The sequence below is a fragment of the Phacochoerus africanus genome, chromosome 1 (genome assembly GCF_016906955.1).
Source record: "Phacochoerus africanus isolate WHEZ1 chromosome 1, ROS_Pafr_v1, whole genome shotgun sequence".
Classification (NCBI taxonomy): domain Eukaryota; kingdom Metazoa; phylum Chordata; class Mammalia; order Artiodactyla; family Suidae; genus Phacochoerus; species Phacochoerus africanus.
The window spans coordinates 103,996,208-104,130,792 of NC_062544.1; the positions used below are offsets into that span (position 1 = coordinate 103,996,208).

At 41.8% G+C, this 134,585-nt stretch overlaps 1 protein-coding gene across 1 annotated transcript; it reads right to left on the reverse strand.

Annotated features, from left to right (window-relative positions):
- Positions 1-8,945: 8,945 nt before the first annotated feature.
- On the reverse strand, positions 8,946-75,448 carry SCN11A (sodium voltage-gated channel alpha subunit 11). The gene is made up of 26 exons (XM_047754353.1): positions 75,182-75,448; positions 72,744-72,862; positions 71,354-71,455; positions 69,185-69,313; positions 67,772-67,875; positions 65,310-65,477; positions 64,232-64,295; positions 61,263-61,404; positions 60,470-60,667; positions 59,416-59,589; positions 55,763-55,892; positions 54,498-54,736; positions 51,821-51,997; positions 48,914-49,282; positions 46,621-47,052; positions 43,459-43,572; positions 42,620-42,737; positions 38,596-38,750; positions 36,435-36,608; positions 34,084-34,185; positions 33,087-33,356; positions 31,780-31,833; positions 28,782-28,923; positions 26,487-26,587; positions 12,775-13,045; positions 8,946-9,976 (listed from the first exon to the last, which is right to left on the reverse strand). The coding sequence occupies exons 1-26, from the start codon at positions 75,446-75,448 to the stop codon at positions 8,946-8,948; spliced, it is 5,346 nt and encodes a 1,781-aa protein (XP_047610309.1).
- Between the last annotated feature and the right edge of the window lie 59,137 nt (positions 75,449-134,585).

A 134,585-nucleotide genomic window follows, 5' to 3' on the forward strand; every position in this document is an offset into this window, starting at 1 on the left:
GCAGTGAGTGCACCACAGAGTCAGTGCTGCTGGCTTTCAGCAGGAGAAAAAGGAGGAACCTACCTAACCAATCTTTTTGCCTCAAGCACTTTGTTATCAAAAAGAATCCATGAAGATTGATGTTTCGGACTAAATAAAGCTGTGCTCCCACTCCAATTGAGCTTATAATGGAGTCTAATTTTATAAAGAAGCCAATTAATGGCTTTGTAAATATAAAAGAAAGGATCCCTGCTTTTTTTCTTGACCAAAAAAGGCCCCAGAAGTTAGTCCTGTAAAAATGTCAAATCTTGCTTTAAAGAATGGCAAGACTTCTCCAGGGAGAAAACAGGAAATGACTCACAGAGGGCGCCCCAAGGCCGCTCAGCTGTACAAAGGGGCCCCCTGTGCAGTAATGCGAGGCTGCTGGAGGACTGCTGGAGGAAAGTGCCCCGCCCACGGGGGCAGGCTGTCTTCTCTAGGCTGAGGCTCTCTGAGGGGCCCGGGGTGCTGGCGTGATGGCTGGAAGAGACCAAACATCACAGTGAGGCTGAGAGCCTGACACAGCCAGGATTTGGTGCCTGGAGGAAAACTCATGTAGAAATAATGCTAAAGTAACCACACAAAACTATCAGTGCAGGAACTCATACCTGTACTGGACTCTATCTGGCTCTCACTTTTATCCCATTTGATAAGCAAGTGGACACCAGGAAAAGGACTTCTTGGTTTCTTGTGGACTAACTCAGACCTGAGTCTTCTATTCTGTCATCTATCTCCCTATCTGCCTCCCTTTCTTTCACTTCCTTCCTCCCTCTTCCCCACCTTCCCCTGCTTCTATTCCCTTTTTGATCCATAGGCTTGCCCTGCCCAGTCATGGCCTGCACAGGAAGACCAGGCATATTCATTCTTTCTCTCCCTGGGGCCTGCTTGAGTCACTTAGCCCATGCCCAGCTGTGGCACATCTGGGGCCATCTGATGAAAGGTCAGGAGTGACAGGTGGAGTTGGATGTCATACAGAAAAGGTGGCCAGGGCACTGTAACCTAAAGGGCACTTGGCAAAATCCTTTACATGTCAATTTTAGTGTGTTCACCCTCTAAACCAATGGAAACCCATGCAGAATTTCTCCTTTTCCAACATATCAGGGTTTTTTTGGCACTTCTGCCTCTGACCATTCCCCTACAGGCCTCCAATCTTGACGTGACCCCATTCTTGCTCTGCTCACCCAGAGATGAGGGGCTGGAAGGTGAACAAGTTGAGCACATGCATCAGAGTATCCAAGGCACCACTTCCTTCTTGTTAATGTCAAGATTTAGGCCCATAGAGGGTATGGGCCTTGTTCAAGGTCACACAGCAAGTTGGTGGCAAAGCAGAGCTCAGGCCCCCACTGCACTGTGAGCAAGGGCAGGAAGGTTTTTCTCAGCATCCTGCAGAGGGATTGGGAAAGCAGCTGTAGGCCCCAGTGGCTCTGAGAAAAGGCTGCTGTGGGGCTCAGCAGAGCATTCTTAAGTGTAATTGACTTTTAGGCATTAAACTTTTACCAGAATGAGCTCACAAGGTCTATAGGGAGAAAGAAAGTGCCTGGCATTTCCTGCCTCTTGGGGCAGTGTCTGGGGTGCAGAGAACCCATCTCCAGGCTGTAGGATAGAGATCTCCCCTGGGAGGGAGAAGCAGGGTGAGGCCCCAGGAGAGCCTGCAGGCCAGCTGGTTCTCACTATTCTCCCAGGCGGTGGAGGGACAAGGACTAAGATGACCCACTCGGTAGCCCTCAAGCAGTCATGCCTGAGAAATGAGTGACTACTGCGGGGATGGGGGAAAGGGACAGAGGACTCAGACCCTGCTCTTGGGGAGCAACCCCCACCTCTTGACCATGTTAACTCATTTTTTGTACCTAAACTTGTCCTACCACCAGTCATGGACCTGGTTTAAATCACTACCAATCTCTGGGCAGCAGTTTCCTTATCAATATAATGAAGAGCTGAACAAGATGATGTCTTGAAATGTTTTGAGCTTTGTCTTTCCCTAATGAGGGAGTTATTCCAATTCTTATCCCAAGGCTTCTTTTCAAATATTGAGGCAGCCATTCCTTACCCCCAGGCAGGGTATCACCTTTGATATGTCTCCCCAGGTGAGTGGGTGGGTGTCAAAGCTTAGCAGCAATCCCTAGAATAACAGCAGCCTCTTGCTTCAGACTTTAGTGCTAAAATAAGAGATCCGGAGGCTAACTGAGACTTCCATTTAGATTTAAAAAACTCAAGGGCTTTTTTAAAAATAGGCTTATTGAAGCATAATTGACATACCATGAACTGCACATATTTGAATAGTACAATTTGATAGTTTTTGACACAAGTTATTCACTTGTAAAACTATCATCATGAACAAGATAGTAAACAAACCCATCATCCCCCAAAGTTTCTTCATGCCCCTTTATCCTCCCTTTTACCAACCCTTCCCCCATCCCCAGGTTACCACTGATTTACTTTCTGTCACTATAATTCAGCTTACATTTTCTTCTTTCAAAAGGAAAAGGTAACCTACAGAATGAGAGAAAATATTTGCAAACCATTTATCAGATAAGATGCTAATATCCAAAAGAGATAATGAACTCATACAACTCAATAGCAAAAATACCAAACAACACAATTTAAAAGTGGACAAAGGAACTGAGTAGACCTTTTTCCAAAGAAGACAATACATATGGCCAACAGATACATGAAAAGGTGCTCAACATCACTAATCATCTGGAAAATGCAAATCAAAACCACAATGAGATATCAACTTATATCTATTAGAACGACTATTATAAAAAAGACAAGGCAAAACAAGTGTTGGTTGGGGGTATGGGGCAAAGGGAACCTTGTACACTGTTGGTAGGAATGTAAACTAGTACAGCTAATATGGAAAATTATATGGATATTTCTCAAAAAATTAAAAATAGACAACTACGTGATCCAGTAAACCCTCTACTGAATATATATCCAGAGGAAATAAAATCACAATCTCAAAGAGATATCTGCACTCCAGTATTCAGTGCAGCATTATTCATAATAGCCAAAGCACAGAAATAACCCAAATGTCCATATATGGATGGATAAAGAAAAATGGCAGGTATGTATGTACAATGGAATATCATTTAGCCATGAAAAAGAAGGAAATCCTGCCATGTGCAATAACATGAATGAACTTGAAGGACATTATGCTAAATGAAATAAGACAGATACAGAAAGACAAGTACTGCATGATCTCATTTATATGAGGAATCTTAAAAAAGTCAAACCATAGAACCAGAAGGTAGACCAGTAGTTACCAGGAGCTGGGGGTTGGGGCTGGGGTGGGAAAATTAAGGAGGTATTATTCAAAGGGTATAAACTTTCAGTTACAAGTTCTGGGGAGTCTAACATACAGTATAGTGACTTTAGTTAATAATACTATATGCTAGAAATACACTGAAAGAGTACATCATAAGGTTTCTCACCACACTGAAAGAAAAAAAAAAGGGTGATAATGTGAAGCGATCGACGTGTGAATTAACTTGACTGTGTGAATCATTTCCCAATGTATACATATGTCAAACCACCATGTTGTACATCTTAAATACATACAATCTTCGTTTGTCAATTACATCTCAATAAAGCTGTAAAGAAAGAATATGATCCGTCATTGTGATTTGGCTCCAAAAGTGAATTTAAAATATAGAATGAGCTTAGTGTATGGGAAGGAGTTAAGGGGACTGAGGAGTTAAGCTGCAGAGGCATGGAAGACACAATTTTTTTTTTAATTTTTATTTTTATTTATTTATTTATTTTTCTGCTTTTTAGGGCCACACCCATAGCATATGGAGGTTCCCAGGCTAGGGGTTGAATTGGAGCTGTAGTTACTGGCCTATGCCACAGCCACAGCAACGCAGGATCCAAGCCATGTCTGTGGCCTACACCACAGCTCACAGCAACGCTGGATCCTTCACCCACTGAGCAAGGCCAGGGATAGAACCTGAGGCCTCATGGATGCTAGCCAGATTCGTTAACCACTGAGCCACAAAGGAACTCCCACAATGTTTTTCGTTAGACTGTATGCTTGTTCAAGGTGGCTTGGGTTTGGGGATTGATGGAGATTAATAAAAACAAAATCAACATCTCCACAATACCTTTCGGTACCGCCACTCTCTGACTTGCACACTTGAAGTTGACATGAATAGAAGTGTATTGTACAGAAGAAGGGGACCATACCCCCTGCCCCCTGGGTACCAGGTGCTAGAAGAGATAGATTAACCAGAGTTTGCTTGGAGAAGGAGGGAGAAAATGATAGAAGGATGGAAACTACATTAAAATAGCAGAAAAACAGAGTACATCAATAGGACTGAGGATGTTAGATTTGGAGAGGGAGCACAGCATCTCCTATGCAAAGGAGGTTTCCACAATGTAAGAACTTTGAAGACATGTGTTGTTCTCCAGTAGAGAAGAAATGGATGGTAAAAGATTTGCTGACACAACCAGGAAAACTCTATACCCTCTCTTCTACTTCAACCACATCATCTTTTGCTGATGTCGTGGTGTAGTGGTAATAGCTTGAGCTCTGCAGCCAGACTGCTGAAGTTTGAATACTATCAGGGCCACTTCTTGGTTATGCGGCCTGAGCAAGCCTTTTATTTCCTCTACATGCCTCAGTTTTCTCAGAATAATGAAGATTAAAAATAGTTCATCTCTAATAGAGCTGCTGTGAAGATTAACCAAGGTAATACTGGGAAAGCGGCTACTGAGTCCAGAATAAATGCTCAATAAATGTTAGCACTTGTTTTCTCACTGCCTCTTTGATTACTCCTGGGCAGTGAGGGACAGGATTGCCCACTGAATGACCCTGGAGGTTCTGCCTGGGTTGCCAGGCAACAACCATCTGGGACTAGCGGCTCCCTCTCCTTGAGCAGGAGGAGCTGTGCAGGATTTCAGCTTCCCCGAGGGCACTGGGTGCTTGTAGCTGACATTCCAAGACAGCTCCGCAGAACATTTGGCTCTTGAGTCTGGATTATTTATAAGGCAGGCTCTCATATTTGCTCTATGAAAGAGCAGGGAACCCTATTGCACTGTGCCCTGGCTTCTGGCATGCTTCTTGGTGGAAAGGATGAAAAGGTGGGACCAAGGTATCTCATCTTGTTGGCTGTGACTTCCTCACAAAGTCTGCTTTGTGCCCATACTGCATGTCATGGTGTTACCTTCACCTACCTTTCCAGACCCTTCCCTGAACTGTCTCACTCCTCACCTTTATTCTCTGAAAGCATGGCTCCCAGGGCGAGTCCTCTGCCTCCTTCTAAATCTAGGTATGCTCACTCCTCAATGATTTCATCTGCTCCTGGAGTTTTAAATGTCACCCTTGTGTTGAGAACTCTTGTTCAGGCCACGTCCTCAAATTCCATGCCTGGCTGAACATTGTCACTTGGATCTGGTATCATAAACCTTTGAAATGTTCAAAACTGAAAATTGGTTTTTATATTTTCTTCTTCCTTCTTGTAAACAAACAAAAATAAATGAAAAAAAAGCCATCTTGTCACGCCTAGGCTCACGAATTTGATGACTTGTGCTGTTACCCTGGTCTCAAATCCCAAGGTTCTCCCAGACACTTGCCCCATGGCCAGGCATTTGGCACAAGCATCCTAGTCACACTGCATTGTCCCCTGCCTCTGTCCTCACTCAGTGCCTCTTTCACACCAGGATCACTATTCCAGACACTTTCTCCTCCATTCCACCTGAATACTCTGTCCAGATTAATTTTTCTCCCCAGCTCAAACACAAGCAATGCCTCTTATTACCTAAATATGTTAGAACTCTGCACTCTGGCATTCGAGGCTCTCGTGAAACAGTCCCTTTCTAGATTCAGGTGCTGTTACTCCACTATCTACACTCTGGAGTCAAGTCAATTGGGGAGCTCGTGCTCCCTTCCACTTTCTACACTCCTTACATTCCATGGTGCTGTCTATACTGCCTCCTCCCTTTCAAACACGCTGCTCAACAACTTCTACCTGTCACAATCCTACACATGACCCAGCTCATCTCAGATGACTCCCCTCTCTTGTGAAGCCTTCCTGTGAGCCTATCTCCACTCTCACTTTGAAAGCAAAGCTGCATCCTGGTTCAGGCGCTTGGTACTTTTCATTGTATTATCATCACCTGAACACTTGTCTAGTTCTCCTCCCAATTAGCATATATGCTCTTGAGGCGAAGAGCTATTTGGTTAGAAGCAGTTTGCTGAAGGTGCTATAACATTGGCCCATAGGACTTGCCTGTTGATTGAACTGAGAAGGGGATGATTAGCCCCAAGAAAAGAAGTTTGAGAAGACAGGGAACTGGCTTCATGTGCCTATAGGGTTGTCTGCTGGGGAAATTCAGCATGGCCCCAGGAGGACGTAGCTTAGACCAACATCTTTGACTCTTAGGGGACCCTGGGTTCTTGCACAGTTCTTGCATACTCTGGGGAGTATGAAATTTCTAGCACCCATCCAGGGTAATTCATCACTTCCTGCCTTGGCTCTCTTCTCCCCCCTTAGCTCTCTAGCTCTGAGCACCAGGCTCATACAGATAGATGCTGTGCTGCTTTCATAAAAAGAACACGTTGGGCATTTGCTGCCACCTAGCGAATGAAGCATGGCTTAGCCTCTTGCAAAAGCCAGAGGGATCTCATGCTTTCTCCAGGAGCTGGTTCTAGGAATCTAGCACTGGTGAAATGGGACCTTGTTGGGGTGGTTATGTACACACAACAAGGGCCAAAGCAACCGCACAGAACAGATTTTAATCAAACTTTTAATTTTTTAAAATGGTCTCATCTGTGGCATGTTGAAGTTCTTAGGCCAGGGACTGAATCTGAGCCAATGCTAGATGCTTTAACCCACTGCACTGGGCCCAGGATTGAACCCAAACCCCAGAAGCAACCCAAGCCACTGCAGTTGGATTCTTAACCCACTGTGCCACAGTGGGAACTCCCTCAGGCCCATTAACGGTATGTAACCTGGAATGGGCAAGACCATATCCTTTCAGAACCTCCCTTACTGCCAGCCAGAAAGTATCCCCATTTGAAGCATGGCCAGTCTTCTTTTCCAGAAAAGTTGGTAGGGATATGAACCCAAAGTTCATAATTGGAGGCATCTTTTAGGGAAGCTGTGGGTAATCCCCAATGCCTCAAGCAAAACTGGCAGTGGCTTTAGAACTGGCGATCTCCACAAGGCTCTTGCAGCCCCGCATGAGCGGTCTCAAAAGCACCCTGGTTCTGGGAACACCCACTCCCCCACCCCAGCATGGCCCAGAGTCTACCTGGAGAGTGAGTGCAAATCACCAGGGTACTATGAGGCACAGATGAGATTATGCAAATGCTTAGCCAGTGCCCAATGTCCAGCAAATGCTAAGTAAAAATTAGATATTGATAATGATTAGATAATGATATTACTACTTTTTGCCAATGCTCCAGAGCACAAGGCTGCCTACAAAACTCACGAAATTCAGGCCTTGGACACAAATACACTGGGTCATAGTTAGATCTTGTATGCATTGAAAAAAACCACCCTCTCCGTACACCACAGCATCCAGCACTGGCCTTACCTCCACTGGACAGTGAGGGGCAGGTCAGAGGCTCAGACCTCAGACTCCAGGCAGCTGACAGACACATTAGCTCCTCCAGCCTGTCTGAGATACAAGATTCCAGGGCTATTTCTGCAGGGTTTTCCTCCAAACCTAGATTATCACACTGTAGTTCTTTGCCCCCAGTCCAGCTAATGTCTTGTTTAGCTTCTGGGCATCTCCAGTTTTTATGGAGGTCCTGGACTACTCCTGGGGCCAGGTCCTCCTGATAGAGCTGGGTTGTTCTCTGGGCTGCACTGCATGCAGTCTTTCAGCCAGAACTGAATGCAGGGCTCATCAATGGCTGAGGTCACTGGCTAAGCAGTATGTCATATGGCTCCCCCTGCCCTGGGGTTCAGGTGTTGCTAAGGAGGTGCTCTCTCCATCCAAGGTGCCCAGTGCAGATATTTCAACCAGAGGCAAGTGAAACTGTTTTACTGGTTCCAGCCAGTGGCGTGCTGACCCGGCTTGGGCCAGCTCATGAAAACTGATTGTGGATGTCTCTTCCCAACTCTACATTCAGAAATATCATGTTGATAGCTTAGAATGGGTCGTGATGGCAGTATTCACGACAGAAATCAGTAAACACTACAAATCATGGCTTTTTTTCCTGATGAGCAATTGTTATACACTTATCAGCACATCACTGGCTCTCACCTTTAATTCCAAGCACATTTAAACCACTACTCACACAACCACCAGACAAGAGGATTTTTAGTGTACTATCTGAATGAAATGCAAACTGAAAGTCTCATTTATTTTTTTCCCAAATATACATAACAGAGATTTCAGCTGGTGAAATATAGGGTGGTAATTGACAAGTCATGGTCATGCTTTTAGGTTTGAAATAAACCCCAAATAGTTGATGTTGGCAAAAAAAAAAAAAAATCTGCAGTAAGCTATTTATTGACAGGTTTGGAATTTTCATTTAGCATGCAAAAGAGTTATATATGACAAGCCACATACTTTTACTTGGGAAAACATCAAACAAAGGTATTAGATACTGTACTTAAGAGCATGTAGGGAAACACAGTTTAAAACTTTTTTTGGCTTCTCGTTCTTTTCTTTTGACATAATTTGAACTGTCCTTCAATCCCCACATTAGTGTGTCCTCTATACCCCTTTCTAATGCCTTTTTCCATATTAAAACAGTACCAGTGGTTATAGTCAGGCAGCCTTGTCTTAAATCTCTATTAAGAACCATTTGAAGTAAATTCTGAAACATCATTTCTTTTAGCCAGAAAAAAAAAAAAAATGGGATAGCTAGTTCAGTGAGTCCACTGCTTGTTCACAGACTGAGTTGTGGACCTCTTGGAGTTCAGAGGCTGGAGGCAAGGCTCTGGGGCTGTGAGGTAGGGGTGGAGGTGAGGGGCTCAGTCATAGTGGACTTTGCCCTCGGCCATCCCAGAGTTGGACAAGTCCCCATTGCAGAGTGTCTGGAGGGGAGAATGAGGTCTGTCTTCCAAGGTACACTTGGTCATCTTTGTCATGTATTTTCGAAAGGCCTTTTGAATAACAGCAGCACATCTTTCCTCTTCCTTCCTCTTGGTAGTGGTGACTATGGGTTCATATAACTTCTTGAAAGGGTTGGCTTCCATGAACTTCTCCTCCATCATTGCTTTTATGCTATCAAGGCCACTGGACTCACCAAGCACCCTAGTGGTGAAAGCAAAGAGAATATCCAAGCAATGGAGGCGGTCACCACTCACCATGGGCAAGTCCATAACTAAAAATTGGTATTTATTTGGCTTTGCCACACGCAGAGGCTCAGGAAGGGCATCAGCAAAGTCAGAAAGGGCAGAATATTTGATAAACTGTGTTGCTTCTGGGTCAAACTTTTCCCAGACTTCATAGAACATTTCAAAGTCATCTTCACCCAAAGGGTCCTCACTTTCTTCAGTGGCTGTATTGAAGTTTTCTAAAATCACAGCAATATACATGTTGACCACAATAAGAAAGGAGATGATGATATAACTAACAAAGTAGGTTGTGGCTATGGCAGAGAGGTGACAGTTCTCTGACGTGCGGTTACAGGAGTCTTTTGATTGCAACATGGGGTTGAGGAGGGCATCCCAGCCTGCTGATGTGGTTATCTGGAAGAGACACAGCATGCTGCCTACAAAAGTCTCAAAGTTGAAAATGTCATCAATTCCAGACTCTTGCTTCACTTTGCAAAAAGAGTTCATACCAAAAATGGCATAAATAAACATAATTAGAAAGAGTAGAAGGCCAATGTTGAATAGAGAGGGAAGGGACATCATCAGAGCAAAAAGGAGAGTTCTGATTCCTCGCGCTGCCCGAACAAGCCTCAGGATTCGGCCAATCCGAGCCAAGCGGACAACTCTAAAGAGTGTTGGTGGGAAAGGAATGTGCTCCTGGTCTTCCAAGACAGAAACCATTGTACCTTAAAAGAATGAGAAGGGAAAATCAATTTCTAACAGGCCAACTGATTTCAGACTCAGCCTATCTCTCCTGTCTTGGAATCTGCATAGGACCAACATTTTATCATTACTTTTTTTTTTTTTGTCTTTTTGCCTTTTCTAGGGCTGCTCACGCAGCATATGGAGGTTCCCAGGCTAGGGGTCTAATCAGAGCTGTAGCCACCGGCCTTTGCCAGAGCCACAGCAACATGGGATCTGAGCCGCATCTGCAACCTACACCACAGCTCACGGCAACGCCAGATCCTTAACCCACTGAGCAAGGCCAGGGATCGAAGCCGCAACCTCATGGTTTCTAGTCAGATTCGTTAACCACTGAGCCACAAGAGGACTCCTTTTATCACTTTTTAATTTATGTATAAAATTAAGAATTTTTTATCCACATCAGATAAAATATATATCTGTGCCTTAAGTTGGAAAATAATTTCCAAAGGTCATACAGTTTCAGATGGGGCTTTAGATGGGATAGTACATCTAAATATTGGAGAACACTCCCCACAAGAAAAAGAAACAAAATGCAGTTTATGAAAGGCTCTTCTGGGCTGTTTGGTTAGTTACCTTATGCAACTGTATGTTATCTATGTTGGGCATTTAAGTCTCTTGTGGGATGACAAATGTAATAGTTTTCCATATTTACTGTGTATACAGAATGGAAAACAGATAAACTACAGATGGAGCCATTTAGATTAGAATACAAGGAGAAATTTCTTCTTCTGAAGGTTGGCTAGAGCCGAGCTGTGAGTGGAAATTGTACAACCCCTGGCCCCAAAGTTTCCTAAACAAACAGGTTATAATTATAGAGAAATTTTAACATAGCCTGCCACAGGTGAGGATAGGCCTAGAGAAAGAGGGTGCTGTTGGCATGTTCACCTTTGGGCTAAAGCTACCACAAACCTCTCATATTTGTCAACATGCTGGCAGTCAAAACCATCTGCCATCACCTAATGACTAAAGAAAACTAGTTGATGATATACCTTATTGATTACCCAATTGTTCCAAGGAAATTTAATTCTTATGAAACTGGGCAGCCAACTCTGGTGTCTTTTCTCTCAGCTCAATTCTTCCGCATACCATGTCATTTGAGGTTCAATTAATTTCTCTTTTTCTGACTCTTTAAGGTGGTAGATCTTAACACCTCAACTGGATTGTAAACCCTTGGAGAGAGGTCACTTTGACTCATACTCATTTTATATTTCTCTAAAAGCTTGGGAGAAAGCATGAGAAAATGTAGAGGCTAAGTGTTGAGTGACAGACCAACTGGAAAAGCAAAGAAAATGCTGCCCACATTGGTGAGTAGGAATTGGCTCAATGTATGGATTTTCTCATCCCTTGGGACAAAATGCTATACAGTGCCATGCAGTGTAGCTGCAATTGTTTAGCAGTTGTTCAAAGGAGAGAAGTCAGGTGATTTCCATGAACTCTACAATGCCTGGCACTGCTTGGAAGGAGTTCAATGAATAATGGAATGAATGAGCTAGTCTCTGCATATTGGAGGAAGAGCTCTTTATGTTCTCAGGGGCCTTTCCAGATTCATCCTATCATCGCTTTCTTCCTTTTTTTTTTTTTCCTCTTTAGGGCTGCACCTGTAGCATATGATATGGAAGTTCCCAGGCTAGGGGTCTAATCGGAGCTACAGCTGCCGGCCTATGCCACAGCCAACGTAACGACAGATCTGAGCCACGTCTGCAAACTATACCACAGTTCACAGCAATGCAGGATCCTTTAACCCACTGAGCAGGTCCAGGGATTGAACCCGTTTCGTCAGGGATACTAGTCGGGTTCATTACCTCTGAGCTGCAACGGGAACTCCACATCCTTTCTGAAATAGCATAAGAGCTTCCACTTGTGAAATCAGTTTTCACTGTCTTCATTGCTTTTTGAACTATGAGAAGAGTCCCTGGGCAGTTTTACACAATTATAAAAAGTCAAATTATTGGTTTAGGTAAAAGCAGATTTCAAAAGCCCAGAGCAAAATCTTATAGTTTAGCCATGAAGAATTTGAGTTCCAAGATGATGTATGTATGTGTGTTTTATAAAAAGGTATATGGCAATAACCCCCCTTTTTTCCTGACTTTTCTTCCACAGACCTTCCTTATAATTCTTGCCTGTGGTTAAGAAAAACATACTGATTATAGAGTGAGGCTGGTTGGTTAATGGGATCCAAGCAGTTGACACAAATGCAGTTCATACTGTAGTTTAAGTTTACACACAGAATAGTGATAAAGCACTACCTGTCCTCTTTAGACGCTCTTGGAAGCTTCATCTAGGTTGGGCCATGGAGGCCTTGTATAAGGAGGAAGTAAGGGAAGGCCCTGCAATGTCACAGGGGCACAATAATTGTGACCTGATATCCACATGGATTTTGAATTAGGGAAAAATATGGAAACCACATGCCAAATCATTAAAAACAAGAAATGCTCATGAGGGTCTATAACTACATAAGAAAGGTAGAACTTTGACTCAATTCTCTGGAGAAAGAAGATACTCCAACAAAAATTTTTAAGTCATCTTAATTTTGTCTATCCCCACTGACAAATGATATGCATAATTATTTAATTCTATTTAAATGTGCAGACAGTCAAGGGAATGGAAATAATTCTGTATCACCTAGCAACTTCACAGAAGAGAATGCATTAGTTCATCTATTTTTTCAGGAATCATATTTCTGCTTTGTGGATACTTTGGACATACTTGCAAATGATAAGATATACAAGTTCACTCTGGCTCTCAGATTAAAGCCCCTCTGGCTGCCCATTTTACTTACTAACAATAGAAAGGATCACGATCACACAATCAAATAAATTCCAGCCATTGGTGAAGTAGTACTGCCTCAAAGCAAAGATCTTGATGAGACATTCAATTGTAAAGATGACCACAAAGGCCAGGTTGAGACGTTCAAGGATGAGTTTCATGCTGTCAGACTGGTCGTGTGATTCAGCCATCATGCTAACCATGTTGAGGAAAATAAGGATGATGATGATGATGTCAAAGACCTGGTGTGTGACTAGGTCAAACACAAGACCCTGGCATTTGTTCTGAGGGGAAAAAAGAAATCATAGATCATTTTAAGTTATAGGAATGAAATCACATACATTGAAAGGCACATATAACAGGATTTGTCCTCTCTAGCAATTAAAGCAGTTTCTTGGAAAATACACAGATCCTTTTTAAAGGGCAAGAAATTTTACTATATTTTTCCTTTAATTTCATTAAGTTTAATTAGATAGCTGGTTTCAAGCTGTAGGCGTATGCCTTTAATTCCATTTTGAAACAAAAAATATAAACTAAAAAAATTTTAGTAACAACATGAATTTGATGTGGTAGATAATGTTTTCCTGAAATAAAATAGCTCATGTTGGATTTAATAATAAAAAATGAACTTCAGTCTCTATATTTTATCTGCTTCTGTATTCACTTCAATATTAATACAGAAAAATACTTGCTCACATAATTATGTTGCACCAAACAGAATTAACATCTTCAAGGCTCCATCTGTCAGTTGAGAATAATCAGACCTTATACTTAACCAAAACTCTGTATTCAAACAATTCTTAAATGCCAATTTTCTAATTCTTATTCACTTGAAAATAAGGATAGTAAAATGGGATTCTGATCCAATGATTACCAAAAATGGAAACAGAAAAACTAATTATTTCACAGTATTATTGCTGATGAACCTGCATATTGGTTTGTACATGGATGGCCTGCTCCAAAGTAAGGATGTACAGATAGCTCTGGTACAGGTTCTAACTCAAGTCTGCACACCTAACCTACCACTTACAGTGAAGTGACTCAAGCATTCCACTATTTTCTTTAATCTAACTTCTATAACTTCTAACACTACTTTGTTCTTCACTTGGGTGGAAAATGGTTCTTAAACACAAACTCAGATACTGATACTGTATGGCATTCTTGGCTATATGTTGGTTGTTTTACATTACATGTATATGTTAGATTATTTTATATGAATATACAATCTAATCAAAGTATATATATAGTATGCTACTTAGAAAAATCATAGACCCCTAAGAATTCATCCTTATAACCCCAGGCATCTGTTAAAGTAATCCAGGCAAAAGATGATGTTGGTTTGTGGTGCTTAACAGTGAAGAAAGACTTGAGCATTTAGATTTAAGAACTAATATGGAAGTAGAAGCAGGAGTCAGAGAGTGTTTGAAAGGAGTAGATTATGGGAAAGTTAAGGCTGAGGCTATAATTTCTGGTTGGTGGAGCATTCAAACAACCAGAGAAGAGATGATGAGGAGTTTGGAGGGAGATGATGGATGTGTCCTGAGCATGTGGAGTTTGAGGTGCTAGTGGGGAATCCAAGGAACATGAACAGGTAAAAGTACAGGTCTGGAGCTCAGGCAGAGAGCTGGAATGCAAATGCGGAGTTCAAGAGCATTATTACTGATATGAACTAAAACCATGAGAATGAATGATATCACTCAGGGAGAGCAAGGGCAATGAGAAGGAGGGTCAGATCAATAGTGGAAGGATACTATATTTAAACTGGTATCTTTCAAATTTGCTCCAGGAGCACTAAAGCTTTTACCAAGGAGTCTGGAGAAGAAACCTGAAAGTCAGATGCATTCCTATGTGAGAATGTATATGTAAAGTCAAAAAGGACCTGGAGAAAAGATATTTTTAAGGGTGCTCTCCAGGAAGCAGAATGAGAGCTCAGAATAAATGTGAGGAATTGTAAGCTTTGGCCTTACAGCTCAACTCTAATATTTAGATAAGCGGAAGAGAGTAAGAGTATAAGTTACCTGAAGGAGTAGATGATCAAAAACCACTCTATGTCATTTTAGGATGTACAGTGACTCCTATACCTTAGGATGATTTTTAAACCCAGTAATGAGGCTACCTTGTGAAGATGCTTCAGGGAGGGAGTTCCCATCATGGTGCAGCGGAAACAAATCTGACTAGGAAACATGAGGTTGCAGGTTCAATCCCAGGCCTCCCTCAGTGGGTTAAGGATCCAGCGTTGCTGTGGCTGTGGTGTAGGCCGGCAGCTGTAGCTCTGATTCGACCCCTAGCCTGGGAACCTCCATATGCCACAGGTGTGGCCCCAAAAGGACAAAAGACAAAAAAAAAAAAGAAAAGAAAAGAAATAATTCCAGATCTCTTGCTCTACTGCTGGAAAAAATATCTATCACTACTCAGGTTAAAACAGCTGTATTTTCCCTTCTATATAACTGCTATTCCCTAAAAGGCTGTATTTTTCCCTCTATACAGTTGCTTTTCCTCTGTTTCAAAGATCAAAAGATAATATGCAGATTTTAGAGATTAAAAAAAATCTGTAGGGAGGTAAAGTGTGAGTTAAGGGATAATAACTAACTTGAAATCTTAGCTCAAAACTCAGGGACATCTGGGGATATGATTTGGGATTTATCTAATACAACAATCCTCTCTGGAATATAGAGGTTAAAATAAATGTTTAACATTAACTGGTAAGTTATACTTGGTTGTCAGAATCACTCATTGTAAAGCCGTGATTGGTGAGCTACACAGGAAGGGCTGTGGGGTGGCACCTACTCCCTGATGAGCCTTCAACAAACAAGCTATAAAAGATAGTTAAAGAATGGAGGTGGTAAATTCCCTGTGGTAAAGCAGTCCATGCCCACTTCAAGCTTATCTCTTGCATCCTAGCATGTCCAATGCAGCAGAGAGGCCAAGAAGATGCATCTATGTCACTGCAACTTCTGTTTGGCTATGTGCTGCACTGCTCACTTCATGAAATGAAAACTGGTAAATATGTGGGAATATATTGTATCTCATGAGTCTTTTAGTTAATTCAAAATCTGGGACCAACTGGTACCAAGTCAGTGATTGCAGAGTATGCACATATAAATAAAAATTCTCTTTGTCTTTTTTGTTGGCTGAAGTTAAAATAAGAACTTCAAAGTGAAATTAGTACTGGAAAGTGAGATTGGTACTTAAAAGCTAGATTTGACTTAGGTAAACTGAAGCTCCCCATACTGTTGTCAGATAAAAACTCCTCAAATATAGTTTTATCATTAACCCTTTGCTAAAAATTCTTCATTGTATAAATTCTAAATGCATGGCCCTGACATTTGCAGACATTTTTAGTGCAACACAAATGTTTAATCCTACTGAAATGGACTTTGTATGTGCCCTAAAACGTATTCCTCTATTCAACGATTACTGAGGACACCCTTTATACCAGGCTCTATTTTGATTGGCGGAAATTAAACATACCTTTGATAACTTGGGGTCCCACATTTGAATGAAAATCTCTAAACCCTCTACATGTGTCAGACAGCAAGGCCCTCTTCCATGCTGCTTTCCCAGACTTTTCAGCCTTACTGCCTTGAAAGCCTCCAAACTCACTTGTCAGAGTTATCAACTGTGCCTATTACATTACTTTACAATCTAATGTTCTCAAATTCCAGCTCTTCAATCAGACTGTAAGCACAGAGCTGCTCTGTCAGTGCCTTGTAAGGCAGGATTCATAGAGAGCTGGACTTCAGTAAACTATGGCCCATAGGCCAAATCAGGCCCATCATCTACTTTAGTATAACCTGTGAGTTCAAATGGGTTTTACTCAGAATGAGTTTCATGGGAAAAAGTCAAAAAAATAAAATTTTGTCATATGAAAATTTATATGAAATTCAAATTTTAGTGATTATAAATCAAGTTATATTGGAACACAGCCAAGCACATTTGTTCTACATCAAGAATGGTTGCTTTTCGCTACAACATGAAAGTGGAATTGCAACAGAGACCACATGGCCTGCAACGCCTAAAATATTTACTGTCTGACCTTTTACAGGAAGAGTTTGTCTGCTCTTGATATAGAAAGTTTATCATAAGTTCTTGCCAAGTGGAAGTGAGTGTGGATGACCTCAACTTCATACCAAAAAAAGTTGGTAAAAGATATCATAAATGCATTTGAAATTGGCCAAAGTTAAATTAAAAGAAACAGCTAAATTCAAATCATTGCAATGAATATATACTAAACTCCTATTGTGTGCTCACTAAAAAGCAAAATAAAGTTATTGCCTAGGCTCTTACTATATAATTGGAATGTCTAAATTTCCTAAGGACTTCAGCCATACACCATTGTACCTGGGTTCTTATTGAGTTCTTAGATAAAGTCTATAAATTTAAAATTTAAAGGAGAATAGCACTGCAGCTATCTGAGTTCCTCACAACCACTTAACAAATCTATGTATTTAGAATCAACTGACAAAGAATGAAATAGGGAAGGGGATTAAGATGGTGGAATAGAAGGACTGGAGCTCAACTTCTCTCCTAAAAACAACAAAATTTACAACCAAATGCTGAGCAATCTTCAACCAAATGACCAGAAACTTTCAAAAAGATATCCTACCCTAGAAAACAAAGAGGAGGCCACATCAAGAGGTAGAAGGGGTGATTATACCATATAAGCAACCCCATACCTCCCGGGTGGGAAGCTCCACAGACTGGAAACTAACTGGTTCACAGAGACTCACCTAAAGGAGTGAGAGTTCTGAGCCCAACATCAAACTCCCATGTGTGGGGATCTGGCACTGGGAGAAAGAGCCCCTGAAGCATCTGGCATTGAAGGCCAGTGGGGCTTGTGCGCAGGAGCTCCATGGGACTGGGGGAAATGGAGACCCCTTCTTAAAAGGCACACACAGGATTTCACATGCACTGGGTCTCACAGCAAAGCAAAGTCTCCATAGGAATCTGGGTCAAACCTGACTGCAGTTCTTGGAGGACCTCCTGGGAAAACAGGGGTGAATGTGGCTTGTGGAGGAAGGACATTGGAAGCAAAGCTCTTGGGAATATTCAGCAGCATGCCTTTCTCTGGAGGTGGCCTTTTTGGGAAAAATCTGTCCCCACCCATCAGCACTGAGAAGCCCCAGGGCAAACAACAATCCAGATGGGATCACAGCCCAGTCCATCAGTAAACAGGCTGCCTAAAGACCCCCCAGGCACACAGCCACCTCTAATCTCACTCAGAAACAAAGACTGACCCACCAGAGGGATGGGAATCAGCTCCACCTACCAGTGGGCAGGCATCAGTCCCTCCCATCAGGAAGACTAGCAAGCCCCTGTTCCAACCTCAGCCACATGGGGGGCAGACACCAGAAGTAAGAGAGGCTGAAACTCTATTATCTGTAAAAAGGTCACCACACCAAAAACCTATGAAAATGAAAAGACAGAGAACTATAACTCAGATGAGGGAGAAAGAAAAAAAAAGAAACAGAAAAACATCTAAGTGATGAGGAAATTCTCAACCTCCAGGAAAAAGACTTTAGACTGTTGATGCTGAAGATGATGCAAGACATTGGAAATAAACTGGAGGCAAAGATGGATAATTTACAGGAAACACTGAGCAAAGACATACAAGATATCAAACTTAAACAAGAAGAGATGCAAAATACAATAATGGAAATAAAAAATTAGAAGCAGCCAACAGCTGAATATAGGAGGCAAAGAACGAATAAGTGAGGTGGAGGACAGATTAGCGGAATTTACAAATGCAGAACAGAAAAGAGAAAAAAGATTGAAAACAAATGAAGAGTCTCAGAGAACTCTGGGACAATGTTAAATGCACCAACATCCATATTATTGGGGTGCCAGAAGGAGAAGAGAGAGAGAAGGGGACCGAAAAAATATTCCAAGAGATAATAGCCAAAAACTTCCCTAACATGGGGAAGGAATCACTCACTCAAATCCAGGAAGCACAACGAGTACCATATAAAATAAACCCAAGGAGGAGCACCCTGAGACTCATATTAATCAAACTGACCAAAATTAAAGACAAAGAGAAAATCTTGAAAGCAGCTAGGGAAAAGAAACAAATATCATACAAGGGAACCCTGATAAGGTTATCAGCAGATTTTTCAGCAGAAACTCTGCAGGCCAGAAGGGAGTGGCATGATATACTTAACATGATGAAAGGAAAAAAACCTCCAACCAAGATCACTTTACCCAGCAAGGCTCTCATTCAGATTTGAAGGAGAAATCAAAAGCATCACAGATAAGCAAAAGCTAAGAGAATTCAGGAACACTAAACCAGCTTTACAACAAATACTAAAGGAACTTCTCTAGGCAGAAAAGAAAAGGCCACAACCAGAAACAAAAATACCACAAATGACAAGGCTCACCAGTAAAGGTATATATATATACCTGTTATATATATATATAACAGGTATATATATATATATATAACAACATGCTACTATATATATATATATATATATATATATATATAACAACATGCTACTATATATATATATATATATATATAACAACATGCTACTATATATATATATAGTAAAGATACGAAATCATCCATGCACAATTATGCCACCAAAATCAGAAATCATGAGAAGAGGAGGGTACCAATGCAGGTACCACTGGAGATGCACTTGCAGTTAAGAGAACAACAACTTAAAGCAATCTTGTGTGTGTGTGTGTATATATACTCTTATATCAAAACTACAGAATAACTGCAAACCAAAAATCTACAATTGATACACAAACATATAAGGAAAATCAACTCAAACACAACACTGAAGGTAGTCATCAAACCACAAGAGGAGAGAACAAGAGAAGAAAGGAAGAAAAAATAGCAACAAAAACAAATCCAAAGCAATTAATAAAATGGCAATAAGAATATACATATCAATAATTACCTTAAATGTTAATGGAATAAAAACCCCAACCAAAAGACATAGACTGGCTGAATGGATACAAAAACAAGACCCATATATATGCTGTCTTCAAGAGACCCACTTCACTTCTAGGGACACATACAAATTGAAAGTGAGATGATGGAAGAAAATATTTCATGCAAACGGGGATCAAAAGAAAGCTGGGGTAGCAATACTCATAACAGACAAAATACACTTTAAAATGAAGAATATTTTAAGGGACAAAGAAGGTCATTACATAATGATCAAAGGATCAATCCAAGAAGAAGATATAACAATTTTAAATATCTACGCACCCAACATAGGTTCACCACAATATATAAAGCAACTGCAAACAACCTTAAAAGGAAAAATCGACAATAACACAATCATAGTGGGGGACTTTAACACCCCACTTACAGCAATGGACAGATCAACCAGACAGAAAATCAATAAGGAAACCCAGGCCCTGAATGATGCATTAAACCAGATGGACTTAATAGATATTTTTAGGACATTCCATCTGAAAGCAACAGAATACACTCTCTTCTCAAGTGCACATGGAACATTCTCTATGATTGATCACATCCTGGGCTACAAATAAAGCCTCGGTAACTTTAAGAAAATTGAAATCATATCAAGCATCTTTTCCAACCACAATGCTATATATGGCTGGAAAAAACAACACCAAAAAAAACCTGCAAAAAACCAGAAACTCTTGGAGACTAAACACCATGCTACTAAACAACCAATGGATCACTGAAGAAATCAAAGAGGAAATTAAAAAATACCTAGAAGCAAATGACAACAAAGATGTGACACTCCAAAACCTATGGGATGTAGCAAAAGCCATTCTAAGAGGAAAGTTTATAGCAATACAAGCCCACCTCAGGACACAAGAAAACCTCAAATAAACAAACCAACTTTACATCTAAAGCAGCTAGAGAGATAACAGACAAGACCTAAAGTTAGTAGAAGGAAAGAAATCATAAAGATCAGAGCAGAAATCGATGAAATAGAAATGAAGAAAACCATAGAAAGGGTCAATGAAACGAAAAGCTGGTTCTTTGAAAAGATCAACAAAATTGATAAACCCTTAGCCAGACTTATCAAGCAAAAAAGAGGACTCAAATCAATAAAATTAGAAATGAAAAAGAAGTAACAATGGTCATCACAGAAATACAAAGGATCATAAAAGACTACAATATGCAACTATATGCCAATAAAACAGAAAACCCAGAAGAAATGGACAAATTCTTAGAAAGGTATAATCTTCCAGGACTAAACCAAGATGGAATAGAAAAGATGAATGGACCAATCACAAGAACTGAAATTGAAACTGTGATTTTAAAACTTCCAACAAGCAAAAGTTCAGGACCAGACGGCTTCACAGGCGAATTTTATCAAACATTTAGAGAAGAGCTAACACCTCTCCTTCTGAAACTATCTCAAAAAACTGCAGAGGAAGGGATATTCCCAAACTCCTTCTATGAGGCTACCATCACCCTAATACCAAAACCAGACAAAGATACCACAAAAAAAAGAAAACTACAGGCCTATTTCACTGATGGATATAGTTGCAAAAATCCTCAACAAAATACGAGCAAACCACATTCAACAATACATTAAAAGGATTGTACATCATGATCAAGTGGGATTTATCCCAGGAATGCAAGCATTCTTCAATATCTGCAAATCAATCGGTGTGATACACCACATTAACAAACTGAAGAATACAAACCATATGATCCTCTCAATAGACACAGAAAATGCTTTTGACAAAATCCAACACCCACTTCTGATAAAAACCCTTCAGAAAGTGGGCATAGAGGGAACCTACCTCAACATAATAAAGGCCATATATGACAAACCCGCAGCAAACATGCTCAGTGGTGAAAAGCTGAAAGAATTCCTGCTGAGATCAGGAACAAGACAAGGATGTCTGCTCTTGCCACTACTCTTCAACATAGTTTTGGAAGTCCTAGCCACAGCCATCGGAGAAGTAAAAGAAATAAAAGGAATCCAAATGGGAAAGGAAGAAGTAAAACTATCACTATTTGCAGATGACATGATACTATACCTAGAGAATCCTAAAGACTCTACCAGAAAACTGTTAGAGCTCATCCACGAATTTGGCAAAGTCACAGGATACAAAATTAATACATGGAAATTGATGGCATTTCTATATACTTACAATGAAAGATCAGAAAGAGAAATTAGGGAAGCAATCCCATTTACCATCGCATCCAAAAGAATAAAATACCCAGGACTAAACCTACCTAAAGACAAAAGAGCTGTACTCTGAAAACTAGAAGACAGTGATGAAGGAAATCAAAGATGACACAAATAGATGGAAAGACATATCATGCTCTTGGATTTGAAGAGTCAATATTATCAAAACAACTATACTACCAAGGCAATCTACAGATTCAGTGCAATCCCTATCAAATTACCAAGGACCTTTTTCACAGAACTCAAACAAAATATTTTAAAGTTTGTTTGGCAGGCTGTAACAGACCAACTGAACAAACTGATCACTAGAAATGAAACTGAAGATGTCATAAAAACACTCCCTACAAATAAAAGTCCAGGACCAGATGGCTTCACAGGTGAATTATATCAAACATATAAAGAGGAATTGGTGCCCACCCTCCTTAAACTCTTTCAAAAGGTTGAAGAAGAAGGAATACTCCCAAAGACATTCTATGATGACACCATCACCCTCATTCCAAAACCAGACAGAGATACCACCAAAAAAGAAAACTATCGCCCAATATCACTGATGAATATAGATGCAAAAATTCTCAACAAAATCTTAGCCAACCAAATCCAACAACATATCAAAAAAATTATACACCATGACCAGGCAGGGTTCATCCCAGGTTCACAAGGATGGTTCAACATATGCAAATCAATCAGCATCATACACCACATTAACAAAAGAAAAGTCAAAAATCATGTGATCATCTCAATAGACGCAGAAAAAGCATTTGACAAAGTCCAACATCCATTCATGACCAAGACCCTCGCCAAAGTGGGTATAGAGGGAACATTCCTGAATATAATCAAAGCCATTTATGATAAACCCACGGCAAATATAATACTCAGTGGGGAAAAACTGAAAGCCTTCTCACTCAAATCTGGAGCAAGACAGGGATGCCCACTCTCACCACTGCTCTTCAACATAGTTGTGGAAGTCCTAGCCACAGCAATTAGACAAACCAAAGAAATAAAAGGCATCCATATAGGAAGAGAAGAGATCAAACTGTCACTGTATGCAGATGACATGATACTATACATAGAAAACCCTAAGGACTCAACCCCAAAACTACTTGAACTGATTAATAAATTTAGTAAAGTAGCAGGATATAAGATGAACATTCAGAAGTCAGTTGCATTTCTGTATACCAGCAATGAAATATTAGAAAAGGAATACAAAAATACGATACCTTTTAAAATTGCACCTCACAAAATCAAATACCTCGGAATACACCTGACCAAAGAGGTAAAGGACCTATATGCCGAGAACTATAAAACTTTAATCAAAGAAATCAAAGAAGATGTAAAGAAATGGAAAGATATTCCATGTTCCTGGATTGGGAAAATCAATATTGTAAAAATGGCCATACTACCCAAAGCAATCTACAGATTCAGTGCAATCCCTATCAAATTACCCATGACATTTTTCACAGAACTAGAACAAACAATCCAAACATTTATACGAACAACAAAAGACCCAGAATCGCCAAAGCAATCCTGAGAAACAAAAACCAAGCAGGAGGCATAACTCTCCCAGACTTCAAGAAATACTACAAAGCCACAGTCATCAAAACAGTGTGGTACTGGGATCAAAACAGACAGACAGACCAATGGAACAGAACAGAGAACCTGGAAATAAACCCTGACACCTATGGTCAATTAATCTTTGACAAGGGAGGCAAGAACATCAAATGGGAAAAACAAAGTCTATTCAGCAAGCATTGCTGGGAAACCTGGACAGCTGCATGCAAAGCAATGAAACTAGAACACACCCTCACACCATGCACACAAATAAACTCAAAATGGCTGAAAGACTTAAATATACGACAGTACACCATCAAACTCCTAGAAGAAAACATAGGCAAAACACTCTCTGACATCAACATCATGAATATTTTCTCAGGTCAGTCTCCCAAAGCAATAGAAATTAGAGCAAAAATAAACCCATGGGACCTCATCAAACTGAAAAGCTCCTGCACAGCAAAGGAAACCAAAAAGAAAACAAAAAGACAACTTACAGAATGGGAGAAAATAGTTTCAAATGATGCAACCGACAAGGGCTTAATCTCTAGAATATATAAACAACTTATACAACCCAACAGCAAAAAAACCAATCAATCAATGGAAAAATGGGCAAAAGACCTGAATAGACATTTCTCCAAAGAAGATATACAGATGGCCAGCAAACACATGAAAAAATGCTCAACATCGCTGATTATAAGAGAAATGCAAATCAGAACTACCATGAGATACCACCTCACACCAGTCAGAATGGCCATCATTAATAAATCCACAAATAACAACAAATGCTGGAGGGGCTGTGGAGAAAAGGGAACCCTCCCGCACTATTGGTGGGAATGTCAACTGGTACAGCCACTATGGAGAACAGTTTGGAGATACCTTAGAAATCTATACATAGAACTTCCATATGATCCCGCAATCCCACTCTTGGGCATATATCCGGACAAAACTCTACTTAAAAGAGACACGTGCACCCGCATGTTCATTGCAGCACTATTCACAATAGCCAAGACATGGAAACAACCCAAATGTCCATCGACAGATGATTGGATTCGGAAGAGGTGGTATATATACACAATGGAATACTACTCAGCCATAAAAAAGAATGACATAATGCCATTTGCAGCAACATGGATGGAACTAGAGAATCTCATCCTGAGTGAAATGAGCCAGAAAGACAAAGACAAATACCATATGATATCACTTATAACTGGAATCTAATATCCAGCACAAATGAACATCTCCTCAGAAAAGAAAATCATGGACTTGGAGAAAAGACTTGTGGCTGCCTGAAGGGAGGGGGAGGGAGTGGGAGGGATCGGGAGCTTGGGCTTATCAGACACAACTTAGAATAGATTTACAAGGAGACCCTGCTGAGTAGCATTGAGAACTTTGTCTAGATACTCATGTTGCAACAGAACAAAGGGTAGGGAAAAAAATGTAATTGTAATGTATACATGTAAGGATAACTTGATCCCCTTGCTGTACAGTGGGAAAATAAATATATATATATATATATAATAAAAATAAATAAATAAAGTTTGTTTGGAAGCACAAAAGACCCAGAATAGCCAAAGACATCCTGAAAAAGAAAAATGGAGCTAGATGAATCAGGCTCCTGGACTTCAGACTATACTAACAGAGCAACAGTCATCAAAACCATATGGTACTCACACAAGACAGAAATATAGATCAGTGGAACAGGATAGAAAGCCCAGAATTAAACCCACGCACCTACAGTCAACTAATCTATGACAAAGGAGGCAAGAATATACAATGGAGAAAAGACAGCCCCTTCAATAAGTGGTGCTGGGAAAACTAGACAGCCACATATAAAAGAATGACATTAGAACACTTCCTAATACCATACACAAAAATAAACTCAAAATGGATTAAAGACCTAGATATAAGACCAGATACTATAAACTCTTAGAGGAAAACACAGGCCAAACACTCTTCGACATGAATGACAGCAACATCCTCTCAGATCTACCCCTTAGAGTAATGACAGTAAAAAAAATAAATAAACAAATGGGACTTAATTAAACTTAAAAGTTTTTGCACAGCAAAGGAAACCCTAATCAAAACTAAAAGACAACCCACTGAATGGGAGAAAAATCTTTGCAAATAAATTGACTCAAAAGGGATTAATCTCCAAAATTTATAAACACCTCCTATAGCTCAGTACCAAAAAAACCAAAAAACCCCATCAAAAAACGGGCAGAAGATCTAAACAGACAGTTCTCCAAAGAAGACATGCAGATGGCTAAAAAAACACATGAAAAGATGTTCAACATCACTCATTATTAGAGAAATGCAAATCCAAACCACTATGAGGTACCACCTTACACAGGCCAGAATGGCCATCACCAAAAAGTCTACAAACAATAAGTGCTGGAGAGGGTGTGGAGAAAAAGGAACCCTATTACACTGTTGGTGGGATTGTAAATTGGTTAGCCACTGTGGAAAACAGTTTGGAAATTCCCCAGAAAACTAAAAATAGAACTACCATTTGATCCAGCAATCCCAATCCTGGGCATCTATACAGAGAAAACCATCACTCAAAAAGACACATGTATTCCAATGTTCATTGCAGCACTAACTGCAATAGCTAAGACATGGAACCAACCTAAATGTCCATCGACAGAGGGGTAGATCAAGAGATGTGGTACACATACACAATGGAGTATTACTCAGCCATTAAAAGGAACGAAATACCGGCATTTTTAGCAACATGGATAGACCTAGAAATTATCATGCTAAGTGAAGTCAGTCAGACAATGAGACACCAACATCAAATGCATTCACTGACATGTGGAATCTGAAAAAAGGACAGAATGTATTTCTTTGCAGAACAGATACTGACTCACAGACTTTGAAAAACTTATGGTTTCCAAAGGAGACAGTTCAGGGAGTGGGGAGATGCACTGGGGTTGTGGGATGGAAATCTTATAAAACTGGATTGTGATGATCATTGTACAACTATAAATGTAATAAATTCATTGAGTAATAAAAAAAAATAGAATCAACTGAGTGCTCTCACCAGAGGCCTTGGAATGGGCCTTTGAGGTTTTTTGGATCCTAATTTTTTCATTGCATTATAGTATTTCTTCTGTTCTTCTGTCATAAAGATATCTTGGCCACCTAAGTATATGGAGATGACAGCTAATTAACAGATTTTTGGAAAAAAGTTCTGAATTTTCAGAAGTGGTTTTAAAGTCATATTACATTTCTAATATAACTTTTCAATATATAACTTTTCAAATTTCGACAATTCCTAAAATTCCAATGGGAAGCAGAACGAGACTCTAGGGGATGGCTAAAGGAAATAGGGTTTAAATTAAGGAATAAGGGAGAAATGTTACTTTTATCAGTTACATTTCACTTTTTATAATATGAACAAAGATTACAAATTCTTTGCAAACATCCACAGAATCTTTTTTTTTTTCTTTTTCAGGCCATACCTGTGGCATATGGAAGTTCCTGGGCTAGGGGTCTAATCGGAGCTGGGCTGCTGGCCTACACCACAGCCACAGCAACACCAGATCTGAGCTGCATCCATGACCTACACCACAGCTTGCAGCAATGCCAGATCCTTAACTCACTGAGCAAGGCCATGGATTGAACCTGAATCCTCACAGACACTATGTCGAGTTCCAAACCCACTGAGCCGCAACAGGAACACCATCTACAGAATTTTTACCAAAATGATATATTTCAAGTTGTAAATCAAAACACAATGCGACAAAAACAGAAATTAGTAACATAAATTTAAACAAAAAAATCCTACAAAGTGGCAATTAAAATTCTCCTAAATATGTGAATGTATATATCACTACCGATAAAATTGTGTAAAATCTGTCTGGAGCCATTCTCAGATTAAAAAAAAATGAGAGAGATTTAAATGTTTTCACTCCTGAGGAAGAAAGAGTAGAAAATTGAACTAGGATTTTCATTTGTGAATTGCGGAGGGGAAGGTAAAACATCTAAAAATGCTGGATAAAATAGAACAGAATTCCTTTAAAATATATAGCTGAACTCACACAAAAATAAGGAAAACTCTCCATTGACTGAAAATTAAGAGATCAAAAAGAGTAATAAATTAGTACTTAAGCCATGGTTGGCCTAAGAACATTTGCTAATCTATGTTAAAACTAGAATCTTGGGATTTAATAATCATAAGAGGGTCATGAGGAAAAGGCAGTGGTATTAGGCCAAGGATCCTGCCGGAATCAGACTCCCCAAGTACTGCCATTAAAGGGTGATGAAGAAAACCAAACCTGACTGTTGGCAATGAACACAACCAGGACACTGCCTCAGTCTATACTCTGGGTTAAAACCCAGTCTTCCCTGACAATTTGTGAATTCAAACCTGCCTTGATGAAGGTATTCTTAAGTCAATAAATGTTATGCTGGGTGATGGATATTTTCGGTTTACTTTACTATACTCTTGCACATGTTTGAAATTTTCTGTAATAAAAAGTAAAACAAAACAGAACAAAAATACTACGGACTAATCAAAACAGTGATTTCAAATGTAAGCTTAATTCTAAAATCATAAAGCCTGACATTCAAATTGCAGGTATTGATTGCAATCAACCTGTATATTATAGAGGTGACTCTAGTAGCATGTGCCTGAGTAACAGAGCAATATAGTCACCTAGAACCATGAACAACTCTCCAGTAGACACTAAGAAAGCTCAGGACTATCAAGGTACATTTGGATGGATTAAAAGGGCTCAAAAGAAAAAATAAAAAAGAGCTACAAAACAATTAGGAAAACCAAAGATGAATATTTAGTTACCTGATTTTTAGGACTGAGAAATGCCTTCAGTATATAATTGTAAGAAAAGGCACAAAAATCATGAGAGAGTATCCTACCACCTACTCAGCCCAGGAAAAGATGACACTTCAAAATCTGAAGTTAGGTTTCTACTCAGTGCATATCACTTTTGCAATACCATAAAGTTGGAAAATCATCAATGGAACCATCCTAAGTCGGGGATTTTCTACACTCCCTTTGTCCTGGATAACAATGTACACTTGAATGGTTACTAAAATATGACCATAGTTGTCTTGGTAGTTGTTTTTCTATTGGGTTCAATATCTTTTTTGTATATCGTTTGGAGTGAAGAGTAAAAACAATGATTTAGTAAAACCCAGCTGTTTTCAGTCCCTTTTCAGCTTCATCTTCAAGAATCTTCTCCAGGAGCCTCCCTCTGTGTTCTCATGCAGATGATAAAGGTTGCTTTGCGCAACAATCTAGAGCAGATTTATGCTCCATTCCAGCTCTTTGCAGAAGAGAGGTGAAAATACCAAATCAGGACAGCCCTCATACTTATCTTTTTCTGCTGTTGGTTGAAGTTGTCAATTATAACACCAATAAAGAGATTCAGAGTGAAGAAAGAGCCAAAGATGATAAACACTACGAAGTAAAGGTATACGTATGGGTTCTCCTCAAACCGTGGCTGTCTGCCTTCCTGTTAGGGATTTTTTAAAATGAGAGAAGAAAACAATTATTGGAGAAAAATATAAGCCATCTTAAATGCCTGGTCCAGAAGACCCAAGTGCTTCTCAGCCTCAGCATTAACCTCTCAGCCCTCCAGTCAGCCATGGCCCTGAAGGGAGCCCCTCGCCCCTTTTTCAGTTTCCCCCACTGCTTGAGTGGTACCATGCAGCAGGAAGGAGGTGTGTGTGTACAGGATTAGACTTTCTTCTAAGCAATGGAAAATTGCTGAAGGTTTGTGAGAGAGGGGAATGGCATGGTCACATGTGTCCTTTGAAAAGGTCTCTAAGATGTCCATATGGACACATAATTGGAAGAAACCAGACTGGAGATGGCATATCACCTCAGGCAGAGTGACTACCAACCCTTGTTGAATGGCTACATCCTTCATATAGAGCCCACTACTATATTTAGTTTGTGCTTGTGTCCTGTCACTCTTAAATTCCTAGTACCTGGATAGCTTGAGACATGTAGATTCTTGTATGAGTGAATGAATGAATAAATAATCAAGCTCCAGAATGGACACAAATGGATTACAACCAAGCTTCCCTCACTCAAGGCAAAACCAAAAGCATCTGAGATCCCTTTTGTCCAAGTTCTTCACAGTGTCATTGGTGTTATCCTCCTTGAGGAGAGGTGGTGGGAGCATTTCTCTCTTTTTTTCCTGATCACAATCAAAGACAGAGATGTGTTGATAGCTCTGTCATCTGTTGAATATACTTGTATTTGTTATTCAACATGCACCATTATAGACTAGTGTAATGGAAGTAATTATCTGAAACAATTATTTTTCTCTTTGCCTTGAAGAATATTTGACCTTAGTCCCAGATGGCTTGAGGCATCTACCTGTTTGAATTAAGAGTAGGCATTACTATAGAAACAATGGAATGGAAAGAAAGGATTAATACTCAGCATCTGACATTTAAAATAAGATTATGCAGTAGGCTAATAATCTTGCAAAGGGAGGTTTAGATAGAAAGAGGAATAAACACAAGCTCACCTCACTTGTACCAGGGAATTATCAGAAAGGTAAACAGAGACAGGGAACATCAGAACTGTAAGATTTGTATCGTGATTTTTCCCACTTTGGGTTTGGAGATGGGGCTTGGGTCCCAGTAAATTGAGGGCAACATGGAGGACAAAGAATGTATGTTCTGGTTCAACTTCAGCATTTTTCTAAAATAAAACCATCGGAGTTCCCGTAGTGGCGCAGTGGTTAATGAATCCGACTAGGAACCATGAGGTTGCGGGTTCCATCCCTGCCCTTGCTCAGTGGGTTAAGGATCCGGCGTTGCCGTGAGCTGTGGTGTAGGTTGCAGACGCGGCTCGGATCCCGCGTTGCTGTGGCTCTGGCGTAGGCCGGTGGCTACAGCTCCGATTGGACCCCTAGCCTGGGAACCTCCATATGCCGCGGGAGCGGCCCAAGAAATAGCAACAACAACAACAACAACAATAACAACAACAACAAAAGACAAAAAAATAAATAAATAAAATAAAATAAAATAAAATAAAACCATTGCTGGGAAGGCCTGGGATATACCGGGCAGGCAGGATGACTTAAGAGGCTGGAATAGCATAACTGGGCAGAAGGAGGTCTCTTGAAGCTTCTTCAGTTCTCATATAGCTTGGACATGGAGTTGATAGCCATGGGCCTGCCATGGTGGAATTCAGAGCAAGGGATGAGAATGGGACTGCTAGGCTGGGGGACCATGTGAAGGATATGCCAGAGAGTCAGTGTTTGATGCCAGGAGGAGTTGAAGGAGGAACAAAGCCCATGGTTTCATAAGTTGCAGCTTCAATATTTCAGACCAGCAGGATGCTCTGTGACTACACAGACAAGGGTCATCATACTAGCAGAAACCAGTTAGAATATTCCAGGACCAGCATCAGGACAGGAGCACCTCCACCCACATACCATTCACTCAGGGAACATATATAAGACACATACTTCTTCTATCATACAGAAGATTTCCTGCCCATCCCCACTGCCACCTAGAGGCAGATGGATGAGACAAAAAAAAAGAACATTAATATTTTAAAATATTTCCTTTGTTATATATTGCCTCTAGTACTGTTATAACACGACTTATACCACTTCTACTGCTACTACCAGTTCATATGTAATGAACACCTACTATGTGCCAGGCATCAACTCTGCATATTCTCAAACAACGGCGCACACATGTGTGATGATAGGAAAAATAAACAATGCTAATTCCATTCTTGATTCAATCACTTGCTCAAGCTATGACTTTGGACAACACTCTTCCTTTCTATTCCCCAATTTTTCCAGCTAGGAAATAGAAATGGACTAGACTGCTAACTTTGGGAGTCCATGATCACTTTTATTTAACTACAACCTAATAGTTCACAATTACTAGAAACCTCCTTAGTCTCTGGGAAGCCTAGAGCCATGGAAGGGTCTTTCTTGCTCAGGTCTAGACCAAAATTAAGGTTCTCCAACAGTCAAGAGCAAGTAACCTTTGAAATTTGGCTTCTGCCTGTCCACCGATTTGAAGAAAGGACAAGAAAGGACAAAAAGTCATCTTGGTGATTCTGTTGCTTCTGGCTCCACTTCCTACATGAGTAGTTTCTCCTTGGTCACTATGGAGAAAGAGGATTTGACTTTGGGGCATGCCAGGATGTAACAGCACAAGAGGATGACTAAGAACTTTTTTTATTCCTGTTTCATAGTATTTGTCCTAATGGAAACAAGGCAAAGAACCCTGGCCCCTGGAATCATGATGCAGGAAGTTTTGGATTGCTCATGTAGTCATGATATTGCTGATTTGATCCTAGCACTATAGAACACAGTACAACACAAGCTCACCTCTCTGGAATCAACAGCTGCATACATAATATCCATCCATCCCTTAAATGTTGCCTGCAACAAAGACAGAGAAAGATGAAAACAGTTATAGACTTGCAATCAATAGATAAGTGCAATGCAAAAGCCACCAAGCCCAGTGGACAGATATATCTAAGATTATGTCCTACCCTTCCAGGAAAAAAGGTCCACATAAAAGAAGAGCAGAAGGAAACTCAAGAATGTCTTCGATATTTTTTTCTTTTTTCGTTTTTCCTTTTCTTTAAGGGTCTCACCGTGGCATATGGAAGTTCCCGGGGTATGGATTGAATAGAAGTTGTAGCTGCAGGCCTACCTACACCACAGACACATTGGAACTGAGCTGCATTTGTGACCTACACCACAGCTTGCAGCAATTCTGGATCCTTAACCCACTGAGTGAAGCTAGGGATTGAATCTGCGTCCACAGGGATACTATGTAGGGTTCTTTTCTTTTGCTTTTTAGGGCCACACCAATGGCATATGGAAGTTCCCAGGCTGGGGATCCAATTGGAACTGTAGCTGCCAGTCTGCACCACAGCCACAACAACATGGGCTGCATCCTCATGGATACTAGTTGGGTTCATTACCACTGAGCCACGACGGGAACTGTTCTTAACCTGCTGAGCCACAATGGGAACTCTTTCATTTTCATAAGATAAAAAGCTTAAAAGAGAAATTTCTGTCTTAAAAATTTCTAGAAGGAGTTCCTTGGTGGTCTAGTGGTTAGGATTAGGCACTTTCACCACTGCAGCCCAGGTTCAATTACTGGCCTAGGAACTGAGATTCCCACATCAAGCTGCTACATGTTGTGGCCAAAAAACAAAACAAAACAAAACAAAATAAAATAAAATAAATTGCAAATGCTAGAGAAGCTATGAATCAACTGTTACAAAGAGCCTGATTAAGGTTCTTTCCACATCTGTTTGCACTGTCTGTCCAAGACCTTGCAACAACAGTTTGACCTAGGATTGAGGTTACCAATGGTATGATTTAGCATTTGAGGCTCCAGGTTTCTCTGGCTGGAGCTTGGAGAGCAAGGCACCATACAGGACAGGGTGAAATATCCAGAACTTTGCGGGGCATTGCTTTGAGGTTTAAGGCTCAGTAGACAATAAAGTTGGAGATGCTCACTGGGAAACAATTCCAGAAGGCATTAGCTCCCATATGAGAAATTAGGATTTGATTCTGTTATCTCAATAGAGTCACTGTATTTTTATTAGCTGATAAATGATTTGTGATTCTTTTAAGGTTTCTTTTCACAGAATGAAAAACAAACAGAAAGCACTTACCACTTGCAGCAGTGCGAGGTAAGCCATTCCCACATTGTCAAAATTGACACTCTGTGGCATCCAGGAGAGATTTTCACTTTCACATTGATTCCGGTTTGTGACAAGGCTATCATTTATAACTGAGTTTTCATCTGTTACATTAACGCATCTTCCAAATTTTCCAGAAAAAAAATGTACTCCCAGGATACAAAATATGAGCCAGAAAATGAGGCAGACAAGCAAAACATTCAGAATGGCAGGTATGGCACCTATGAGAGCATAAACTACCACCTTAAGGAAACAAAACAGAAGAAAAGCATTAACAGCCATATGAGACTCACCAAGCTTGATCTTCCCAGGATTGGTCTGATGTGCCAGGGGTGGATTTCTTGGAGCTCCATCTTTACATTCCAACACTAACTCCCCATCCCATGGCAAGCCCTGCTCTCAGCTCCATACATCATGGGTCGTTTCTGTTGACACTGAGGATTACTTGAGAAGTGACCTCTGATGATGGTGTTAAGACTTATGGGACAGGAGTTCCCATTGTGGCTTAGTGATTAACAAACATGACTAGTATCCATGAAAACACGGGTTCAATCCCTGGCCTCATTCAGTGGGTTAAGGATCTGGCGTTGCCGTGAGCTGTGGTGTAGGTCTCAGACGCGGCTCAGATCCCATGTTGCTGTGGCTCTGGTGTAGGCCAGTGGCTACAGCTCCAACTGGACCCCTAGCCTGGGAACCTCCACATGCCGCAGGTATGCCCCCCCCCCCAAAAAAAAGACTTATTGGACATCTGCCCTAGGACTGAAGGGAAGCCAGAGCTTGTTTTGGCTGTCACAGGAGAGCTTTTATCTTAGACTTTTCTCCATCTCCGAAATTCTAAACAGCTAGCTGGCTGGGAAAGAGTCCAGGAAAAAATGTGGCAATCTAAGGGAAGCCTGGCCCAAGAATAGCAGTTGGCCTCTCCACCTTTCCCTGCTAGCTGACTTTCCTCCCATCCACCTGAAGCATGTACCTTCATTCCTTCAAACTGGGATAGTGCTCGCAGGGGCCTCAGTGCTCGCAGAGTCCGGAAGGACTTCAAGCCCTTTACGTCAATGAGACTGGTCACAGAGACCTGGTGGGAAAAGAAGCCACAGGTAGTGCACCTAACCTGGTGCCTAGAGGAGCCAGGGGCGGAGGGGGTAGGTTGAGAGGCAAATGCATTGTGCCCATAGTGAATTATCCAGACATAGAAATCAGCCAGACTCTGCTGGAAGGTAGGGAGAGCAGGTGAGAGGCTATTTCTCTCTTTGTCTGGCCAAGCTACAGCCCACAAAGGTGACAACAGTGCATTTACATGCTTCTTCACAAGGGGACAGGACTGAGGACTGGAAAACTCTGTAAAAAAAAAAAAAAAAAAGACTATTTTAAAACTCAACAAATATGCTGAGCTTAAACTGAAGAACCACTATTTGCAGATCTTCAGCCATTCTTATTGATTATGTGGAGACTTCAGAGGCTCAACTTAGAAGGGGAATGGCTCAGCAGGATAGGAAGTGAATTACTGATACTCCCAAAGTTCACTATTATCTAAAAACAACCTCCACTAATCCTGCCAATCTCACTGTGGTATTAAAATATTTGCAGATGGAGAGAAATTAAGTGAGTGATTGTGATAGAATAACCAGATTTTAAAATTTGAAATCAACTTTTAAAAATCACCATCAGGAGTTCCTGTCATGGCACAGCGGAAACAAATCTGAATAGGAACCATGAAGTTGGAGGTTCGATCCCTGGCCTCACTCAGAGGGTTAAGGAACTGGCATTGCCGTGAGCTGTGGTATAGGTCGCAGACACAGCTTGGATCCTATATTGCTGTGGCTGTGGCACAGTCCGGCAGCTGTAGCTCCAATTCAACCCCTGGCCTGGGAACCTCCATACCCTGTGGAGGCAGCCCTAAAAAGAGCAAAAAGAAAGAAAGAAAAAGAAAAAAAATCACCATCAATTCAAAATGTGTATATTTATAATGGTTTTTTTTTTTCAAATAGGCTTTTTTTTTTGTTGTTCTTTTGTTTGTGATGGCATTGCCTGTTGGGAGGGTTATTTAAACAGCTTTCCCACAAATATTCCTACATTGTTCCACTCTCATGTTTATCCATATGAAAACTGATGTCAAAACCTCACACGCTTTACTTGAGGTTAAGCAGAAAGAGAGCAACAAGGGAGCTTTAAAATCAGTCTCCCAGTTGAGGCCAGTAAACCACAGGTTCTAGATCAGAGATACCAATTATCTGTGCACTGTCTTATATATTCTTCATTATAATCTAACTGGGTACACAGTAATTAGCACTCTGCAAACTGACACAGAGATCCACATGATGATCATGGGGATGCTTGTGCTGGAGCTCTAATGGCTTTATAAAATGCCTGGACAACATGGCCTATTTGGGCCCATCAACAATGCTGTGGCTCTCCAGTGTGGTGTGCTGACCACATGGCTTACACTATACATTTGACATATCTAGTTCCTTAAACAGCAAGAACAAAGTTTAATTAGGTCATGGTAGAAAGAATATGGATATTAAAATCAAGGGCTCTGGAGGGAGGCTACTAGGTTTGAGGCTCTCATTCACCACTTCTAGCTTGGCGACCTCAAACATGTTTCTTAACCTCTCTATGACTTAGTTTACTCCTACGTGTATAGGAAGAATCATACCACATACCAAATGGAAAGGCTGTGATAACTAAAATGAGGCACATGGCAGAGTATCTGGTACAGAGAAAGCAGCTGAAATATGTGACTTACTATTACTACTATTTATTGGCTTTAGCATCACATAGACCAAGGTGTGATTTCCAATTTCACCAGAAACAAGTTGCTAACTCTCTGAGCTTCAGGAGAGCTTGTCTGTAACATGGTAGGTGATATATAGATCTGCTCCACTTGGAACACTGTTGTGCAGATTAAGTGAAAAAATTTTGTGAAAAATCTTCTTTGTTGCCTGACAATCAAGATGGAAACCAGCCTAACATGCTGGCTGATGACCTGCTTTGAGAAGTCTTGAAAAGAAATGAAATGGTGGAAGAAGAAGGAAAAGTGGAGAATACACGAAGTTATTCTAAGAATACATCAGACATAAACAGTGCTTATGGAGAGAAGTGGATGAGAGCCATCGTGGAAAGGGTTGGGGTGGTGAGTGTATGAAATGCAGTGTATGAGGAATGGGACACTGGAAAGGCTTAACTGCTGATGGATAACTATGAAGAAAAATGTTTTGGAGGGGCACTCATATGAGACATATAGGAAAAGCAGTGCCCATGTGACCCCCTCCCCAACTCCACCCACCCCCCTGCCGGTATGGGACACAGAGATGGTAAACTTACAATCACAATGACAAAATCGAGCCAGCACCAGGCGCTGGTGAAATACTTCTGAAATCCAAAGGCCACCCATTTCAGACCCATCTCCAAGACAAAAATGTATGTGAATATATGGTCAGTACAATTAAGTAATGTTTGGATTTGGGGTTGTTTCTCAAGGTGAATATCTTCAAATACCTGAAATGATAAAGCACAGCCATTAGGCCAGGTTGAACTTTTGCTGACTTTACTTTTTATTTTTCTTCCTTATTTTAATAAAGTAGTATCTCTCTTGGTGACAGGGTTTTGCTTAAAAAGGATTAAGGCTGAACTTTTCTAATGGAAATAATTTCTTAAGTAAAAACGCTAGAGGGAAAATCCTATTTCTAGAATTCTGTTGCTGCTATGTTCCCCAGGCTCTCATCAATGGCCCCTGGAATATATTTAAAAAAAAAACCAACAAAACAACTTTGTAATGGATCACCACACCATTTCCTGGTCTTCCTAATCCTTTCATCTCTGCTTTTTGGGGGGCCACATCTGTGGCATGTGGAAATTCTCAGGCCAGGGATTGAACCCTTGCCACAGTAGTGACCCAAACCACCGCAGTGACAATGCTAGATGCTAATCTGCTGCACCACAAGGGAATGCATCAACTCTGCATTTTTAACAAGATGCCAGGTGATATGAGGCTGCTGGTCCACACACCACACATGGTAGCAAGGGACTAGAAGTTTCTTGTCTCCATTTCTCTACAAATATATATGGTGAAATAGGGCCTGGGTGCCTGTACAGGAACCCTCTGCATTGTGTGTTCAGTTTCACTCTGCTCAACCTATGCCTGCCTCATCTGAAGGCAGATGAAGTTAGAAGGACTGTGTGCCCTCTGCTACTTCTCTGATTTTAAGTTTTCTCATACAGTGCCATAGGGCATGCATCTGTGACCCGGTGACAACACTACTGCTTTCCCACTGACTAGCACAGGGTGTGGTAGACAATAATTACCATTTGTGGAATAAATGCAAGAACCTTATCACTTGGAAGTGTAGACAGCTAGTGAAATGTAATCACCAGAAGATTACAGAGAACCCCAGACTGAGGGTGAGTGATAAGAATTAATTAAGGGAGTTCTTTGGGATGATTTAAGAGAAATTTGATTTTTGTTTCATGAATAATTTATATCCAGCAAGTAAATAAGTAGGGATGTCTTTGATCACAGGCTCTGGTAAGCCCCAACGTGTGCTTATCTCCTTTCACTGACAGATTACACAGGTGCAAAGCACTAACCAGGAAGGCAGGGGTGCAGGAGCATACATTTCCTTGTCCCTGCTACAAACTTATTGTGAAATGTTCTGTGACTCTAAATCAATAAGGGGGAACTCAGCACTCCATTTACTTGACATGCAAAATATTAAGATAATTTAGTTTTATACTGTAGTCATTTTAAGAAGGCACACAAGACATAACAGCAAAGAGACAGAGAGAAAAACAAGTAGGTGATAAGAGAGAAAATAGCGTTGCTGAACCTGGGATGTGTATGCAGAGGGGGAAAGAAGGCCCAAATGGTGAGGAGAGAGCAGAAAAGAGTTTACTACTATATGGCTAAGGAGGTTGATGAACTCAGTTATTTTCAAATGTCACTCGAAATCACACCACACTTTGATTTGGAATGATCTGTCATATACATAAAATGGTATCTCTTTGCTCTCGTCTCAAGGGATCATGAGTGGTGAAAGATACCAAGGCAATTTATGTCCTAACCTGGTCCCTATAGCCTTCTCCTCCTAATGTGTTACCTTTTAGAAAGCAGCACTATGGTCTTCAGGAAAAGAGAGAGTAGGAGCATTGCTGTCTAGAGAAGGAAACATGCAGGATAAGTGAAAATGTCTAGTAATCCTCCAGGAATGATGGACAGATATGGAGTCAAGGGCCAGACTCCAAGAACTAATTTAAAGTGCCAATTTGGGTGATGCTTCTCACAATAAAGTATCTTCGGCTTGGGAATTTCCCAGCTCTAGCATTTCTCCAGAATTTGTTGTGCAAAATCCTGTCCCCTAAGGGGATCCACCAGCCTGGATCCCGCTTCTGCCTGACATTTCCACATTCACAGTAGAAGGGCCAAGGCGGAATGAAGCCCCCCACCTGCCTTGATCCCCAATGTCCCCACAAAACTATGATAATTTACCAGTGCCCCACTGCTCAGCAGAATCACAAAGATAATAAAGCTCTCAAACCAGCTGTGATTCACTATTTGGTAGCAGGTTTTCCGCAGTTTCCACCAAATGATCCAGGGGGACTTTCTCTTGTCCAAAGCACAACATGGAAAGCAGCAACCCAGCCCTGCAAGGAACAGAGCAGCACCATCATTAGTGTTTGTAGTAAATGTGCATTAATAGCCCAACTCTTCACCCTTCCTGGTACTAAGCATGTGACTTTGCAAACACTACAACTAAAGAGGTGGAGCCTTTCTCCAACCCCTTGAACCTGGGCTCAGCCAGGTGACAAAAATTGGCCAATAGAGCAGAATAGGAGTCATAATATGCCAGTTCTGACTCAATGAGAACTTCAATAAAGATACTGAAACTATAGAAAATATTAAAAAAAGAACTAATCAGAACCAAAAAATGTAACTGAAATGAAAAATGCTCTGGAGGGAATTGACTACAGATCAGAAGATCCAGAAGAATGAATCAGTGATTTGGAAGACAGGTAGTCTGAAAATCACCCAATGAGAACAAGAGAAAGAAGAAAGAATCTTTTCAAATGTGGAGCGTTTAAGGGACCCATAAGATAACATAAAGCTTATTAATATTTGTACTACAGAAGACTCAGGAGGAGAAAAGAGACAAAAAAGTTATCTGAAGAACTAATGGCTATAAACTTCCCTAATCCCAGGAAGGAAACAGATATCCAAGTCCAAAGACTGGGAGCACAGATTCCCACACAAGATGAACCCAAAAGAAATCCACACCAAACACATAATGAAAAATGTCAAAAACTAAAGATAAGGAATCTTAAAAGCAAGAGAAAAACAACTGGTTTTACACGAGAACCTCCATAAGACTATCAGGTGATTTTTCAGAAGAAACTTTACAAAGCAAAGGGACTGTCACAATAGATTCAAATTTTTTTTTGTCTTTTTTGTTGTTGTTGTTGCTATTTCTTGGACCGCTCCCTCGGCATATGGAGGTTCCCAGGCTAGGGGTCGAATCGGAGCTGTAGCCACCGGCCTACGCCAGAGCCACAGCAACGCGGGATCCGAGCCGCGTCTGCAACCTACACCACAGCTCACGGCAACGCCGGATCGTTAACCCACTGAGCAAGGGCAGGGACCGAACCCGCAACCTCATGGTTCCTAGTCGGATTCGTTAACCACTGCGCCACGACGGGAACTCCAGATTCAAATTTTTGACATTTTACTTATAATGTGTCTTGGTGTGGATTGTATTATTACTGTATTATTCAGTTCTTTCCTATGTCTTCTAAACCTCCTTTAAAATTCAATGCATTTTATTACATAATACTCTTATAACCAGCATCACAACCTAATTTTAGAGCATTTCCATCCCAAACCTCCAGCCCATCCCTCCCCACCCCAAACCTGTCTCTTTGGTAACTATAAGTTTTTCAAAGTCTGTCTGTTTTACTTTCTGTTCTGCAAATAGGTCCATTGTATCCTATTTTTAGATTCCACATATAAGTGATAACATATGATGTTTGTGTCTCACTGTCTAACTTCAATAAACATGATTTCTAGGTCCATCCATGTTGCTGCAGATGCTATTATGTCATTTCTTTGTATGGCTGAGTAATATTCCATTGCGTATATGTACCACATCTTCTTTACCTACTTCTTTGTCAATGAACATTTAGGTTGCTTCCACATCTTGGCTATTGTACATAGTGCTGCAGTGAATATTGGAGTACATGTATCATTTCAAGTTATGATTTTCTTCAGATAGATGCTCAGGAGTGGGATTGCTAGATCATATGGTAATTCTATTTTTATTTTTTTTAGGAATATCCATACTGTTTTCTATAGTGGTTGCACCAATTTATATTCCCACCAACAGTGTAATAGGGTTCCCTTTCCTCCACACCCTCTCCAGCATTTATTGTTTGTAGACTTTTTGATGATGGCCATTCTGGCTGGTGTAAGGTGATACCTCATAGTAGTTTTGATTGCATTTCTCTAATAATTAGTGAGGTTGAACAGCTTTCCATGTGTTTTTTGGCTATCTATATGGCTTCTACAGTGAATTGTCTGTTTAGATATTCTGCCCATTTTTTGATGGGGTTGTTTGTTCATTTTTTAAATCTTTTGTGTGTGTGTGTGTGTGTGTCTTTTGTCTCTTTAGGGCTGCACCCATGCACCCACGGCATATGGAGGTTCCTAGGCTAGGGGTTAAAGCAGAGCTAGAGCTGCCCTATGCCACAGCCACAGCAATGCTGGATCCGAGCTGAGTCTGTGACCTAAACCACAGCTCACGGCAACCCTTAATCCACTGAGCAAGACCAGGGATCAAATCTCCATCCTCATGGATATTAGTCGGGTTTGTTAACCACTAAGCCACAACAGGAACTCAATTTTTTAAGTCTTTATTGAAGTTCTTACTGGAATGAAGTTCTCCATTTTCCTCCTTTGTTCAGTTAGAATGCTCATGATCATCTCTTTGAACTCTTTATCAGGTAAATTACTTACCTCTGTTTCTTTAGGGTTTTGCTGGGGTTTTATTTTGTTCTTTCATTTGGAATATATTCCTATATTTCCTCATTTTGTTTGAACTTCAGTTTTTGTTTCTATGAATGAGGTGAAACAGCTACCTATTCTAGTCTTGAAAGAGTGGACTTGTATGAGAATGTTTGCCCTGTAGATGGCTTGTGCCTGGCAGCTCTAGCAGGACAAGTGGAGCTACCCGGGAACAATCCCTGGGGAGCACTGTACCCAAGCCCACCTAAGCAGGGCAGCTGGAGTTAGAGGGGGCTTGGGCTAGAGTCATTCCTGGCAGAGGACTGTGCCTGAGGTCACCTTGAGGGGCAGTTGGGGCTGGAACAGACCTAGGCCTGGGGCAGTCCCTTGGGTAGCTAGAGCTGAAGTTAGCAAAGGCCAGGGGTGGTTGTGCAGGGACTCAAACAAAAGTGCTTGTTGTTGCCTCTGATCCCACAGAGGGCTCTGGCCCCCTGCTCATTTAGCAGAAGTTCTAGGGTGAGTACATGGATTTCCTTCCCGTACAGTCTAGGTGTCCTTTATTTTCTTTTAGTTTTTTTGGCTGTACCTGTGGCATGCAGAAGTTCAGGACCAGGGATCAAACACATGTCAAAGCAGTGACCCAAGTCATAGGAGTGACAATGCCAGATCCTTAACCAACTGAGCCACCAGGGAACTCCAAGGTGCCCTTTAAATTGATATTTTTTCACTGCGTCCCAAAGTGGGCAAGTCTATGCTTAGGCCTCCTCAGCAAAATCTCTTCCTAATGCAGGTCACTATGTTGGGGGTTGTATTCCCATGAATACCATGTCACCATCTTTGCTACCTGTTTCTTTGTGGTCCTTCTATGTGCAGTAGCTACTTAATCAGTGCCTTAGGTCTTTTTCAGGAGGAAATTCCTTATATGTAGGGGTTGACTGTTGGTAGAAGTGAGCTCATGGTTTTCCTTCACCACCATCCTGGACCCTTTCTCCCAGAGAAAAATCTTGAGATATGAGTTGAAGGCCTGGCAGGAACTCCAATCAACCTTAGACTTAGGGCCAAATTCTTTTGGTGTATGACCTGAAGAACATCCTGACAATTGATACACTGGGGAAAAGTAGCAGAAATACTGGTCCAGTGGACTTTCTAAGAAAGTTTTCTAGTGTTTCTACCCCAGGTGTTGGGCTATGTAATTTGAGCCCATCTAAATAAAAATTTCCTGAAATCCTTTTTTCTTTTTGGTCACACCTGCATCATGCCAAAGTTCTCAGGCCAGGGACTGAATCTGAGCCACAGAAGTGATAATGCTGAATCCTTACTGCTGACCACCAAGGAATTCCTCCTGAAATTCTTTTGCCTGGACCCGATAATGGTGCCAAGAGCCAGGGACGACCTCTCTTCACTTTTTGTCTCCATTAGCAGTAAAAAGCAGTCATCTACCAAAATCATAGAGCTTCAAAGAATAATAGAATCCCATCCAATTACCCCATGGACAGAATGTAGGAATACTGCCACTTACCTCTGGGCAAACACCTTTCTGGTTCCTTTTTGGGAACCATTTCAGGTATGCGCCTGAAGGGGTCCTGTGGATCAATGGTGCTACATTCTGAGAGCACACTGGTAGCAGCATCAGACTTCTGCATACCAAAACAAAGGAAAGGGGGAATCATTTATCAACAGCCTCTCTCACCACAACAATACCTAATACCTCATTTTATGACTTTTTAGGCATGGAACTAGCTAGGCAAAGGGTTTCTAGAAAGTATCTCTCTTGCTGGGTCTTTCCTAAATGCTCTAACCAGCCCTGACTTCAGAAGAGAACTTTCTAACTGCTCTCCCTTGGCTGATGAAAGGCAAGGCACATGAAGACACAGTACCTCAGCCTTCTCCTCCCACCAAATCTTAACTCTGAACTGCTGCTTAGTCCTAAATACGATGTTAGGTGATGAAGGGGAGGTCACTTTACTAAGAATGAAATTGTCAGCTACCTCAACTCACAGAATAATAGGTCTAGGCCAGTGGTTCTCATTGATTTTACCCTCCAGGAGACATTTCAGCAATGTAAAGACATTTTTTTTTTTTTTTTTTACAATGGGAAGATGCTATGGGCATCTACTGGGTAGAGGCCAGGGTGCTGCTAAACATCCTACAATACACAGAACAATCTACCACAATAAAGAATTATCCTGTCCCAAATGTCTTAGTGGAGAGGTTGAAAAACCTTGGCCTAGACTTTTGCTTAAGATCTAATTCTGGAAGTTTGCTCTGCATTACTCTCAATATTTTTCCAAAGTGGTTATCTCGGAGAAGGTGTACGGATGAGCCCTATTATTTCTGGGAACACCCTGGGAAAATTACCTTTCGGGAATTCTGTATTGACAGATAAGGAACATCTTCAGAGAATATGTCAATTTCCACACTTTGAACTCCTGGACTGTTGGACTCCTTGTTCTTGTGATGAAGTTCACAGGCCTGACACAGAGAAATCTAGAATAGAATTAATATTCCTCCTGGACATCTCATTTGAGATGAAACAAGTTTGACTTCTATCTGGTTTTATGTTTGTCATGAAAATTGTGATGATATTAATCTTTTTATTTTTACTTTTTTTTTTCATTTTCATCTACTCTCATGGCATATGGAGGTACACAGGTCAGGGATCAAATCCAAGCCAGAGCTGCAAACTATGCCACAGGTATAGCAACGCCAGATCCTTAATCAACTGTACCAGGCTGGGGATAGAACCCACACCACCATGGAGACAAGCCAGATCATTAACCTACTGTCCCACAGTGGGAATTCCTCTTTTTACTTTTTAAAACTGCTCCTGGAAATTCAACATAAAATACTTTTGGGAAAACTACTATAGGAAACAGGTAATGCAACTTACTCATAAGTAATATAGTGAAAACAGTATGGTTAGGGTAAAAAAAATTACCAAATAATTAAAAGGTGAAACGTACTGTATCCTTTCCATTCAAAGGCTAAATAATAAATTACTTAATAAATGGTACTTGGCATAATTATTTATCCTTGAGAAAATATGACAATGCCAGAAAGTAGCAAAAAATCAAAATTCATAATCATTTGACATTCTGATATAAAAGTCAATGAATAAAAATGTTAGAAGAATAATTTGGAAACTAATTTTTTATTCTTTTGGGTACAGAGGATTAGCATAGCAAAATAGGTAACTGAAAGGCATAAAGAAAATATGAAAATATACCACGACCTAAAAATAAAAAATAAATTTTGTCTGATGACCTACAGCTAAATCCAAGAAGGATATGGGATAATACACTTTAAGTGAAAGTTTCCTCCTAAAATCTATATGAGGATTCCTGTGAATCTAACACTGTAAGATCATGATTTTTCTTCCTTCCTTCCTTTTTTGGTTTTCTTAGGGCCATACCCATGGCATATGGAAGTTCCCAGAGGAAGGGCTGAATCAGAGCTATAGCCACCGGCCTACGCTATAGTCATAGCAACACCAGATCTAAGCCGCATCTGTGACCTATACCACAGCTCACAGCAATGCCGGATCCTTAACCCACTGAGCAAGGTCAGGGATCGAACCCGCATCCTCATGGATACTAGTGGGGTTTGTTACCACTGAACCACAACAGAACTCTAAAGGTCATGATTTAAGAATACTTCTCCCCTTTGAACACATATACACAATAAACAGGTACACATTATCTATGGACCAGACACAGAAGAAAAATAAATATTAATATCAATTGAAAGCATGTAGCAGGTAATGGTGAATAAAAGTGCCCTATGTGATGATGAAGGAAACCACAATCATGTCCAAAAGCTTGAAACTCTGAGCTGGGTTGAAGTTTTTGCACTTAAGAGAAAAAGTCAAAAGGAGTTGTGGCCAGTGCTTGGAGTTACAATCACATAAAGCTGCTAACTTAGGGAGGCAGGAGGAAGTATAGCCTCAGAAATAAGACCTGGGCAAAGGGAGCCATAGGATCTCTAATATGCCTAGTATCACTGTTATATACGAATCCCAAGTTGAAATAAGACTCAGTTCTGAAATGGATCCCCAGAAAGGTCTATTAAAGATACCACAGAACTTAGCAAGGAGAGTGACAGATCCTCCCATGAAGGTGAGCTTTCAAATTAACACTCCAAAGTGTATGATGAGACAAACATAAAACCAGTAGCCCTAAGAAATTAACCACAGGGACATGAATTTACTCAAGAAAAAATGAAATTAGTGTAATACTCCAAAAATATCATTAAAATTAATAAGTTTAAATTTAATTTAAAAATGATATATGGAGTTTTGCCTCTTAGATGGTAGAGTAAGGAGCTCTGTGGAATGCTCCACAGAAAAATCAGCAGAAGTGGTGGGAAATATTTGTAAGAAAATCATTTAAAATTTCTGGAGACTGTCCTAAGGACATACAGCAAATGAAGAAATATTTATTTTTTAAAATCTACATAATTTAGTAATAACAACAGCAGTCTATGGCATTGAGCTGTGACCTGCTCCCTCCCTTTCTACTCCACAGCTCAGTTTGATGGAAGTCCTACTCTAGGCAGATATGACCAGGAAGACAAGGCTTCCTCTATTTAGCTCCTAAACAAAGGAGGTCACCAACTGTTCTCATCTCCTCCAACTGTGAGCTGAAAAGGCTAAATTTCTAGTGAATGTGACCAACAGGTTGTGCCTCCTTTTTCAATTCAGCTTCTACCCATAGGACAGAAACTCTATTCCAGGTTCAAAAGCTTGAGAATACTGGGGCCCTGATCACCCTTACTCCAGCTAGTTTGCAGGCAGAGGTTCCTTGCAGGAAGAGGGAGGCTGAGAAATGAGCTCTGAGCACCTAAAGTTGTAACTAAGAGGTCCTTCCCAGGTGGTAGGCAATTTATAAGAAATAAGATCTCTTTTTCTGCTATCCATTTCATCTTCCACACTCCCTTTCTCACCTTTCAGCCAATTCAAACTCTATGCTTCTTTTAGGGCTCAACCAAAGGCACTCTATTCTCCTGTTGCCCCAGCCCACTATGATCTTACTTCCCTCTGAACTCCTCTGACACCCCCATCTGTGCCACAGGAGCAGGACCAGGATTAGAATGAGCCCTGGGGAGTTCCCATCGTGGCTCAGTGGTTAACGAATCTGACTAGGAACCATGAGGTTGTGGGTTCGATCCCTGGCCTTGCTCCGTGGGTTAAGGATCTGGCGTTGCCGTAAGCTGTGGTGTAGGTCGCAGAGGCGGCTCAGATCCCATGTTGCTGTGGCTCTGGCATAGGCTGGCAGCTACAGCTCCAATTAGACTCCTAGCCTGGGAACCTCCATATGCTTCAGGAGCGGCCCTAGAAAAGCCAAAAAGACAAAAAAGACAAAAAGAAAAAAGAAAAGAAAAAGAAAGAGCCCTGGGATGTGCAGCCACCACTTTTTATACACTTACCACCTCTGCAGAGTGCTCAGAACAGAGCAGGCAACCAATGCCCCATGGCAACTCTGGCTTTATACAACCTCTAAGTCTATGTGTGAACCTTCATACCTGTTGTCCAGCCTCAGGCTGTATGACAGGATGTGCCATATGTTCGCAAAGGGATTCAACATCATCTTCTTCCTCTGCAAGTGGGGCCAACCAAGTCCAATCATTCCCAACACTTGAGGTCCTTGGTGCAGAACTCAGTACACAAAACTCCTCCCAAGTTTCTGGGCCCTTTTTCATTTTTGTGACTAGAGGAATGACATCTTTGCCCTCTGTAGCAGGGCGTTCCGTCATCTCTTTTTGCTTTGGCAAATGTTGCTTCTTGCGCCACTTGCGCCAAAAATGCTCAAGAGTATATAAGACAAAACAAAAAGCCCGGCGGAACCGATCCAGGGCTAAATGGACTTTGGTTTTCCTGCCCTCTCCTTCCAACTGTCCATCTCTCTCCTCATTGCTGAAGGAATTGAGCAGCAAGGCAATGAAGAGGTTGAGTACCTGGGAAAAGGTGAAGGGAGGGGGGGATACAAGGAGAAGGAAAAATTTAGCAAAGGAAAGAAAACAGGAGGTTTCCACAACTTTTTCCCAAGACTCAAACAAAGTCAAATGAGAGCTCTATGTCCTTCTGCCTTCCAAGAAGGTTCATCTATAAAATATATAAAAGGTAAGAATATTGGGAAAGTAATAGAGACATCAAGATATGACCAAAGAAAAACTGAAGTTAACGTGTATAAACAGCCACTCTGTCTGTGTACAAGCAGCAGTATACTGCAGACCCTCACCACGGTAAGGTCAAATGGTATAACCATGTGGAAAAATCAAAAGCAGGTATTCCTTGGGGATCAGCCAGAACCATGAGGTTGGACTTTTGCTGGAAGTGCCCACAGGGATATGGGTCTGATGTCCAAGGCTACTGTGACACGAGGTCCTCTACTCTTTGCACAATTTGAGAGATGGTGTATGCGTGCAGGTTTTTTACCTCTTTGGTTTGTGGTGCTTGCCAGCTCAAAAATACACAGCTTTCTGGGAGAAGTGCCTTGTGGGTGCACATGGGTCTTGTCATTCTTCCTCAGCTTCCCTATGAGAATTCCCAAGTCTGAATCTCTGGTCAAGCCCTCCTCAGCTGGCTAAGTCTTCTTTGCCTCTTAAGTTCCCTTCTCAAGTACTGTGTCTTCCACAAAGCCTTTCTTAGTGCTCCCCTCCAACTCCCTTGGGTGACAGCCTGCTCTTCTGATCTTTTTTGTTGTTGGTTGTTGTTGTTGTTGTTGTTGTTATTGTTGCTATTTCTTGGGCCGCTCCCGCGGCATATGGAGGTTCCCAGGCTAGGGGTTGAATCAGAGCTGTAGCCACCAGCCTACGCCAGAGCCACAGCAATGCGGGATCCGAGCCGCGTCTGCAACCTACACCACAGCTCACGGCAACGCCGGATCGTTAACCCACTGAGCAAGGGCAGGGACCGAACCCACAACCTCATGGTTCCTAGTCGGATTCGTTAACCACTGCGCCACGACGGGAACTCCCTCTTCTGATCTTTTGTATCTGTTATTGTCTATCACACACATATTAGGTATTTAAGATAGTTAATTATATTTGTGTGTGGATCATTAATTATATTTGCACAATAGTCTCAGCTTGATTCTGAAGATCTTGTGCTCAGGTATCTTTGTCTTTCTCCTGTCACTACACACCCTCAGTGGTGTACACCTAATTAGCCTCTATAAATAACCATATTTCTAGCTGCAAGTAACAGACTCAGCATAGCTTACACAATAAGGAAATGTAACATGACAAGATGTTTGAAACTAAACAGGGGACCAACTGTATTCTGACAAGAGATTTGTCCACCTTCTATTTTCCTCAGCACTGATTTCATCTTAGTTGGTTCTCATGGTTGCATAGTGTTTGCAGTTCTACCAACAGTCACAGTAATAAAGGGATCAGACGAGGTAAAAGGACAATTTCCTTCTCATCCCTCCTTCACCCTCCTCTCCGCTCCCCTCCTCCTCCTCCTTCTTTCGAAAAACAAGAAACCCTCCTTAGTGGACATATCTTTATACTCACTGACCAAATTAAGTCAAAAGCCCCTACCTCAGTTAATCAGTGGTGATTTGAATAATCACCTGGAGTAGAACAGATATTGGGGTATCTTTACAAGCACTATGGGACAAGGCTTTGTTTCATGCCTATCATATTTTCCAAAAACCAAATGCAAATGCAGACGTTTTAATATGATGGAATATTATATTTATAATACTATATTTAGAATAACAATTTTCACTAGCAAAGTGTTGAAAAAGAAGCAAATGCATTTGTTTAGTCCGTGTATTTAAAACAACAACAACAAAACTAAGACACTCACCACAAGTTTTCCTATCACCATGATCGATAGAAATACAATAATGCACAGTGGTTGGTTAGCTTCTTGCATACATTCCCACATATTTTCTATCCATTCCCCACACAGGATGCGGAACACCACCAGAAAGGAGTGGTAGAAATCCTCCATGTGCCAGCGTCGTAAACAGGAGTTTGCACAATCTCGGGATTTTGAATTAGTCCTTGTGGAATTGAACCTAGAGCCAAAAAGCTGCATGCCAACTACTGAGAAAATAAAGACCACAATGGCCAGGACCACAGTCAGGTTTCCAAGGGCTCCAACAGAATGACCGATTATCTTAATCAGTGTGTTTAAAGTTGGCCAGGATTTGGCTAACTTGAAAACCCTCAGCTGTAAAAAGACAAGAAACAAAAATGAAAGAAAAACCAGTTAAGAACACATTCCATATATTCAGCTGCAATGCCAATAATATGTTCCCAAACCACAGTATTTAATAACTTCCAAAAATCTTTTCAAAGCCAAATTCATCCTAAACATAGTCACCAACTCCATGTCTCAATCTAATATTCATCTTTATTTACTTTTTATTTTTTAAATGGAAAATTTTGTTCTAACTTTTTAACAATAAAGACTTTAGAAGTTTGCTTCTTGGCTCAGCAATTAACAAATCCAACTAGTATGCATGTGGATGCAAGATCGATCCCTGGCCTCACTCAGTGGGTTAAGGATCCAGCGCTTCCATGAGCTGTGATGTAAGTCAAAGACGGATCTCAGATCCCATGTTGCTGTGGCTGTGGTGTAGGCCACCAGCTATAGCTCCAATTTGACCCTTAGCCTGGGAACTTCCATATGCTGCACTTGCAGCCCTAAAAAAAAATTTTTTTAATTTAAAAAAGACTTTGGGATCATGAATGTAGAATTGAGTATACATGTTTTTATTAAATAAAATGAATATTCTGGAACCCTGTATAATATACCAAGGGTCAAAAACCATGGCCCCATGGCTATATCCATCTCACTGCCTGCTTTTACATGGCCTGAGAAGTAAGAATGTTTTTTACATTTTTAAATGGTTGGAGACAATTTTTTAAAATATTTCATTACACGTGAAAGTTGTATGAAGTTCAAATTTCCATGTCCATGAAGTTTTATTGGAATACAGCCATGCCCATGGGTTCTCTTATGTCTACATCTACTCTTGTGCTACAATGGCAAAGCTGAATGATTTTGACAGAGACCATATGACTGCTAAGGCTGAAAATATTTCCATATTTACCATTTGACCTTTTACAGACAGTTTGCTAACTCTTGTGTTATATAATTGAGGTCACAAGTTTAAATCTAAACTTTATAACCACGATAGGAGTAAGGTCATTTTGTACCTAGGAAAGAAAAGGCAATCAGCTACTCAAGACAGGCTCTCTTTTTCCAAAGAGAAATTTTCTCCATGGAAACTTAATAAACCTTATAGGATACAATGATCTGAGGAAAAAAAGTAACAACCAGTTTCATAGATTATTTCATATATATATTTGTCTCTTTAGGGCAGCACCCACGGCATATGGAGGTTCCCAGGCTAGGGGTCAATTCAGAGCTATGATTGTAGGCTTAAGTAACAGCCACAGCAATGCCAGATCCAAGCCATGTCTGCAGTCTACACCACAGCTCATGGCAACGCTGGATCCTTAACCCGCTGAGCAAGGCCAGAGATCAAACCCGTGTCCTCATGGATAATAGTCGGGTTCGTTAACCACTGAGCCATGACAGGAACTCTGATTATTTCTTATATTAATTTTCAATGTAAACTGATGGTTTCACTCCAAAGTACAATCTTGTTAAGTGGCAACCTTTTGAGGGGGCAGGGAAATATTGCAGGTCAGTAAGACTTCTATCACAAGAGAAGGACCACTGCTGTCTACTTAGAGGGGAGCTAGGGGCATCCAAGGGAGAAGCTGTGGTTCTGTTCTCATACACAGACAATGCCACAGAGTACCTTGCCTCAGAGCATGGCTGTAATAAGCCTCAACAATAGTAAAGCAAATGTAATTTTGCTCACCCGAGTACCAATTTTAGGGAGACACCTAATAATACCTGACTTAAAGCAGTATGATTTTCTAACAGAGGCCAAGTACAAAATGTATGCTGAGATAACTGAATCAGATGTCTTCTTCTACAGGCTTAGAAATTCCTGTCTATGCCAAAAAAAAAAGTAAATCTTTGAAAGGGAACAAGAAGTCACCTTTTGTGGTTTCCCTATTGCTTTCCCAGAAGTGATTTCTCTGTAGCTTTCTATCCATAATTCCTGTGGGGTCTCTCATACTCTACTTTGCCTGGTGGTCATTTCTGGACCTGTTTTGTATCTTCCCTAGACCGCAAACTCCTTGAAGGCACTGTTTTCCTCATCTTTAAGCCTTCACTCACGTCTTCACATATCAGGTACTTGGCAAAAGTGGTCAGGATACCTCCAATGGCCCGTGGATGGAGAGCAAAGACTACACACCAGGAATGTGGCACTGACAGCAGTGAGGATGGGCAGCACCCATCCCCCTCCTGGGTTCTATAGTCTACACCTCCTTGGTGACCCCAGATCTGAGGGTTCCTAGCTCAGAGCTCTGTGGGGAAGAGATCATTGAAGGGCCATACACAAAGCAAGGAGCAGGGTCCTGACACCAGAAGACACAATTTTGTATCTGCTTTCCTGAAGGGTAATCTTGCAGTAGAGGATGGAGGGGAGTAGGGATTCAACTGAGGTGAGACCCCTGGGACTCTCGAGGATATTAAAGACCCGAGTGGAAGGAGGAGTGCAGTTTTGGTTCTCAGATTAAGATAAGATGGTAAAGTTTAAGCCTAACTAGCCACTAAACTCACTCAAGACTCTTCAATCCTGGCAATTTAATTATTCAATAAAATAAGAAATAAGTGCCTTACCACTCTTAAGGAACGAAATAATTTCCAAGATTTTTTTTCTGTGTTTAACATCACATCTGCAAAACTCAGAAGAGCAACAATGCTGTCAAAAATGTTCCAGCCTCGGCGAAAGTAGTGGTAGGGATCCAGCGCAATGATTTTTAGGCACATTTCAGCCATGAAAATGCCAGCAAAAACCTACAGTGAGACAAAGAAAAATGAGAAAAGGAAGCTACCTCTTCTTGCAAATATACCTTTAATAATGGTCCAAGGGAATAACAGAGGTTACAAAGGAATAAAATATATTCTCACACTTGATATTATATACCCTGCAATCCATGAAAAAGCAATGTTTACCACTGTAGCATGAACCTTATTCTACCTTTGCCCCCTCTCTCCACCCCCTTCCATGATGTCCATTCCAGTGTCACCAAGCTAACAGACATCAAGATGGAGAATAAATATTATTTTCCATTTTGTTGAAAATAAAGTAAAATCGGCTTCTTGGCAGAGCAATACGAAGTGTCAAGCAATTCCTCCTCTGGATTCTCTTTAAGATACTAAAAACTACAAAATGGGGGAAGTACACAAGAGCTCTGAAGACTAAAGATAAATACTGTTCATAAACCAGAATCTAGGAGTTTACCTAACCACTCAATCTCAACACCTTGATAAGAAAAAAAAAAAAAAAATTTAAGGGCCCAGAGCAGAGAACTGAAAAACGTTACCAGGGATAGAAAAATGTCTTTGAGCAACCGAATATATAGGATAAACCCTAGGTTGGTTATGGTTGAAAGGAAAATTTGTGAGTCAGAATATAATCCTAAACACTCAGTGTAGGGTGTATCATTCCAGAACAAGCTATCAAAGAATTAAAAGGAAAGGCAGGAATTTAAAAAGCACTGAAAACTTTGTCTTTTCCATGGGATAAATAATTTTTTGTCTTTGTCTTTAACAATTAGATAAATATAGGCTTAAGTTATCCAGTAACTCCATCCACTAGGAGGTGATGAAAGATGATCCACTGACTCTGTTAAGATAGGGACTGTGACCATAAGGGTACAGCATTCTGCTTCCAATTGAAATAACACCATCAGGCCATTCTGGGTTACCTCATCAGGAAAGAGCTGAACACAATGGCATGGAGCCCAGAACACACCTGCCTGTTAGAAGATATTGTGTGTGTTAGGTTTATCATACAAAATGGAATCTAACGCAACCTATGCACACCCAAAGGATACTTCTTCCCAAAGGCAATATGGGGAAAGGAACCTAAATGCAGACTGTCTGTAAGGAGACCCAGGCTGGTGTTGTACTGCAGACTAACTGTATCCCTACTCCTGGGAAGGATTTGGAACCAAAGGTGACAGACACCTGGCTACAGTTCTACACTAACCGAAACTTGATGCATAGAAGCAGCTCTATGGACCAGCTCCTGATTCAATAGGTACTATGGCTCCTTGTCAATGTAAAAAATTAATTAAAAAGCACATACATACATACATACTGCCCGTAAATACTCTGCAATGCTAACAATGATCATCTTTGCCAGTAAGACCATAGGAAATGTTTCTTCTTTGTAGTTCCCTTACTTGTATTTTTCCTTATTTTTAAAATTAAAAAAAAATGCTTTTTAAATTAGAAAAATAAAACTTTAAGAAGAAAGGGCTAGACATTCTGGAAAGATTTTTTGCTAATTAACTCACCGGCAAATTAGAGTAGAACATTCACTGGGTAATTACCTATTATTTCTGATATTTTGGAGAAGATCAAAATTTTCTGCTGGAACTATGAATTAAAGTGAACAGTTCTGGAGTTCCTGTCGTGGCGCAGTGGTTAATGAATCTGACTAGGAACCATGGGGTTGCGAGTTCGATCCCTGCCCTTGCTCAGTGGGTGTTGCCCTGAGCTGCGGTGTAGGTCGCAGATGTGGCTCGGATCCCGAGTTGCTGTGGCTCTGGTGTAGGCTGGCGGCTGCAGCTCCGATTGGACCCCTGGCCTGGGAACCTCCATATGCCGCAGGAGCGGCCCAAGAAATAGTAAAAAGACAAAAAAATAAATAAATAAATAAAAAATAAATAAAGTGAACAGTTCTTGAAAAGTCTGCTGCCCTATCTTAGTTTTCCCAATTTAACTGAGACTAGATCCATCCAATGAGAAACACACTGAAGCAGGCTCAATTCTGGAACCCTACACCCACCCAACCCTGCAAGCCTTGTACACTACCTCCTAGGAAAGTAAACCTCCTGCAACTTCCAGGCTCTGACTCATCTTTTTAGGGAAAATTAACCTAGTAATGGAAGTCACATTATTTCATGACAAATGATGTCATCAATATCACTGGGGACCACAGTAGTCATTACCATGGATCTCTGAATATGGTTAATATTTTCCTGACTATATGAAATAGTTGCCTTTTAAGATATCTACTTGCTTCTGTCTTACCACTGAATGACTCTTTAGTCATCCATTAGATGACTAAAGAAACACCTTAACATACTAGAGGGTGAACACAGGCTCATGGAAAATTACTGAACTAGGTAAAAATAAAATCCTGATAGTCATCTTTTCCTTTTATTCCACCTAAGGGTACCAAAGACCTATGTTAAGTTAGGCCACTCACAAAATGTTTAGAATTTAAAGCAGTTACAATCCAAAGTTTGAAATATGTTTTATATTTTAAAAAGCCTAGCGTTACCAAATTCCCTGTGCACAACATAGTCTCAAAACTCGTGTCCATTTGGTAATGCTCCATGGCCAAGAAGATAGTGTTGATTATGATGCAGATGGTGATGGCCAGCTCAGTAAAGGGGTCGGTCATCACGAGTCTCAGCGCCTTCTTAATGCACAGCCACTGGGGGTTACAGTCCCACACCAGGTATTTGGATGCCAGGTTTTCCCCACATGGGAGGCAGGGTTCCTGTGATTTTTCTTGTTCTGAAGAAGGAGAATGAAAGAGCACTTGAGGAGTTAGCTCTGAACCAGTCTGCTCTTTGCCTGAGTGCATTCCTTCCTCTTCTCTAGCATCAACTATGTTACAACATGATCAGTGGAGAAGGGCAATGACACATAGCTTAGAAAGGTTTCCCACACACAACTCTCACATGGCATAGTCAAGTACAGCATGTCTGTATACTTATACTGAGCATCCAGGAGCTGGGCTGCACTGTAAGAGATACAGTTGGGGAAGTCGGCACTGACCGGCTGTGAACCCATGAGAGAGACAGGCACAACCCCAAGTTACATTCACTCAAGGCGGACCACAGTGAGGGGTATACCACAGCACAGGAAGGGCTTCCCTAGGGCTCAAGGGAAGGGTAGATATTCAGGCAGTGGCATCTATAAGCAATGAAACAAAAGGCACTCTATCAGCTAGTTGAGTCCAAGCTAGAAAGCAGCTGCAGCTCTGATTTCTACACAATTTCAGGGACTCATGAGGTGAGGAAACAGGCTTAAAAGTGCTAAGAACCCATCATTAAACCCATCTTGCTGGGACTTGAGTCCTGCCCTTGAACATCAACTTCTTAGCTGGGTCACTGTTACCTGTTAATCAGGTCCATCAGATGGTTCCAGCAGTCTACAAAGGTCTTCTCCTGTCCAACACCAGATTCTCACTTTAACTTCAATGACAACTATCACCTCCTGGAAACTTTTATGTCTTCTCTTCTTTAGCTGACTATCATTGCCACTGAGATTTCCTGTGACTGTCTAGCCTGAGTGGGAAGTCCTGTTGGTGCTCTTGGTCCCACCACTACCCAAGTGGCAGTTCAGGGTGGGCCCACAGGGAAGGCTCACTTCTTGCAAGTCATTTTGCTCACATGCTCCAAAAAAGCATGGGGAGTCACTCTGCAGGAAGTAGAGTGGGCTACAGGGGGATTCTGGGGGGCGGAGAGAGGAGAAGGGAAAGACATCATTGCAGTTAGGCTCCCCCTTGGAGAATGAGTTCTGGGAGGCAGCACTTACCATGCATGGTAATGGTGAGGATGCTGACAGCACTCAGCGCTCTCTGCCTTTGTAAGGGGTCACCATGCTCATCACTGTAGTCCACTGACAGATTCTGGGAGAGTCGTTTGGTTTGCTCTAGGAGGTGTGGCTGTAAGAGAAGGAATGGTGGAGAGACTTCCCATTGTGGTGCAGTGGAAATGAATCCAACCAGTATCCATAAGGATGTGGGTTCGATCCCTGGCCTTGCTCAGTGGGTTAAGGATCTGGCATTGCTGTGAGCTGTGGTGTAAGTTGTGGACACAGCTCGGATCTGGCATTGCTGTGGCTGTAGTGTAGGCCAGCAGCTGCAGCTCTAATTCAACCCCTAGCCTGGGAATTTCCTTATGCCAAAGGTGCAGCCCTAAAAAGTTAAAAAAAAAAAAAAAAGACATAGAGGGAAAGAAAAGGCATGGTGGACCTTCTCAGGGAAGGGCAACCTCTCCTCTAAACCTGACAAATTACTTTGTTTATTTTTTTTGATTTTATTTACTTTTTTTGGCTGTACCCACAGCATGTGGAAATGCTGGGCCAGGGATCGAATCCATGCCACAGCAACGACTACTCAGGATCCTTAACATGCTGCACCACAAGAGAACTCCCAATGAACTACTTTGTTTCAGTGCCACATGTAGCAAAGATGCTTGACTGACTTCAACTTCACAGCTGCCAAAGGTTCAGTTTTATTAATTCACATTTAATAAGTAAGAGAAATATGATTTGAACATTCATATTTCTTATGTATGCACGTTTCTTGAGTCATACCTAAAGAAATATTTCCTTCTCTGAGTTTTATTCATTGTCAACAAAGGGCAAAAAATAATTTACAAAAACTAATGAGGAGTTCCTGTCGTGGCTCAGTGGTTAACGAATCCGACTAGGAACCACGAAGTTGCAGTTCGATCCCCGGCCTCACTCAGTGGGTTAAGAATCTGGCATTGCCGTGAGCTGTGTTGTAGGTCACAGATGCGGCTCGGATCCTGCGTTGCTGTGGCTCTGGCATAGGCTGGTGGCTACAGCTCTGATTAGACCCCCAGCCTGGGAACCTCTATATGCCACGGGTGCCGCCCTGGAAAAGACAAAAAGACAAATAATAATAATAATAATAATAGTAATAATGGGCAATGGTTCCCATATGAAAGCAATAAAAAGTATAATTTAGAAACAATGTTTATAAGGGATGGAAATGGGGGGAAAATTTACAAAGGTGGACTGGGGCCAGATAGTGAAGTGCCTTGAATGGCTGCCTAAATAGACTTTGAATCAGTCAGTATCTAAAAAAAACAGTCAAAATAAATATCACAAAACGCATATACTACACTTCAAGCACTCTCTCAGGCTGTGTCCAAAAGCATATTGATTCTCACCTTACCTACAATTCTAAAGACTCCAGAGATTAAAAGACATAAACCTTCAGCTTTCCAGAAAATTCGGGCATTGTAACCAACCACAGCCTCAGAGGGAACTATACCTTTGTGAAAAGCTATTCTAAATGTAGCCTATAGTCTTTCTATAGCCATTTCCTGTTCTAGTTAAAGGGAAAAGACACCTTATATCAGGTGTCTGGGTCTTTGTCTATCGTTTTGTGAAATAAAGAAAAACTTGCAAAATATTTAAAAAATATATACTGTCTCTTCAATATGCTGTGGTCTGACAGCAAAGAAGCCTCTAAGCCATGAGATCTTTCCCTATCACTTGGTCAGAGCTGCTCACAGCAGTGGATGAGGTCTGTCCATCTACTTCTAGAGAGCCCCCTACCAACTCCCTTTCCCCACCCACCCTCTGCCTGCTTTATCTCCTTCCCATCTTAGGAAAGAGGCTCTGCCATTATTCCCTGGCCTGTATCAGCAACATTTTCCTCTCTTCTGACTCCTCTCTCCACAATTAAAACATGTTCAAACACCCTTCCACTTTAATGATAAGAATACACTTTTTTTCTATTGCACATCCTCTCATAGCTTCTTTTTTGCATCCTCCACTATCTACCCAATATCCTGGCTTGAATGCCCCACTGGCATCTCAAAATTGGCACATGAAAAGCTGAACTTGCCATCTTCCCCACCCCAGAACATGTTCTTTTTCCCATCTCAGTAAATTACTTATCAACAAGTCAGATACCCAAGCCATAAACGGACACCATCTCCTCCCTCTACGTCTAGTCAACTGTCAAATCTTTAATTCTGTAATCTATTACTGTCTTAATCTTCATTGCCCTAACCACAGTTTAAGCCAGTGTCACCTTTTACTTGGATCACTGCAATGACTTTTTTGCTTTTTAAGGCCACACTTGCGGCATATGGAAGTTCCCTGGCTAGAGGTTGAATTGGAGCAACAGCTGCTGGCCTATACCACAGCCACAGCCAGGCTGGATCCAAGCTATGTCTTTGACCTACACCACAGCTCACGGCAATGCCAGATCCTTAACCCACTGAGTGAGGCCAGGGATGGAACCCACATCTTCATGTATACCACTGAGCCATGATGGTATCTCCTACAATGACTTCTTAATTGGTTGCCTGCAGTCTCAACTTCCTAAATCTCTCTTCAATGCATTCAGGATTTCAAAATGTAAATCTGGCCATATCTTTTCCTTAAAACCTTTCCATAGTGTTTACTCTTGCTCTCAGCACAGAGAATGAACTGCCTAGCTGCTTGGCTTCAAGGCATTTTGTGATGTTCCCCATCTTTATCCTAGAGGTCCTTGCATCAACCCCATCTCTCCTCTCCCTCTCTGTCTCCCACTCTCTCTAACACACAGGCACACACGTACTTGCACATTTTCTACTTGGTCATATTCTGCTCTCCTTTGCTTCTAGGCCTATGCATATGCTGTACTCTCTACCTATAGTGATTCATTCTTCCTTCTACCTGGTTAAGTCAGCCTTTCAGCTTACACGCCGCTTCCTCTGGGAACCCTTTCCTGATTCACTGCTCTTTTGCTACCCCAGACAAAGCTTGGGTTGGTTGTCTGAAGCAGATGCTATTATTACATCCATAACATATCCATATGCCCCAAGGCTTTCTCTGGCAGCCCAAACACTTTTGTCCTAATACATAGCAAATCAGAAATACAGGATAATTATCTATTTCTTGACCCCAGAAGTCTTGAACCAATGATGGACCAAAATTGGTATATAAATACTCTTGTGCCCTCACTCCAGGGAGATTAAACTGGCTTAATACTATTAATTTGCCACCTTCTCTTCCACTTACCGCTTCTGTCCTCCCCTCTCAGTGCTCCTTGAGATCACTTCCCAAACAACCTACTTGTATCTAACCTCTGAGGGTTTGCTTTGAAGAACAAATATTGCTTGTCCTCTGTTCTTCCTCAGCGATTATCATGTCAGTCATCACTGAACATTAACTGCCCCCTTGTCACTAGTTGTCTGCATTATCTCATGTATCCCCAGGACCCACCCCCGTGCCAACTTGATAGTAAACACCGTCAACATTTTAATCAGATATCTGAAAATAAATGGATAACTGAATAGACACATGGATGCAGGAAAATATGTGCAAACGGATAAATGGATAAATGACTGAGTAGATGAATGAATCCTTTCAATTAGATTGACAACTTGACCTATCCCCCTGAACAGTGCTCAAGTATCATTAATCCCTTGGCCAAAACTTGCCTTTTTTGAAGAATCTTCATCAGAATCTGATCCTGGGACCTGGTCTTTCCCAGACTCTCTCAAAAAGAAGGATTTTCTTTTCTTATTACCAAATAACCTCCTCTTCTTTGGGGAAAAAGATGATGCTTCAAGAGAATTCAGTGAACTTCTGTCAATTCCCATGGCAACCAGAGCCTTAGAAAGTGAACAAAAGCAATTAATGAACAGATTACACCTAGCCACAGAATACTGCAAATGACCTCGACCTTGGTGAGCATTTGCTTCTCTCTTCTGCTGGCTCTGGACCATTTCAATTGCTCACCACCCAACTGGAATACACTAGCTTTGTCACTGTTTATCTGGGGAACATGCCCTGTTTGTCCATGAGATTGCAGCCCTCAAAGGCACGGTTGTCTCTCAGTATCTCTGTGTCACTAACCCTTAGTACAGTGTCTCCTATGTGCTAGGCACTCAATAAATTTTTGCACACGATGATGGGCTTCCCCCTGACAAATCTCTGTGGAAGATGAGAAAAAATATAATACATGGTCTCTGCCCTGAAATTTTATTATTGAATCTTAGAATCCCAGAATTGAAAAAGAATGTAAAGATGCCAGGGGAACAGTAAGAATGGCTTGTAAATACAATAGGAATTACAAGAAGGGAGAGATGATCATGACTATTATCTCTAAAGCCACCATATGACTGCTTTCCCAAACTCTCTCAAGCAAAATCCCTGAACACAAATATCTCCAGATTCCTACAAGAAAGCCTGGAGCAGAGCCTTAATTTATATACATGCATTTTATCCTCTAGCCAGCAATTTGGGATCTGTCTTTGAAGACTCAGGTTTCACAAAGTCAGAAATCAAAACCAAGGGCTTACTGTTCACAAGATCCCTGTGCTTGGACATCTTAGTGACAGATAGCAGCAGAGTGTGCAGGAGCTTAAACTCTCAGAAAAGTACCTGTTGGGAAATGCTGAGACCAGGCCTCATAGAGAAGCCTTAAGCCATCAGACCCCACAGCCTTTGGGGTCCCCCTAAGCAGATCCCACTGATACCTTGTGCCCATACCTCCTTCTCCTCTTTTAACAGCTGCTGGGCTTCCTGAAACATCTTCTCCTTGGCTTCCGTCTCAGCAGCTACATTCTTGTTCTGTTCCTCATAAGCCATGGTGACAACAGCCAGGGTTAAGTTAATCAAGTAGAAAGAGCCCAAGAATATGACCAACACAAAGAAGAAGACCGAGTAGAGCCCTGAGGTGCGCAAGGTCTGTAAGGGACAGAGCAACATGTTAACCTCTGAAGCCTTCCTCCTCAGAGGAGTGACTTTACCTCAAGCAGAGAGTATGCAGTACTAACTGTCTCTCTCCAGCACTGGTTGGCTCAGCTGTCCCCAGCATCATCTACTGCCTCCCTGGTCACCCTAGAACTCGTGACACCCTATCCCTCAGCAAGGAAATGCCATCAGTACATTCACACAAAAGTTCTAGTGACTTTCCTGTGACTTTCTCCAGGGTGCTTGCATTTTTTAAAGAAAAGAGGCAAGAGAGATGGCAATGCTGCACGAAAGCCGAAGCACTAGTGGTGGAAGTTCAGTCAGTGGGGAATTTGGAGAGGGGTGATATTTCTAGGAAGAGGAGGATTTTTTGCACCCTTCTTCCAAATATCACATTTATAGTCTTTTTTTGATGTTTCTAATGGAATTTCAGAATTTAACAACACAGCTATTAAGGATAAGAAATCAATGACAAAGTTGAAGGAGAGACGGTAGGTTATAAATGACAGAGAGAGAGATAGATGAGTGATGGGAGAGGGAGAGAGGAAGGCTGGGAGGGAGAAACCGAGAAAATGAGTAAATAGATAACCTGTCGATAAAGCTTCTCCCAAGAATCCTGAGTCATAAGCCGGAACATGGCAAGAAAAGACCAGCCAAAGTTGTCAAAATTCGTGTAATTATAATCAGGATTCCAACGAGTGTGGTTGCATTCAAATTGTTCAGAACAAGCCCTAGATATTGGAAACAAAGGAAAGAGGGAGAATTACATACTCTGCAGCCTGGCGTGCCCCTCATATCTTGCCCAGGGCACTGACTCTTCTAAGAACCATAGGCTGACACCCAAAATCTCTAGGTGAAGAGAATATCTGTACAGTGGTCATATCTTTCATCTTTCAAGTCTCCCAGCCTATATCTTGATGTGAGCATTCACAGACTTTTCAAACGGAGTGATTAGTAAGATATTTGTAGTTCTTCACTGAAAAATTAAATATAGTGACACAGTGAACACTTAAAAGGATACACAATGAGTATGATATCTCCTTCTCTACCTAGATACTCAAACCTACTTCCTATAGGCAAGAGATTTACAGTTACTTTAATTTCAAAAAGTCTTCTAAGAATATGAAAGTGCATATATATCTCAACATATATCTTTTTTTTTTTTGTCTTTGCAGCATGTGGAAGTTCCCAGGCCAGGGACTGAACCTGCGCCTCAGCAGCAACACGAGCCACAGCGATGACAACACCAGGTCCCCAACCTCCTGAATGACACAGGAATCCTGAGATTTGCATATTTAATCCCAGGGAAATTCTCTGTATTATTTCTTTGCTAATTTCCTCCCTTTCGTTTTATTCTGTACTCTATTTCTAGACTTCCTACTTAGTCAAAAGTTGAAACTTCTGGATTAATATTTATTCTCATATTTTCTGTCTCTTTTGTTGCTTTACCTGTTAATTCTATACTGATTTTTTGTTATTATCTCCTCTGTACTCCCCACCTCCTAGACATGCATTTGCACACACATGAACATGCCAAAACTCTTCAATCCACAAGTCTTGTCCTTTCCATCTCCTAAATGTTTTGGAATTCATCCATCAATTTCTCTTCATCTCTACTTCGTGACTCTCACCTGTATTAACATAACCTCCTAAGCGGCTGCCTCATCCACTCTATTCATCCATTTTCCATGAAGCAGCATAAGTGACTTTTAAAAATACCTAATCTGCTCAGATCTTGTTTCCTTTGTGATCAAGGTCAAAATCCTTGGCAGTGATGGGCTAGCAGGTCCTGCATGGTTGGCTCCCATCCCTTGCCCCTCTGCCCAATATGCTGCTGGGTTTCTTATTATCCCCGGCATCCTCCTGCCCCAAGACCTTCATCCTTGCTATTCCCACTATCTGGAATTCTTTGTTCTTTCTCCTCATCTACCAGAATCTCCCACTCATGCTTCAGAATCACACTGTAGTCACCACTCAGTCGGTCCCCAGGGAAGGAGGCAGTGAGCAAAGGTTGAAAACAAGGCCTGAGCCTTGAACAGAGGCCTGTCTGGGAGGGTGACCTCAGATCCGCCATCTCCTTAGAAACTATCATGTTATGATCAGGGTGGAAGGTCATGCACTAGGAGCTGGTTTACTGTAAATTCCTGAGCTTTGAGACTATACCTAGACGGAGAGAGCTGTGATTGGCACACAAGCTTAGAGAGATGAAGGTGCTAAAAAGACTAACTGGAAACCAGGGCTTCTGAATCTTCATGCCTAGGTGGCCCAATTCATCTTGGACTTTGCTTAGGGTAACCATACCTGCCCTGCATGGATGATGGATCCAAGAAGTACTGTTATGACAGCTATTGGGACCCTACTGAATAAAACACAGTGGATGCAGTGTGTCCTGTGGAGGATCATTCTACAGAGCTCACTAAACTTTGTAATAAATTAAAGTCTATTAAGTATTGTGAGTTTGACCTAATCCAAACCTGTGACCACCACAAGCGGCATTAGAGAAGACTTCCCTAATTTTACAGCTAGGTTACATCTCTGTAATCTCTCTCTGTATCCAAATGTCTCTCCTGTAACCCTCATCATGCTTTCAAGGATTTACTGTACACCTCTATTCCCTAAAAGATGTGAATTTCAAAAGGGCAGCACTCCTTTGTTCATACTTGGATTCCTTGCGCCTAACATAGAGCTTGGCACACTATTGGCTCTTGAGACATGTTTGTTATTGGGAAATGAATGTAGTTTATTTCATCAGAATGTCTAGCATATTATCTTAATTTGAAAAACACTGAATAAATCTTATTAGTATAGAGCAGTAATACCCTGGAAGAAGGAGGGGTGTTCCCAAAGGGCTAGAGGTGAATGTGTATAAACACAAATACAACAGTGTGTGTAATTAGAGGCAGCGGTGGTCACAGATCAAACAGAAGCATGGTCAGATAGTCTTGTATCAGGGCCATACCATCGAAGAGGAAATAGGTCTAAAGGGGCTTTCAGTCATAATGTCTTTTCTTATCTTTGATAGTCTTGAATATTCATTTCGTAAAATTGACATATCACCATGTTTTCAGCAGGTTTATTATCAGATACAAATTTGATATAATTTGGGGGGAAAATTTATTTCTAAACACATGGAAATAATTAACTTAGTCATACACATCTAAACTTGCTTAGACACATGAAATAATCAGTTGTGTTTGAGAACTACCACCACTGCTTCCACATGTCATTAAAGATGTCTGCCACCTTACTTCAAAAGGTTTTGGGAGTTCCCATCATGGCTCAGCAGAAATGAATCTGACTAGTATCTATTAGGCCTTGCTCAGTGGGTTAAGGATCCGGCGTTGCCGTGAGCTGTGGTGTAGGTCACAGACACAGCTCAGATCTCGAGTTGCTGTAGCTGTGGCTCTGGCTTAGGGTGGTGGCTACAGCTCCAATTCGACCCCTAGCCTGGGAACTTCCATATGCCTTAGGAGCAGACCTAAAAAACAACAAAAAACAACAACAGGTCTAGAAGTATTCTGTTTGGAAAAAAAAAAATGAAGAGTATCAACATCTTACCTGCTACCCATCCAGGTGCCACACATTCTGAATTCATTGGCATTTTTCTTTTCAAAGCAATATTCTGAGAAGGAAAGAATCATAAACTCAGGTTTAAAAAAAAAATCAAAGGAAAGAGAATAGCAAGTATCTCAGATTGTGCTAGAAAGAAATGGCTCAGAATCCTCCAAAATGTTCAAAGAGGGTATCCAGAAAGGAACTGGAGATTAAGCCCTCAGGAAGGAGCAACAGAAAAGGAGGGAAAAGGAGAAAGAAGGAGAAGCAGCAAGAGGAAACAGTGGTCCCACCACCACTTTGCCTCTCGGTACATAGAACTGAACCAGAGACCACCCTGGGAGAATCTGGACACAGGATTAGCCCATGAAAAGCTCATAAACCAAGAGAGACATGGAAAAAGTGTAGCCACATGAGAGTCAGACACATGAAACTGATACAGCATTGACCTCAGTGTGGAAAGGGTGAATATAAGAAGCGATATCATCTGAGAAAATACTTAAGGAGGGTGGGGCTGGGCAGTTGTTCATTCTTCCAAATGCAGGCATTCTGCAGATTTCTGCAAAACATGGCAAGGAAGCAGGCAGAGATGGATGGTGACACCACATTCAGAGAAGTGGCTTCAGCCTTTTCCTTTTCCATGGAAACCGAAAGAATGAAGCAATTCTCTAAGAAATGCATCTGTCCACATGAGAATCCTGGAGTGACAAGTCAACACTGACTCCTAAGAAAATGTATAATGCAGATGTGTAGATATCATGAGAGAGGATAAATAAAAGTTAACTATGCACAGGAGTTCCTGTTGTGGTGCAATGGAAACGAATCCAACTAGGAACCATGAAGATGCAGGTTCGATCCCTGACCTCGCTCAGTGGGTTAAGGATCTGGCATTGCTGTGAGCTGTGGTATAGGTCACAGACATGGCTCAGATCCAGCGTTACTGTGGCTGTGGCGTAGGGCAGCAGATGAAGCTCCAATTGGACCCCTAGCCTGGGAACTTCCATATGCCACGAGTGTGGCCCTAAAAAGAAAAAAAAAAGTTAAATATGCACAAAGCAAGGCGTGAAAGGTAGTATATTTTTACCTTTATTGTCAGAGTCACAATCTTTACTGACACATTTCTGGTCCAGGCTTCCCATAAAGAGCTGCTGACCCACAAGGGCAAAGATGCTGAGGCAAAAGAGAGTCAGGATCATCACATCGACAAGCTTCTTCACAGAGCGAAGCAAGGCCCCAACAATGACCTTCAGACCTAAGAAGAAGGACAGGTGTGGGAAGAAGCCCCCACTCACTCACTCACTCGCTCTCTCTCTCTCTCACACACACACACACACACACACACAAACTCACACAAGACACAAGCAAGGAGCAGAGAGGGAGCAGCAAAGCCTCTAATGTTGTCTGATTATGGGCTGAATCAGAAACTAGCCTGACCTAAGATTCTGATGCCCTAAGTTCTAGTTCCAACTCTGTACCTTAGAAGCTGTGTCCCCCCAAATTGTCCACCAGTCTAGGACTGAGCCTCTTTATCCTGCCCCACACCTAACAGAGAGTTGCTCTGAAGAGCAAATGAGAAGACTGTGAGCAGAAACAGGCCACACAGACATGACTTATTTGCAGCTGCACAGGTACCTCTACAACCATGGTGGAGTATTAAGGCCAAAGTGAGACCTCCTGAGAGAAGGAGCCAGAGCTATATTTAACATTTAGTAGTTACTATCTACTATAAGGTGCACAAGGTTCCATGAGATATAGCTAAATTAGGGGGCAGGAAGCTGGAAGGAGGAGCTTTGCCTAGACCCAAATAATGAGAATGTCTTGGGGAAAAACTTAATAATACTTATAATACTTACAATAGGGTGGGGTTTTTCCCCCCCCATTCATTCAAGAAATATTTACTAAGGATCTGTGTCCACGGTGTGTTGTTAGGCTGCCAAAGTTATAAAACAAAAAGGACATGGTCTTGTAGTATGCTGGTAACCATTTAAAATCAGCTCTCCGGGGGAGTTCTTTTATGGCTCAGTGGGTTAAGGACCCAGCATTGTCACTGAAGCAGCTTGGGTTGCTGCTGTGGATGGGTTCGATCCCCAGGCCAGGAACTTCCACATGCCAAGGGTGCAACCAAAAAAAAAAAAAAAAACCCGCTCTCTAGGAGGAGGAGAGGATGCAGGAAAGGTCCTCATTTGCAGCAGTGTTTAAAGATGTCCTTGTTTGCTGAATTCCATAGTATAAATCCCTCTTTTCCCTCCATAGGCCCCTCTTTCCCAGCTGGTTGCAAGCTACCAACACAATGTCCTTTGATGCAGAGTTGGAAAAAGATGTGCATAGTTGCTGGGCAGCCAGAAGGAGTCAGCCCCAGCATACCACTGAGTTACAGGCTCTGCTCAACATAGCTGGAGATAAACCATCAGATGGGATCTGTAACGTATGGGATGACACTAAGTGACAAAGTTGCAGCTGATCAGTGTAAACCATGAATGGTAAACGAGAAAACAAAGCAGCAAAGCAGCACCTGCGAGGAAGCCAAGGCCACAGCAGATGACCTTCCCACCAAGGGTGATGCCATATAGGAGTTACACTTGGGCCAAGCTGAGACACTCACTGGATTCACCACTGCATGCATATTCATACCAAGATCAAACTCTTCCTACATGGTTGAGGGCACCAAACATGGTGATACTCTAACCTCATCTAAGCCCAATTTCTATCTATAACGAGAATACTGAGTCTTCTCCAAAGCAAGATGAGATGACTGATATCAGAATAATTTTTTCATAGTCCCAAAAAGATTGTACTTCATACCCTTACTTTCAAAAAGCATCCAGGGAATCTCATGTGTTTCATGAGTCAAAATGGAGACTATGTTGACCTGCTCCTCTGCTCAAAGCCCTTGCATGGCTACCATTTCTCTCCGAGCAAAGCCCAAGTCCTCTTGGTGCTTATGTGCTGCCTTTTCACTTCCATGGTCCCTCCTCTATGATCTGGCCCCTCACTCTGTCTACTCTACTCCAGCCCCATCAATATCTTTTCTATTCTTTGGTCTTTGGACTGGCTGCTTCCTGTGCTGAGAACACTCTTTCCCTTATATCTGCTTGTGAAACTTTCTCTCATCACCAATCTACTCACATCTCACCTTCTCAAGGACACCTATCCTGACCACCCCACTGAAAACTGCAGCCTGCTTCCTGGATCCTTTGTGACTTCCAAGAGCCCCCATGTTGTCTCCTTTTCCATTTTATTCTTCCCTGTCATATATCACTTTATAGCATGCTATATAATTTACCTATTTTTTTTATAGTTATTGCTTAAGTCTGTCTTTCAACCCCCCACCTAGAATGTAAACTCCATGAGGGCAAAGACCTTTGTACATTTGTTCACTGATATATCCCAAGCAGCTAGCATGGTACATGTTAGGTGCTCAATACATATTTGTTGAATGATTAAATAAATGAATAAAGCATTTTGTTTGCAGTTTACATGATGTATTGAAAAATTTTAACTATTCTCTTTCACTAAGAGCCAGCGTTAAAAATTAGGGTGACTTACCTGAAACTACCGAAATTGCTTTCAAAGCTCTGAACACTCGGAAGGTACGAAGTGATGACAGACTGATGCTGCTGACCTTATCTTCTAGCGAATATGATACAAACCTACAAGACAAAGCACAAGGAAAGCCTGGGCTTGCTCAGTCCTCCAGCTGCCCCGCACATCTCCACAAAGACCATAAGTAAGCACAGCCTGGTGTCTGTGTTCATCAGCATGAAATCTGCAACCTCACCTCCCAGACCCACTTTCAACTCAGGACCTGGCACTATCACTCTTTACTGCTATGGACCATAGATTGCATAGGAGGCTGTTCTTAGCTAATCTTTGTGCTTGGACATGGATGAAGATTCCTTGAAATAGTCACTGCAGTTGTAACTAAATCCAAGGATAAACAGAAATCAATTTAAACATTTATTGCGTACCAAGTTCCAGGCCCCAGTGCCCTTCCCTAAGGAATCACCATCTGGCCAAGCCCAGAAGGAGCCTAAGAGGTCTGACTCCAGAGCCCACACTCTTCTCTACTGCACTACACCATCTTTCAATAACCAAGAGCACCCAATCACTGGACCTTGCATGCAAAACTCTGAAATTAACAGCACCTACCTCAAAGAGCACTTGTGAATATAAAAGGAAAATAAATACAAAGTGCCTAAGACAATGGCTGGCACAAATGAAATCATTTTAGGGTTATTATTGTCATTATTATTGTGCTGGCAATTGGCCATTGCTCCTCTTGCTTATTATTTTGCTGACTCATGAATCTGGCATCCTCCTCATTCAGACACCAAATTGATGTCCTTTCCTTAAGGAAGAACTTCAGCTTTCACCTCATACCATATACAATAATGAACTCAAAACGGACCATGGTCTTAATTAAACACAGGTGTCAAAATGACATTTCTAGAAGAAAACATGAGAGAAACTCTCTATGGCCTTGCAGCAGACAAAGAAGTTCTACATTCCTTGGTCCCTCCTACACATTCTGACAGGCCAATATATGCACAGCTCATATGCAAGCACTCCCTGTAGCAGGTTACGATGGTCATTAAATGCCTCACTTCCCCTTTGGACTGTGAGCTTCAAGAGGGTGGGAACGACACATGATATTTTTCTTCACAATCACAACCCCTGTATCTTGCACAGAGCCTGGCCCTTAACAGGCCAGTGTTTGATGAATGAGTGGTTAAAAAAGTAAGACCATGAGTACTGGCCCAGATATGTATTTGAATGTGTCAAGGCCTCTGGCCAATTGTCTCCCTGGCACAGTTCAGTGCCTACCAACACTGCACTCAGAGTTCTAAGTTTTACTCAGCTGTATGCAGCCATTCATGCAGATCTGCAGAGCCCTGATGGAAGCCAAGGGGCTTCTTTCCCACCCCAAGTCACTTCAGTAAAAATCTTTAACATATTTACGCTGTTGCAATGACAATGGAGTCCAGCCAGTTCCATGGATCTCGAAGGAAAGAAAACTCATCCAGAATAAAACCTCTTGCCAATATTTTAATTAATGCTTCAAATATATAAATTCCAGTGAAGATATACCTACAAAGCAAATCATTCAGAACAAGAATATAAGTGATGTGAAAATGAGAGAGCCCATCTGTATGAGCTGTTATGAGGTCAAGTGATTAAGATGGTAAATTTGATGTAATGTGTATTTTAATCACAACTTTTTTTGGCTATGCCTGTGGCATGAAGAAGTTCCTGTGCCAGAGATCAAACCTGTGTCACAGCTGCAACCCAAGCCACAGCAGTGACAAGATCCTTAACCACTAGACCACCAGGGAACTCCTGATTTCTTTAACGGGATGGACAACAAGGCAGAATCCAGAGAGATCTCCCACAGGAACTCCCTATCACAAATTTCTTTAAAAACAATTTCCATTTTCTTCCCTTAGTCCTTCATCATGTTATGTCTGCTAATTTATTTCCCTTCTCCCTCTTCTTTCATAAAACCAAAAAAAAAAAAAATACACTATCTCTCTTGTTACTATCCAATAAAAAAATTCTGAGTTAGCACACGTGTGCGTGCACATGCACGCACACTGTTCCACATCTAGGACAGAAATACTCAATTCGAACAACCTGTTGTTTCACAGTAAAAGAAGTGGACTTTTTCTGGTAGAATATATAGCCATTGTCAGCCCTCAAAGCTCAAGAACTAAGGTCTTGGGAACTTGAAAACTCCCAAAACAGCCAAGTCTAAGCAGAGTCATGAGTCTGCCTTAGGCAAGAGCTACTTCTGCTTCAGCTTTATTCTGAACTGCTCACTGTTGGGTGACAAATGAACACAGTAGATTAATTAATGTCTGCCTGAAACACCATCTTTTAAACTCAGGTATAATTTATAAAACTATAGGCATTTTGAAAAAAGGCTGCAATTGCAGATGTGTGGGATTCTGCAAATCTTCATCTAAAATCTCAATCAAAACAAGACAGTCACCCCTGACTGCTTTTTCTGCCTGGCCATCTGGCCTTCCACCTCCTACCCCCACCATTCTTTCTTTTCCAACAGAACCCTGGACAATGGTGGGACGTGCGGCCCAAGACAACATCTGCTGTGGAGTACAGCCATGCCCACCAGCAGGAAGCAAGGCCTAGGAACTCTGTGACAGGGACACCTCGACCTACCAGGCAAATCAGGCCTCTGGAGTGTGTCACTATCATTTCAACCATAGTTAGGGTATTCAGTCAGAGCATGGATGTCCAGCTAGTAAATTCATTTCTAAGACTCTATTCTAAGAACATAATGTTTTTTAAAAGCTCCTTTTGCCAAAAGATGCTTGCTGCAATGCTATTTATAGTAGTAAAATACAAGAGCAGTTAAGTAAATTATGGTTTAGTCACCTGGTAAAATATTGTATAGGCATCAAAATGGACTCCTATCAAGCCTTCATAAGCACAAAAAACCCATTTAAAACTAGACATAAAATTTGTATATGTGTTGTTTAATTACGACTATAATTTTAAGAGTCCCCATGGTGGCTCAGCAGTAACAAACCCAACTAGTATCCATGTGGACATGGATTCAAATCCCTGGCCTCACTGTGGGTTAAGGATCTGGCACTGCTGTGAGCTACAGTGTAGGTTGCAGATGTGGCTTGGATCCCACATTGCCATGGCTGTGGTACAGGCTAGCAGCTTCAGCTCTGATTCAGTCCCCAGTCTGGGAATTTCCATATGCTGCAGATGTGATCCTAAAAAGACAAAAACAAAAAACAAAAACCTAACTTTAAAAGGACTTTAGGAGTTCCCCAGTGGCCTAACAGTTAAGGATCTAGAGTTGTTACTGATGGGGTTTGGGCTACTGCTGAGATGCAAATTCGATCCCTGGCCTAGGAACTTTTATATGCTGCAGATAGGGCCAAAAAAAAAGAAAGAAAAAGAAAAAGAAAAGGCCTTTAAGACAATTGCAAATATACATATATAAAAATGAAACTGACTCAGTCAGCATTTGTGTTGGGAAATTGGGATTATGGGTGATTTTTTCTTCTCTCCACAGCTAAACTCTGATGCAATAATAACTCTTTTAGAGGTATTTGTTAAAAACATAGGACATATTCGTGCAAGACAAAGACTTACTCAGCACTGTCGGTGTCTACAGTACTGCTCTTCTTCCCATGAGCTGTGGCCATGAACACACAGTTGATGACGACGGTGCAGATGATAAACATGCTGAACAATGTGACCCGAGTCTGTTAAGTCAGGTGCACTGCAGGATGGCATGTGTCAGTAGTTATTGTAGTGGAGGCTGTGGGTGTCCCTGCAGAGCCCCATTTCTGCAGGTACATCTGTGCTCTGTGATCGTTGGTTGAGAACAACTCATAGCTGTCCCCTCCCTTAAAGAACTATCCTCAGCCAAATGGCAGTCTCCTCACCCTGGAGCAGTCTCCACACCCTTTCCACATGTCTGATCAACACAGCTACAAAAACCTGGCCTCTGCCTTCCAGGCATGGCAGCCCTGTCATATAATTTGTGCTCCAGAACTCCCTGTGGGCTCAAGGTGATGGCTTGATACAGGCTCAGCTGAAACCCTGTCCTTACCTGGCTTCTCCTTTTGCTTCATGCTGCTTCCTCCTTCCTTCTCCAGAGAGCACTCCACTACTAGAGCACATAAATAATAACCCCATCTCAGGCTCTGCTTTCAGGGAACCCAACCTAAATAGGTATTCCTTACCATTGTCCTCAGCACTTCATTATGCCTACCAACCCACATTTTTTTCACCTCCCCCAGTGTAAAACTGCCTAGTATCTTCCCACCCCCTGCACACAGCAGAAACACCTAATAATTCCTACCTGTCTTTATCCTTTAAGACTGAGGCTGCAAACTCAAAGTCTTAAGAGTCTGGACAATCATACAAATGGGTGAAATGGGCTGACGCTGGATCCCAAGGAAGGGTGGAGATGTGGTGAAACATTCCCTCCTAAAAGAGGCAGCTGTTTCACACTATACCAATTTTTGCCAGGTAGGAATGCAGACCTAGCCTTGAGAGAGGTTCTATATTTCAAGAGAAGCTGAAAATATGGACTTTTAATGCTAAAAAGTTTTTCTTAAAAATCTTTAAACATTGTACTTCTAGCACATGTTTATCAGTCAGCTATCAGGGTGCACAGGTTACCACCTTAACAAGCTTTATTTGGGTCTCAACCTAGATGTTACTTTCTCCAGGAAGCCATCCTTATGGCCTCCAAAGCACACCAGTACCTCTCCACATTCCCACTTCCCGACTGCTCATCTCACTAAAGAAATTGCCTGCCTTTTAACTTGTCTCCTTCTGAAGCCACAGGATCCCAGATGGGGGCCATGCCTTGTTCACACCTAGCAGTAGCATGGCCCTGTCAGGCAGCAAGTGTACTCAGCCAGTATTTGCTAAAAGAATGAGCTGTTTCCACTCAACAAACATGTGAACCCCTGGGTTTTGTGCACCCTTCTCATCACCCAGACTTAGTAAGGAAGCAACAAAAGGATATGAATGGACTGAGATTCTAATGGCTAAACTTCTGATTGAACTGAAAGGCCCAAAAATGAACAAGGCACGTTTGGCACTGAAGCGGTAGATTGTTCTATTTTTGTTCAACACCATAAACGTCTGCAAAAAACAAACACAACAGAAATTACATGCAGTGAAAAAGCAATATTTATCATGGTTCATTTAGAGAAAATTCAGTGGAACTACAGGTTGAGCTGTGGCTTGTCTTATTATGATGACTAGAGCTTCTGACTGGAGAGCTATCTTCCAAAGCCAGAGGTACTTTCTGAGCAGCATACACTGTGACTCCACCCATGTGGTTTAGGTCTTAGAGTCCCAAGACGCTGATCTACTGAAAGTTAGCCCTCATTCCTAAAGCAATTGTTGAACTGTAGACTGTCCACCCAGTGGAATACTCTAGAGGTCCCAGAAATAAAGCACATGGGCACTGCAAATAAAGAAAACAGAGGCAAAGAGTAACAACAGGGCACACAAAACCCTGTATTGTACTCTGTGGTATATATTTATGAATATAAGAACGGGAAGAGAACTTAAAAAGCTAGAAGTAGAACCGAACATTCATATTTGGCATTTATTTTAAATTATTTTGATTACTAATGAAAACTCTGTACAGAATCTTAGAATAGTCAGGGACTTAGAAAGTCCATGTTGTTATGGCTGAACAGTCCTGTGTGAAACAGTCTGCCAATAAACTCTAACTTTGAGGATCTTCAATTAAAAAAGTCTTGACAGGGTCCCAGACTTGCTCTTCCATTCCACCCCTGCCCCTGGACACAGATATAGTTGTCTGTGGTTCTAAACTGGCAGGGGAGGCCCCACAGAAGGCAACGGAAATTCATGTGAGTGTTGGGTTATCTGTCATAGTCACTGGAGGCTTTACTGCTATAGTGAGTACATTCAGGGATGCTAAACCGAGGACAGACCCATCAAATGGTACAATGACCACCTGAAGTGTCCAGTTGGGCCCCAATGAAAAACACCAAACCTGAGCCCGTTTCCTCCTTGCATGTCTTCCTGGGCTCTGGGCATGAACGTGCCACAAGACAACAACCTATCCCCAACAGGTTTTTTTTTTTAATTAAAGTATAGTTGATTTACAATGTTGTGCCAATTTCTGCTGTACAGCAAAGTGACCTAGTCATACATATGTACATACATTCCTTTTCTTATATTACCTTTCATCGTGGTCTATCCTATGAGACTAGATATAGTTCCCTGTGCTATATAGTAAGACCTCATTGTTTATCCATTCTAAATGTAATAGTCTGCATCTACTAACCCTACATTCCCAGTTCATCCCACACCCTCTCCACTCCCCCTCGGCAACCGCAAAACTGTTCTCTAGGTCTGTACTCACAGGCTTCTAAGATCAACCCTCAGGCCTCCCCATTTCCTTTACATTATAATCTGGCTGTCCCCTTATGTGTCCCCAAAATCTGTCACAGAACTAGAGTCATCCCTGTCTCCTGTGTCACTGTTCCTTCAGATTTTCAAAAAGTACTACTTGACATGTAATCCAGAATATTTTCAGATGGGAAAGACAAATCTTGTCACTCAGGCACAGAAGCAGTGCAGTAGCTGCACTGAGCTGCCTTGGCTAAGGTACCAGAACTTCAGCCACTGCTAAGCATTAACCTTCCTTCACTGAGCTGCTAGAATTTACTTGTCTGCTGGCCATCTAGCTACAGGGAAAATGTGGACTAGGATGTTCTCTGCTGCCTCTATAACAAAATGAAATGGGCCACAGGATTCTTTAAAATCTATGAGTCCAGGAGTCTAAGACTCACTTGGGGGATTCTGCGCCCTACCTTCGGACACAGGAAGATAATTTTAGGGCAGAGAGCAAGCCCTGGGGATCTGGGTCACCTCAGATTAATAGGTGGCAATGATATGGCTCTGCATCAATGCCCTTTTATTTTGATATTTTATTATTGCCTCCTCTGACTTCTTTAAATATTTCCACTAACGGTGTGTTTTACTACACGCACCAGGGTTTTAATGATTTAAATGATAGCTGCTCTTGTCTGCTTGCTGATCCAACTCCACCTATTTCTCTGTAGCTCTTCAAAGATGGAAGCTTCGAAAGAGAGGATGTGACCTTCGACTATAGACAGAGCTATTGGGTTTCAGTGCCAGCTCCACCACTAACTGGCTATTTGACCTGACATAAGGCAGTTCTTCATCGAGGCTCTGTTTTCCTTCTCTGTGGGGGGGAGTGCTAATGACACCACACACAGCTCACATGACTGCTTAGGTCGTGGGTGTGCAGAGCTCTGAACAAGTAACATGTTTCCTGATTTAAAGGGAGGACCCAGGCTGAAAGGAGATGGTCCTAGAACATCCTGTCTTCTCAGGACTATTTTCAACACACCAGTAACACCAGTTATACCTGATGGTTAGGACACCCCACGGAGGTACCTTATGATTTCTGTAGAATGGGTCCAAATCTTCCAGGGGCTTCGCTATCAGCTCAGGGGGAATGTCGCCATAAAGCTTGGGTAACTTTCTGGAGACTTTTAGGTCAAGTTGAGGTCGATGCTGGGGTTCTGGTGCTGTCTGGTCTTTGGAATTCTTCTTCTCCTTTTGGGTGGCAATTTGCTTCTCAATTGCAGCCAGAGAGTCAGGAGTGAAGGGGCAGAAATTCCGTGCATCTGGGAAGATCACCGGGTAGCATCTGTCGTCCATTTTCACCGTTGGGGCAGAGACAAGCAGCAGCTCCTCAGAGAGTTCTGACTGGTGGAAATCACGCTGTCTTCCCTGGGATTCCACTCTCCAAGGACAATATCATGGGGTCTACAAGAGTTGAGAATGAGGTTGGGGGCTTGGGAGCTCATTAGCTGTGGGGAAGGTCAGAAGAGGTGACCACCACTGTGGATGTAGCAGGAGCTTTGGGCATAGGTGAGACCTAAACAGGGCATCATTCCTGAAGGACCCGGGTGTAGGTGAGAAGTTGAGTTCAAGATCAAGAGGTACAAGAAGCTTGGTCTCTAAAACTGAAACCTAAGCATCAAGCAAGACAATAAACCTGAACTAGCTGAACTACTGAAATGGAACCTGTGAATGGGAGACAAATGACTTCAGTGTTAATGGGAGAGAAAAGAATAGAGAATCAAATGGGTCATAGATGGGGGCTGCACAATCAAAACTATGAGTTCATGAGTCTTTCTTCACATTTGGTCAGCAAAGTTCCTAAAATGTGTTGGAATGGAAGCAAAAGAGCCATAAACACAAGCATGAACATACACTAACATCTGTGATCATGTGCCAGCTCCCTTACTTCTGAGACCAGATCAGGCAGAAGCAAGACCCCAAGAAAGCAGAAAGGACTCACCAAAGCTAATAGGGTCACTCTGACATGAGTTAATAGCTCTCCCAGCCCCTATCCCTAACAACCCTTTCTACAAGGACTTTCTCTATAGCCTCAGGTTTAAGACTAGACTCCAAGAAAAAGCAGTAGTGTTTAAGTTAAATGCATTTATTCTTCATGCCAGGCATCCTCTTCCTCTATAATTTACTGCCAATTTAGGATTGACTCCCATGCTACTCCAGGGAATTACAGTGAGGAATACAACAAAGGACTGCTTTATTCATTCAACAATCAAGTGCTCGATATCTGTCCCAGGCACAGTGCTAGGTGCTGATGGTGGAAAAAACCCAGTCCCTCCTCCAGGCCCTACAGTTATGCTGCCCTACTATGGTGGAGAAGACGGATAAAAGACAAGAAATTACATCAGAGTAAGACCAATGCTACTATAGGAAGAAATAGAGTGGACTATGTCTGTGCATAGCACATGCATTGGATATGCATCCAAGTGGTTCTGCAGAATCAGGAATGGCTTACCAAATCTTTAATGTCTCCACTGAGACCTGAAGGAGATGTAAGACTTACAGAAGAAAAAAAGCGACATTAGAGTATTACAGGGGAAGCAAAGAGCATGTACAAGGACCCTGCAGTGGAAAGAAACACGGTGTCCATCAGCAAGTTTCGTTTACTCGGAATGGAGATTTTTGTGGGGTGTAATGGCCAGGTAAGGCTCCAATCAGAACTGAGAGAGCACAATTACAGTGGGGGCCTGTAATCCTTAGTAAAGTTCATGGACTTCACCCTGAGGATAACAAGGAGTTGCTAAAGGGTGGCTTATTACTATTATTATTACAGAGGAGTAACACTATCTTTTAAAAAATATCCCTCTTGCTGGTGAGAATGGATAGGGATTGGGATAGGGGAATGACGGAGTTGAAAAGGTTGGTATAGGAGGAATGAGCTTGGAAACTGTTGCAGCAAATCATAACCACTAAAGACAACCTAATAGAGTGGATGGATTCGAGAGTCACTTAGGAAACAGCTCTGATAAGGAGTTCCCTGGTGGCTCAGTGGGGTAAGGATCCAGCATTGTCACTGCAGTGGCTCGGGTTGCTGCTATGATGCAGATTTGATCTCTGGCTCAGGAACTTCCACATGCCATGGGCAGCACCTCCGTACCACAAAAAAAAAAAAAAAAAAAAAAAAAAAATTTTTAAAGAAAGGAAGAGAAATAGTCTTGACAAATGATTCATGGGAAGAGAGGGATTTGAGGGACAGGAAGGAACCAAGGCTCTTGGCTTATGCAAGTGACTCAACAGTACTGCCACTTGCTCAGACAGAGAGCACTAGGGGAGAGAGCAGCTTTGCTGGAATAGATTCAGTTTATTTATTTATTTATTTGGTTTTGGGTTTTTTTTTTGTTGTTTTGTTTTGGCATTTCTTGGGCTGCTCCCGCGGCATATGGAGGTTCCCAGGCTAGGGGTCGAATCGGAGCTGCAGCCACTGGCCTATGCCAGAGCCACAGCAACGTGGGATCCGAGCTGCGTCTGCAACCTATACCACAGCTCACGGCAACGCCAGATGGTTAACCCACTGAGCAAGGGCAGGGACCGAACCCACAACCTCATGGTTCCTAGTCGGATTCGTTAACCACTGCGCCACAACGGGAACTCCTGGAATAGATTCAGTTTAAAACACATCAAGTTGAAGCTGCTGATGTGACCTACAAATGCAGAGAACCAGGAGATAACATGAATACAGAGAAATCACAGTTTATACACATTAGGCTCTGAAAAGAGCATGTAAGAAAAAATAAAAAACAAAAACATCATCAAAACTTCTCTTGCAAATCCTTCAGGAAGGTACCATACCAAAGAGGCATCCCAAGTCATTGGTCAACAAATTTAATGCAGCCAGATTTTCTCCCAGTGTCAGAACCAGTCACTCTTTCTTCAGTGAAGCCCCAAAGCAGCTGGATTGTGTTTAAAGGCCACAATAAAGGCAACATACATGTCTTTAAACACACTAAAAGTAATGCAGTGCTCATAATGCATACAGCGCTCACACAATGCGGTGCTCACAAGGCATGCAGTGAGCTGTATGTCAACAGAAACCACATATGGGAAGCAAATTCAGTGTATCCTGTTCTGCATTCATTAAGGGTCAAGCTCTTTGAGATGCACATAGATGATGGAATTGACTATACTACTTAAATTATTCTCTTTCCATTCCCCTCCTCTCCATCCCTCTACTCTTCCATTCCACTCCCTCCACCTCATAAACATATAACATTGAATTTGTATAAATGAAGTGAGCATAAAATGAGACTCCACTGTATTTGGTACTAGAGCTCATAAAAGACATTTAACACAAGGATGAAGTCTTTTTCAGTAAACAGCATAGGAATCCTGGTTGATCCTATAAAATGGATACGCCAAGAAAGACCCGGGATGCCAAAAACTGGACCTTGTGCTAAATTTCAGCAGAGTCCAGTGGAGGGCTGCTGCCATAATAATGACACTATTAAAAAAGAAACTAGATACTCTGGCCCTGCTGCTCTGACCCTAGGGTATTCTGCCTGGGTTTCTGAAGCAAAGACACTTGATAAAAATAAATAACACAGGAGTTCCCGTCGTGGCGCAGTGGTTCATGAATCCGACTAGGAACCATGAGGTTGCGGGTTTGGTCCCTGCCCTTGCTCAGTGGGTTAACGATCTGGCGTTGCCCTGAGCTGTGGTGTAGGTTGCAGACACGGCTCGGATCCTGCGTTGCTGTGGCTCTGGCGTAGGCTGGCGGCCACAGCTCCGATTAGACCCCTAGCCTGGGAACCTCCATATGCCGCAGGAGCGGCCCAAGAAATAGCAAAAAAAAAAAAAAAAAAAAAAAAAAACACAAAATAAAACTGACAACCCCTGCACACATCAAAATTTGTTATACATAATGTAATAACTAAAGAACTATATCTTAAAGGTAACACTAAAAACTATAAAAACTGACCCAGGAATAAAAAGGACTTTATAAAAATTATCAACACAAATAAATTTGACAAAATAAAATCACGTGTAGAAAAGTTATCTTATGAAGTTAAAAAAATTGATGGAAAGAATCAAATAGTCTTTAATAAAAGTAGACTCAGGAAAAATGGACTGTGGAAACAGAGGCCTCTTATGCAGAATTAATTAAATTAATTAATTAATAAAAATCAGTATGGCACAAACTATAAATGATAAAATTTGGAAATACTCAAATCTTCATTGTGAAATTTATGCAAAAATATTTAATTCTGAACATTTCTGTATAGAAAATATTTGCACTGCATGGAAAACTGGTTAAAGAATTAAAACTGGTTAAATTAATTAATTTAATTACAGAATTAAATTAAAACTGGTTAAATTAAAACCCTAAACAAAATGAAAAGACAACCCACAGAATGGGAGAAAAATCTTTGCAAATCAATCGACCGGCAAGGGATTAATCTCTAAAATTTATAAACACCTCCTACAGCTCAGTACCAAAAAAATAAACAACCCCATCAAAAAATGGGCAGAAGATCTAAAGAGACAATTATCCAAAGACATACAGATCGCCAAAAAAACACATGAAAGGATGTTCAACATCACTCATTATTACAGAAATGCAAATCAAAACCACTATGAGGTACCACCTTACACCTGCCAGAATGGACATCATCAAAAATTCTACAAACAATAAGTGCTGGAGAGGGTGTGGAGAATAGGAAACCCTATCACACTGTTGGTGGGAATGCAAATTGGTGCAACCACTGGGGAAAACAGTATGGAGACTCCTCAGAAAACTAAAAATAGAATTACTATTTGATCAAGCAATCCTACTCCTGGGCATCTATCCAGAGAAAACTATGACTAGAAAAGACACATGTACTCCAATGTTCATGGCAGCCCTATATACAATAGTCAAGACGTGAAAACAACCTAAATGTTCATTGACAGAGGAATGGATAAAGAAGATGTGGTACATATACACAATGGAATATTACTCAGCCATTAAAATGAACAAAACAACAGCATTTGCAGTAACATGGATGGACCTAGAAATTATCATGCTAAGTGAAGTCAGTCAGACAATGAGACACCAACATCAAATACTATCACTTAACATGTGGAATCTAAAAAATGGACACAATGAAATTCTTTACAAAACATATACTGACTCACAGACTTTGAAAAACTTATGGTTTCCAAATGAGACAGGTTAGGGGGTGAGGGGAATGCACTGAGGGTTTGGGATGGAAATGCTGTAAAAATTTGTTTGTGATGATTGTTGTATACCTATAAATGTAATAAAATTCATTAAGTAATTAAGGAAAGAAAATCACAAAAAAGGAATTAAACTGGGTAAATTAAATAATTTAATTAAAGAATTAAATTAAAACTGGTTAAAGAATTAAATTGGCTAAGCCTCACTGATACTCAAGTATGAAGTCAAATATTTCAAACACTAAATACCTTTACAAAAAAAGTATTCGAGTATATACTCCCAAAAAATGAAGAGAGAGTCAGGAGTTCCCATCGTGGCTCAACAGAAATGAATCTAACTAGCATCCTTGAGAACACAGGTTCAATCCCTGGCCTTGCTCAATGGGTTAAAGATCCCGTGTTGCCATGAGCTGTGGTGTAGGTCACAGACGCAGCTTGGATCTGGCATTGCTGTGGCTGCGATGTAGGCCAGTAGCTACAGCTCTGATTTGACCCCTGGCCTGGAACCTCCATATGCCTCGGGTGCAGCCTTAAAAAGAAAAAGAAGAAGAAGAAAGAAAAAAGAAAAGAGAATTAAAAAATGGAGAATGCATGGTATCCCAGAAACAGTGTACCTAACCCAAGAGGGCCATAAAAATATTCCAGGCTGACTGCACCTCAATTATGTTAAAAAGCAATTGATCCAATTAGAATGAGAAGTCAGAAAGCCCTGAGAAAAATCCTTCAAGAATGAAGTAAATTCTCTGTAACAAAAAAAAAAAATATATGATTAAGGGGAATTCCCACTGTGGTGCAGCGGGTTAAGGATCCAGCTGCAGCTGTGGCTCAGGTTTGATCCCTGACCCAGGAAGTTCTATACACTGTGGTGTGGCCAAAAGGAAAATATATATACATGATTAAGAAACTGGTTTCTAAGAGAAAGAGGGGGGTGGAAGTGGGGGGAGAGGAAGAGAGAGAAAAGAGGGAGGGAAGGAAGGATAGGGAGGGAAGGAGGGAGAGAGGAAGGAAGGAAGGAAGAAACGAAGAAAGAAACTGGTTTCTTAACAAGTAAAAAAGAAAGATAATTAGAAATTCCATGAAAACAAAAGTGTTCTTCAGAAAGTCATGTTTTACATGTGAAACCAACTGAATGATCTGAGCAGGCAAAAGAATATAAGAATAGGAAAAAAAGAGAGTCCATTTGATCTTGATATTCAGAACATTCTCCTTCATGCAGCAGAAGGTCAGTGATATCAGAGTCTATCCCCTTCTTTATGGGTTCAAATATAGTACCTTGTTTTAGAGACTAGTAGCTACAAAATCATTATATCATAAGGGTTATAGATTAGTTTTTTAACAATCATCTGATAGATAAAACAAAATTAATTATAATTATAGAACATGGAGTTCCCATCATGGCTCAGTGGAAACGAATCTGACTAGTATTCATGAGGAAGGAGGTTTGACCCCTGGCCTTGGTCAGTGGGTTAAGGATCTGGTGTTGTCGTGAGCTGAGGTGTAGGTCATGGAGCAGCTCGGATCCCATGTTGCTATGGCTGTGGCATAGGCCAGCAGCTACAGCTCTGATTCGACCCCTCGCCTGGGATCCTCCATATGCTTTGGGTGTGGCCCTAAAAAAAAAAAAAAAAAACACCATAATTACAGAACAGAATTCAAATGTTATAAAATTTCCAAAGTCCAACATCCATACATGATAAAAAAAAAAGCTCTTATGAAAGAGTAAATAGAGGTAACATACCTTAACATAAAACAGTTTATGACAAACCCACAGCAAATATCAGCAAATATAATGCCCAATGGAGAAAAGCTGAAAGCCTTTCCACTAAAATCTGGAACAAGACAAGGATGTCCACTCTCACCACTTTTATTCAACATAGTATTGGAAGTCCTAGCCACAGCAATCAGACAAACAAAAGAAATAAAAGATATCCAAATCAGAAGAGAAGAGGTAAAACTGTTACTATATGCAGATGTCATGACACTATATAGAGAACATCCTAAGGACTCCACACAAAAACTACTCAAACTGATCAATGAATTTGGCAGAGTAGCAGGACACAAGATTAACATTCAGGAATCAGTTGCATTTCTGTATACTAACAATGAAATATTAGAAAAGGAATATAAAAAATAAATACCTTTTAAAATCACACCCCAAAAAATTAAATAACTAGGAATAAACCTGACCAAGGAGATGAAAGACTTATATGCTGAGAACTATGAAACATCAATCAAAGAAATTAAAGAGGATTCAAAGAAATGGAAAGATATTCAATGCTCCTGGGTTGGAAGAATTAATATTGTAAAAATGGCCACACTACCCAAAGCAACTACAGACTCAATGTAATCCCTATAAAATTACCCATGACATTTTTCACATAACTACAACAAACCATCCAAAAATCTCTATGGAACCATTAAAGAACCAGAATTGACAAAGCAATCCTGAGTGACAAACACCAAGCAGGAGGCATAACTCTCCCAGACTTCAGACAGTATTACAAAGCTACAGTAATCAAGACAGTGTGGTACCAAAACAGACATACAGGCCAATGGAACAGAATAGAGAAACCAAAAATAAACCCAGACACCTACAGTCAATTAATCTTTGACAAAGGAGGAAAGAATACAAAATAGGAAAAAGACAGTCTTTTTGGCAAGTATTGCTGGGAAAACTGGACAGCTGCATGTAAATCAATGACTGGAACACACTTTCACACCATGCACAAAAATAAACTCAAAATGGCTGAAAGACCTAAATGTAAGACAAGACACCATAAAATTCCTAGAGGAGAACATAGGCAAAACATTCTCTAACATCAACCATACAAATGTTTTATTAGGTCAGTCTCCCAAGGCAATAGAAATAAAAGCAAAAATAAACCAATGGGACCTAATCAAACTGACAAGCTTTTGCACAGCAAAGGAAACCATTAAAAAAAAACACAAAAAGACAACCTACAGAATGGGAGAAAATCATTTCAAATGATGCAACTGACACAGCTTAATTTCTAAAATACACAAACACCTTATACAACTCAACAGCAAAAAAGCCAACGACCCAATTGAAAAATGGGCAAAAGACCTGAACAGACATTTCTCCAAATAAGATACACAGATGGCCAACAAGCACATGAAAAAATGCTCAACATTACTAATTATTAGAGAAATGCAAATCAAAACTACTATGAGGTACCACCTCACACCAGTCAGAATGGCCATGATTCACAAGTCAACAAACAACAAATGCTGGAGAGGGTGTGGAGAAAAGGGTACCCTCCTGCACTGTTGGTAAGAATGTAAATTGGTACAACCACTATGGAAAACAGTATGGAGGTATCTCAGAAAACTAAATATAGAATTACCATATGATGCAGCAATCCCACTCTTGGGCATATATCTAGACAAAACTTTCCTTGAAAAAGATAACATGCACCAATATATTCATTGCAGCCCGATTCACAACAGGCAAGACATGGAAACAACCTAAATGTCCATTGACAGATGAATGGATTAGGAAGATGTGGTAAATATACACAATGGAGAAAAGAAAAAAATACTCAGCCAGAAAAAAGAACAAAATAATGCCATTTGCAGCAACATGGATGGAACTAGAGACTCTCATACTAAGTGAAGTAAGTCACAAAGAGAAAGCCAAATACCATATGATATCGCTTATATCTGTAATCTAATATACAGCACAAATGAACTGTTCCACAGAAAAGAAATTCATGGACTTGGAGAACAGACTTGTGGCTTGTGGTTGCCAAGGCAGAGGGAGTGGGATGGACTGGGAGTCTAGGGTTAATAGATGCAAACTATTTCATTTGGAGTGGATAAGCAATGAGATCCTGCTGCATAACACAGGAATAAATATACTCATTTGTGTGAAACTTGATGGAGGTTAATGTGAGAAAAAGAATATATATATATATATGTATGACTTGGTCACTTTGCTGTACAGTAGAAATTGACAGAACACTGTAAAATCAACTATAATGGAAAAAGTAAAAATCATATATAAATAAATAAATATTATAAAATTTCATTGAAAGTTGGAGAGAAAAGATAAAGGGATGCTCGGAGGCATCAATTTCTTCATCTGAAACACCTGAAGAATCAAAACATTCTACGGAAGGTTAATGGATCAAGTAATACAAGTGTAAGTCTATTCTTAAAATTATACACGTAATCAAGTGCAAAACAAAAACTGGAAGAAATCATGGGAAGGTCAGAGGGATTACTATCAACAAAGTAAATTTCTCATCTCACATAGGAACAATCCAATAATTTCTACTTAAACTTGATAAATCAAGTATAGAAGCAGAATTCCCTGGTGGCCTAGTGCTTAAGGATTCGGCACTGTCACTGCGTGGCACAGATTCCAAGTGCGGTGCAGGTTTGATCACTGATCTAGGAACTTTTGCATGCCACGAGCACAGCCAAAAAAAGAGAAAGAAAGCCTGGGATAAACCATGATGGAAAATAACATATGAAAAAAAAAGCATGTGTATACATGTATGACAGAGTCACTTTGCTATGTAGCAGAAACTGGCACAACATTGTAAATCAACTACACTTTAATAAAAAATAAAAATCGGAGTTTCCATTGTGGCTCAGTGGAGACGAATCTGACTAGCATCCATGAGGATGCAGGTATGATCCCTGGCCTTGCTCAGTGGGTTAAGGATCTGATGTTGCCGTGAGCTGTGCAGACGTGGCTCAGATCCCTCATTGCTGTGGCTGTGGCAAAGGCCAGCAGTTGCAGCTCCAATTCAACTCCTAGCCTGGGACCCTCCATATGCTGCTAGTGTGGCCCTAAAAACACACAAAACTTAAAAAAAAAATTTTTAATTAGAAAAATAAAAATAAGAAAAAAGAAAGAAAGAAACAGAAATATAAGAGAATTATTTAGAGCTAAGGGAGACAATGACCAGAAGACCGAAAAACTGAAATGGTTAACAGTGAGACTAAGTAGACAAATAAATGAAGGTGGAGATACGTTACTTTTCACGTTATATCCTTCCCAACAATTTTTCCTCCTAAACTATTTGAATTAAATGCATGTATGTCACCTTCACAGGATTGTGATAGGATTGTAAAAATTCCCCAAGGGCTCAAAATATCCTCTGATTCAAAACAGAGTCAAAACATCAGGTACAATGACAGGCTCTAAATCTCCTTGAGTCAGAAAAAAAAGCAAGCTTAATCTGAATTTGCAGTCCTAAACTAAGAAGCCAGCAACATGCAAATTATGGTTTGACACATGGAAATCATGGAGATGGGGAGGCCCCTGAGGAGGCTCTGTCTGACCTCCATCAGGTGATGGGCTAGACTTGCAAAAGAGGTGGGGAGCTGCCTGTCAGGGCTCTGCTCACGCTCTTCTGAGGACTGGCCTGGGCTCAGCAGGCTAACTTCCACTGAACAGACAGAAAACAAACACTTATCTGGGAAAAAGGGCCAAAGCGTCTCTTCCTTAAGCAAAGACCCTAAATTCTTCGGGCACAGACCTAATTCACTCTCAGTTAAGTTTTGGTAACTAACCCCAGGCCTTACTTCAAATCTATAGCTTATAGAGGTATTCAGATCTAAACTCCAATTGCTCATCCATTTACACTTGGCACTGGAACTGCAAAGTGGTATAAAATACCATCCCAGCCCTCAAGGATCTTACAACGGTGTGGGGAATCAAACAAGTCAAGGATGAGGGATGAAACCACATGATGAGTATTGGCTACACCAGGGGAAGCCCTGGGGGCTGTAGAAGCCCAGAGGAAGGTATGGTTATGAAGACTGGAAGTCATCAAGCTGGGAGGAGAGAGGGAGGAGAACTCATATATGAAAGCATTAAGGGAAGCAAAGGGGTTTTGTTTCTTATTTATGAGTTTAACTATAACTACAAATGTTACATAACCTCACTGTGCTGGCCAACTTCAACTTGCCCTACAGCCCTATCCCCATTCTTCTATACTCTGCTCAGTGCACATGAAGCTAATCACATGGAACCCTAACTGGAGCCCCCTGAACTCCAGCTTCTGGTTGAGTTTGGCCAATGGGAGGCACCAGCAAGAGACCCAGAGAGTGGTGGAGAATGAGGTCAGGGATTCTTCCCCAATTCTCCCTGATGGCGGCCTCATGCCAGAGTTCCTGTCAGATGGCCCAACCACACAGCTTTCTCTCCGGCTCTATAGCATCTACCTCCTTGGCCCCTTCAAATGTGGGCTGTGATGGCACTCTACTCTCACCACAACCTGAGAACAGCACACTCGCTTATTTCTGTTACTGTAACTCTGCTTGAACTTTTGTAAAATGTCCCTTCAATAAAACAATCTCAAAATGCCCAGTGAATGTTTCCTGCCAGGGCATGGGCTGATAGAATCATCCATTAGATAAAATTCAAAAAACAAGAAAAGGAAATGATTACTCACAAACCAAAGCCACCTAATACAGGCAAGTTTTAACATTTTGGTGTATTTCTTTACTGTAGTCTTTTTGTGGACATACTTTCATAGTTGTCATTATAATGTGTATGCAATTTTACCTCATGAGTTTTTTTAAGCATTTTTTTATTACTCAAATGAATTTATCACATACCTCATGAGTTTTTCAATTAACACAGTATCACAAACATTTTCACAATGAAAAATGTCATTTAATGGTATCTATCCTGTTCTAGACAAAATTTTGAGTATGATAACATATATTACATCATTTAATCAGCAGAACAAACTCACAAGATAAATATTATGCTTGAGGCGTTTCTAAAAGGAAATATTCATCTGGAATTAAGGTGAATTTTTCCCCCAAGAGGCAGAAACTTTAACCTTACCTCTTCCTTTGACTAATGTTTCTCTCTAGCTTTCTCTCCAGGTAAAGAACCAAACTAGACAACCTGACCCTCACACTTTACCCTAATTGGTAAGGGAAGTCACAAAATGATTGTGGCTGCACAACCAGAACATTTTGGCATGAATCTGGTCCACACAACATAAAATTCCAAAAGTCCACACTGAGGTTAGTAAGGTTCAGAGCTATAGGCTAAGCACTGCCAAACACCTTAAATGGATTATCTCTCATGATTTCCCAAGAAAGCTATAGGGTAGATATTACTATATCATCTACATTTTACAGAAGGGCTTAGAGAAATAGAGGCACTTGCCTATGACCCCATAAATGCTGGAGAATCTCAATCCCAAACAATCACCCCTATGCAATTCCACCTACGTGCCTCATTCCTCATACTTAAGCTAAGATGTCTCACAAGGAGGTGAGAAAAGGAAGTCAGGAAGAGAAAGCCACACAGCTTCCAGCACAGTTGGGCTGGGTCTATGGCACCCTCACTGCGTGTGACATTCTCCCCTGGACATCAGCCTCACTACCACTACCACCCCCCCCATTCACATGTCACTCCCACAGACATTCTACTGGCTCCACCATGACACCCTCCTATTCACCCAAATCAGACAGCTTAATGGGGGATGTATCCTATCAGAGGCCACCTCATCCATTTCGGATGGTGGACTGCATAACAAACTCTTAACTATGGTGATATATAAGCAATGTTCATTTACATGTGTTACAAGAATACATATTCTTTCCTTCATAGATACCATAAGAAAATCAGAAAGCAAACAGACAAGAACAGACTTTAAACTATTTGATCTCAGTCCAAAGCCAATTCCAAGATTAGGTTGTTAGCTCTTCAGAAAACAAACAAAAAAACAAACAAAAACCCTTGGTACATCAATTTCTGATTCTGTTGATTGGCCACAGGGAATTCAGAAAATATTTGGCGGATTTGCAACCACAGCCTCAGATGGAGACAAGATCTGAGCTCATCATTTCTAGAAAAGTTTAATTCCTGACACAAAATCTAGGGTTGTGAGCACCTAACAGGCCAGCTAGCCAGATATTTCCTATTCCCATGCCCTCATTTCCTCTCAGAGCATGTGAAAGGAGGAGAACCACCTGATGGACCCCATCATCTGAGCCATGTATCTTGTATCTGGTCTCTACCTTTGATTTGAGCAGGAAAAGGTTACAAAAGGCCTGTACACCATCCTGATGAAAAAAACAGGGCAAGTTCCATAGTGTCAGATCCAGCCTTGAAAGGACAGAGGAACAGGGCTACCCCCAGCCCAGGGGACTTACCCACCTCCTGGTAAGGTGGCTCCAGGCATCGGCCTCAGGAGTACCTCTTGAAGCTCTCCATAGAGCAAGTCTCTCACAGTCTGAGCTCCTGCTCCTGCTCCTGGCAATTGAAGCCCTTCTGGGAGAGGCGGCTCCAAAGCTGGGTGGAGAGTGTGGAGGAAGGCAAATGGGAAGAGAGCCAAAGTGATTTTAAAGAATCGTGTAGGAAACCCTGTAACCAGAGAAGTGACTGAGATGGTACTTACATTTATACTTTGGAAGCATCTGCCTTTAATCATCACTTAATCTAACTCTGCAGAAAGCATCATTAATAAAGAAACAGGTTTTTTGTTTGTTTTTTTTTCCTTTGGCCTCATCCAAGCGAGTGAGAAAAATACATAAAAGTCTATCTAAAAAGCCATACTGTTTCTGCACTCAGCTAGCCTGCAGGCCACCTAACCTGAGGGCTGTAGGGTCTTGCTCGCCCCCCCCCCCCCCCCCCCCCCCCGCCAAGACCTACTGAGGGCCACATGTGAAATTGCTCACAAGGCACCCATTTAGCTCCTCCTCCTTCCTTCTCTCTTGTCCTATCAACACTGGGGTTCAGATCTACGAAAATACATGTCTGCTTATGTGTTGGTCATAATAGACACCAAGAAGACCCCTTGGCCACCAAAGCAATTCTAAAACAGACCTGTCACCAAACCTAAAACTCTTCTGGGTAGGCTTCTGTTTTATTAATTCTTAGGGAAATTTGAAATTTCTCTGGGCAGTGTCATACTATAAGCTATTTTCAGCCTCTGTCATTTTCCAGAGGCTAGCTGTTAGCCACCTGAGGTAAAGGATATAGGATGTGTGTTTATAAGGAAGCAGAAGGTAAGAAGTAGGTGTTTAAGGACATTTTGGATTGGAATCAAAGGCAGATTTTGGTCCTGCCAGAAGAGGCACTAAATACTGGTCAAAAGAATTGGGCTATACCACTATAAGCTGTGTGGTATTAGTTGGATCACACAATTTCTCTGAACCCTAATTTTCTCCCTATAAAATGGGATAATTTTTCAAACCTCCTTAGTCCTAAGAAGCAAATGTTGTGAAATCAGATTGTTATGATCATTATACAACTACAGATGTGATAAATTCATTTGAGTAATAAAAAAATGGAGAAAAAAAAAGAAGTAAATGTGATATTAGCTGTGAAACACTGCAAAGACTAGAGACAAGTATCTTTTGTTTTCGTTTTTTTTTTTTTTTTTTTGGCCACACCAGTAGCAAAAGTTCCTGCGGCCAGGAATCAAACTGATGCTGCAGCAGTGACCCAGGCCACTACAGTGACAACACCAGATCCTTAACCTGCCGCGCCACAAGGGAGGTCCAAAAGTCTATTTATTCAAGGAAGAAAAAGGCCTGGTTTCTTTTCTCCCCCTATTGACTCAACACCTAGATCCCATGAAGAGGAAGTGAAATCACAGCCATGGGATGGAATTAGTACCAGATCTGACACAGCATACATGACCTGACTTTTTAAGGCAGTGATCAGAAGAGTTCTACAGCCTTATCTGATTTTAGGGTGACTCTCAAAATAAGAGAAGATCAAAGAATAAAAAGTACCTAGAGTTAAGAAGTATTTTTTACATGGATAAAAACATGTGTTTGAAGAAGTAAAGTAGGCCTCTAAACCCATTATCTTAAGAGGCTCTGGTCTTTTTTAACATAAACTCTTTGCAAATATTATTTCCCTAAGCTATTAAGAGTCAGATTCAGACTTCCCACTCTGAAGTTTCAAAGAATCTTTCTAGTTTCATCTTCAAGTGAAAATTATTCCAAATGTAAGGACTTAAGTGACAAAGAGTAATACACAAACTCAGGCCATGTGAGCAGTATGGGGTTTGCAGTCAGGACTTCCTTGATTCACCTCTCCTGTGGAGAACTTAGGGAAAGCAAACATGCACTGAAAGAAGGAGCAGAGCACCTGTGCTGGGTCCTCATAATAACAGCGGTCAATGCCAGGGCACCCACACTTGCATCCCTCAAGCCATACTGCAGCATCACCTCCCTCAAGTGCCATTAGGCAAGCAAGACCTTGCCAGTCTCAGCCCTGCCACCTGATAAACTGATCTGCTTCAGCATCAGTGGCCAAGTATGGTGCATCAGCTTTAGCAGCAGCTTTAGCAGCCATGCCTCCCATATGTTGATTTAGCAAAGATGACACTGAACCTCCACTATTGCAAAGCACCTGGAAATACCAAAACAAGACCTGGGACCTTGAGCAGTCTGCACTCTCTTTATGAGAAATAAAGGTGTATGAAGAACTACAAAACAAAAATGAGAGCATCAAGGAGCTGCAAGCAAATTGCAGAGGCCTTCACAGCATGGAGCAGAAAGCAACTCATTATGGGGAGGCTCCCAAGAAAAGGTAGGTGGGCTTCGAGCTGAAGCTCAGAAAATGAGTAAGAACTCAACGTGCAGAGAAAGGAGGGGTGGGCTTTCCAAGAAAAGCATGAGTCAGGACACACAAGCCTAGAAGGTCAGGGTGTGTGTAGACAATCTCAAATGGTTTGACGTGTATAGAAGAGGAGGAGGCTAAGATGAAGGGATACTTTGCATAACCTTGAATACCACTTGGATCCCACTGAGTTTGAACCTGAGCTTGTATTGAGTGTCAGGTGTGGCACAGACATTGTCTTAAGTTCTGATTATTTTAATGTATAAGCACTGTTTCCCTAATGTGCACCACTGCTGACATCTCACAGACAAGAAGACATCCATGCACATGAAGACATGTTAAGGAGTAATGCTGACAGTGTGATGTACACTACAGCAGAAGTTGAGAGCAGCCAAAGTGAGAAGAACATTTTGTAGGGCAACTTGGAATGAGCAAACCAAGGAGAACTGGCTGTGACTTATTCTGGGGACACAGTTCTGAGAAGTACAGAATCCATTTCCTAGTAAACATGTGCCTACAGGGCTCTCAGGAAGACTCCTAGTTAGATCCTTATGGAAAACATGCTTGTTGAGGACACAGCTTCATGATCTTGATCACTGCTATGGCTCCATGCTTACAACAACACACATTTAATACGTGTTTAATAATTATTTGTGAACAAATAAAAGAACTGCTTATCTCCTCACAGTCCTTTCTGAAACCCAACACTGGCTCAATCCTATATATCTGGTTCTGGGAAGGAAGCCCCGGTATGTCCTCCTTTGTAAGATCTTGCTCTTCACTTCCATTCTTCAATTCCAGAGGTACAAGCCCTTCTCACCTCTCACTGGACTGTCACAGTGGCCTCCCCAGTAGACAGTCTGCCCTAGCCCCTTCCTGGTAGACTGTTCCATACACTGACCACTCCTGCCCCAGCATCCCTCTCTTCTCTGTCCTCTTTCTTGCTCAGGGTATTGCTAAAGCTGCTCTCCTCATCCGACTAGGAACCATGAGGTTGCGGGTTCGATCCCTGCCCTTGCTCAGTGGGTTAACGATCCGGCGTTGCCATGAGCTGTGGTGTAGGTTGCAGACGCAGCTCGGATCCCGCGTTGCTGTGGCTCTGGCGTAGGCCGGTGGCTATAGCTCCGATTCGACCCCTAGCCTGGGAACCTCCATATGCCGCGGGAGCGGTCCAAGAAATAGCAAAAAGACAAAAAAAAAAAAAAAAAAGCTGCTCTCCTCATTCCCTTCTCTTTTGCCCTTTTCCCCAATCCATCCATTTCTTAATTCCTGCTGCTTTCATGTAGTCTTTCGTGACCATGATATTCCTCTATGGCTCCCTCTACATGATCAGCCATCAATATTTCAACAACACAGCACATCACATACTTTTGTGATCAGCTCATTTCCAAAAAATGGGGGGTTTTTTGGCCATGCTCACAGCATGCCAAAGTTCCCAGGCCAGAGATCAAACTTGCGCCACAGCAGCCACCTGAGACATAGCCATGACAATGCCAGATCCTTAGCCCACTGAGACACCAGGGAACTCCTCAAAATTATTTTAGATAATTTTACATTTGTGTTTTGGTTTGGGTTCCTCCAAAAGCATTAGATAAGCACTTCAGCACAAGAGTTTCTTTGGGAGGTGATCACAGGAAATAGGGAGAGATTTAGCCTTAGGGAAGGCTAAGAAGGAGGAGAAGCCAATAAAGGGTATGCACTTCAGCTGATTACTGATCTGGCTAACTGGGGCTCAGCCTCTCTGGGGGAGCTTTCAAGGAGCTATGCAGAATGTATTTGACAATTAGGAGGTAGGCATTTGTCCTCTGGCTTACATCCCCTATTGGCTGAGGGTTGCCCACAGAGGCATTAGGGTAACCAACTTCTAAAATGGCCCTGATGACCCTTACCTCTGATATTCATGTTTTCATGTAGCCCTATCCTTAACTGAACAGGAATAACTAACATGATACTGCAGAAGTGACAGTATGTCATTTCTGAGGCTTGATCATAAAAGGCAACATAGCTTCTTCCTACTCTCTAGCATTGCCCCTCTGGAGGGAGGTAGCCATCATGCTGTGAGGGCATTCAATCAGCCCTATGGAAATTCCACATTGGGAGGAGCTGAGGCTTCTTGCCAACAGCCAGTACCAACTTACCAGCCATGTGAGTAAGCCATCTTGGAAGTAGATCCTCCAGTCTCAGTGGGGGTTAACTTCTCCCCCACTTCCAAGTCTCTGGGCAACCCTTGCTCATGGGCTGAGAGAGCTCCCTTGGCTTTGGAGAAAACACTGAGAAAGAAAAGCCAAGAGAGCAAGGCAGACCCAAGAGAGCAAGGCAGACCCTATTAGTGCACAGGAGTAGTCCACCACAGCTATAGCTGAAATCAGAGAAAGTCTGATGGAATGTGGCAGAGGTACCAAAAGCACCTGCTATACTCAGAAACTTATTTTTGTTTTGTTTTGTTTTGATTTTGGCCATGCCTACGGCATGCATAAGTTCCAGGGCAAGGAACTGAACTTGTACCACAGCAGTGACTCAAACCACAGCAGGAATTATGCCAGATCCTTAGCCCATTGATTCCTATGTACTCTTCTCTCCCTCCACAAGGATTGCCAAAGAGTTACCTACATATAGGTTGTGAGCAAGGCTTCAATGCCCAGCTCATGATCATGAGATCTCCTACAACACAACAGTGAAAAACGTTCCATCCTCTAACCTCCTACTTTTCACTTCTTGTACCCAAATTCAGCAGTTAGTTCACTCTGCTTCCATTTCTGACATGTATTATTGAAGACTCATTTAGCTGCATCTAAGAAAATCCTAATCCTAAAGAGACTTTAATGGCAGAGAACAGGGGTGTCCCTGACACCCCTGAGAAGCTGCTGACTCTCATGGAATAGAAGAAAAGATTGAAAACCTTCAGGACATTCTGGAAGTTCTGCCTCTCCTAGTTCTGTTGCTTTCCCCAGCCTCTTTGTTCTCCTGTCATACTATATACAGGCTTTCTCAGGACAGAAAACGGCCACTCCCAGTCCCTGTGTTTACATGCTGATCTTTTTCATTTTCAGATACAAAATTCCTGTGGAAGGAGCTTAGTGACCTTCCCTGCTCAGAAGCCTGACTCCAAAACAATCAACAGAGGTCTGGTGGCTCCCACTGCCAACCTGGGGATGGATCCCCCAAGTTGAAGCAATTCCTAAAGAACTCCCAAATGGGGACAGCACCAATTTGACAGTGTTTTAAGGATTAAATAAGGCAAAAGGAATGAACTCCCCTTCGTATGCTCTTAAATGTTATACAAAGATACAACTTTACTATTATTTGAGAACCAATACAGTGTAGAGAGCAAACGCGTGTACGTACACACACACACACACACAACTTAGAACCAAATCTGGTCTTTAATCCCATCTTGTTCTAACAGCTGTGTGATCAATCTCTTTGTAAAATTTCTCTCTCAGTTTCTTCATCACTGAATGTACAGTGATAACACTAACTGTACAAAGGATTCATGAGATTTAAGTGATCAGGGGATAACACTTGGTAAGATACAAGCCAAAATAAACGTTTATGGCTGGGTAAGGGAAAGGATCCTCCACTATCTACCAGGTCCCCGCCTCTCACATGGATAAAAATACACACTCCAAATTCTTTATACCTACCATAGCCCCAGCCACATCTGAGCTCCAGGAAAGAGTAGCTACATAGGTTACTGACTTAACTGTGCAGGAGGGAGGGAGGGAAGGAACAAGGCAGACAGACAGGCATGCCGCCAGCCTGAGGCTGGGATAGGTGGCCAAGTCTATATGGATGCCCAGCGAAGGGACTGGCTGGGAGTCAAAAAGGCTATAATTAACTTATGAATTACAATAAACTTGTAGCCACACTTAATAGGTTTCCAACATTTTCTCAATTTACCCTGGCTTCATTCTTCTTGGTTTAGTCTTGTTAAGGAGGAAGGGAAGAGGAAAGGGCAAGGAAAAGTCTTAAAGGGCAGCACCACCAAGCTTGTAAAAGAGAAGAATGGGTCTAGGCTTTGAGCAAAAACTCAGTGGCCTGCTGGGACATCTGCACAGATATCTGCACAGTCACTCCTTAGGGAAAACAGAGAAAAGGAGGTGAGCTGTAGCAACAGGAAGAAACACATGTGGCCTGACTATGAAGCTGCCTTCTTGACCTGCCCATTCCACCCTCCATTGGAAGTTGAAGGTAGTCCAGTGGCTGCAGTTCAGGGTCCCCTGAGATGACATTTCAGCTTTCTTTCTCTGCTTTTTCCTAAGTAGAAAGTGGATACTGACATTTCTATAGAAATTTAGTAAGATACCTGGATATGAATTTACAATGTGCGTAAGAGAGAGACAATGTCTGCTGACACTCAAGTTCAGAAACAGAATGATTGGATGTCACAGGAGAAATCAGAAGGCCTTCCTCCTCAGTTCACCATGTGGTCTCAGGTTAATTGCTTCATGTCAAAACCTAAACTGGAGGAGACCATTTCTCTCTCTAAAATCCTGAGCACAAAACCTCCCCAACTATCTCCACAAAAAGTGGCCCAACCAAAACCTGCAGACCTGTTTGATCCTGTGGCTGTTAACATTAAAAGAACGCGTCCTTGGAAGTTACCTGTGGCATAGTGGGTTAAGGACCCAGCATTGCCCCAGGTCTGGGAACTTCCACATGCCAGGGGTGCAGACAAAACAAAGAACAAAACAGAATGTGTCCTTTTATCTGTAGCACAGATGTTAGCTGCCTGTCCCTCTGTTGTCACCTGCATCCATTCCTGCTGCCCCTCACTCTGGCCCTAGAGGATCTCTCTTGGATTTCCACAATCCCAATGGACCCTTGACTCTTTCTATTTCCCACCATCCTTACTCTCAGAAATGAGGCAAATTTCTTTTGATGCCCTGAGCCTAACAGTTTCAAAGATGCCCCCCTCTGTTTTTTAATATGGATGCTCTTGGGGTCACCTGCCATCTCAAACAATTTATCTGAATATATCTTTCTAATAAATAATATTCTCTCCCCAAAAGAAATTTTAGTAAGAAGTATGTCTCCACCTCATTGGATTACCACACAAATCCGTGGCTCGGATCCTGCGTTGTGGTGGCTGTGGCATAGGCTGGCAGCTATTGCTCTGATTCGACCCCTAGCCTGGGAACCTCCATGTGCCGCAAGTGTGGCCCTAAAAAGACAAAAAAATAAAATGGGGGGGAGGAGAAAAAGAGGTGGAGTTCCCATTATGGCTCAGGATGGGAGCCTCTGTGAGAATGCGGGTTCAGTCCCTGGCCTTGTTCAGTGACTCAAGGATCCAGCATTACCGCAAGCCTCAGCATAGGTCCCAGACACAGCTCAGATCCAGTGAGTGTTTGCTGTGGCTATGGTATAGGCCTCAGCTGCGACTCTGATTCAACCCCTGGCCTGGGATCTTCTGCATGCTACAGGTGTGGCCCTAAAAAGAAAAAAAGAAAAGAAGGCTGATGGGCCAGGTGATCCTGTAGAGACAAACTAGCAAGCAGGCATACAAAAGGCTCCCCTAACCAGCACTAGCCTGGCAAAGGTTCATCTCTCTGACCTCACCTCACCAGCCCTCAATACCAGATTTGCTCAAACCCACATGTGTGCTTGCACAGGCCCCTGTGTGGGCTGCTCTCTCCTATACTGCCTCTCCAAGCCCACACTAACAGCCACAACTTAGTCCTTTCCTCCAGGGAGTTTTCCTCACAGCAAGGCCTTACTTTGCCTACACTGACAAATACTGTCCCCTCCCTTCCTCCTCTGACTGCTTCATGATGGATGAACCTCACTTCCCAGTCAGACTGAAAGCTGATCCAGGACAAAGCCTATACCCTCTTCCCTCACATCTCTCAGCACCCACCCTGGAGTTCACGTTCTTAACACTCTAGTTCCCTATTAAATGGGACAAGGATGCTAGGTGAGCGGTGGCTCCGCTGCTTCCAGAAAGACTAGTGCTTCAAAGCTCAAGGAAGGCAAGAGGCGGGAGAGAAAGTGGAAGGGAGGGAGTGGAAGCACTCACTAAAAGCTTATGGAATACACTAAAGAGCTGAGCATCAGAACAAAGACATTTAAAAGGGCAAAGGAAACACTAGATGGCTGTTAATGGTGAACTGAACATGATAAATTATTACTTAAATCACTTGGTTTCACTCCTTGTTGTTATGTGCAGTTAATTGGAGGGAACAAAATGCTGGGCCTGCCTGAATGGGGAGGGGAGGTGGGAAGAGCCTCAGGCTTGTAGCTTCCCCAGGACCACAAAACCATCATGCAGAAATAACAAGTACAGAGCCAACCTCGCTCCCCAGCTTCCTGCAGTTGCCGGGTCCCAACTGCCCACATTGTGGTGCTCCCTTGGCAGGAGCTATTGGCAGCCAGGTAGCCTATGAGAGAGAGTATGAGAGAAGTGAATCAAGTGGCAGATCACCTAATGATCCCTCAGGCTCTCAACACAAACCCTGCCCCGACTGGGCCCACTAAGACGTCACCCACCCTTAAGAAAGCCAGGTGGCCTCAATAGCTGATTTAACTGCTCATTCAAAAACTTGGATTTTGACTTTTTTTTTCTTCTTACATTTCTATCATATTCATTATATTTCTGAGTTCTAGTCATTATATTCCTGGGCTCCTACTAAATTATAAAGCACCCAGACACAGACATGAGTAAGACACACCTTCTACCTTCCTTCAGTTGGAAGGACAAATACAAGCATATTGAACTCACTGCATGCTGCATAGGGAAAAAAAATCTGACAGTTTAAGACAAAGAACGTGTTAGAGTATGGGAATAAATTAATAATTCCATGGCCAAAGAGAGAAAAGGTATGCAAAGTGAACCTGATTAACACCATCAACAAATAAGGAAATTTGGAAACACACAGAACTGTTACAGACCAGGATTGCACAGGTAATGCTTACAAATAATTAGCAACGCCTGGAGAGATACCGTTACATGATCCAGCAGACAACATGCAAATGTGGAAGTCCACACGTCCACCAGACAGCTTAACAAACATTAGCAAAAGACATTTTTATGATTACAGAGATAGACTACAAGGAAGTTCCCTGGTGGCCAGCAGGCTAAGGACCCCATTGTCACAGCTTGGCTGTGCTCACTGCTGTGGCAAGGGCTCCAGCCCTGGCCTGGGAACTTCCACGTGCCACGGAGTGGCCGAAAAGAAAAAGTAAAAGAAAATTACAAGCTATAATAGCACAGGTATAAAGTTTGAAAACCGTGTTCCTTTTCTTTTTTATTTTTTTGCCTCGTGCCCGGCGACCTGCCCACCCACCTCAGCGACCAGAGCCACAGTAGTGGCAACGCCCGATCTTTGTGGCTGTGCCATAAGGGAACTCCCCATGTTCCTTTTCTTAAACACTCATTTAAATTCATATTTAACTTTGTGTTTATACACTATTCTCAACCTTCAGTTTTACAAGAAAAAAAAAAAAAAACCTAATTGCTATACTCCTTTCCATGAAACTTTTATGTAAATAAATGTAATCTCAAGAGGAAAACGAAATATTTTGAGGCGCCAGGCCGGCCCTGAGTGCGCCCGCCGCCCCCGGGGACGCCGGCACGAGGCGAGGCCCGGCTGAGGCGGGGCCTTTTTCTCTCTAGAACCTCGACGCAGTCCTCCCCCAGCTAAACCGCGAACCGCGCACTCTTGTACCTGTTGGTAAGAGAACGGCTGCTGCTCCTCGCCCCCCTCCTCCTTCTCCATCATCACAGCGGGCAGACTCTGGCCCGCCCGCGAGGGCAGAGAGACGCCGCGGCCTCCGTGAAGGCCCAGTCAGATTTTCCCGCCGCTGCGCCAGGTGATAGGCCGCGTGGGGCGGGCCAAAGCGCGAAGCTGCCGTCTGCCTAGCGCGCCCCCTGGCGGCAGCTCTGGATGAGTGCCTCATGGCCCAGGCCCAGGTCCGTGCCCCAAATGGTGAGAAACCAGCTCTCCAAAAGGTGTGTGTGTGTGTGTGTAGCGACAATCGTATGCAACTCTTTACTGTAAATTCCATGTGGTTGTAACTTCAGAATGCCTTGCAAAATCCAGTGTGGGTTTTTACAGTTTTGTTACCAGGTGTCACAAAGTCAGACCACGGATAAATGCGTGATTTCTACCCTCTTTAGCAAATAAATTGCTCACCCATTGCCAGTAACGAAGGAGTATAGTTCTGACCTGAATGCTAGCTGATTTGAATTAAGTAAAATGAGACAGTGAAACTCAAAAAAAGGAAAAAAAAAACAAAAAACAAAAACTTTTCCTCAAGACTGTTAATTAGCAGTTCACAGGATTTTCTTGAAGTTAGGAGTCAGCACTGAAACTAAATGCACACACGCACACCTCAAAAATCAAAACACAAAGAAATGAATATGAAATAATAGCTTTTTATATAAAGGAAATGCGAGGCTTGGAGTTCTCTGTGGCACAGTGGTTAAACCTGGCATGTTACCTCTGTGGCAAAGCAGTTTTGGGCCTCTTATTAAATCCTTGGCCACGAACTTCTGGTGCAGCAAAACAAAAAAAAAAAAAAGAAGAAGAAGAAAATATAAAACTTAAAGAAGACCCTGGAGTGACATTTCCATCAGTATGGAGAGCAATGAGATTCTTACAATTGAAACAACTAAGAAAGTGGATAAAAAAAAAATTTTTTTTTTAGGGCCACACCTGAGACATACGGAAGTTCCCAGGCTAGGGGTAAGAGCCTAAGCCACAGGTACAGCAACTCGGGATCATAGCCACATCTGCAACCTATACCACAGCTCACCCCCAGGCTGGATCCCCAATCCTCTGAATAAGGCTAGGGATCAAAGCCACATCCTCATGGATACTAGTCAGATTCATTTCCGCTGTGCCACAACAGGAACTCCAGGATAAAATATTAAAAGATGAAAAATTAAAACATTTAAAAAGCTCTGAAGATTCTAGAGATAAAGAAAACAGAAATCCTTAGATGAAAGAGATTGTTGGAACTTTTACCTGAAGGATCTCTGCCAAGCCCTCAAGACCGTATGCTTCTGTTTAGATAACTGCACAGAGTGTGGAGCAGGACAGAAAGCCTGGAGCCCATTTAAAATCAGATATTTAAGAGGAGTCCACTGTGTAAAACAAGGACATCAAAGGGTTATACCCAAAAAATAAGGTGAACAAGAAATAAAATCTGCCTCTAGAGGCTAGCAGAAACAAACACAAATCCTTTCTGGAGAAATTCCACTCTGATTCAGGCCTTAAGCAATTCCTATACGTAAGTATTAATGAAAATTAGCATTTCAGGCGTTTCCATTGTGGCTCAGCAGGTTCAGAACCCAACATAGTATCCATGAGGAGGTGGGTTCAATCCCAGGCCTCACTCAGTGGGTTAAGGATTGGGCGTTTCTGCAAGCTGCCCTACAGGTCAGATGCAACTCAGACCTGATATTGCTATGGCTGTGGCATAGGCCAGCAGCTCCAGTTCAACCCCAAGCCCAGGAACTTCCATATGCCACAGGTTCAGCCTTAAAAAGAAAAAGAAAAAATAGCAGTGCAAAAAATCACAAACATACAAGGAAATGAGTCACCGTGAGTGAGAACCAGTCACAAAGATTTTAGGTACTAAAATGATCAGACATAAAGTTTAAGAACTAATAGAAAAAAATATGAGAATTGTAAAGAATGAGCTTGGCAAATTTTAAAATGGAACAAATAGGATGTCTAGAAATTAAAATACTTAGCAACTGAAAGTGTAAATATAATTTGCAAGTTAAACAGTAGATTAGACACAGGCAGAAAAAAGTTTTAAGCTGGAAGATAAATGTAAAGAAATTAAATAAGAAGTTCAATAAATCCAAAAAGCAATTTAAAATTTTTTTAATTAAAAAAAAATTAATGGAGTCCCTACTGTGGCACAGTGGGTTAAGAATCTGATTGCAGCACCTTGGGTTGCTGTGGAGGTGCTGGTTTGATCCCCAGTGATTTAAAAGATTCAGCATTGCCACAGCTGCAGCATAGATCTCAGTTGCAGCTTGGATTCAATCTCTGGACCAGGAACTTCTGTATGCCATGGGTGAGACCATTAAAAACAAAAACAAAAACAACTTTAGAACATCAATGGCAACTAGATTCTGAAAGCTACCATAGAAAAAAGATGGATCATGTGCCAAAAGTGGACAATTTCGCTGATGTCTGACACCTCAGCAGCAATAAAGGAATCCAGAAAGAAACAGAATAACACATTGAGAGTGAGGAAAAAACAAACAAACAAAACTGTCAACCTAAAAGTCCTTGCTGATAAAATTACCTTTCAAGAACAATGGTGAAATAGAGACAGTTTCAGATAAAAACTAAGAAAAATTGGAGTTCCCATTGTGGCTTAGCAGTAATGAACCAACTAGTATCCATGAGGACAAGGGTTCAATCCCTGGCCTCAGTCAGTAGGTTAAGGATCTGGCATTGCCATGAGCTGTGCTGTAGGTCGCAGATTCACCTCGGGTCCTTCGTTGCTATGGCTGTGATGTATGCCAGCAGCTGAAGCTACAATTACACCCTTAGCCTAGGAACTTCCATATGCCACCCTAAAAAGCAAAATACACACACACACATATATATATATTCACACACACATATATATCTCATATGTGTGTGTGTGTGTGTATGAAAAGTTTATCAACAAAACATGCTCCCTAAAGAAAATTCCTTCCCATGGCATATGGAAGTTCCTGGGCCCAGGACTGAATCTGAGCCACAGCTGTGATCTATGATGCTGGGGCAGCGTCAGATCCTTTAACCCACTGCACCTGGCTAGGGATCAAACCCAACACCTCCACAGCTACCCAAGAAGCTGCAGTCAAATTCTTAACCCACTGCACCACAATGAAAATTCTTAAAAATATACTTCAAGCTGAAGAAAAACTTTCCCAGATGGAAAGCCTCAGACACAGAGTTACATAACCCTGAACAAGCAAGCATCTTTAACCTCTCTGTGCCTCAGTTTCCTCATCTATGAATGAAAATTTCATATTTGAAAAATATTTAGAACATTGCCTGATACATCATAAGTGCTCAACAAATGTAAGCCATTACCACTGTTGGTGAGTTTTTTTTTTGTTCAATTTTGTTTTGGTTGTAATTCTCTACCCTTTTAGATCAAGCCACACAATAGGGCCTTACCTTCACCTATTTTTTTGGACACCTTTCCCACTGTAACCCAAATTGGATAATCTGCATGCCTGTAAATTCACATTTCTGCACCTTTACTCTAATTTCCACTCGGAATGCAGGGATTTTTTCTCTCTACATATTGATTAATAGGCAGGTGGGCCATTTTTCACAGGCATAACTCAAGTGTTACCTTCTCTCCAGAATTTGCTCTTCTTGCTACCACCAAGTATCAAAACTATATCACTTCTAGCCAGGAACAGTTGAATAGTCAAACTACCCTCAGCCTCTTCCCACCAATATAACCATCCTTGATGCTTTGAGAAAATTCTTTTTCCTTACAAGAACATTCTCTGATTAGCTGTGATGTGCCAAGGACTGTGAGAATCTTCTGAAATACTTCATTATTCATCACAACCACCCACATAAAGCAGGTTTTACCATCCCTATTTTACAGACAAGAAAACTGCCGCCTTGTGCCCAGGTCACAGAGGTGGTGGTGGAAGGGCCAGGATTTCAAACCAGGCCTGCTTCCTTCAGTGTCTACACTCCTTCCACAAGAGTTCATCACTATGCCACGTTTGCGATTTTTGCCAGTTCTACTTACCATCTGCATAATTATTAACTTACTATTTTTATTTAAATCAAGTCAATTTTTAATCTTAAATTCATTTTTCAAAAAAAACATATGTCACTATTATCCATTAGAAATGAATAACACTTGCCATAAATAGAAGGTAATCCTAAAAAAAAAAAAATTTGGCAAAGATAACATGACGTGGTTAGACTTTAAACATAATAGGGAGTTCCCATCGTGGCTCAGCAGTAACGAACCCCACTAGTATCCATAGGACTAGTATCCATAAGGACACGGGTTCCATCCCAGGCCTCACTCATTGGATTAAGGATCCAGTGTTGCCATGAGCTGAGGTGTGAGTTGCACGTGCAACTTGGGTCCGGCGTTGCTATGGCTGTGGCATAGACTGGCAGCTACAGTTCCAATTTGACCTCTAGCCTGGGAACTTCCATATGCCACTGGTGTGGCCCTAAAAAGACAAATAAATAAATAGACATAATAAGCAATGATAAAGACGAGCCCACTATTGTGGTTCACAGGCCTAGCATGGTCTGGCTGGGGCCCCACCAGCCTCCTGTGCCTTGTTTATTCCCCCTGCCCTTTCTAATCTGCCCACAACAGCTTTGTTTATGTGCTTAGTGCTCTCCATGCTCCCTGCAGCCACAGGGTATTTGCGCATGCTGACACACACACACACACCCCAAAACCCTCTTCCCTACACTCTTACCTCATGTAAACCCTTTCTAGAAGTTTTCTGGTGGGCTAGATATTAAGGATTGTCACTGCTGTGGCACAAGTCACTGTTGTGGCATGGGTTCATTCCCTAGCCTGGGAACTTCTGCATGCTACAGGCATAGCCAAAAGAAAACAACAACAAAACAAAACTCCTTCCAGCTTCCCTGACTGGGCCAAATCCTCTCTCTTTCAGGCCTCAGAGCACTTTTCCCAAGGGCAGTTTTCCATTTGTTCATGAGCTCAATTAACATCTGTCTTTCCCTTTGGATTATGTATATTCTGCCGGAGCTATAACCACTCCTGGTTTTGCTCATGATTGAATTTCAAGAATCAAGCATGGTGCCTGGCACAACTTAGGCACTTAATGGTGTTCGCTGAATGAATGGTTCCTAGATTATTTTTCTTCTTTTTGGCCACACCTGTGGCATGGGGAAGTTCCTGGGCTGGGAATCGAATTCATGCCACAGCAGTGACCCAAGCTGCAGCAGTGACAATACCGGATTCTTAATCTGCTGAGCCACAAGGGAACTCTGATTCCTAGATTTTTGAGATATAAAGTAGCAAAGTCCTGCAATTCCTTGTGGGTATAATTTTCTCTTCCTTACTCAACTTCTGTGTTTCCAGTTTGATAATGAGGCATGGGAGATACTGCAAGCTTTCTCCATTGAGGCCAGAATGTCTTCCTGAGATCACCAAGGCATTGCAGTACATGGGCTCACAAATTTTGAGAATCAGCATTTTCTAAACCTTATGAGTCCTCAAAACATGCCATTTCCATGTCATTTTCTGCAAACCTCTGCCATATCATTCACATAAGACCATGACAGGCAGTGGCATCAACGTGTAAAAATAAACATATAATTAAATAAAGCCTTTTTTTTTTTTTTTGATGCACCCACAACATATGGAAGTTCCCAGACCAGGGATTGCCTCAGCGTTGATCCAGCCCAACACAGAGACAATGCCAGATCCTTAGCCCACTGCACCACAGTGGGAATTCCAATAAAGTTTTAAATGGACTTCCATGGATCTTTTATTTATTTATTTTCTCTTTTTTTTTATGGCCACCCCTGTGGAACATGGAAGTTCCCAGGCCAGGAGTCAAGTCAGAGTTGTAGCTGAGGCCTACACCACAGCCATAGCAACACCGGATTTGAGCAGCATCTTCAATCTATGCCACAGCTTCTAGCAATGCCAGATCCTTAACCCACTGATTGAGACCAGTGATTGAACCTGCATTCTCACAGAGACCATCTTGGGTTCTTAACATGATGAGCCACAACAGGAACTCCCCAGGAACCTTTTAAATTTCACCCTTTATAAAACACATCTTTGCCAAGTCTGCATAGTATGCCTTCCAAATCTCTTCTAACTTCATTTCTCCATCACTCTTGCTAATCCCACTCTCATGCTCAGCATCTGAACCATTTTAATAGACCCCTCAAGCCCCCGTCTTCTCTAATTGATTCTCTACATAGTCAAAAATTCATATATGCGCAGGTTGCTTCTTAGCCGCAACAACTGAAGTTTCCCAGCTCCCTGCCAAATCTCTTCAAGAATTCTCCAGCAAACATTTAAGGCCTTCTTCAGGATGGGCCTAACCTCACCCTTCTGTCTCTTTCCTCAACAGGAAAGCTGTTCTGTGGTTACCCTGATTTAACCCAGGTCTGAAGCACGCCAATAGCTCACTTCCAGAGGCAAAGAGGTTTTAAAAACATCTTTCCAGGAAGGGAAGTTAATGGGAGAGCAATGCAGCAGAATACCCAGAACCAGTGCAGGCAACTGTGTAGAGTGATCTCAGTCATTAACAGCATTCAGGAGTCACAGCTTCTACTCGAGCTCACTGCAGGAGCCCAGGTGGGTCACTTCCCTCTCCAAGTCTGCAATATAGAGGCTGTACCATGGGAAAAGCAGGAGGACAAGGAGAGGTTTCAAGTGTCTCTGAACCCAGGAGAGATTGAGGGACTTTTTTGAGTTTCTAGTAGGTGGTTGTGTCTAGCAGGGAGGGGCTCATGGTTGGGTCAAGTGAGACCCAGAACCTTGTCCTCAGCTTTGTTGGGTCAGAAACATCTCAACCATGTAACAAAATGGATGACTGTTATGCCAGACAGCATCTTCCCAATATCAGGATTTCAGGGAACCCAAATTCATAACCAGAAGTTTACTCATGAGGGATGGAATTGAGTCAAAGGGAATCGGGTAGTTGCAGACACATTTTGTTTTTTCATAACCAAAACCCACATAGAGCCTGAAATTTCTGATGCAGTGGAGAACTAGTTTGCCTAAAACCCAGTGTGAGGTAGACAAGAATGCCAGACATAGTACCTTACTCCCCTGGCTACAGCCAAACAAACCTTGATGTTGGTTCATGACTGATCTTCCTCCATCTACCCTTACTGGACTTCTATCCTTCTGCCTACATCTGTCTGCACACATCACCGTTTCCAATTTGCCTAGCTCCTTATCTTCCTCATTCAGAAAATCCCTAATTTCATCAACCACAAGCCTTCTCTGGGCTTGGATTTTCCATCTATTATGGAAATTCTTATTATCCAGGAATGTCATTTCCTGACCTGATGGGCAAATCCAAAGAGTGCAGCTATCTCCCCTTTCACCTTAATGCATTTCCAAGAAGTATTTCAGAAAAACAGACCTGGAAAATGGCTTAAAGTTGGCTCCAATAGGAAGTAGGCTTCTGTCAGATGAGAAGGACGGAAAAAGTCATAACATTGAAAACCAAGAAAGAGCCACTGCCATCTGGGCCTAGCCCAATGGCCGTGTCTTTAAGGAAGGGTCTTCGGTTTCTCTCTTTTTTTCTTTTAAGGCCGCACCTGCGGCATATGTAAGTTCCCCAGCTAGGGGTGGAATCGGAGCTATAGCTGGTGGCCTATGCCACAGCCGCAGCAATGCGGAATCTGAGCCACATCTACGACCTACACCACAGCTCATGGCAACCCACTGATCGAGGCCAGGGATCGAACCCACATCCTCATGCATCCTAGTCATGATGGGAACTCCCTCACTTTTCCTTTCTGCCCTCTTCATCTCTGAACTCTGGGAAGGGCAGCAGGACATCCAACTTCGACAGATTTTTGAGGTCATGGGCCATGGTGGCCATCCGAAGACATAGAGGAGGCAACAGGACAATCCACAGGGATAATTCCAGCTGAAAAACCAGGAGGGACAGGGCGTGGTCCCATTAAATCTCAGACTTTCTAGTGAGGGGGATGAATGTGACAGGGTGACAAAGTGGGGTGACATTAACTCAGAAGCACAGGAACAAGCATAGGTCCAAAGTAAAACCAGAGGCTGACACCAGGCACTGTTTGGAGCTGTTAGGCAAAAAAAAAAAATGTTCAAGGGGAAATGGTAGTCCTGGACCACACCTGGACCAGCTCAGGGTGCAGAATTCCCAGAACTTTTAATGAGCGTAAATAGCATTTTCACGGAGCAAGAGGAAATTAGCTTCACTTTCAACAAAGTGTGCAAATCATCCTGGCCCATGGAGCATCATTTTTCTAATGGTTCAATGCCCTTGGGTAAACAGTAGGTGAGCCCCTGACTTAAACGGGGAAGTCGGGGTTTGTCCAATACAAGCAGTTGGAGTTAGTAAAAGAGGGAAGAGAGCTGCTTCAAAGTGACTATGCCTATGTGAACCTAAAGGCAGATGAAAGGACCCTGTAGATTGTCTGCTGGAACAAACTTAAAGAAAGATTTCATTTATCAAGGAAAGGCGGTTATTTTTTAAAGTAGGGACAGGAATTCCTGTTGAGGCACAATGGGTTAAGGATCTGTTGTCTCTGCTGCAGTGCAGGTTTTGATACCCTGCCTGACACAGTGACTTAAGAATCTGGTGTTGCCACAGGTGTGGCACGGGTCCCAGCCATGGCTTGGATTCAGTTCTTGGTCCAGGAATTTCCATATGCCGTAGATGCAGCCAAAAAAAGATTAAAAAAAAAAAGGGACAACGAAAAAAGGAGTTCCCCTGTGTCTCAACAGGTTAAGGATCCGGTGTTGTCACTGCCATGGCTTGGGTCACTGCTATGGCTCAGGTTCGATCCCTGGCCACAAGTGCACCCCCCCCCAAAAAAAAATAGGGAATCAGCAGAAATACTGTAGCAAGGCATTATGTGGTCACCTAAAATGTGTCGTGCTACACAATAAAAATGGTTGAAACCTAGGAAACGGTCAGGGCAGGAGAGGGAAACCAGGTCAGGAACCTGGGCTGCCCTGTAACATATATCACTGATTGTGATCTTTTGGGCCTTGGTTTCCCCATCTGTGAAGTGCTAGCATCATGACAGCCACCAATACTTACTGAGAACTTCCTCCATGTGCCAAGCAATTTGGGTGAGTTACTTCATTTAATTGTCAATATAATCTCATGAGTTAGGAGAAAAAAAAGTCTGGCTTTTCTTGAAAAATCAGAAAATCTGACAGTGTTGAGCACCAATCCAACATGACAGAACAAGCCAGTGCTGAAGAGAGGCCAGGCTGTTTAAGACGAGGCTGTCAGCCACATGCAGCCCTCACGCCTCTCTTGTCCCACTTATTTTGTTCCTGGTACCTGAGTAGCTCTTGCAGCCTGTGGGTCTGTGGCCCCTGGATTAGATGGGCTCAGTGCTTTCTCATACCCTGGGAGTTGATATTCTTTGCTGGATGCCACAATGGGCAGGTCATTCATCCATATTCATGCCTCTGACAAAGGGTACTGGGCATTGGGCTCCCCTAGTTGATGTCTTCTAAGAAGCAGGAACATGGGGGACTGAGAAGGGCACTGTGGGGACAGTGGACACCACTTACTCTGCAGCCAGCCCTCCTTTGTGGCAGGAGCTGGAGGCTCACCTGAATGAAGCAAGGAAGCATTGGAAGCATGAACAAAGAGATTCTGAAACCTCCAGGGACTGTTCCAGGGCAAATGAGGACCAGCCTAGGCTTGGAGCAAGACAAGGTTACTTAACTTCTCTGTGCCTCAGTTTCTTCATCTGAGTTAATACTATCTCCTACCTCACAGGGAGGCTGTGAGAAACAGCAAAAACCCCTTTAGGTTGCTAAAGACTGTAAAGTTTTTTTTCTTCTTTTTACAACCGCACCTGTGGCATATGGAAGTTCCCGGGCCAGGACTCTAACAAGAGCTGAAGCTGCCTGCCTGTGCCACGGCCACAGGAATTCAGGATCTTAAGCCTTGTCTGCAACCTACATCACAGCTCATAGCAATGCCAGATCCACTGTGAAGTGCTAGTATCATGACAGCCACCAATACTTACTAAGAACTTCCTCCATGTGAGCAAAGCCAGGGATCACACCCACATCCTCACAGAGACAACATGGGGTCCTTAACCTGCTGAGCCACAAAGGAACTCTGACTCTAAAGTTTCTGATTCTAGTCCTTTGGCCACTGTGACCAATTGGTGGTTTCATGAAAGAACAATCTATCTTTTAAAAAAAAAAAACAAAATTACTTTCTGAATAACTTTACTTCCTGTTGAGTTTCACCCACCAGGAAGTTAGAGACAGAAATTACTTAGATGTAAACTTATGCATTATGAGTCCTTTAGTTCTATGTGCTTTTTTCAAATGTTCTCTTTCTAAATGGGCCTCTGGTGAAGATAATGATTAGTTCATTGATTTGTTCCCAGGAGAATGGGGTAAAATGAAGTCCTGCTCATCACATTTTTAATTCTTTTTAATCCAATTACTTTGGAGAGGGTTCTTCTACACCAGTCATCATTCCCCAAGCTCTCCCTCCCTTCCTGCCACCTATGTCCCCTCCTCCACCTCCAGGCCATAAGAGGAATCCCAGAGCACTGTTGCTCTATGATAAAAAAAAGGAGGTCCTTTTCAGTAAGAACTCTCAGACCACATTCCCCAGGTTGGGCTTACTCATTCTTCAACTGAGTTTCCTCCACTGGGGCAGGTGCTATGTCCAGCTGAGGATCAGTATGTTTAAAGCCGCTTGTTATCTGCCTCTCTCTGGCTCTTCAACATTGCCTTCAATCAAAGGAACCCCCCTCCATCCTCCCATAATTGCTATTTTAAATAGGAAAGAAGATAGAGACAGGATTAAGATGGCAGAATAGAAGGACTGGAGCTCAACTTCGCTCCTGAAAACAACAAAATTCACAACAAAAGACTGAGCATTCTTCACCCAAATGGACCAGAAACCTTAAAAAAGATATCCTACCCTAGAAGACAAAGAGGAGGACACATCAAGAGAGGAGGGGCAATTTTGTGATATAAACAACCCCATACCTCCTGGGTGGGAAGCTCCACAGACTGGAAACCAACTGGTTCACAGAGACTCACCTACAGGAGTGAGAGTTCTGAGCCCCACATCAAAGTCTCACGTGCGGGAATCTGGCAAGGGAAGAAAGAGCCTCTGGAGCATTTGGCATTGAAGGCCAGTGGGGCTTGTGTGCAGGAACTCCACAGGACTGGGGAAAAAGAAGACCCCATTCTTAAAAGGTGCACAAAGACTTTCACATGCACTGGGTCCCAGGGCAAAGCAAAGTCTCCATGGGAATCTGGGTCAAACCTGACTGCAGTTCCTGGAGGATATCCTGGGAAAACAGGGGTAACGTGGCTTGTTGTGAGGGAAGGACATTGAAAGCAAAGCTCTCGGGAATATTCAGCAACCCTGCCTTTCTCTGGAGGTGGCCATTTTGGGAAAATCTGGCCTCATCCACCAGTTAGCTGCTGAGAAGCCCCAGGGCAAACAACAATCCAGGTGGGATCACAGCCCAGCCCATCAGTAAACAGGCTGCCTAAAGACCCCTCAGGCACACAGCTTCCTCTAATCCCATCCAGAGACTAAGCCCCACCCACCAGAGGGATTAGAATCAGCTCCACCTACCAGTGAGCAGGCACCAGCCCCTCCCATCAGGAAGCCTACAGCAAGCCCCCCATACCGACTTCGGCCACAGGGGGGCAGACATCAGAAGTAAGAGAGGCTGCAACTCTATTATCTGTAAAAAGGTCACCACACCAAAAACCTATGAAAATGAAAGACAGAGAACTATAACTCAGATGAGGGAGAAAGAAAAAAAAAAAAGAAACAGAAAAACAGCTAAGTGATGAGGAGATTCTCAACCTCCAGGAAAAAGACTTTAGATTGTTGATGCTGAAGATGATGTAAGACGTTGGAAATAAACTGGAGGCAAAGATGGATAATTTATAGGAAACACTGAGCAAAGACATACAAGATAGAAAACTTAAACAAGAAGAGATGAAAAATACAATAACAGAAATAAAAAAAATCGCTAGAAGCAGCTAACAGCAGAATACAGGAGGCAAAGAACGCATAAGTGAGGTGGAGGACAGATTAGTGGAAATTACGGATGCGGAACAGAAAAGAGAAAAAAAACTGAAAAGGAATGAAGAGAGTCTCAGAGAACTCTGGGACAACGTGAAACATCCATATTATAGGGGTGCCAGAAGGAGAAGAGAGAGAGAAGGAGACAGAAAAAATATTCCAAGAGATAATAGCCAAAAACTTTCCTAACATGGGAAAGGAACCACTCACTCAAATCCAGGAGGCACAACGAGTACCATATAAAATAAACCCAAGGAGGAACACCCAAGACACATATTAATCAAACTGACCAAAATTAAAGACAAAGAGAAAATCTTGAAAGCAGCTAGGGAAAAGAAACAAATAACATACAAGGGAACCCCAATATAAGTTATCAGCAGATTTTTCAGCAGAAACTCTGCAGGCCAGAAGGGAGTGGCATGATATACTTAACATGATGAAAGGAAAAAACCTCCAACCAGGATTACTCTACCCAGCAAGGCTCTTATTCAGATTTGAAAGGGACATCAAAACCTTCACAGATAAGCAAAAGCTAAGAGAATTCAGCAACACTAAACCAGCCTTACAACAAATACTAAAGGAACTTCTATAGGTAGAAAAGAACAAGAGAAGAAGGAAAGAAAAAAGAGCAGCAAAAACAAATCCAAAGCAATTTAAAAAATGGCAATGAGGAGTTCCCGTCGTGGCACAGTGGTTAACGAATCCGACTAGGAACCATGAGGTTGGGAGTTCAATCCCTGGCCTTGCTCAGCGGGTTGAGGATCCGGCATTGCTGTGGTGTAGGTTGGAGACGTAGCTCGGATCCAGCGTTGCTGTGGCTCTGGCGTAGGCCGGTGGCTACGGCTCTGATTGGATCCCTAGCCTAGGAATCTCCATATGCCGAGGAAGCAGCCCTAGAAAAGGCAAAAAGACAAAAAAAAATGGCAATGAGAACATACATATCAATAATTACCTTAAATGTTAATGGACTAAATGCCCCAACCAAAAGACATAGACTGGCTGAATGGATACAAAAACAAGATCCATATATACGCTGTCTTCAAGAGACCCACTTCACTTCTAGGGGAACATACACATTGAAAGTGAGAGGATGGAAGAAAATATTTCATGCAAACAGGGATCAAAAGGAAGCTGGAGTAGCAATACTCATAACAGACAAAATACACTTTAAAATGAAGAATATTTTAAGGGACAAAGAAGAACATTACATAATGATCAAAGGATCAATCCAAGAAGAAGATATAACAATTTTAAATATCTACGCACCCAACATAGGTTCACCACAATATATAAGGCAACTACTAACAACCTTAAAAGGAGAAATTGACACAATCATAAGCAACACAATCATAGTGGGGGACTTTAACACCCCACTTACAGCAATGGACAGATCAACCAGACAGAAAATCAATAAGGAAACACAGGCCCTGAATGATGCATTAAACCAGATGGACTTAATAGATATTTATAGTACATTCCATGCAAAAGCAACAGAATACACACTCTTCTCAAGTGCACATGGAACATTTTCTAAGATTGATCATATCCTGGGCTACAAATAAAGCCTTGGTAACTTTAAGAAAATTGAAATCATATCAAGCATCTTTTCCTACCACAACGCTATACGACTGGAAATCAACAACAAGAAAAAAATGCAAAAAAACGAAAAGCTATAGCTGCACATAACAAGATGAATGAATCTTTAAAACATAATATTGAGCAAAAGAATATATAAAAAAGTTTATACTGAATAATATTTATGTATTTTATAGAAACAGACAAATTTAAATGTAAAAATACAGAGTATACACTTTGGTGGTTAAAATATGAAGACAAAGGAGGCAATTCCTGCACAAATCAGGATAATGGTGATGTTTCAAGGGGAAGGCTAAGAAGAACTGCTGGCTTTTAGAGTCCTGTCAATATTCTACATTCAGTTACTTGAACTGGGTAGTGGTTAGATGAGTAATTCTTTACATCATACAGCTATGTTCTATGCATCTTTTTCTGTATATTTCATAATAAAATTTTAATATAAAAAAATAAATAGGAAAGAGTTGGTTTCTGTTGCTTGCACCCCAAGAATCCTAGCTCCCATATGATACCTCAGTGGGGAAAACAAGGGAATAAATAGATGGTGAAAGGCAAGTGTTTATATTGTGTTGACAAGGAAGGCCTTTCTAAGGAGGTGAAATTTGGGCTGAGCCTTCAAGAAAGTGTGGGAATAGGGCAGGAACATTCTAGGAAGGTGATAGCAAATGCAAAGACTTTGAGGTGGGGTAGTCATGGAACAGCAAGGAGGTCAATGTGGCTAGAGCCAGGAGCAAGCAAGAGAGTGGTGGGAGATGAGGGCAGAGAGCTAGGCAGCAGCTGAATCATGGAACATCCCCTGGGCTGCAGTGAGTTTGGGTTTCTGATGTGGTGTGAACCACTGGAGGGCTTGAACAGAAGAGTGACATGTTCTGATTTTTTTTTAAACTATCTTTCTATGGAGTTCCCTTGTGGGGCAATGGATTAAGAATCTGGTTTTGTCACTGCAGTGACATTTGATCCCTGGCCTGGGAATGACCACATGCCACAGGCGCAGCCAAAAAAATTTTTTTGACTAGTGGTCTTAAGAACTGACTGTTGGAGACAAGTGTAGAACTAGAAAGATGAGTGAAAATCTCCTCCAAGAGTCTAGGCAAGTGATGACAGTGACCTGGGGTGAGTTACAGCAATGGAAATGGAGAAGAGCAGACAGGTTTATGATACAGTTTTAAGGGAAAGCTGCCTTGAAGGACTTGCTGATATGGAATATGAGGGGAAGAGAAGAATCTAGATTGACTTCTTGAGTAGATGGAGTTGCCATTTGCTAAAATGAGGAAAACTGTAGGAGAGAGAGAGACTTGTCATTTAGCAGTCTGTATTAGTCATTTACTGATATCTAAGAAACGACCACAAAACTTAGTGGCTTAAAATAACTATCAACTGTTATTACCTCACAGTTTCTGTTGGTAAGAATAGCTTACCAGGTGCCTCTGGCTCAAGGTGTCTCACGAAGCTACATTCAAGGTGCTGGCTGGGGCTGTAGTCATCTGAGGTCTTGACTGGGGCTGGAGGATCTGCTTCACAGGTGGCTCACTCACTGGTCGGCGGGTTGTGCTGGCTGTTGGTGGGAAGCTTTGATTTCTCACTACCTGGACCTTTCCACTGTCTGCTTGAGTATCCTCACACATGGCACCATCTTACTCCAGCACGAGTATTCTAAGAAAGTAAGGCAAAAGCCATAGTATCTCATATGGCCTAGCCTCAGAAGTCACACTCTGTCACTGCTGGTGGTGACACAGATCAGCATTATTCAAGTGTGAGAGGAAAAAGCACAGGGGCATGATTCCAGCAGGCAAGAATTACTCAGGGTCATCTTGTGGCTGGCTCCCACACTGTCCACACGGATACATACAGAAGGAAGTGCATATAGAGCCAGTAGGTGTATCAGATGGACCTGGCTAGCAGAGAGGAAGTGCCCACACCTGAAGAGGTAGCACGAACTTGACTCTGCCATCCAGCGAGGGATGTGGGCACAGTTCTGCAGGATTAAGCCTGAAGGTAAAAAACTGCCCAGCCTGCGGGACCAGCTGTGTAACTTACAGCATCCAGTGTGAATAGAAAGGCAAGGCCGTTTGTTCATAAATTATTAAGAATTTCAAAACACTGACAGCAGAGCATTAAACCAGCGCGAGCTCTCCTAGGCACAGGGCCCTGTGTGATTGCATGGGTCGCAAACACGTGAAGCCACCCCTGCCTATTTGTTACTTCCTCTGAGTGCACAGCCCTGGTGCCTGCCATTTGCCATTTGTGCATCCAATCTCCCCACACACCCTCTCCAGCTGTGGGCAGAACCACACAGACTCTGAAGGAATATACTCTTCCTTCCTCTTCTTACTGCTTCTCTCTCAGTCTCAGAGCCTAGGCAATTCAATCTCCCTACCTCCCCGGCTGGGAACACATAGTGCGGTCTCCCTCATCAATGTTTCTGGCCTATCCTATCCCTCTTCCTTAGAGTTCTCTTCCTGTCTTGGGCAGCAGTGGCATCCCACAGCTCACCTCTGACCTCTTGGGTCAGCTTCCAGTCTCCTCCTATCTCAGGTGGTCCTCACACACTCCTCTCACCGTGGCCCGGCCCTTCTCCATCTCCCATCATCCCTCTCTTTCCCCACTCCTCCCTTTGTGGTCACTGAGCTTCGGCCTCACAAAAGAGTTCTGCCTGCATTTTAGGAATATTTCAATCCCTTATCATAATCCTATCCAGAGTTGTATAGGACAGCTACATTTTAAAGATACTTTTTAAATGACTTAAGATATCTAAAAGTTTATTTCTTTTGTAGGAGTTCCTGTTGTGGCTCAGCAGATTAAGAACCCAACTAGTATCCATGAGGATGCAGGTTCGATCCCTGCTCCCACTCAGTGCATTAAGGATCTGACGTTGCTGTGGCTGTGGTGTAGGCCAGCAGCTATAGCTCCAATTTGACCTCTAGCCTGGGAACTTCCATATGCCACACCTGTGACCCTTAAAAAAAGTTTATTTTGTAATAAATATGTTTATCAATGAGAAAACATAAATTTGGATGGGTGAGGTAATTTTTCCAAGGTCACACAGCTAGTTAGTGGCAAAGCCAAGTCAGGAGCCCAACACCTGCAGACTCTAGCTACAACTTACATCATTAGGGATTAACAGGGTCATAAAAGAATCAGGATATAAAGGAATAAGACAAGACAGTGTCTTTTAAAAGCAATGGCTACATTTACTTTTTTGCACTAGTGGGAGGTGCAATCTGTTCCTTTCCTTCACTCTGCGCAGGTTTGTGACTGCTCTGACCAATAGAGTGAGGTGGAAGAGATGCTAGGTCATAAGAGGTTTGCTGTATTTTCTTGGGAGGCTCATTCTGGAGAAAGCCAGCCTCCACATAAGAGTATCAGATACCCTGTGACTGTCATGCTAGAGAACACACATGTGGTGCTCTGGTCAGCAGCCCAGGCTGAGTTCCCAGCTGACAACCAACATCATCTGCCGGCCATGTGATGGGCAATCCTGGGTGTCCAGCCAGTTGGACCCTTAGAAGATTGCAGCTTCTAGTTGTCAAATGACCCCATTTCATGTCTTTCCCACTGAGGCCCCAAATATCATGGGGAGAAGCCATCCTCATTGTTGCCCTGCCTGAATTCCTAACCCACAGAATCTGTGAATATAATTGTTGGGAGGCAGTCAGTTTGGGGGTAATTTGTTATACAGCAATAAATGGAAGAGACACATACAACCCATGCATCTGTCCACTAATATTTAAGTCATAAATTTCACATGACTTCCTCTAATAGCTTTTCGGAGTTCTTAACAGGCACTGAGAAGGTGTCACTTTTGGAGAGTGTGCTTGGGGAGAGCAAGGCTCTCCACTCCTCATCCACAATCCTCACTCCAGCCATGTCTGCTTTCTGAAAGAAGTGAACAAGCTGGGGTGTTAACTCAAGTGTCATATTAACCTTGCTGAAATTCCATGCCTCCTCTCTAAAATGAGAGCTGGAGAGTAATTCTCATTTCCTGGATCTGTTGGATGATCCAGACAAGCAAAGGTGTGAACCTGCACTGGTGACGCTGCAGCACACTCTCAGGATAATCATGAAGGCCACCTAGAGCCTGTTTCCCCCTCCACCCACTCTACAGCCCCTCCCCAGGCCTTGATGCCTGGTAGATACAGTCTGATTCTGTCGGAAATAACTTTTCCAGCCCAAGCCATTAGCTCTACAGGGCCTCACACAGCTGCCATCCTTTCCCTCTTGTTTGCACCTTTCCAATAAAAGCACTGCCTCTTTTGATTACAGGAGAATTCTCCACTCTAATTGATTTCCAGGCATTAAAGTTTTACTGAGATGATCTCAGAGGCTCCCTGGGGAGAGGAGAAGTGCCGAGCATCACCGCCCTTAGGGCCCTGGTGCTAGCAGAGAATTTCTAAAACTGTTTGCTCTCAATTTTGGCAAGGCACCTTCTGTGGAATATAAAGAGCAGCTCAAAACAAGGGAAACAGCTCAAAGCAAGGACAGCTGGGTCCCAAGCTCCCTGATCTCTTGGTGACCCCTGCAACAGCTGGCAGAGCAGGACACAAGACCTGGAGGTCCTTGCACCTGCATTCTTGCTCCACCTCTGCTCAAGTGATGCCTCTGCAGAGACACAAAGTGTTGAGAGGCATGGCATCTGCCCTAGACAGGTCAGCAACGCACAGTATGTATGACCCAAGTTGAGATGATGTGAGGCAATATAATTAGGTGCTGAATGCAGTAGCATAATTAGCACTGAAAGACATAAGCTGGAGGAGGAGAGAGGAGCAGGAATTAGGGATGATAGAGGAAGTTTTCCAAGTAGAAAGGAAATAAAGGCTAGACCTTACAGAAAAATAATAATGGTAAACATCTAGGTACCACTTGCTTGGTGCCAAATCCTGCCCCATGTCCTTTACATACTTTAAGACTTTAATTCCACACAACAACGCTTTGGAACTGATTCTACTTTTTTTCTGGGGGCGCTGGGGGGTGGGGCGCTGCCCCTGAGGCATGTGGTGGTTCCTGGGCCAGGGATCAAACTATTTTATATTCTCCAAATGTTATAAAATTTTGCCTCAAATCCCTTTGACAATTCCATATTGATATATAAAGAACAAATGAAGGGAAAACTCTCCTCTGCATTCCCACTGTTCCCCACCGGGAAATAGGTGCTAAGATGGGGAAGCCAACCAGGTCAGAACCAGTCCTTGGCCACAGGAGTGTGCTGGGAAGGTGAGCCTCTGCATCCTGTCCACCCAGAGAAGACCGGGGACAAGTCCTCCTGCCAGCATCCCTCAGGCCCAGGATACCTGACTCAATATTCTTACAACTGGCACACTTCTTCAGATACAACCCCTGTTGGGTCCCCTAAGCAGCTAGAATTGCAGTCTGCGTTTCAGACTGTCAGATGATCACCAGTTGTTTCACAGTTCTGTTATCCTAAGATCCTTGAGTGAGGGAACAAAGTCCAACACAGCCTTTGCTTTTCACACAACTTATCACAGTGAAACATTCACTGAGGGCCCAATTCATCGCAGTTAAGTTACAGAATAATGGCCTGGATTTCAGTCCAACCAGGATTGGCTACGGCCAAATCATTCATGGACCTGAATGCTCAGTTCTCCTCAAGAATGCACTCTGTGTGGAGTTCTCTTGTGGTGCAGCTGGCTAAGGATTGGCATTGTCACTGCAGCAACTTGGGTCACTTCTGTAGTGTGGGTTTCAGTCCCTCGCCTGGGACCTTCCATGGGCTGAAGGTGAAGGCAAAAAAATAAAAATGCTTAGTGCTTTTCTGCCCCAAAACATTGATAGGCAACACATTGCTTTCCCCTCAGCCTGTAGTTTTACTAACTGCTGGCTTCTGTTATCTATCTTTACAATCTGCATCCCCCTGGCTGATCTATCTTCCCCCATCGACAGTCAGCTTCCCCTGGCATCTCTTCTGCTCATACATACCATGTGAATGACTCAACAAAAGGAGGAATCCCTTTACTTTCTTCTTTTTTTTTTTAATTTATTGACTAGCTCTTCACTGATAGTGCATAGGAATAGAATAGATTTTTGTATATTCATCCTGTAACTTTGGGAAAGGAAAAATTTATCCTTTTCTTTTTTAGGTTCTTCAGGCTGGTCTAAGAAGCAAGCTGACATGAGACAGATAATAGGAGAAAATCAAACAAAAGTTTAATAATGTATATACATGGAAGAGAACCAGAAAAACAGATGCTGGGAGTAGTGGTTTGGGAATTCAAAGGGGAGGAACGCAATTCCCCTTTACCTTCTACCCGATACATTTTAAATAGTAAAAAATAAAAATAAAATCTTTGTAGTCATTGCGTCATGTTAAAACTCTTTCACACCTTTAATCTCAGTTATTCCTTACAGCAGCCCCATGAGAGTGGCATGGTCACTGTTTCAGAGATTAGGAGACCATTGCACAGATACGTTAAGTGACTTGCCAAGCATCACAAAGCACAGTTGGGGCTGACTCTAAACTACTGATTTTTCTCCATTTCCAAGGACCCTTGGCCCATTCAGCCCCTGAGAATGGATTGCAACAAGAAGAAAAAAGAAAAATTCAATTCTCTAGAGGCACCTCTCTGCCTCAGATCCCCTGCGATTGTGATCATTTGGGGTGACTATGGCTCCCAAGTGCTTGGGGGTCCACCTGAACTTATCTGAGGTGACAGTGAGGGCAGAGGGACCTTTCTCAAAGGACTTGTGAGGAGCAATAGATCCTAGACCTGGGGTACTGCTGGGAGTTTCATTCACATGTATCTTTTTTTTTTTTTTTTTTTAAGGGCTGTTCCTGTGGCATATGAAATTCCCAGGCTAAGAGTCGAATTGGAGTTGTAGCCACTGGCTACACCACAGCTACAGCAACACCAGATCTGAGCCACTTCTGTGACCTACACCACAGATCACGGCAACATCAGATCCTTAACCCACTGAGCAAGGCCTGGGATCAAACTCTAGTCCTCATGGATACTAGTTGGGTTCATTACCAATGAGCCATGACGGGAACTCCACATGTATAATTTTTTTTAAATGTGCTTCTGTGTAATAAAGGAAGGAAAAACAGCCCATTATATCAGCAGCTGAATTTCACACAAAGCCCAGAGAGCAGCTTCTGTGAGCTCATCCAGCCTTTCCATGACTTGGGCCTGGAGCAAGCAGATGCAGCTATCATGGGGAAACCTCACTTGTCTTGGGGAAAGGAACTGGGCCAGAGATATGGAGCCAGGACTGCAATCTTCTCTAATCAAACATACATTGAAAATGCCTTCATGTCTAGTGCATACTATAAGTTCTTACAGGATAGAATTAAGGAGCCCTTAGGAAAAAAATTATGTGGATAATTAATCCTGGGAAAGTTCATTTTAAGGGAATCCATTTAAATTGTAAGCAACATTTTATAGCATATAGTGTGTGTGTGGGGGGGGGCTTTATTTTTAAAAGAACTAAAGATAATGATAGTAAGCTTATTTTATTTCTATTTAATCACATTTTGATTATAACTGCAAAAAAAATGGACTGAGTCTTGTTTTGTTTTGTCTTTTTTGTCTTTTTAGGGCCACACCTAAAAAGACATAAGGAGGTTCCCAGGCTAGGGATCCAAACGGAGTTACAGCTGTCGGCCTACACCACAGCCACAGCAATGCCAGATCCAAGCCGCGTCTGCGACCTACATTACAGCTCATGGCAGTGCCAGATCCTTAACCTACTCAGAGAGGCCAGGGATAGAACCTGCAACCTCATGGTTCCCAGTCGGATTCATTTCTGCTTTGCCATGACGAGAACTCCAAAAAATGGACTAAGTTGTAAAACAGGAAAATGAATCAAGAATTGTTTGGGGCATTTTTTTTTTCTGAAAAAAATTTTTTTTGTACAACAGCAAAACAAAACACGATGTCCATCATATTTGACCTTCACAGAAAGATTTTAAAGAAGGTAAGTTTGCAAATTAGTGAAGGGCTTCATTTTTCCTCAGGACTTCTCCAAATTCTTTGAATTTCCAATCATCTCCTTCTGAAGCCTCTATTAGATCATCATCTTTGTTGATTTTTCTCTTTTCAGTTGAAACCAAACTCTGCCAGACTCTCACTCTTGGATGTTTTCTAACAATCACTGAATTGCTCCTCCACCATCACTTTCATTATCTTAATGAAATCCTGCATCTTTTGCAAGATTGGCAATTTCACTTTGCAATTGGTGGGCACAATAATCACAGTGATAACATCTGACGCTAATGTTGGGTGGGAGATAGATGCTGTGGTGGAAATGGGAAGTAGCTTTATAAGGATACATTTGTTTATAAACATTTCATGTTGGGATGACCTTTACTTCCCAACTTGCAATTATGGGTACTCTACCAGTAAGCAATTTTTTTAGGGGGGGTCTTTTTAGGACCACACCCGGAGCATGTGGAAGTTCCCAGGCCATGGGTCAAATTGGACTATAGCCGCTGGCCTATATCACAGCAACAGCATCATGGGATCCGAGCCCCATCTGTGACCTACACCACAGCTCATGGTAACACTGGATCCTTTAACCCACAGAGCGAGGCCAGGGATCGAAGCCATGTCCTCATGGATCCTAATCGACTTCGTTACTGCTGAGCCATGATGGTAACTCCTAACAGTAAGTACTTTGATAATAAAGCTCCCTCGCACTCCAAACCAAGAACTAGCATTGCAGGTTCTGATGAAAGGACTCCACTGGGAGATGTATGATGAGTCCACCACTGGTGAAGGTGCTCAAATGTCAACTATGCGATGCTGGCTGAGGGACTAAGGTCCCTCCGAGATCTGGCTTCCAGACCCAGGGTGTTTAAGCCCTAAAGCTGTGGTCAACACCTCAAGCTAAAATAACTGAAAAGAAACATAAATATCTGCCTTGTGCCTACTGCCACCTACTGAAATTAAGTTTCATTTCCAATGCTGTTATCAACACTATAACTGACTTCAGGGGGCAATGCATTGCAGCCTATTACTTGGATAGGGTCACTTAGCTCTAAACACTTAGCTCTAAATCTTTGCAAGATCTGGCGAGGCTTAAAATCCCTTATTCCTGTTGAGAGATTCTGGATTTGCGTCTGGTTTGGTCTGGACTAGGTGAAGTCTGGCTCTAGGTCTATAAGTTTTCAAGATTTGCATAACATTTGGGAAATTTCATTCTTGGAATAGGTTTTGCTCTTTCATGTCTGACTTTGCACATGTTCTTTATACTGCTGGCCCACCTCTCCTCCACGAGGCAAATTGTTTTCCTTCAAGACCAAGTTCAAATGTGCCCTCTAGAAAGGCTTTCTCAACCTCCTCAAAGTTGTTCTCCCTTTCCTCTGTGCTTCACATTAAGTTTTACTCAGGAGTTCCTGCTGTGGTGTGGTGGGTGAAAGATCTGGTGTTGCCACAGCTGTGGTCTAGATCAAAGCAGCAGCTCAGATTTGAGCCCTGGCCCAGGGACTTCCATATGCCACGGGTATGGCAAAAGAAAGTTTTACTCAATTAGTGTTACAACACTTACCCCATGCAAATTAATTATTTAATAGTCCATCTCCTCCTCTAGACTAAAGCTTTTTGGGTCTAATTGTCATGATTTAATCTCCTTAGTATGTGTTTCACTGTCTAGCACACTGAAGTTACTCACTAAATTTTTTTTTTGGCCACACCCACAGCATGTGGAAGTTCCAGGGCCAGGGATCAAACCCAAACCACAGCTGCAATCTGGTGACAACACCAGATTCCTTAACCTGCTGCACCACCAAGGATCTCCTAAACATTTATTAAATGAATTAATAAATACCGTGATCATGCCAAATGGCCTAAGGTTACATCAGCCTTCTGAACTTAGTTTTTTTTTTTTTAATGAGGTAAAGTTCACAATTTAAATCATTTAAAAGTGTTCAATATCCTTGTTCTGCATGTGGCTATCCAGTTGTCCAACAAGGAACCTTCAATTTATAGCTTGTTAAAACCTGGGTAACTTGGACTTGTGACTAGTGTCTGAAATAAAAGAGGTTTTCTGGGACTGAGCCCTCATCTCTGAGGTCTAATGCTATCTCCAGGTATATACCAATGGAACTGAGTTAAATTACAGGGAGTGGCACAGGGGGGTAATGATCCAGCATTGTCACTGCAGCTGCGGAAGCTCAAGTTCGATCCCTGGCCTGGGAACTTTCTCGTGCCACTGGTATGGCCAAAAAAAAAAAAAAAAAAAAATTACAGGACACCCAGTCAATGTTCTCTAGAGGATTGGAAAATTGCTTGCTGGGCAAAAAACCCACACATTTGGTGACGACTATTGAGAATAGCAGAGGCAAAAGAGGAGAGATTAGTCTGTTCAGGCTGCTAAAACAAAATACCACACTGGGCAGATTAGATAACAGAAATTTATTCCTCACAGTTCTGGAGGCTAGAGAGCAAAGAATCAGCAGATTGGATTCTGTAAGAACCCTCCCTGGGTCACGTAGATTTCTCATTGTATCTTCACATGGCAGAAGGGACAAAGAAGCTCTTGACAGCCTCTTTCATAAGAGCATTAATCTCTTATATGAGGGCTCTGTCCTAATCCCTCCCAAAAGCCCTACCCTCCTTAGACCATCACACTGGGCACTATAATTTCAACCTATAAATTTGAGGGAACACAAACATTTAGACCATAGCAAAGAATGTTTTTCCTTTCCAACCCTCTAGGTAGGTGATTAAAAGAGCCTTGTCTGAGGAATCTGACCAGCCCAAGAAGGAAAACCTAATGACACCAGCATTGAGGTTTTCTTGACAAAAGACCCAGCCAGAAAATCCTAACCAACTCAGAATCTCCAAACATTTAAGGAGAACTGTGGGGTTTTTTTGCTTTGTTTGTTTGTTTGTTTTTTGATAGTACCCACGCATGTGGAAGTTCCTGGGCCAGGGATTGAACCCGGGCCACAGCAGTGACCCAAACTGCAGTAGTGACAATGCTAGATCTTTAACTCACTTGTGCCATGAGAGAACTCCTAGGGAGAACTTTTAACATGAAAGACAGAGACCAATAAACAGAGAAAAAGCAAACTGGAGGAAACAGAGGTTCTGAAAGGAGAAGAAAATAGCATCATCAATATCCTCAGACCACTAGGAGAAGATATTGTAGCCAAGGAACAAGATAAAGACACTTTAAAAAAAAAAAAAAAAAATTCAGGGAGTTCCCGTTGTGGCACAGTGGTTAATGAATCCGACTAGGAACCATGAGGTTGCGGGTTTGGTTCCTGCCCTTGCTCAGTGGGTTAATGATCCGGCATTGCCGTGAGCTGTGGTGTAGGTTGCAGACGCAGCTCGGATCCTGCGTTGCTGTGGCTCTGGCGTAGGGTGGTGGCTACAGCTCCGATTGGACCCCTAGCCTGGGAATCTCCATATGCCACAGGAGTGGCCCAAGAAATAGCAAAAAGACAAAAAAAAAAAAAAAATTCAGGGGTTCCCATCGTGGTGCAGTGGTTAACGAATCCGACTAGGAACCATGAGGTTGCGGGTTCGATTCCTGACCTCGCTCATCAGGTGAGCTGCAGTGTAGGGCGTGGCTACAGCTCCAATTTGACCCCTAGCCTGGGAACCTCCATATGCCATGGGAGCAGCCCTAGAAAAGGCAAAAAGACAGAAAGGAAAAAAAAAAAATTCAACTTCTCTAGGGAGCATTCCTTGGTTGGTCTTTTCTTTTCCCAGAGTTCCCATTGCTTATGTAGTCAAAAATCAATGTATTTGATGTTTCAAAGCTTAAATTTTCTCATTTGTAAAATGGAACTGATACTAGTATCAACCTCATGTAATTGATATGCATGAATTCTTAGCTTGCTGCCAGGCCAATAATAAATGCTTAATAAATGATAATTATTATGATGGAAAAAAGAAACATTCAGAGGACTTTAATGTTATTAGAAGAAACATTCGCTAATTCAATAGAAGAACCGGGAAATAAAATTGAGAAAGTCTCACAAAAATAAACCAAAAATAAACCAAGTAGAAATTTAGCATTTATTTCTTGACCTCCACTTAGAAAACCTTAACAATTAGCTTCTGTATTAATAGCAGGTCCTATGCCCATGGAGCCCATCACAGAATCTGGGGCGTGAACATACACTTTTAGGAAACGAAGGAATGAAGAAAAAGAAAAACAAGTTTTCTTAAGAAAAGGTCTTTCAAGTTACGTGTAACCCTTATCATATAGGTGTGACCTAATTTATTTAAGATTGACATGGAACAATGCAAATCAACTGTAATTTTTGAAAAATATACACATACCAAAAAAAAAAAAGATTGATCTGGAGATAGTCAACTTGTTTCTGTATCTTGCATATGTATTTTTCTGTAGAAAAAAGAATAGAATCTGGAAAGTGGGATTGATTCCTTCATAAGAGATAGTAGCTTAATCTTATGATTCATAGATCACCATCATAGTTAATTTGGGAGTTTACATTTTTACTTGAGAAGTGGAAAATTATAAAATGCTGGTTTTCAGTTGTGGGAGGAAACATAAGAGAAACACAAGGGTGGGAATGCTGAGGAAAAGTGCCCGTAATTTGAAGAAAAATCACTCTTTAAGAACCACTAGTATTTATAAGTAGAAAAAGTAGAGTTAAGAGGGTAGTTAGTGGTGGTGGCTTTACCACTTACCTAACCAAGTCACTTGGTCTCAATATCTGGTTAAAAGGAGAGGGCTCTACTTCCTGGTCAGTAAGATTACAAGTCAAAAATTGCTGTGTTCTACCAATATCCTAAATGGAAAAGGCAGGTCAGGCTGATTTAGACAAGGAAACTCTTTTATCTTCAAAACACAAATAAAAACATTTTGTAAAAGCAAATAATATTTTATTTGGGCTTTGAGACTTACCTATTAAATAATATATAATTTTATTTGTCGAGTAAAATTAGTGTACTGGATCTAGTTGCTTTACATGAAAAAGCCAAGGTGTTTTTATTTGGGTTCCTTGCCAACAGCTTCCCTGCTTCATAAATTCTATTTAAGATGCTATTTTCATTTCCTGATCTCCATGTGGCTAGAAAAAAGAGGTATGCTTAAATAATAAGTGATGGTACTCATCTCTTACTTTTTCTCATGTTCATTTCTATGGTCTACTGTAATTATGTTTCTTTACTGAGGATGGCTAAAAATGTACCTGCAGCAAGAGCTTGTAAATGCAAGGCAAATGCTTGATTAGCTGCAATTAGGGGCTCATGAAAATAAACACCAGGTGATAGTTTGCACTATTCATCAAAGAGCATTAATGGAGGTGAGACAGAGCACCCCTTTTTTTCTTTTTGAAAAATAACCAAATGAGGAAAAGTCATCAATAAATGCTAGCACTTAGAGAAAACTACCTTTAATAGACGGCATCATTAATACTGTCTTCCAATCCTTTTCTTGGAGATATAGCAAATGCAGTGGTCCAGAGACAATGCAGTGGTCCTGTGGTCCGCATGCCACCTTTCACGTACATTAACGTTTGTGTGCGTCCTCCTGTGGAGGAGACGCTGAGCCTGCCAGAGATGATGTCCAGAGCAGAGAGGAAGAAATTCCTTGGCTCCTTCCTTTCTTTTTTTCCTCCAGATTTCTAGTACTGCTGAACCCAGGCAGAAGCCTGCTGGTATGAGAATCTGGAAACGCAGGCTCCAGGCGGGAATCCCAGTAACCCAGGGTGAGGCATAAACAAGCACAGAACCAGCACAATCTCCGCTTATGCTACTCAGCATTCATCCCCATCCTACTCATACTTAACTCTCAGTGACTTCGTGCTTATACCTAGCACAGAATGGTAGTGTTAAGTACCTGACATTAGGCTTTTGATTATTGAAGTATCCATTTTAAAATATATACATCTTCAACAAGCATGTAGCCAGTTTTATGACACAGCTACTTACAAAACAAGATACAGAATTACACTACCACCACCCATGAAGTCCTTCTTTCAGAAAGCCCTGGATAACCTGGATAACTGACCACCTGAGTGTCCCACTTCTCCCTTTATGCACCCCAATTCCTACCCTTGTGCTTTAAGTTAGCCAATAAATAGTGAACCCACAAAACCCTAGACACCCCACCCTGGGACCCTAATAAAGGCATAATACAAGTAGAAATTTTAGTATTTTTTTTTTCTTGACCTCAACTTTGAAAACCTTAACAATAAACTTCTGTATCAACAGCCCAGAGTACTGGGCTTTGTTACCTCCTACCCTTTTGGGTACTTCTTTACGTAGCCTCAGGATATTTCCTCACACCTGATCAGTATTCTGTCAAATACTTGAAGAGAATCCTCTAAAATTTCTGGGTTTCTCTCTGAATGAAGTTCTCTCCCTCTTTGGAAGCCTTTCCTGAGAACTCTTAATATCTTACTCCCCTCCAGACTCTCAGATCTTTCTCCTCAATTCAAGGAGTATGCCAGGTTCTGCCTGGGTTCCCTTCCTGTGCCAACACCTGGGAATTCTCCCAAGGAAGGGTTCAATTCTTGTTTCCCATAAGGGACCTGTGCTAGGTATAAGCACGAAGTCACTGAGAGTTAAGTATGGGTAGGATGGGAATGAATGCTGAGTAGCATAAGCGGGCACTGTGCTGGTCCTGTGCGTGTTTATGTCTCACCCTGGGTGACTGGGATTCTCACTGTCCTTTGCTGTCTGATATTGAATGTCTTAAAAATCTGTATTTAGGGGTTAAGAATAAGTGCTGTTACTGCAGTGACTTGGGTTGCTGCTATGGCACAGGCTCAATCTCTAGCCCAGGAACTTTCATATGCCTCGGGCACAGTAAAACAACAACGACAAAACAATATTTAATGTTTTGTCTGCTTTTTAGTTGTCTAGGCATGAGGTTACATCCATTTCCTAGTATTTCATATTGTCCTGATCGGAAGTCCTCTCTGTTGTCATGTTAGTTAGTTTGTTTCTTTGTTGTTTTTTTTTTGCTGCACCTTGGAATAAAGAAGTTCCTGGGCTAGGGACTGAACCAGTGCTGGAGTTGCAGCTGTCGTTTGTATTGATTTCTTCCATTATCTAAGGTTAGTTCGTTCTTTTCCTAACCTTTTGAGTAGAATGTTTAATTCATATAACATCACTTTTTCTTATTTATAATGTATTCCTTTTCATCGCAGCTTTAACCATAACTCATAAATCTTGCCGTATAATATTTTTCTTATCATTGTTTTCATTTTCTCTAAGAAATTTTTTAAATCCCCAAATGGTTGAGGTATTTATTATTGGATCATTTATATCATTGTTATCATTAACGTGTGGTTCTCCCACATCATGGTTAAAGGCTGTGGAGAGGCGTATCCCATAGTGATTAACAACTTGCATTCTTGAGTCAGGAGGCTAGAGTTTAAATTTCTGCTCTGTATTTTTTCTGGCTATGACCTTGGGCAGAGCATTTAATCTAAGACTCACTTTCTTCATTTGTAAAATTGAGATAATAATAATATCTATCTCATTTGGTTACCCAGAGAGTGAGATTACAATAATTCAGGTAAAACCTTTATCACATAGTAAGCACTCAATAAATCTTAGTTTCTATTTGAGGGAATTAATAGTGGATCTTTGTGGTCAGCCTTTGCTGTTCAAGTGGCACTTGCAAAAATTAAAAAAGGGAATTCTCTTTAGACACAAAATTCAATATTGCAGCACATGCTCTTGATCCCAGTTCCATAACCCCTTGGCCCTCTCTGAGTTTGCCTGTAGCTGAGAGGATAGCATGTTGATGGTCCCTGCAAGGACCTATGTATCCCTGCTTATTTATTTGAAGGTACTTAGCAGGGTTTGGGACTTAAAACCCTCAGAGACAATTCTCAATCAGTGAAGGACAGGAAAAATTGAATAAATGCCTCCATCTTTGCTGTCCCTGGATAGCCTGGATCCAAAGTACAGTCCACATGTTCCTCAGAGAATCCCCAAAGAAACTGAGCTTCGGTAATCCACAGGAGAAACCTGCTCATTTATGAATCCTGGATAAGGTTTTCCTCCTTCCTGTCCCAATGTCCCTGCTCATTTTCTTGTACCTCCTGATGTTATCTCCTAAATAAACCAGTTGTACCAAGACCTTGCTCAGAATCTGCCTTCTGGAGGAACACAGACTAACAGATACAAATGTATTAGATTATCCTAGTAATTGCATTGTTCATGTCCCCTAAGGAGGGTTCTCAAATCTCATTTCATATTATAATCAACTGGAGAAAAATGCAGCAACATTTCTGGGAATTTTCAAATGAAAAAACAAATCCAGATTTAATAAGGACTTTATTCAAAAGGATTACTGTAAAGGCATATGGGAGAGAACCTGCACTAAGGGAAGGAGAACCATTACAGTAGGAAGAGGTTCTGACCATATGACCTCAGGGGTAGGAAAAAAGTTTTTCTTTTATAGAAAGGAGTAAACAAGACTAGAAAGAACCAGATGTGGCAAAGTGGGATGAAAGGGTGATGATGGGAAGAGGGAAAATTCCCCATCTACCTGTCTTGAGTTCCTGTATCTGGACCAATATTTAAATTGACACATGGAGTTCCTGTTGTGGATCAGCAGGTTAAGAACCTGACTAGTATCCATGAGGATTTGGGTTCAACCCCTGGCTTTACTCAGTGAGTTAAGGATCCAGCATTGTCACACGGTGTGGTGTAGGTCACAGATGTGCTCAGATATGCTGCTGCTGTGGTTGTGGTGTAGGCTGGCAGCTGCAGCTTCAATTTGAACTCTAGCCTGGGAGCTCCCATTATGCCACAGCTGTGGCCATAAAAAACAAACAAACAAACAAACAAAACACAAGATGGAGTCCCCACTGTGGCGAAACAGGATCGGCACTGTCTCTGCAGTGCCAGAACACAGGTTCAAGTCCAGGCACAGTGGGTTAAATATCCAGCATTGCCCTAGCAGCATAGGTTGCAACTGTAGCTAGGATCTGATCCCTGGCCTGGGAACGCCATGTGCGTTGGGGTGGCCAACAAATAAAAAATAATTTATAATAAAATTTTTAAAAATTTACACAAGAAAGATTAATAGGAACCAATTTTATGGTTTCTCGGAGATCTCATAGAAATGAGACCTAAAAAGTGGCCAAAGCAGGCAGCTTTTTTATTTTTTAAATAGAGAAACAATAAATTTGTAACTAACACAACATTGTAAGTCAACCATACTCCAATAAAGTTAATTTTTAAAAATTAATTCATAAAGAATTGACAGGACAGTGAAACTTAGGCTATGAGTGCTTAATGAGTAAGGAATTTAAATATAGTTTAGGTACTAAATTAGTAAAGTAACAAGGTTTATTTCTATAGACTTCTCAGTCCTAAATTCCCTGCCTCTGGTGATAAGAATTAACTTTCTAGGGGAAGAGAATCTTTCATCTGGGATGTTTATTTCCTGTTTTCAGGGAAACAGAGAGGAGGGTCAAAGTGTCCCTTTTGCATTGGCAAATTTTTTTTTAATGAATGGCTTGTTTTATTTATTTATTTATTTTTATTTTTATTTTTTTTGCTTCATAGGACCACACCCACAGCATATGAAAGTTCCCAGGCTAGGGGTCAAATCGGAGCTACAGCTACTGGCCTACACCACAGCCACAGCAATGTGGGATCCATGCTACATCTTCAGCCTATACCACAGCTCATGGCAACACCAGATACTTAACCTACTGAGCGAGGCCAGGGATCGAACCCTCATCTTCATGGATACTAGTCAGGTTCATAACCACTGAGCCACAATGGGAACTCCTGCTTTGGCCATTTTTTAAGTAACTTTAATTCAAAAAAATAATCAATATGCCATTGGAGTATATTTTGGAGTGGCCTGACCTGGGCCCCCAAAATGACCTGATATGAGTAGATCAGAGAATGTTTTACCACAAGGCCAGCCTTATCTCAGGAGAGATGATTAAGGATGTTACCTTAAAGAAAAATGCACAACATGAGAGGCGTGAGTTTAAGTTTTATAAAGAGTTTTACTGAGGACGATAGCCTGGGAAGCTAGCCACTCAGTAGTTCTGAGTAATCTGCTCTGAAGAGGTAAGAGAGGATCCCATATTTTTAGGAATTTTTTGGCTAGGAAATATACACAGTTAAGCATACATCTTGGTAAAAAATTACTGCTAATCACAAAATCAAGTTAATAATTTTAGTGCTTTTCTATATATGGGAAGATGGAAGAAACTGGGGTCATTGAAATTCTTCCTGAGATATGCATCTTAACTACCTAGAGGCCCATTTACTCAAAGAACAGAGGGCACAAGGTCAGTGGTTGATTGCAGTGGGTTGCAACTCAACCTTTCTAGAACTGGATGGTGACACTGTTTTTTCTTTTTTTTTTTCTGTCATTCACAAGGAGGAGTTTTGTGCTGGCTCAGGTGACGGTAGGCTAAAGCTCAGGGACCCAGGAGGAAAGAATCTGAATCAAAATTTGATTAACAAGCATTTTGTTTTGATTGGTCAATGGGGACAAGCCGTTCAGTTAACCATTTATGAGGCCATGAATGGGAACCTAGAGGGGCTGTGTCTAGTCTTGTCACAGGTAAACAATGGGGTGTATAAGAGTCTTACTAGGTCATATCAAAGAAGATGATTCTTTAGTCTTTCTCAGAATACAAAAGAGGGTGTGCATATGTGTGTGTTTCTTTAACTGTCACTGTTTTCTAGGAGCATAGGACTCAGGTAAAAGTCAGTATTATCAGGATGAAACCTGGACTACACTATTTTCTATAAGCTCCCCAGGTAACATATAGATTAGAATAAGAGACTTGAGGATGACATCAATTTATTCAAATCCTAATTCAAACAAAATTGTTTGTAAAAATGACTTTCATAAAACAATTGGAAAATTTAATACTGAATCTTTGATGAAGTTAAGGAACTAACACTCTTTTAGGTGGAATAATGATATTGTGCCTATGAGTATTTAATTTTAAAAGGTTATAATGGAAGAGTTCCCATTGTGGCTCAGCAAGCTACAAACCCTACTACTGTCCATGAGGATGCGAGTTTGATCCCTGGCTTCACTCAGTGGGTTAAGGATCTAGCATTTTTGTGGCTGTGGTGTAGGCCAGTAGCTGCAGCTCTCATTCAATCCCTAGTCTGGGAATTTCCATATGCTACAGGTGTGGCCCTAAAAGTGCAAGAAAAAAAAAAGTGATAATAGTTTTGTGGGGTTTTTAACAGATTCTTTATATTTTAAAGATACTCACTGGAGGAAATGTCTATAGATTAAATGGTATCATTTCTGGGATTCGTTTCAATGTAATATAGAAGGGGGCAAAGTGGGTAGGGAAAGTTGGCCATGAATTGGTAATTGCTGAAGTGGTAGGTTGCATAGGTTCATTATGCTAGTCTCTCTATTCTCGCATACGTTTAAAATAAAAAAAAAGCTTTCCTAGGGAAGTTCCTTAATTGTCCTTAACAAGCAGTCCATGTTGAAAAGTGCTTTTATTTTTGGCCACGCCTAAGGCATCTGGAATTTCCTGGGCCAAGGACTGAACCCTAATCACAGCAGTGACCTGAACTGCAGCAGTGACAACGCCAGATCCTTAACCCACTGAGCCACAGAGGAACTCCCCAAAACTTCCTTTTATAACCTTACTTATTTTTTGTCTGCTCAACTGCCAAGACCCTAAAGAGCTCTGTTAAGGGCTCCCCTCCCAGGCTATTACATTTCTATCCATTTCTCCTTGTATTTTCTGCAATGTTTGACTGATACAATTAATTGCTTTATTATTTGTCACACTAAGGTTTATGAAAAATTTCCCTTTCTTTAAAAAAAAGTTCATGACAAAAGTAAAGAAAAAAAAATCAAGCAGTACCAAAAGGTATATAATGAAAAATAGATTTCCCTTTCATCTCAGATTCCCAACTTTCAGTCCCTCTCTGGCATGTCAGATACAGTTACCAATGTCTTCTGTCTCCATCAAGGAATAGTCAATATGTATATGAATACATATATATAGACATGTACATATATTGGAAGACAGCTATGCTCTCTACTATACCACCAACACCATACTCATGTACATATATTTGAATGTCTATACACACACACACACACACACACACACACACACACAGTTGGGACCAAAGGATTTTACATTCTGTTATACTCCTTGCATTTATTACTTAAATCTTAGACAGAAAATGGCTTCAGTGGAAAACTATGCACTGTGATCAACCCTGCAACGTTACTGATTCTGTTTTCTACAAGAGCTATTTTACAACTCTGTAAATTAGAGATAACTGATAACAAGGCAAAAATAACTCTTGCCTGTAGACATGCAAATCAATTCTGTCAGGTGCAGGGACAACTTCCCCCAACTGTAGAAAACCAATCTGGCCCCCATTTACACAGCCCTCTCAACTTTCCTTTGGAGCAGGACCCTACAGGGCCCTCCTCAGTAGTATAAAAGCCTTTGTCCCTGTTTCTGGTTTGTAGGAAAAAGGCTTCAGTCTCAGAGGTCTTCCTCCAGTTCCAAAGAGCAGGCTCAAGCAGTAAATGCTTAAGACAATAGAGTCACAAGACTCCTAGTTTCTTCTGAAGGAATATAGATAACAATCTGAGTTAAGTTGTTCTGCAGAAACTAAGACCCCCACACAGGTGCATGATGGTGACTACATGCTGACCACAAGCACTAGATCCCACACTGATTGGAACCTCGAAGGGTGAGATTCTTAAAACATGATCCTATTATCTCACCACCAACAAATTAGAATGAAGTCCATGAGCACTAAGATGTGCTCCCCTGACAATGTCTTTAAAAACCCTTACTTGGGAGTTCCCATCATGGCTCAGTGGTTAACGAATCTGACCAGGAACTATGAGGTTGCAGGTTTGATCCCTGGCCTCACTCAGTGGGTTAAGAATCTGGTGTTGCCGTGAGCTGTGGCATAGGTCGCAGACACAGCTCGGATCCCATGTTGCTGTGGATCTGGCATAGGCCTGCAGCTACAGCTCCAATTAGACCCCTAGCCTGAGGACCTCCATATGCCAGGGGATCAGCCCTAGAAAAGACAAAAAGACAAAAAACAAAACAAAACAAAACAAAAACCTTATTCGAAAGCGATCAGGGAGTTCAGATCTTTTGAGCATGATCAGTCCCTTTTCCTCGCTTGGCCCTTGCAATAAACCTTCCTCTGCTCCAAACAGACATTTTGGTTTATTTATCCTCACTGTGCATTGGGCACAAGAACTTAGGTTGGACATTTCCTTCATTATGAGCAAAATGAAATCTTCAACACTTGTTCACTTTATATCTGCATAAGTCATGATTTTACGTCTTTTTTTTTTAAAGCATTATCCTTTAGCAAATAGGCTGAACATACAACTCTGGGATTTGAGGAAAATCCTACTTTATTTTTGTCTCACATTGTCCGGTGAATAACTATCTAGATGAATCAATAACTCATTTAATCCGTTCCAGTCATTTGCTGCAACAATGCTTCAATAAACGTTCTTTTACTTGTATTTTTAAGTCAAACATAATTATACTTGTAGGATGAATTTCTAGAAGAGAAACTGCTAAATCATTCTCCAAAGAGATTATACCACTTTATCCTCCCACTAAGCATCTATAAAATGATGGGTTTTTCCACATTCTCTGAACATAGTACATTATCAAACTTAGATTTTTTTCAATCTGGTAAGTGAAAAGTGGAATCTTATTTAAACACTTATTTCCTTCATTATGAATGAGATTAAACATTTTTATATAATGGAAGCCATTAATTTAATTTTTTTTTCTGTAAGCTGCCTACTTATGTCCTTTGCTCATTTTTTTTTCATTGTGTGTTGGTATTGTTCCTATTAACTTGTAAGCTCTCTTTGTAAATTAAGGAAATTGGTCCTTTGTCATGTGTGTGGCATATATATTTTCCCATTGTGGGGCCAGGGCACCATGAAGAGATGGGGCAAGACAAGCACAGTACAATTCAGTGGATTTAGAATGCAGCTGCATCTAGAAGGGCTGCAGCTCTCACATCTCCTTAGGCTGTCCAGATGTGACTGAGCTGTTACCTTCTCATTCACAACAGCTCAGCAACCAAGATCTAATTGAAGTGCAAGAAGAAGGGTGCATTGAAAAGTTACCATGGAAACTGCCCCTCCCACACCATTTACCATTCAAAGCCTTCTGCAGGCATTCATGTACAACAAATTAGCAAAGAAAGATTTCCAGACTCACAACCCTAATTTTGAATGCAGTTTAAAGGTGATTGGAGGCATAAAGAATATCTGTGGTTTCTACAGGGAGATTACTAGGAGAAGAATTGTCTTGGGTTCCAGCTTCTGTAGAGGATAATTTGTTGAGACATTAGAGGGTATTTTGTTTTTACTGCAATTTTCCCTCCTTCCCCACCTTCTGCTGATGGTTGCCAGTCCATATGCTTGCTGATCTCAGGAGTGGTGTGTAACAGCAGGTG

What these genes read in the sequence shown, in the direction of transcription:
- SCN11A (XM_047754353.1), bottom strand. Translation starts at nt 75,448, where the DNA reads ATGGACGACAGATGCTACCCGGTGATCTTCCCAGATGCACGGAATTTC. An exon ending in TTGTGACTCTGACAATAAAG is followed by an intron (nt 64,296 to 65,309) that starts GTAAAAATATAC and finishes TTTCCTTCTCAG; the next exon opens with AATATTGCTTTGAAAAGAAA. An exon ending in TATTTCGTTCCTTAAGAGTG is followed by an intron (nt 49,283 to 51,820) that starts GTAAGGCACTTA and finishes GTCTTTTTACAG; the next exon opens with CTGAGGGTTTTCAAGTTAGC.